Genomic DNA, 117,485 nt, shown 5'->3' with positions numbered 1-117,485 from the left:
ATAGGGCCTATTGGATCTATCCAGATCATCATATACACATGGGCCTGTAAGGAGTGGATATGGTGCCCTGAGAGTTCCTAAGATGGCATATACACATGGGCATGTAAGGGGTGGATATGGTGCAGTGAGAGATTCCAAGTTGGTCTTCCATCTGCTGTAGTAGATTAAGAAATCTGCCATGTTAACATGACGTACAATTTCCAACGTAGATCAAATCTCGGCTGTCAATGTGGAGGGTTTAGCTGTACATGTGCGGATGTGCCCACAACCCCAAAAATACCAACGATCTAATGTGGCCCATTGCACTTTTCTAATTATACCATTTGAGGCCATCGATTGATAGATTGATCTTTAATCTACCTAGCCATGATGGGCCCCATTGGATGGACAGTCAGGATCATCACATAATCCCATTAATTTTGGGAAGTGATATTTTCGTCCCTTTTTCTTCACTGCCCAAGCCCACTCTAGTGTATTCATGACTACTCTTTAAGTTTTTACATTACTAGGGGTGGCTTTGGAACAAAATGGGTGAATATATCATTTTCCTTTAAATTAACATCTGCCCAAAGAATAGCAAAGGATAAATCCATTGCTAAGGAGGTGCACCCACTACAGCTTAGTGTGTCCTACATTTGATTGATCTGAACCATCTACTAATACGCCGTGCTTTGAATCTCATTCTTCAATATACTCCCATAACACAATCCTAATATCCAACAATGTGCATTTTTTCTCTTTGAAAATCACGTGTCAAAGCTACTATTCGATGGCAAATAATACATATTATTAGAGGGTAGGTTTCTATTTCATGGCATCTCTTTATAGATCGGAGGGCTAGGATCATCCTGCAGAGATAATTTTCAGTGTACGCCCTATTAACATTGGGGCCCAACAAATGAATGGTTTGGATCTCCAAACCAAGTGAGCTCAATGTATATCTTTTTAAAATAAAAGCACTTGCCTAAAAAATGTTTAAGATAATTTTGCTTCCAATAATCAGTTTTGGACTCACTGTTCGGTTAAGATTATGACAACTGACTGTAAGTGCCAAACCTATTACCGGACTCAAATTTTACGTTTAAATTTCAGTCCAATAATATGTGTGGCACTCACAATCGGTTTTCATAATCTTAAACGAACAGTGCAACATGGACAATCTTTCTCACTCTTCTTCTTCTACCTCTTTCCTGCCCTTTGTTTCTATGTTCTTCATCTGACTACTCCATAACAAGAGGGTATTTTAGAACATCAGTTGAAAATTTATTAGGGGTGTGGAAACCAGCTTTGGAGACCTTATTAATTAGGAAAGTGATATTTATGTCCCTTTTCATCACAGGGACACCTGGTGCCAGTATACTAATGACTAAAGTGGGCCTAATGTACTTGATGTCAGAAGAATCTAGCGGCCTTGATTGCCACACTGGCGCTGGGTGTCCCTGGTGATGAAAAGGGGCGTAAATATCACTTCCCTATTAATTAATGTATGAAAATTCTCTTAGATCTAATGTGATCTTATCAAAAGAGTAAAAGGCCAATGATTATCATATAGAATAGACACATGTGACTATGCTAATAGATAGATTAGAAATAACCAACAATTATTTAGAATGACTCGTGTGGGTGACTGGGTGGGCGCTATCCAATTGTCTTGCTTAATAATGGGAAATGATATATTCACCCCCTTTTCTTCCCAGGCCACCCCTTGTAGTGTAAAAGGAGTAACCATAAATACACTAGAAGGCTGAAAAGTGGGCGAATAAATTACGACCTTTTAATAAAAGCTCCCATCTACCAAGCCGGGCCCACCGCGTACCATCTGTTACCCTAATTATTTTGAAATGTCTATTTCATCTATGTTTGGTCATGAGTCATCGTCCTCATGAGTGTTTCAGGAGCATCTCTAGACCTTGCGTCTACAACTAGCATTTCTTCTCTAAAAATCACCCAACCAAGATAGTGAAATTACTAAGACCACGCTACGGGTCATAGAATAACAAAATAATAAGAAAAACTATACCAAAAGATAGTCAGCTGAAAATAATCAATTTATCGTCATCAAAATATACACTACGCAAGGAAACTTATTTGGATTTTAATGAATAGGTTGGGTGACCCTCAGATTATTTAAAACATTATAAATCTAAAGTTCTCTTTTAATAGTTAAATTTTTTTATTTTTTTTGAATGGCGTCTAACAGTTAAATTTTTAGATTAATATTGCGTGATCTAAACCATAGGCATATGATTTGCGAAATTAAACACAAAAAGAGATCGGACATAAATACCTCTGTGCGCTTTTTGATCATGTGTCAAATATGATCTCTTGATCTTGGATCCTGGGATTATTCTTCTTCGCTACCAAATGTAGAACAACCTAGGGCGCATTCTTCTACACTCCCCTTACATGTATTCCAATGGGAGAAATAACAACCTTGTGTATGAGAGCAGGGACCAATCCATATTAATAATAAATAGAAGTAAACCATAGAGTCCACCCATTACGGACTCTTGTTTCTCAAATAAGCCTACAAACCTTATCGGGCTTATAACGGGCCTACACATATTATCAACCCTAATCCATAGTCTTTCCAGCGTGAACACACGTGGCTAAGGTGTTCCAGGCTCAAAACATTATTGATCACTAACCATCTTTAAGTGATCATTTAAAAGGTATTTATAAAAACCAAAACATGTTCTATGCAAATCCACATAAATCTTACATAAATACCTTTTAAATGTAAATTTCCTTATATCTATTAAATATCTTACACATTAAACACATTATACATTTCAGTTCCCGCTCACTAATTACATAACTATATTTATATGGGATTTGCTAGCAGGGACAATCACATAAGGCGTTTCATAGGCCGGTTGCTGCATGAGAGAGCAACCGCCTCCGATTACTAAAATTAATAAGACAATCTGTTGAAAAGTGAGCTCATGTGGCTGCTCTCTTATGCAACAGCCCTCTTGTGAAATGCCTTATGTGATGGTCCCTAGCAAATCCCTATTTATACATGTATGCTTATAACATTTAATACGGACTACCAATCAAATCAAACAAATGGAGAGGTTGGGCTATGTCCAGCTCACAAAGCCCTAGGTTATTTAAAACCTTATGAAGGAAATCTTCATCTGTGTATAAATACTTTATGTAGTGCAGAAGAGATTACATATTTAAAAGCTTACCTTTTTAATGAAAATTATTTAAAACTTAAAAAAATGTGAAGCTTCTTTTATCACAAATATCCTGAAGTAGAAAATTATTTTTAACTTCAATGGCATTTGGGTCAATTTAACAAAGCCATTAGATTAGAACATCCCCGAGATTAACGGTGTCAATTTTGGCTCGGGCTCGGGCTCGGAAGCTCGCTCGAGCTCGGCTCCAATCCTTAACAAGCCGAGCCGAGCCGGCTCGCCAGGCTCGGCTCGACTCGACTCATTAAGAATTTAATATATTTAAATATATATATTATATATTAATATATACACTAAAAGGGTTGTCTAAGGAGTGAAAGGGGGAGGCAAAATATGTTACTTCATTTTAGGAACCCCATTTGTTACTTGCACCACCCCCATAGTGTAAAAAAAGTAGTCAAATTACACTATATAGGCTGTCCAGGGAAGATGAGGTGTGTGAACTTAATATAACCCAAGCTCGGTAAGGCTCGCGAGCCTGGCCGAGCCGGGCCTAGCTATTAAGCCTAACGAGCCGAGCCAAGCCGAGCTCGGCTCGTTTACACCCCTACCCGAGATATATATAAATCCTCAATAATTAAATGGCAAGTTAGCGGTCCCCTCCATCACTTCCAACAACTCATCATGCCCTTTTCTAATATTATCATGAACATTTTTCTGTGTGTGTAAATCCTCTTCCTCACATGCTCTTCTCTTTTCTCCATGGAGGACCGCCCCCTCCTCCAAACCCCCACTTCCGCCATAGGTGTCCGTCTCGTCTCCGTCATCTTAATTGCCACCATCTCTCTCTGGGCTAACTACGAAGCCTCTAAAGGTTTCGAAATTACAATCATCAATGATGCCGGCAATACACTAGCCGGACCGCGGTTTCACCTCATATTCGATTCCAATGACAAAGCCACTCGAATTATCCTTAAATGTAGCGAGTTCGTAGAACGGATCCTATACCCAGACGTTCACCACCCTAAGAAGCCAATTGATCATGTCACCCTTCGCCTCGCCAACCGAAATTTCACCGGTGGTACTACCGTGGAGGTTGATGTAGGTGCATCTCCCAAGATCACGAAGATCAAAGGTCAAGATTATTCAATCCCAGATCAGACTATCCAGGACCATCAGATCACCAATCCAACGATCCAGAACACTTCTCACACCCAACGTGACTTTGTTATACGAATCAGCCCCTCGGTCATGGACGAGGCCGATGTCAACATGGCAATGGCATCAGCCGTGCAACGCGGCATGGCTCGTGTGTGGCTCTGGGACGGGCAAAATGGTGCACCCTTATCTCTTCTAGATGGCATAGTTGAGTATGTTACCATGGTGGCAGGTTTTGGCCCTTCCCTCGGCTCCGGCAGAGTCACACCGCTGGAATCCGACGGTGGGTGTTGGGAGGACAAGAACCCTACGGTGGTTGCACACTTCTTGTGGTACTGTGAGAGGAGCAAGCACGGGTTCTTGGCACGCTTGAACCAGGCCATGAGGGAGCAGTGGCACGTGGGAATGGTGGATGAGGCATTGGGATTCCCAGCTCAACGCGTTTGTGCATCCTATCATTCTTTGACAGCTCAGCTTGTGGATACATCAGATTCCACGTCAGAATCAGGGTCGTACCAAGTCATATAATATAATAATAATAATATGTTGAGTTGGATAGAAGGGCCCACTAAACGTCTTGTAAAAATGAGTGGGCCCTCCGCGATTATAAAATGGAGTTTATCATAATTAAAGGTGGACCCCACAACCGGAAAGCTTCCAATCGGTACCCCCAATGTTTATGTACGTATTCAATTTGCTTTCAGCTCCTTCGATTTGATTAATATTCTTTCGTGTCGTTATTGATTGTAATTATATTCTTTTCATAGATGGTTGTTGCATTGATTACGATTTACGCGCACTTTGCATTGTTTTATTTTCGTAGGGACCACCTCAGATAAATTAAATGAATAAGCCAAAATCTTAGCCTATGATGCAACAGCCGGTCCGAGAAATGCCTTGTGCGATAGTCCCTAGCAAATCCCATTTTAGTATTTTACTATATTTTTACCATTTCAAATCCACCACCCATGTAATTAAACGGTAGAGAGGGTCTTCGACTACCATTTTCCGTTGATGGGGTCATCGAATGAAATTGTCTTTTCTAGTCAAATTTGTCTTCTCCACCCAAAAAAATCCACATCCACAAGGAACAGCAAAAGTGTAGGTTGGGCTCACATGTTTGATGATCTAATCAATTCATCTAATACAATGCGGTCAGGCCAAACTCATTGACTTGGTGCATTTTCAGAATACCCACCTATACCGAGAGAGTTTTTATATGGTGAAAAAGACGAGTTTAAGAGTAATATCCTGATATATAAACGGTGAACGGTTTGCATATATTTTCTCTAAAAGTACATACAATGAAATTCTCATTCTCTCTCCATTCCCTTCTCCTCATCTGGGTTATCTTTATCTTGCTACTATCCCAAGGCATGGCTGTGAAAGGTAGATTAACAAATCAATTCTGTCTCTCTTTCCTTCTTTTCCAATTGCTCATTTAATGAAGTTAATTTGTGATTTTTTGCAGGACGTTTGACGGTGGAGCAAAGGTATTACAGCCCACCACCACCAATTGCCAGTCAATCAACGCCAGTAATCGTGTAGTTGCTCTCTATTTATCGATATATCTAATATATGTGTCCTTTCTGTCCCAATCCCAGATGACCTTTTTACATATAAACCATGGTTTATGTCTGTAATGGGGTGCAATTACCAACTTTATTTTGCACAATTCCAAGTAGTTTACAAGGTTTCTTCAATCAAGCAATTTAAATTTTTTGTTATGGATTTCTTTAGTATTTTGATTGGGTTTCAGAGGCTAGGTGGTATGCCCTCCTCTTGTACTTCTCTTTTATTTCTATCAATAAAAGTTCAGGTGCCGCCTCGAGTTTAAAAAAAAAAAATAGTATACACGATTATCATTGTTAAGAGAGATTTCCCTGAATGACTATTTATAATTGAGGGTGGATAAACTTTGCAACGTTCACAGGCTACTTCACATGGCATAGTAGTGCAAGTGCAATGATCCATCCGTTCATTTGGTATTCCCATGATTGGTGGATCATGGTCAGATCTTAGCAATCAGTCGATCTTAACCATCTTATCAGAGGCCTAAATATCATGAGGCCAACCCCATCCTTGTGACAGGAAGTCTCAGCCTTTAACCCCACTTCGATCAAGTTTCGGTTTGCCTTAACCAATTTATGTACCAAAAGAAGAAAAAAAATAACTAAGAGCAGTAAAAATAACAACTTAAGAGCCCTAAAAATTTAGTGCAATATATGAAAAAGATTTAAGAGTGATAAGTTTTTATTATACCAGCAAAATTTATTCAGGGTTTCTAAGAGTAGTAAAATTCAAATAGAAACCTTTAAGAGCAGTGAATTCAATCTCTAGCGGCAAAACTTGTTTTGGTTTTTTAAAAGTAGTAAAAGTTATATATATTCAAGAACGACATTAAATTTAGAATGGTAAATTTTTTAAAATTTGTTTCCTTCACTTCTTCCTAATCTTCTTTGTTTTCATTTCTTCTTCTTCTTCTTCATCTTCTTGATATTACATTTTTATGTTTTTCCATTTATTTCTACTTTTCTTCTTGCTCTATCATAGATAATATTTTGCCGAGATTTTTCCTATTTTTCTTTCCTTTTGATAATATAATATAATTGTGAAACCTTGTATTTTTCTACTTGTACTTTAGAAATGACAGGAAGAAGAAGAACCGGAGGAATAAAAAGAAGAGGAAGAATAAAGAGAAGAAGACGAATAAAATGTATATAAAGAAAAGGGAACTGAGAGAAAAAGAAAGGAAGAGGAAATATAAAAAGAGAACATAAAATGAGAGAATATTATGGAATCTAATACTTTTAGCAACCACCTGCGTGATTTGATAAGAGAGATGATAGAATATTCCGCAATGTGGCAAAGACCGCACTATACTTGTATATAAAGATTATTTCCTTGTGCATTTTTAGGCAAAATCTCTCCCGTACTTTAGGTATACATTTAGTCCCGATTTATGATGGCAATGACGCTATATTTGCTCTACTGGGTTGCATAGGGATCCTCTCCTGCCCTAGGTGAGTTCCCCCTCTCTGGGCTTTTTCAAGCTTAACTTTGATAGATTGAGTTTGGGCAATCCAGCGCCATTGAGCCGGAGGCCCTTTTAGAGATGAGAGAGGGGCCATTAATTCGGCTTTCTCAGGTCTGATTGGTAGAGGCAATTCTAATGAAGCAATGCTTAAAGCGGTCCTTCAAAGTACAAGACTTGCATATGAGAGTACCTTCTCAACATTGGTGGTGGAGGAGGATTCCGTCAATGTTATCCGATGGTTGGTCGGAAGTCATTCCCACCCTTAGTGGATTTCACATATGGTGCATGAGATTCATATAGTGGGTCTTGTTTTGTTTTGTATCGTAATGTTAGAAGGGCCGCAAACAGTGAGGCTGATGCTCTTGCGTAGGGGTGACTAGGTCCAAAAATAATTTCTTAATGTTAGGGTTGCTTCTTTGTAGGTTGACTTCCTTCCCCTTGCAGCTGAGTGGTTTTATTCTGATGCATCCGTTCCTTCCTTTATGCTAATTCCTCTCTTGATCCGACCATCTTGGTCATGATGCATGCTTCTTTTTTTGTTAATAGAATTTCTTGACCATTTAGAGAGAGAGAGAGAGATTAAAAAGAAAAATTCAAAAGTTTCTTGAAGTATTTAGAAGTGTCTTTGAGTCTTTTTTCGAATACAATAAACCTCGGTCTCCATTTGACCAAAAAGTAAACTTGGTTGGTATTTTCAACGACACTTTGAATTTAAGTGGTAAAAATTTTGAAAAAAATAAATAAATAACCTACAAAATATAAATTCTCTCTCTGCCAAATTATTCTTCGTCTTCTTTCTCCAATTCTAATCAACTTATCTCAAATTACGTCTCACATGGTGTTAGGTAGGGGCAGAGCCAGGAACTTACACTGGTGGTGGGGGGGATAATTTACACTGTGCCTGATCATTGGGGTCGTGTTTACACTTGGAATCTCAGTACTAATAAAAGGGATTTTGAAAGTCATTTGGGGATGCACGCTACCCTTCGCGCCTGTGTTAGTCGAATGACCTTCAATGTCGTGGTCCTCACCTGAACTCTGTCTTAATGTTTAAACAGTTTCTGTCTGTCTTAGTGGTACTTGAATAATCTTCACGCGAACACAAAGGGACTTATCAGATCCCATTGGATACCAATGAAATTGGTCCTTATTTGCAAGAAAAATACTAAAAAGAAGTCACTATTACTCTCTCTCTCTCTCTCTCCTAACCAGGGCAAAGACCATGTGTTACATGTCTAATTCACCGTAACACAAATAAACAATAACAAGAGAGAGAAGAAGAAGAAAAAGGTTGATTCGAGGCAACCGGACCTCCTAATGGCTCAATTCGAGAGGAGCTATGACTCTCCTAAACAAAGTCTCATTTGTTGGAAATTTAGCTTCTTCTTCATTTCATTGAAATACAAAACTTAAATACAAGCATAAAAGTAGTTTTAGATCACTACCATATTAACCCACTTACGTAACACATAGACAGCAACTAATATCCAAAACCTAACACACATAACATATAACCATATAACTAACCCCACTAACATGCACATATCATTCATTCCCTCTTACAACAACCTTGTCCTCAAAGTCAAATTGTTGAATAAAATACTTTAATCCGCTAGAGTCCAAAATCGTAACGGCCGTGATCATTCAAACTCCGCCTACAAATTCCATTGTGATCAAAGTTGGGTGGGAATAAGATTTTTCATGATGCCACTTCAAAATAGTGAAATGATCATGATAATCCTTAGTGGTGTCTTCAACAAAACTATCTTTATCGCCATCAATTCTCGTATTTTTCTTCACATAAACATCAACACTTTCAAGATTTAACTTTTCTCTGTCTTTATGCATTTATTTGATCTCTTTGCTGATTTTTTCGAAGCCTTCCACAAATCTCATGTGTTCTTCCATCATTTTCAAATAAAGCACTTTGATTTGCTGGAAATCATCGTGTAGGGATTCCAAAAGCCCTGAAGGCACAGCCATGGCGTAGGATTTACCATTTTGATCAAGGGCGATGCCACATGAGAGGAAAGGGGGGCAATTGCCCCCCTTAATTTTTTGGAAAAAAAAAATATACCTTAATGTTTTAATATTTTTTTATCTTTACCCCTTTTTTAAAAAAATATGCCCCCCTTTCCAATCATCCCTAAGATAGAAAATAAGTTTAAAATTTTAATTTTACCATTTTTATCTCCCTTTTTTGTGCAAAATTTACTATAATTTTTGCCCCCTTGTGCAAAATTTCAGATAGAAATTTTTTCTATCTTAATTTTAAGATTGATAAAAAAATTACTATAATTTTTGCCCCCCTTGTGCAAAATTTCTGGCATCGCCCCTGATTTTGATACCAATTTGCTACGAGTCTAATTGACCGTAACACAAATAAACAAAAACAAAATACATAAGAAGAAGAAAGAGGTTGATTCGAGCCAACCGGACCTCCTAACAGCTAAATTCAAGAAGAGCCATGCTCTCCTAAACAATGTTTCCTTTGCTGTAAATTTCTATTCTTCTTCCTTTAAGTGAAATACCAAACTTAAATACAAGTATAAAAGTAGTTTTAGATCACTACCCCACTAACCCACTTACATAACACATAGACAACATACTAACATCCACAACCTAATACATAGAACATATAACCACATAACTAACCCTCGCTGACATGCACATATCACCGTGTGGGTCGCCTTATGATGTTCTACAAGATCAACGATCCTCATTTCACATGCATGATCCAAAATGTCTTTTACCATTGATTGTAAAAGTGGCATTTTACACAGTCGTTTTCTATTTGCAAAGATCACTGTAAGTTAATTTTATCTGTAAGTGGAATACCACTGCCACTCTGCACTCCTTAAGACTTACATAAAACTATTTATAGCTATATGCAAATGGAAGATGATAAAAAGGAAGTCACGCCTACTCTCCTTCCTAAATGACATTGTCCCACCTCTCTCTCAATACGTTTATACATAACAGAGCTTATGCCTGCACAATTCTAGCGGGATCCAAAATGGCTTTAAATATAACCTTTTGTGATTTTTTGAAAATGTTATTATTTTTATTTATGATTTGTTTGCAATATTATCTTTTTTTAGTATCTAATATTGAAATGGAGATTTGTAATTTGTTTAATAATATGAAAATATTCACATTAATTTTGAAAAATACTTTTTATTTGGACATAATTTTTTTTAGGGTATGCCAAACACTCACATTCTTTTCAAAAAATAATTTTTATTAACTATTAGGATAACTAAGATATGCCATCAATTCTAATCCTCCAAAATAATTTTTCTTACCTATTAGGATAACTATAGACATGGTTTTAAATTTCGACCGAAATCCGAAATTTAATTTCGGATTTCGGTCATTATGAAATTTCAGAATTTCGGTCTGGAATTTCGGTTAATTGTAATTTAAAAAAAAATAAAAATGTTAGAAATTTCGGTTTCTAACATATTTTGGAGTTAATTGTAATTCATAACTCTCCCTTAATTATAAAGCAAGGGAAATGGTATATTCACCCCCTTTCCTTCTAGGGTCCACCCCTCCATTGTATTTATGGCTACTTTTTTAGTCGTTTTGCACTACTGTGGGTGGCCCGAGGAAGGAAAGGGGAGAATATAGTATTTGCTTAAAGCAAATGGGTATTTCAGTCATTAACTTCAAAAACGCCATGGGTAGTTTTGTCATTCTACCATTTCGATAGGTCTCACCCTACGGACAATTCATACCCCCATTCCGATCAAATCAGTATCTCAGTGTGCCCCGCATAGAAAGAAGCTTGACTGCAAGACCCAACCATCGAGCAGGGACGAAAGTCAGCCTTACTGACCCGACGGTGCCGAGTGGAAGGGCCGTCGCTCAACGGATAAAAGTTACTTTAGGAATAACAGGCTGATCTTCCCCAAGAGTTCACATAGACGGGAAGGTTTGGCACCTCGATGTCGGCTCTTCACCATCTGGGGCTGTAGTATGTTCCAAGGGTTGGGTTGTTCGCCACCTAGTGCACAAGGCTCCCTCCATCTCGTGCACTAGGCCTCCCTTTTTTTATGATATTGATTTTATATGGTGTAAACGCGTATAGTCCAGTGTTTTTCAAAGAATAATGTAAGGCCCACACTATAAGATTATCCAAACCGTCCATTTGATGGTCCATGATGTAAATAGGTTTTTCCTAGGGCTGGCAATTTCACCCGAAAAAGCGGGGATCCGCCCCGCCCCGCCCCGTTTGGGGAGGGGATTCCCCGATTTCAAAGGGGAAGGGGAAGGGGAAGGGGATTATAAAAATTCCCCGCTAATCAATGCCATTTTTTTGTAAATTTTTAAGTGTTTTTTTTAAGGAAAACTACTAGAAACTATGTGGATCGGCTACAAGATTCCCCCAAACATAAACTTAGCTTGTCTTTTCCTTTTAATTAGCTTCTGAGAGCATTTTGGGAACTATAATAACCTTTTCACAGATGTTGAAATAATAAAGACAAGCTGAGAGCCTGAGACGCTGAGTGTATGCAATTATCAAAAAATCGTAGTGCCAACAAAATTGTAGGGTTGGATTGCAGGTTTTAATTTTCAACAAGAAAAATTTAGCTACTAGAAATTTGTTTCATGTCAGCACTAGACTGAATTGCAGTTAAAGAAATAAGTCATTTGTTGATTTTGTTCTCTTCTCCATTCTCATTTCTCATGCTCATCTGGGGGTTAACATGCTATACAGAATGAACTAATGAACATTATTTTGCGTGTGTGAGCGCCCACTTATGGACTTTTAAAGTTCATTGTGACTATTGAAATAGTTACTTTTTGCACATTGGCTGCCTGTTAATGAAGGTAATCCTGGTGCTCATTTCCTATTTATCATTCCATAATTTATGCAGAAAATTGCTGAAAGATGAGGTCCTGTTGTTATTTATGTTTGTTGTCTCATCCATGCATTTCTGATTTTGTCCATCTGTTTGTTGATCACATGAATAGAATCATAGCATTCATCACAATATTGTCTGTAATGGACGTAGAAGAAAGAAGCTCTGTTTGCTGGTTTGATTGGGTTCCAAAGAGGGGGCGGGGCGGGGATTTTGTCCCCGAAGGATGCGGGGAGGGGAAGGGGAAGGGGAAGGGGAAGGGGAAGGGGAAGGGGAAGGGGAAGGGGATTAGATATTCCCCGCGGGGAGGGGAGGGGGATTCCCCACCATCCCCGCAGAGGGGAAGGGGAAGGGGAGGGGGAAAATTCCCCGCAGAGGGGAAGGGGAAGGGGAAGGGGACCCCAACATCCGGCCCCGACCCGCCCCGTTGCCACCCCTAGTTTTTCCCCAAAAAACATTTCAATAGGATGATCATAGCCCAATGTTCTATATAGCCCTTTAGGTCTCCATAATATACCGTTCCTCTATAGATATGAGGGCTGGGAACTAGGGATCATCCTATGGAAATTATTTTTGGGCACGACCTATTTAAGCTGAAGCCCGTCAAATGGACGGTTTAGATCATCCTAGAGTGTTGGCTCGTGCAGTACTTTTCGAAAAATATTGGACTACACGGGCGTACACAATATAAAATCTAAAAAAACTCGAAGAAAGATAGTGCCTAAAATCAGTAGTCCGGTGGACTATGAAACCGGGTCAGGTTTTATACAACACTCATTCGACCTCTTCACTACCGACTCTCATTGGCTGTAGAGTATAGACAGAGCCAAAGAAAAACACCCCCAAACCCTAGAAAAACCTGAAAAACCAAACAGGGAGAGGAAAAAACCCCCAAAACCCCTGCACTCTTCGTTTTTAGGGAAGGAGAGGAGAAAATCTCCAATCCTCTCTACCTTTTTTCTAGGGTTACTTTTTTTTTCCCTCTTGTTTTATAGAATCCTGTAGAAGAAGAAGAAGATGTGGAACAACGGAGGAGCAGGTGTGGGATCTTCGACGCAGATGGCACCGCCGGGCACCGGAGGGTCGTCGATCCCTCCGCCGCCGGCGATGCAGCCGTCTTACAGCATCCCGCTCTCTCCGGCGGAGGCGGAGGCTCGTCTCGAAGAGAAAGCCCGCAAATGGATGCAGCTCAATTCCAAGCGCTATGGTGACAAGCGAAAGTTCGGATTCGTCGAGACTCAGAAAGAGGACATGCCCCCCGAGCACGTGCGCAAGATCATCAGGTTCCCTAATTTTACTATGCCTTTCAATTCCCTCTTTTGTTTTTACATGTTTTTTATGTATATGTTCTTCTGTAACGAAGACTTAGGGTTTGGTTAGCTGTTGACGATTCCCATATATTTGTTTATTGAAGTCTAAATCAAAATTGGTATATGTTAAACATCTAGGAACTGGGTTACACGATTGATTTTCAATTTTTGTTTATGGGTTGGGATTTATCTAATTTTTGTAGTACAGTAGTGGGTGTTGGCGGAGTTCCTAACTTTGTTTCAGTGAATTTGTGTGGGGCTAGAATCATCATCATCGAACATGGTGTGATAAGTAGAGGGAATTATAAGTGCGTAGAATTTGATGACAGCTCTTTAACTAGTTTCAGTTTACTATTGGAAATGCAAGAGGGCTATCTATACAACTCAACTCAACTAAACTAAGCCTTTGTCCCAAACTAGTTGGGTTCGGCTAATGAATCCTTTAGAAAATTTTCACGAAGAAGGTGAATGGATCTACCTCGCTCAAATTGGCTAAGTCTAATCCCGACACTAGTTGGGTTCGTCTACATGGATCATTTTCTTCCATTCTTTCCTATTCATGGTGCAAGAGGGTTATCTATGAATTCTTAAAATCTTGACATCTTCTCACTGTTTTAAAACGCGGCCAAAACAAAATCCTAGTCGACTCGGCATGACGTGGTCATAACTTGGGAGAGTCGGAAGGGATTTTGATTAACTCGGATAAGAATGTGGCCAAGGTAAAAGGGAGTCGACAGGGGAGTTTTGAAACTATGCATCTTCTAGGTCTTTTCAACAGGGGAGTTTTGAAACTATGCATCTTCTAGGTCTTTTCAATACGGGGAATTTTTTACTTTTTTTGTCGTTAATGAAAAATTGCTCCTTTCAGTTATGGCGTATCACCATGATTTTTACCGGCTAACTTGATTGTGTCATGTCAAATCAATGACTTGATTCCTTTTGGATGGTCTTGCTCTCTACATTTTGTCATTTTCTTGAAAATCACTTTTAGGTTCTGATGTACACTGTTTTCTTGTTTTGATTTTGACAGAGACCATGGAGATATGTCCTCAAAGAAATACCGTCACGACAAGCGTGTGTATCTTGGAGCCCTTAAATTTATTCCCCATGCGGTATACAAACTTCTTGAGAATATGCCAATGCCTTGGGAACAGGTAAGGGTTTAGGTTCTTGCAGTAAGAATTCACATTCTATGCGAAGCTTTATTTTTTACTGATATTTTTTTATTCATTATGCTATATCTACAATGGGCTGATTTGATATCTCTTATGTTACATTGTGAAAATTGTCTTGGTCATAGGTACGTGACGTTAAGATTCTATATCACATAACCGGAGCAATCACATTTGTCAATGAAATACCATGGGTAGTCGAACCCATATACTTAGCACAGGTATGTTGTTTTTCACCAGGCATGCCATTTGTTTCTCTATGAAATATCGTGTGCAAATTTATTAGTTGGTTGTGAATGATTTGCAAGATGGATCTTTACAGTGGGGTACGATGTGGATCATGATGCGAAGGGAAAAAAGGGATCGAAGGCACTTCAAAAGAATGCGTTTTCCACCTTTTGATGATGAAGAGCCTCCATTGGACTATGCGGACAATTTATTAGACGTAGATCCATTGGAGCCCATACAGCTAGAAATGGATGAAGAAGAAGATTCTGCTGTGTATCATTGGTTCTATGATCACAAACCACTTGTAAAAACAAAGCTCATTAATGGTCCTAGTTATAGGAGATGGCATTTGTCGCTTCCAATCATGGCAACACTTCACCGGCTTGCAGGACAGTTGCTTTCGGATTTAATTGACCGCAACTACTTCTACTTATTTGATATGGAGTCATTCTTCACTGCGAAAGCCCTGAACATGTGTGTACCTGGTAAGTCTTTCCTCATTATAGACTTACGTGCTTAAGCCATTAAAATGTCTCATTTGGTTGCTTCTAGAACATTATTGGCTCCTAATATTTTTGGAAAACCACATATATTTGGGATTAAAGGGATGTAGGCACTAAAGGCATTGTCACTTCCAGCCGTCTAGGCTAATGTATTATCTTTGAATGCATTGGGCTGGAAACGTCATTTTATTGAGTGTAGATTCATGTTGATGTTCTACTCAGGTGCATGTGTCACAATTTTTTTTTTTGTGTATTTTAATGCACTGAATTTTTCGTAGTTAATCACTTAATTGTACCCACTGTGCATCATTCCTTTTCTCACTCGTGTTAACCCATTGTAGGAGGCCCCAAGTTTGAGCCGTTGTATCGTGATATGGAGAAAGGTGACGAAGATTGGAATGAATTCAATGACATCAACAAACTTATTATCCGCTCGAAACCTAGGACGGAGTACCGAATTGCTTTTCCTCATCTTTACAACAATAGGCCCAGGAAAGTCAAACTTTGTGTCTATCACACTCCGATGATAATGTACATAAAAACCGAGGATCCTGATTTGCCTGCATTTTATTATGACCCTCTAATTGCCCCCATAACCTCTGCAAATAAGGTTGATCGACGAGAGAAGAAAGTTTACGAGGATGAAGATGATGATGATTTCACACTACCTGTGGGGGTAGATCCTCTTCTGCAGAGCACTCAACTTTATACTGATACTACAGCGGCAGGTATTTCACTTCTGTTTGCACCACGCCCATTCAACATGAGATCTGGTCGGATGCGAAGGGCCGAAGATATACCTCTTGTATCAGATTGGTACAAGGAGCACTGGTACGTTCCATTTGCCTCCATCTTTTTGTTGCCTAGATACATCTCATTTAATTCTATGTTTTTTTTTGTATTGTTTAATGTCGTGTATCTTGGACTCCTCTTGCAGCCTTCCATCATATCCTGTTAAAGTCCGTGTCAGCTACCAGAAATTATTAAAGTGTTTTGTGCTTAATGAGCTTCATCACAGACCTCCTAAGGCGCAGAAAAAGAAACACTTGTTCCGCTCTCTCCAAGCGACTAAGTTCTTTCAAACTACGGAACTGGATTGGGCAGAAGCGGGTCTTCAAGTTTGTAAGCAAGGGTACAACATGCTGAACTTGTTGATACATAGAAAAAATCTGAATTATCTTCACCTTGATTACAATTTTAATTTGAAGCCCGTGAAGACGCTCACTACGAAGGAGCGCAAGAAATCACGTTTCGGAAATGCTTTTCATCTGTGTCGTGAAATTTTGCGGCTCACTAAGCTTGTTGTGGATGCCAACATCCAGTTCCGCTTGGGAAACGTGGATGCATTCCAATTAGCAGATGGCTTACAGTATACATTTTCTCATGTTGGTCAATTGACTGGTATGTATCGTTACAAGTACCGACTTATGCGGCAAATTAGAATGTGTAAAGATTTGAAGCACTTAATTTATTACCGTTTCAATACTGGGCCTGTTGGGAAGGGACCTGGCTGTGGTTTCTGGGCACCGATGTGGAGGGTGTGGCTGTTTTTCCTCCGTGGAATTGTGCCTTTGCTGGAAAGGTGGTTGGGCAATTTACTTGCACGGCAGTTTGAAGGGCGCCATTCAAAAGGCGTTGCCAAGACTGTAACTAAGCAACGAGTTGAAAGCCATTTTGACTTGGAGCTTCGAGCCGCTGTCATGCATGATGTTCTTGATGCAATGCCAGGTGACGTTATATGAATATGACCTATCACTTTTTTCTATGTTCAGTGCAAATAAGTGATCTCTTCTTCTTCTTCTTCTTGTGGCCTATGGGTTTCCGTGGTTCACTTTATTTGCTATCCGTCCCTTCTTTATTTTGCATATCCTTGCTATACCGAAATTGTACGATTTTAACTATTTATCATTGGTTTTCAGAGGGCATCAAGCAGAACAAGGCTAGGACTATCTTGCAGCATCTTAGTGAAGCATGGCGCTGTTGGAAAGCAAACATTCCTTGGAAGGTACATTTTTGAGATATATGCTTTAGATGCTTAGGAATTCACTGTTACATTGCTATATCTTATTTTCCTTCACTGCGTTCTCATATTTAGGAATTCGCAGGTGCCTGGGCTGCCGGTCCCCATTGAGAACATGATTCTCCGTTATGTTAAGTCAAAAGCGGATTGGTGGACGAATGTTGCTCATTATAACCGTGAGCGTATTAGAAGGGGTGCAACGGTTGACAAGACAGTTTGTCGGAAGAATCTTGGAAGACTGACTCGTCTATGGTTAAAGGCCGAACAGGTGTGAATTTTTGTTACTTTCTTAGGTCAACTGCAACTATTGTTGATAGTTATTCCTTGGCATCACAAATATTATTGCCAAAAATAAGTCATGGCACCTTTGAGGGTATTTCTATTTTTCACTTCATTTTTTGCTATTTGGTGTTTATTTCCATCATCTATCTTTTCAGGAACGTCAACACAATTATTTGAAGGATGGTCCATATGTCACACCAGAAGAAGCTGTGGCTATTTATACCACTACTGTTCATTGGCTGGAATCAAGAAAATTCTCTCCCATTCCATTTCCACCGCTATCCTACAAACATGATACTAAACTTCTTATCCTCGCACTTGAGAGGTTGAAGGAGTCGTATAGCGTGGCGGTGAGACTAAACCAATTACAAAGGGAAGAGCTGGGTCTAATTGAACAAGCATATGACAATCCACATGAGGCATTGTCAAGGATTAAACGTCACCTGCTTACACAGCGTGCTTTTAAAGAAGTAAGTTTACTTGATGTTAAATGATTATGAGAGTTGCTTTCATTGTGGTTAATTTACAGATTTGAACTGACAATTAATGTTTAAAAAAAATAAAAAATCTAAGAGCTAATTCTTTGGCAGGTTGGCATTGAGTTCATGGATCTGTATAGTTATCTCATTCCTGTGTATGAGATTGAACCACTCGAGAAAATCACTGATGCGTATCTTGATCAATATTTATGGTATGAAGGCGACAAGCGCCATCTGTTTCCCAACTGGATTAAACCTGCGGATTCAGAACCACCCCCACTCCTAGTTTACAAGTGGTGTCAAGGTATAAACAATTTACAAGGTATCTGGGACACTAGTGATGGACAATGTGTTGTCATGCTTCAGACAAAGTTCGAGAAGTTCTTTGAAAAGATTGACCTGACAATGCTGAATAGGTACACACAATTTGAAGTTTGAACTTTAATGCTGAAGAAATTCATGAGATCTGCTTATAGTTGTTGAGTCTAGATATCTAAACTGTCCCTTTTTGCAGGCTTCTACGGTTGGTTCTCGACCACAACATTGCTGATTACGTCACTGCTAAAAATAATGTTGTGTTGTCATACAAAGATATGAGTCACACGAACTCATATGGTCTAATCCGTGGTCTCCAGTTTGCCTCCTTTGTTGTGCAATACTATGGATTGGTGTTGGATCTCTTGCTTCTCGGTTTGACTCGGGGGAGTGAAATTGCTGGCCCGCCTCAAATGCCTAATGAATTCATTACATATTGGGATGCCAAAGTAGAAACAAAGCATCCAATTCGGTTGTATTCTCGTTATATAGACAGAGTACACATATTGTTCCGCTTTACTCATGAAGAGGCACGGGACCTCATTCAGCGGTATCTTACAGAACATCCTGATCCGAACAATGAAAATATGGTTGGGTACAATAATAAGAAGTGTTGGCCAAGAGATGCGAGAATGAGGCTCATGAAACATGATGGTAAGCTTTACTTTCTATCCTTTTTTTTTTTCAGTGATTATAATTGAATGTCTTTCTTGACTTCTTATTGCTTTGCAGTCAACCTTGGCCGAAGTGTTTTCTGGGATATGAAGAACCGACTTCCTCGGAGCATCACAACATTGGAGTGGGAAAACAGCTTTGTTTCTGTTTACAGCAAGGACAACCCCAACTTGCTTTTCAGCATGTATGTATATTTCTCTAGATTGCTTTTCTTTCAATGGTTCATGGTATGGCAGATGAGCTTTTCCCAATTAGTGTAGTCTCTGTTGTATTAGTTTTAACTTTCAGTTCCGTTGGGCTGTTTTGGCTTTGGTTTGTGTTAACCGTGCTAGATTTTTGATTATACACAACTGAGTATGAACTCATAAGTACAAATTCAATATCTTTTTTTTTGAATGGTGATGAAAGCTTTATTAAAGCAAAACAAGAGGGAGATCAAGATGGTCCATTCGGAATATACAAAAGGGAATATAAAAGAAGGGAAATGATTTTAGCACTCCACTAGTTTGATATGTGGCGAAAGCTTAGTGTCTTTTAGTGTTTAATTGGCATTGTCAGAGCTTTTTGGGAACTGTAAATAACCGTTTGACACCCCTTTAAACACTAAAAGACAGGAAGCTTTCCCCACATATCAAACTTGTGGAGTGCTAAAATCATTTCCCTAAAAGAAACAACAAATTCAATATATTAGTTAAATATCTTAAAAACCAGAATAGATTTGGTTGCTGTTAAAGAATTCTGTATCGTCAAAGGTTATATCAGTAAATTGATATCTCATTAATATAAAAGTGATATATTAGTTCCAATTCCAAAGAATGTCAATCCTCAAATTCTTTCCTTACTCGAGGCCAATGAGACATAAAGAGCTTGGTATACATTACTAATTTTTCTGATGATGATTCTTCTTCTTTTTTTCCAAATGAGCTGATGATGTTTCTGTCATTGGATATTCTTTTATTCCTGTGTGACTAAAAACGCCAGTTTACTGAACTCTTCACACTACTGTTGTTTCTTTTCTTGTGCAATATTTTAGCTGCCATATTTCCTGAACCGGTTGACTCATTGCAATTTTGTTCTCCATAACCCCCCCCAAAAAAGATACAAAGTCCTGATTTTAATTTGAGTTTGTTTTACGGAACTTTCATGGCATGGTCTGGTTCAGTCTACTCTTATTGGCGGGACTAGGAACACTCCCTCGTTATTTGCTGGTCCAATTATGAAAGTGTTCAGATGCTTGAGAGTTCAATTCTGCATCTATTTTTTGTGCCTCTTCTACCATATGATAATATATTTGCTCTTGGCATCTAGGTGTGGATTTGAAGTGCGGATTTTGCCAAAGATAAGAATGACTCAAGAGGCATTCAGCAATACAAAGGATGGAGTTTGGAACTTGCAGAATGAACAGACCAAAGAGCGAACAGCAATAGCATTCTTACGCGTTGACGATGAACACATGAAGGTGTTTGAGAATCGTGTGAGACAAATTCTTATGTCCTCAGGGTCTACAACATTTACTAAGATAGTCAACAAGTGGAATACAGCTCTTATAGGTATTTTTTCGAATCTTTTTTCTTTGCTGGATAGGTTCTATATTTATGTGGACTTCTATGTACTATCTCATTGTATACCAAGAGTTACCACAATATGCTCAACATTTGCCTTTGACAGGTCTAATGACTTATTTTCGGGAAGCAACTGTACACACACAGGAGCTGCTAGATTTGCTTGTCAAATGTGAGAATAAAATTCAAACCCGTATCAAGATTGGGTTAAATTCAAAGATGCCAAGCAGGTAATTCTCTTCTTAGCTGAATGATTATATTTCAACTGACCATTCATAAACTCTTTTCTTATTATGTTTCTGAATTATTTTCTGCTCACCAGATTCCCTCCTGTCATTTTTTACACGCCAAAGGAAATTGGAGGACTTGGCATGTTATCTATGGGTCACATATTGATTCCACAGAGTGACCTCCGGTACAGCCAACAGACAGATGTTGGAGTAACACATTTTCGGAGTGGTATGAGTCATGAGGAGGATCAGCTCATTCCAAATCTTTATCGCTACATACAGGTTAAATTACAAATGCACTTTAACTTAATATCATTAATGCACTTTAACTTAGACGTGCTTGTTATTTATCCACTTTTTGTATAGCTTCCAAGCTATAACCATCCTTTCCTATTTTTCTACAGCCCTGGGAGAGTGAATTTATAGATTCACAACGTGTCTGGGCTGAATATGCATTGAAGAGGCAAGAAGCACAAGCACAAAACAGGCGCTTAACCCTTGAGGATCTTGAGGCAAGTTTCTTGATTATTGTACAAGAAACATTAGCTGTTTAACATCTATTTATATTTTAGATCTGGACATGGTATCTGCTATTTCTGTTATCATTTTTATTCCTCATTTAGTTCCACATTAGATTGCTCGAGTGGTTAGGATCATAGCAGATTTAGGATAATAGGAACCCCAACTTGTTCATTTACTGGTAATGATTGAGATGAGATTTTGGATGTGGCTGTGTTTATACATTCTCATGGGGCTTTGTTAAACTCTAATGGTTTACCTGGTTCTGTTGCAGGACTCCTGGGATAGGGGGATACCTCGAATCAATACTCTTTTCCAGAAAGACCGGCATACTCTAGCGTATGACAAAGGGTGGCGAGTGCGCACTGATTTTAAGCAATATCAAGTTCTGAAGCAAAACCCATTTTGGTGGACTCACCAGCGGCATGATGGCAAGCTGTGGAACTTGAACAATTACCGGACTGATGTCATCCAAGCGCTTGGTGGAGTTGAGGGAATTCTTGAACATACATTATTTAAAGGAACATAGTAAGATACTTATCTTCGCCATTTTTTTTGCTTTTCATATTATAATCTGTGATTGGAGAACCATCACTCGTATTAATATTAAGAATAGACAGGTCTTTAAATTGCTAAATAGTGGTCTCAAACCTTTCACTTGAAGGTTAAAATGTCATCTCCAAGATTAAATGATCCATTCGTTGTGTAAAATTTTACACTCAGAACCAGAAACTTGAATAATTTCAAATTCCTCTGCACTTGCATGCTGTCTTCTGATCCTGTTACTGACTCATGGCCTTCTGCTATTTCAGTTTTCCTACTTGGGAAGGTCTTTTCTGGGAGAAGGCATCTGGTTTTGAGGAGTCCATGAAGTATAAGAAATTGACTAATGCACAAAGATCTGGGCTCAATCAAATCCCTAACCGTAGATTTACGCTTTGGTGGTCTCCTACCATAAATCGTGCCAATGTTTATGTAGGTTTCCAAGTGCAATTAGACTTGACGGGGATATTCATGCACGGGAAAATTCCAACCTTGAAGATATCTTTGATCCAGATTTTCCGTGCTCATCTTTGGCAAAAGGTCCACGAGAGTGTTGTCATGGATCTCTGCCAGGTTTTGGACCAGGAGTTGGATGCTTTGGAAATTGAGACAGTGCAGAAAGAAACAATACATCCAAGGAAGAGTTACAAAATGAACAGCTCTTGTGCTGATATTCTTCTCTTTGCTGCTCATAGATGGCCAATGTCCAAACCCAGTCTGGTGGCCGAGTCAAAGGATGTATTTGATCAGAAAGCTAGCAATAAATATTGGATAGATGTGCAGCTTCGTTGGGGGGACTATGATTCTCATGATATAGAACGTTATACCAGGGCCAAATTTATGGATTACACAACAGATAACATGTCTATCTACCCCTCGCCAACTGGTATGCGTAATTTCGATTCACTCCTATGAATATATGGCTATCTCGCTTTTATTTTCTTTTCTTTTTTGTTTTCAAGTGTCAATGACATCTTGTTTCATATTCAGGGGTGATGATTGGGATCGATCTGGCCTATAACTTGCATTCTGCCTTTGGTAATTGGTTTCCAGGATCGAAACCCCTTCTTGCTCAAGCAATGAATAAGATCATGAAGGTAAGCTATGTAATCCATGATTTTTTATTTTTTATTTTTTGCACTTCATGTAGCCCAGTTTTTGACACTAAATTATATCTAATCGAAGCAGCTAATGATTTCATGTGTATGGGCAGTCGAATCCAGCTTTGTATGTTCTGAGGGAGCGGATAAGAAAAGGTTTGCAGCTGTATTCGTCTGAGCCTACAGAGCCATATTTGTCATCTCAGAACTATGGAGAGATCTTCAGTAATCAAATAATATGGTTTGTTGATGACACAAATGTGTACCGTGTTACAATTCACAAAACATTTGAAGGAAATCTCACTACAAAACCCATTAATGGTGCCATCTTTATATTCAACCCAAGAACAGGACAGCTATTTTTAAAGGTTCGTTTTACGACATTCAATTATTATTTTCCCATACCTATTGGGATCTTTAAAAAAAAAATTATTATTTTCCCTACCTATTGGGGCTTCACTGTTATGCCCGTATTTGACATAATTCCTGAGTTCTTGCAGGTCATCCACACTAGCGTCTGGGCTGGGCAAAAGCGTCTTGGCCAGCTCGCTAAGTGGAAAACGGCAGAAGAAGTAGCTGCTCTGGTCCGGTCATTGCCTGTTGAAGAGCAGCCAAAACAAATCATTGTGACTCGCAAAGGAATGCTTGATCCTTTAGAGGTCCATCTACTTGATTTCCCCAACATTGTAATCAAGGGAAGTGAGCTCCAGTTGCCATTCCAGGCTTGCTTGAAAATTGAGAAGTTTGGCGATTTGATTTTGAAGGCTACCGAGCCGCAAATGGTTCTTTTCAATATTTATGATGATTGGCTGAAGAGTATCTCATCCTATACTGCATTTTCTCGTCTCATATTGATCTTACGAGCACTCCATGTGAACAATGAGAAGGCAAAAATGTTACTGAAACCTGACAAGACAATAGTCACTGAACCACATCATATCTGGCCATCTCTCACTGATGATCAATGGATGAAGGTGATTTTACATGTCAACTCGTCTTCCTTTTTTCTTCCAGAATGTTACTACTAAGAGATTTATTAATATCTCGTTCATTACAGGTTGAAGTTGCATTGAGGGATCTTATACTCTCAGATTATGCCAAGAAGAACAATGTAAACACATCGGCGTTGACTCAGTCGGAAATTCGTGATATAATACTTGGGGCTGAGATAACTCCACCATCACAACAGAGGCAGCAGATTGCAGAGATTGAGAAACAGGTATGTGTTTGGCTGAGACAATATTTTTTGGTTTTCTTGTGGCTAATCATCATTCTTATGTCTTTTTTAGGCAAAAGAAGCGAGCCAGCTTACTGCAGTTACAACAAGGACAACAAATGTGCATGGTGATGAACTCATTGTCACCACGACAAGCCCTTACGAGCAGGCCGCTTTTGGCTCTAAAACTGATTGGCGTGTGAGAGCAATCTCAGCTACAAATTTGTATCTCCGAGTTAATCATATTTATGTGAACTCGGAGGACATCAAGGTACTGTGACTTGACCTCTTTTATTTCTTTTGATCTTTGAATGTCCTCAGATGGTTAATCTTGTAGCAATTCCTGATAACAGGAGACGGGTTACACGTACATCATGCCCAAGAACATTTTGAAGAAGTTTATTTGCGTAGCAGATCTTCGAACTCAGATTTCAGGGTACCTGTATGGCATAAGCCCTCCCGACAACCCTCAGGTTAAGGAAATCCGATGTATAGCCATGCCACCCCAATGGGGGACTCATCAGCAAGTCCATCTCCCTTCGGGCCTACCCGAGCACGATTTTTTGAATGACCTAGAGCCATTGGGATGGATGCATACACAACCAAACGAGCTTCCTCAGTTATCACCTCAGGTTTGTTTCATACAGAGCTTCTGTGGGTATTTCTGATAGGTCAAAGGAATTGTCAATTCTTTCTTATCTGAGTTCTGTTCTGTTTTCAGTTTAATTCTTACGCATGATGGATAGTTGATAATTTAGCTAGGGAGATGGAGCCCTAAATCTTTTTGGCTGCAATATTTGAGCCATCCATTAAGCACCACCCCTGTCATTTTCTCTTGTTTTGCAGGATCTCACAAGCCATGCCCGGATTCTCGAGAACAACAAGCAGTGGGATGGTGAGAAATGCATCATTCTAACGTGTAGTTTCACTCCAGGCTCATGCTCTTTGACTGCCTATAAGCTTACACCAACGGGTTATGAATGGGGGCGTGTCAATAAGGACACAGGAAGCAATCCACATGGTTACCTACCAACCCATTACGAGAAGGTTCAGATGCTTCTCAGTGACCGCTTCCTGGGGTTTTACATGGTAACACTACTATTTTTTCTTGAAACCCAGAAGTTAGAAAGAATTTATCTCCTTTCCTGGTACTCGTTTCTTCTTTATTCGCACTCTAGCCCATTGCAAAAGCCCTTGCTAAGTGGGCTTGTGCATTCTTATTCCTAAAGAAGTAACTTTGGGTCCTTTTCAGTGATTGCTACGATTAATTTCTAATTTGACCTTCTGTGGGGTTTTCAGATTCCAGACAACGGTCCATGGAATTACAATTTCATGGGAGTGAAGCATACAGTGAGCATGAAATACGGTGTAAAGCTTGGGACGCCTCGAGACTACTATCACGAGGACCACAGACCAACACATTTTCTCGAATTCAGTAACTTGGAGGAAGGTGAGACTGCGGAGGGAGATCGGGAGGACACGTTCACTTAAGCGAACCAATGGTTTGAACACGCCCACGAGCTGTTGGGTTGTGCTATTCATGGTTACATATGCTTGCACGTTTTCCCTGGAACTTGGACTCATGCGAAAGTTGCTGACAAAGATGCTGTTGTCTCTTGTATACTTGATCTGATTTTCTGCTTACATCGTGATATCGATCCTCCTGCGGGAGTGCGTCGAATGTGTATTAATATGCTGGAATTTCATCAATGTAATAACAGTACTGTTTTGAATTTTTTTGTGAATTCCAGGAAATACTAGAGGCCGGAAGAAAGTCTAGAGCCAGCACTTGTTACTGGCTTGTCCCTATATATTTTCACATTTTCTTGTGTGTTTTTGCCATGTTTTAACAGAGATGGCCTCTAGTGTTGGATTTGTAACGATAAATAGCAGGGGAAGTTCCACTTTTGTTTCCACAAGATGTGTTTGTTTTCATTCGTTTTCATATAGATGGAATTACCCCGTGAGATTATCTTAGCTGGTTAAATAGATGGGGTGCCAATGGACAGCAACGGTCCTATGGATCCAAAGGATTTAATGAACAGGATTTGGGCACAACAGTTGGATCTGACCATGTCTATTGGATCCTTACCATTAGGTCCAAAATTTATTTTGGATCGCGACGTTACTACAAAACCCTAAGTCTGCGTCTTAGATCCAAATGAGATACCGATGTACACAAATCTACTTCATATTTCGTTTATTATTATCTATTGCTGAAGGGTATGTTTTTTGGATGAGTTATGAAGGGTATTTTTGAACTGTGTTGCACCACCGCCCTCGTTTGGTTGCCGGAATTATTTTTTTGGTTCTTGGGAAAAAATTCCTGGGAGATTGGTGGAAAAAAAGAACTCCCTGTAAGTATCCCAGTAAAATAAAAATTCCATGTTTGGTTGACCAGACTATGGTGGGAAGTTTGGTTGCTTGAACTGTTGGGAAGAAAAAAAAATAAAATCTTTGCAAGCTTATTTTTGGTTCCGGGATTATTTTGGTTCTTGGGTTTATTTTAGGCCTCACTACTAAAATACCCTAATGATGATCCCCCACCTTTAGGATAATACACTCCCCTGACCCGGCTTTGCCCGAACAAAGTCCCGTCTTTATGCTCAACGGTCAGAGCTGATAAAACCTCGAAATTTGTGTGTGCCCTAGAAACGAGTGATGGTTTCAGCAAAGGAATCAGAGTTTCAAACCCATGAAGGTACCTCCCTCTCTCCCTTTTCCTCCTACACATGAATAAAGACATGAGTGTTTCAACAGCAAATAAACACTATGCGTTTGTACATACCGCCCAAATTCCAACTATGTGGTTTGATTTTTCCTATTTCTCAAGTAATGGGTTTTGTTAAATATAGCAGATTTGACAAATTAACTTACAAATATGATCCTTTTATGCTTCCTGTCCAGATGTTTTTGATAGGGTGAAACTACTTCATGCATTAGTTCAAGAGAACCCAGGTGACTTTGCTGCTTGGACATCACTTTTAACTGAACTTGAGAGAACATCACCTGTAAGTCATGCTTATTTTCTGCCATTGCTTTTGAGCTTTCCAATTTTGTGTTGTCTTATCCATACTTACAAAACTCTCCTGCATCATTGTGGACTGCATTTTACCATGACTCCACTTTTTACCCTAGGTTTCAATCAAAATTCCTTTGACTCTCCTAAGTTATGGCCGCGTCAACTGAGTACCCGACTCGACTCGACTAGGATTTGCTTCTGCATTTTGACCCGCATCAGCGTTTTGAAACATTGGTTTTATGGTATATGTGCATGTATTTCATTGGAGATATACTAGCGGGCAAAAATACAGGTAAATTAAGTAAATCACTTAAAAGTAAGGGTTTTAGCCAATAGGGAGTAAGGAAAGTGGGCAGGTTATAAAAGATGCTGTTATAAGGGATTGGTGGTCTGTGGAGAACAAGTGCGGTGGGCCCATAGGCTGATGTGGATATCCCTCCATCTAGGCTAAATAAAATGTTAGTAAATCAATTAACAATACTAGCTAAAAGAGAAATAGCACATGTCCAATAATCCCATAAAAAATTAAATCTAACAGCTGAGATCATGGCTGGATCACATCATAAGTTCAACCCTCCCTCTCTCTTGCCACTTCTTTTTGAAGTCTATTATGTATTCCTAAAAAAGAAATAACGCATGCCCAATAATCTCATAAAAAAAAAACTAAATCTAAAAGCTAAGATGATGGCAAGACCACATCACAAGTTTAATCCTTCCTCGCTCTTGCTGTTTCCCTTTAAAGTCCATTAAGTGTTGGAGGTGTCACGTAGGTCCTATTTGACCTTGACTTGCCCCCACACCGCTTAGCATCTTCTCATTGTTGTGGACAGTCCCTTATCACTATTATTATTGTTATTATAATTATTATTCGCTAGGCTGATCCATTCAACATGATTGTTATGAGTATGTGATGCAATGATTGTCCATGGGACTGCTTGGACAACTCAAAGAGTGCTTGCTTCACACGTTTTACATTGTAGTAATTGACTGGGTTAGGGTTGAGGGAATGCTAGCTCGGTTGGCTAGGCTTGACCTCAACCTGACCCAACCTGGTCCAAATTGCACCCTAATGCACCCTAAATCCTAACCTGACCCAACCCGAGCCTCGGGTAGAGATGGTCAGCCCTAACCCGATCCGCCTCTAAATCTCTCAATCCTTACTAGACATGTCTAACCCGTTTTTTTTTTTTTTTTTTCCCCAAATCAGACTGGGTTGGGTTGGATTGGTTTGGGTTAGCCTAGAGTGAAAACAGAAAACACACACAAATACATTCACAAAAAAAAACATAACTCGAAATTTTTGAAAATCATGATAAAATTAGAGGACGGAGGTCAGGTTGCCCAAGGTCTCATCTCTAACCCAACCCGAAATTAAATTGGGTTGGCTTTTCCCAACCCTAACCCAACACAACCCGAAGAAATGCCAGCCCAACCCAAGTCGAAATCGGGTTGAACCCGTTGGGTTTGGGTTGAGCCCAACCCAAGTTGCACTCGTAGTTCTTATGTATGTCTTTCCATTTCTGCTCTGGCTGGTTTCATGGTGCTAATGAAAAGTTAATATGGAGATTACCGACATTATCATTTCAAGTGGTTCCGACATTATCATTTCAATTTTCAAGTTGTTTCCAATGACACTTGTTATATCTCCTATCAATGCCTTGATGTTTCTGTTAGAACGAAGCCTCCCAGTTATCCTGTGTATATCTTATCTTCTCAGACTACCCATGGGAGAAAAAAAATGAGGCTTATTGTTAGGCACATGATTCTGTTATCCTTGCATGAGTAGTTATTATCCTCTTGTATCTTAATGAAATTGCTATTTTACACACCGTTCATTGATCTATTTACTATTTTACAATGCTTAATCTAAATTGCTATTAGTTTATTTGTGGTTTCATACCACTGCCAGATTTAAAACTGCATGATGGACAGAACTGAGGCTTTTTTGTTTGCTTACTGCAGAATGACATTGAGGGGATCTGCCAAGTGTATGACTCTTTCTTATCTGAGTTCCCGTTGTGCTATGGTTACTGGAAGAAGTATGCAGATCATAAAGCGCGCTTGTGCGATTTTGATAAGGTTGTTGAAGTTTATGAACGGGCAATCCAATCAGCAACATATTCTGTCAGTCTCTGGGTCTGTTACTGTAGTTTTGGTATGCTATCATTTGAAGATCCACTTGATGTCCGAAGGTAACAAAGGGTTTTTGATATAACTGCAATGTGCAAAGTAATTTAGTTATCACTAGAAGTTTTTGTTGGTTGAGGACCACTCACATACATAGAAGCATTTGGACACAAATATGGAGACACTCGCATTTGCACAAGTATATATGTGTGTGCATGCGTGCGTGAGTGCTCACAATTTTATTGATTTGGTTGTAAGGTGTATGACAACACCGGGGAGAAGGCGCCCCCCCAAATGTAACACTGAATTTACACCCAAGTGCTACTCGTCAAGCACACCTACATACTCTCCCAATTCTGCCCTCTCTGCATTGATCCCGAATAAAGCAATCTACAGACACTAATTCTCCAGAAATATCGCAATTCCCTCAGAGCAGTGAACTGTCTGCTCACAGTGGAATTTACATGTGTGTAATCACACACACGCATACAAATATTGACGTATGGGTGATTAAATATGGTCCCAACTCATATAGGGATGTGTATATTTAAAGTGTCCTTGCCAACATCTTCATTTTCATCTATGCATTAATCAATATATGCATATGCTGATAAAGATATTCTCATATACATTGCGTGCACGCCATGCAGAAAAAAACATATATCTACACACCGCTTAGCAATTATGCAGGCATGCCATAAACATGGCTTTCAACCAGTTCTGCCACACTCTTTGATACAGAAAAAAATTAAGATGAATTTCTGTAGGACTTACGTAAGGATCCTCTCTCAATGTGACAGAGATCTTAAATCTCATTGATATATACAGAATAAGCTACATTTAGCTTTATTTATTTTTCAAAAAATAAAAATAAAGAATTAGCTGCATGTTAAGTTATAGAAATATCCTTTAGCTATTAACAGTGGAAGATTGGAACAAAATGCAACATTACAACTATATGGTACTCACGGAAATAAGAAGAAATAAAAAAACGAATCATAGCACCTTATTTCTTAACACCCCCTCAAATTGGTGGTGGGGCTTGACAAGGAGAAGATAAAGAGGAACGCACTACCATACACACAGATGAAGAGATCTTGACTCCAGGGAAGAGGAGCAAGTTGACTCATCCAGTTAAGGGAGAGACGGAGGGAGGGAGAGTACTTCCTTAATGTATTTTACATGTTGCTATGAGTTGAGATGTTTTTGAAAAAAAATCATAATTGAGATGTAATCATGGAAATAAGAAGTAAAACAAGAAAGCATCTTATCTCTTAAGATTTCATTTGATTCCAAATGACTTACTCCTTACAAATTAATCTATTTGCTTGTTCAGTCATGTGCTTATCTAAATTCCAGCTTGCTATGCACTTTAGATGCGTGACTGCATCATTAATTTATTATTAGGTAATCACAAATAATGCAGAGATAGTCCTTGTGGGCAGTACAAATTTTCTGCATAATTAGACACTTGATTTTGAGGTATAAAATATTAACCAGTTGATTGAAATTGAAATGGATGTCGTTGAATGTATATAATTTCTGTATGCACTTTGAAATGTTTAAACCTGCATTTGTGTGTTCACTATTGTTCTATTCCATTTGGTTTCAATGAGATGTTGAGATATTCCCGACTAGTAGGATTCTGGTTGTTTTTCCCTTTAGTTCTTCTCGAATCTGTGATGGATTTCTCTGATTTTATTATTTAAAATAATAACAATTGAAATATTAGACTATTGTATGATAATAATGATATCTTCTCTTGAAATTTATCGGACAGATTATTTGAGAGAGGCTTGTCTTTTGTTGGAAAGGACTACTTGTGCCATCTTTTATGGGATAAATATATTCAATTTGAATATTCTCAGAAGCAATGGAGTCGCCTAGCTCATATTTACACCAGAACTCTGAGATTTCCTACAAAGAAATTGCATGTCTATTATGAGAGGTATATCTGAGATCTTACCCTGGGATCCATTTCGTCGAATTTAAAATGGAAAATATTAACTATTTCTATGTTGCTTCTCAAAAAAAAAGAAGAAGTTCCATGTTGAGAATGACTAGTGGTCTTTTCTCAATCTTGATTCTTCACCATCCACCTGTACATATAAATTTGCACTGCTCTGCAGCTTCTCTTGAACCCTCTACCAGTCTTGAACCCTACACCTCATGACAAGAGAGCATCTATTGCAACCACTGGAGCATGTAGGAGATTGGTTGCTCTGCAGCTTTTCTATTGTTTTGTTTATGTTAGTTGCACAATTTAGAATGTGGTTTCAGATAACATACTTACCAAAGATTTTTCTTCATGCAAAATTTTCAGTTTTAAGAAGTTGGTTACCATTTGGGAGGAAGAGATAAACTATCAGGATAATGGTATCACAGAAGTGCAATCTGAAGCTGTACCTAACTGTGAAATCACAGAGGGAAAGACTTACGGAGACCAGGAAATCTCAAGTGTTATTGAGGACCTTCTGGAACCGCCAGTTGGTCTGCCTAAGACAAACACACTAAGAAAATATTTATGTGTCGGAGAACACTTATATCAGAAAGCGAGTCATATGGATGCAGAGATCCATTGCTTTGAGAGTCGTATACGGAGGCCATATTTTCATATAAAGCCACTTGATGACAGTCAGGTTGAAAATTGGCATCAATATCTTGATTTTGTTGAGATGCATGGAGATTTTGACTGGGTACAGATTGGTCCCTTTGTTCTGTTGTTTATATTAAAACCTGCTCTTTGCTGCATTAATATCTGAAAATCTGTCCTCTGCTATTGACAGTCTGTAAAACTGTATGAGAGATGTTTAATTACCTGTGCTAATTACCCCGAGTTCTGGATCCGTTATGTTGAACTTGTGGAAGCTAAGGGAGGAAGAGAGATAGCAAACCTTGCACTTGTTAGAGCGACTCAGCTTTTTCTAAAGGTATTGATTATCCTAGCCTGGATAATGTACCTCAATTAGTTTCCAAGTTACAGATTCATCTCTATTAAATGACTTCTAAGCACTAAGTTTAATTCACATTGAAAGCTTCTAGATCTTATTTTCTCAACTGATACTAGATGGTTGTTGTGAATATAGCTAAAAAGAATATTTATATGAGCGACCTGTTGTCTTCAATTCTATCCTGTAATGTGAATTTAGAATGAGTGGCTGCACCTGCTCAGAATGCTTAAATAATTAATCTGGAAGATATATCAAGTTCTACCCTTTGTCTTTGATTGATTTCACCTGTTAAAATATTTAATAAAATAATGGCATTGTTAAAAGTTGCAGTTACTACATCGATGCATAAACCATTAACAAAATGAACAATTTTCTATTATAGAACTCCTGTAGCTTCATTCTCAAATGTAGAGCTGAATTAATACTGAAATGAACTTGGACTCTTAAACCTAAGTAAGATTGTGGATTTGGATAATGCTAGGTTGCATTAGTACTGTGATGGAAAAGGGGAATCAAGATTGGAAGATCCCTGACTCAGGATGTAACCTGAGTTTCCTATTTTAGCACTTCTCTCATGTAGCAACCTGGAACACTCAGGTATATAGAGAAGTTCTATGAGATGGTTGCATAAAAGGAAAGGAAAGCTTTCTTTTAGTCTTATTATAAATTTTCTTCAGTGTGAGATTTCATCTTTTTATGCTGTTTAAGCTTCTCAAATGGCGTGCAGTTTTTGACTTCTAATTAATTGCATAGGTTTCCGTTTATTTAATTATTTATTGTTTGAATGGCGACATAGGTTCCCATTTATACTCCTAATTTTTTTTTGGAAATGGGTTTATACTCTTAATATTAAAAGCATGTTAACTTATTGTTCAATTTATAGCTGTACATAATTTTTTTTTCAATTGCTGACGATTTTATAGTAAATTGTCTACTGGTTTATTTAATGTCATATGCTTTCATCTTCTCATTGTTTCCTTCACATTTAAATATTTCTATCTGAAATACATTAAAGTTATTTCAGGCACCAACATGGTTACAAATGGGCCAGGCGGGTAGCTAGATTTGGTCGGTCCTATCAACTCCATTTAGTAATGGGCTGGGTATCCAAGTACATTTGTTTGTGGGCCAGGTCTGGACTGGACAGGCAGGCCCCGAGTTGGACCAACCTTGATTTTCTGAAGCATTTAGTAAACTACCAATCAGGGGTTGATGCCAGTCCAGTCTGAACCTGCTCATTTGTTCCCCTATGGAGCCTGCTCATTTGCTCCCCTATGGAGACATTGAATTGTTTATGCAGTTATTAATAACCGAGGCCACATGGCTGCAATAGAGAGTTTGTATTTTGGTTAATAACCAAGATCATCATGGAACTTACCAAAGAGATGTTTACCTATTTTAACTCTTTTTTCCATTTTAACTATATTTTTTAAGAATCAGACCAATATTTACTAGAATCATTTGAGCAATGCCATTTTTCCATGATTATCCTACACCGTAAGCCCACTTGGTAGATGATCGAGATATAGCATCCATGTCATTCACCGAGAACTTATATTAAGCAAATAAAATCTGCTTCACAAAAATTTGTAATTAAAATCCTAATTGAATTGGTTAAACTATTTTTTGAAGAGTAAAATCTATTAAAACCAAGCCATTCAAAAAAATATACATTAAAACCAAACAAAAGAACAAGGCCCGAGACTGAGATGGTCTAGGAAGAAAAGGAGGCAAAAAAAAAAAAAAAAAAAAGAAAGCAGAGAAGAAAGAAAAAATACAAGCCCTCATCAAGGTGGAAGGAAATTGAATGCCACAAATTCGTCTCTCCCGAATCCACTGCAGATGAAGGCATCTACTTCGCTTTTGGCAGAACAGAGAGCATGTTGGTAGGTATGACTCTTGATGGTAACCCGAATCTTCTCAATCTCATCCACAAATTGCCATGACAAACCTTTCACCTCATTGAGCCATCTAATAACATTTAAGAGAATTTCCCTCCACGATCATGGAATCAAGATTTTGTTAAAATATTCAAAGCGGAAAATTGGGCGAAAAAATATAGAGTGAAATTAGACTGTTTTGGTGACTTAGAGGTTATTTTAGTTTTTATAACAAAAGTAAGGGGATTTTGGGTTAAAAACTATGGTGAAAGGGTTTTTTAAGTAATTTTTCCATAAATAAAACACAGTATCTTATGGCAGCATGCCAGCATTATTCCAGGAACATGATTAAATGAAATTCTAGGTGTTTCTGATTTCGATATAAGTTTTTTTTGTGCATGTGTTCTGTAGTGATTATAACCTTCATCAAATGTTCTTTTGGAGACAGAGAGTGCCTGGGATTCATCTTTTCTGTGCAAGATTCAAGGAGCAAAGAAGAGATGCCGCTGGCGCTCGTGCTGCATTTCTTCAGTGCTGTTCAGATTCAGCTCCTGACTTCATTGAGAATGTTAAAAGAAAAGCTAACATGGAAAAGCGCCTGGTACTCAATTTACTCTGTACATTTCTTCATATTTGGTAGGGGAGTACTTATATTAGTTCTTTTCTCTTCTATGATTGCAGGGAAATGTTGAAGCAGCTTCAATTATATATCAAGAAGCACTTGAGATGGCCAAACAGAAGCAGAACACAGAGACTCTTTCCAGTCTTTACACTCATTTTTTCCGATTTACATACACAGTAATAGTTCTCCAACTTTCCTTCTGTAATTTAACCTTGACATCTTAACCTATATTTATTGTGTAGCTTTGACCAATAACTACTACATATCAGTATGTGTTACATTTCAGTATCGTTTCAGTATGGTACACCCATACATTTTTGTTATTTTACAGGATTTACACCAAAAAATTCAACCAAAACCGAAATGTTTCCGTTTCTGTGGCGACTGAAACCGAAATTTAAAACTTATTGCTCATATGCTCAAGCTGACTTTAATTAGGTCTTCCCTTTGCAACTCGGGATCGATGGGAATTGGCGGAGTGATTAGGGACAAGCCTGACGGCGTTAAGCTGTCTTACTCCGGCCCCATTGATGGTGCTGGTTTCCACTGAAAGAGCGTCTCTTGCACCTCTAGGTTTTTCTGCAACTCTCATCTGTTCATGAAAAGAGATCTCCCAATTTAGAAATTCATAGTATCACTTCTCCATCAATACACAAAGAAGAAAACCCTAGAGGTGCTAGATACGCTCTTTCAGCCCATTTCATGGAGAAAATGGATACAAGGAGAAAAATGAGAGAAGAAAAGAAGCCAAAGGATGAAGGCCCTCCTCACTGATCCCAAAGTAGAAATGTCCAATTGCTAACTATCCTCAAACCTGGTCTTTCCTCTTTCATATTTGCTAGCAAGGTTTAAAATTTTGGTTTCAGTTTCTGACACAGTCGAAACCGAAATTTCGGCTGAAATTCGGTAAAAAAAAAACAAATTTCAAACTTGTGCCGAAATTTGGGACTTTGGCCGAAATTTCGGTTTCAGGTAGTTCCGGTTTCGGTCTTGAGTGAAATCCTTAAAACCACGTTTGCTGGTAATATAGGTTTGTATCTTCGTTTAGCCTTCTAGCACTCTCTTCCCCCACTGATAGTGAACAAGCGAGGACAATATGGGTGTCTATGGTGACTGTCCTTGAACTCATAGAATCCATCTCATATTTAGGGGCTACCGACATTTCGATAGATCTCCATGTTGCTTTCTTGATTTTCATATTTTTAAGATGTCATTATGTCAAACTTTGTATTTGAAATTCTACCGGAACCATGATATTTTCTTGTTTGAAATCGCAGTGAAATGAAATCTTTGTACAGACTGTTCTTTGAACAGGTGCAGCTTCGACCCGACCCCCCCACCCTTTTCTGTTTCATAAGTGAGGCCCCATGACTGCTATCTCAGAATCAGAGCCTTCTTCTGTCGTTTTGTTGTATTTTTGCTAATCATTTTAGCTTGAGCTAATCTGCCTCTTTAAATTTCTGTTTGAAAATCATCTTCCAAGGGCTTTATCAAACTCAATCTGGTTTCTTGCATGCGTGAATGGTTCCCAATGCAAAGTTGCAACTGGCGACTCCATTAATCTATTTCCAGTTAACTACTTAACTAGCATTGACTACAGGAAGTATTCTTTTAGTGGCTTAAATGACTTGTCCTTAGCTTATGCATACTCCTTAGGTTGTCTTGCTCCTGTACAAACTTTCTGTTGGAAATAAATACCTATGAGAACGATGATGACCCTAGATGTTCCCTTCTTTGTGAACAAACTGTATTCTATTTGCTGCATTCCAAAGTGCCCCCTCTAGAACACTGTAAAAATTATCAAATAAAACTCTGGAGGTCTACAATAGATAATAAATCGCCATGCTATAAATTGTGGTCTGCACATCAATCATAAAATGTAGTTTGGAGCGGAAACTTAGAACTTCTTTGTGAATGTTTTCTCTCTTTTTAGTTGTGAGATGGATGGCCCTGGTCATATGTGCCCATTAGTTCTTTTCTGAATAAGTTTTTTACAGGTGACAGGTAACACGGATGCTGCTAGAGACATCTTGATCCAGGGTATTCAACATTTGCCTCACTGCAAATTACTTCTAGAGGTATTGTGTGCCTGTCTTATTCCACTCAACCCTTTTATGAAGAAGTTTGAATAGCTTCATCTGTGGCTGGATCTCCATGTCTCTGATGGTTGAATTCTACCTTACTAACAGATTTATTTGTATTTTACGTAACCAATTCATGCCTTCTATCTGCAGAGAGTATAATGGAGGCAAAATGATGCTATTCAATACTTGCCTTGGCATTTTCAGTGCAGAGACAGTCATATTTCATGAAAAATAGATGCATGGTTTATTCCAGTCATTTTCTTATGTGCTATTTTTTTCCTTTTCAGATTCTATTCCTCTGAAAGTATGACAAGGTTTTTGTGGCTGACAGCTTTCAGAGAGTAGATTTTATTATATTTATTAATATTTTTTTACAATTGGTAAATGGGTTTCATATATGTACAATATATTTACTTGTGCAAACCCACCTTGACCATGCTAATAATGTTTTCATGAAATTGTGTTATGTTTAGTCCACCGTTGCTTGAGAAATTGGTTGTTAGACAGACTCACATCTATTTAAACGATTCCAAATCAATTTGTAACTTTCAGTAGTCAACATGTATTTCTGTTGTACCTGGAGCTCCTCCTTTGTGGAGTTTATCAGTTCTCTCTGGATATGTCCCTTAAATCATTGATGCTATTAGATTTCTATTTGCAGATTGGCATTTCTTTGTTGTATGGAGAATCCTGATTCATTTTTCTAATGTGTTGTTTTTACCCTGGTTTCATTATCATATGTTTCTTGGCTGAGTTGATTTTCCCTAGATGGGTCTTGCCACATGCAAAAGTTGGAGATCAAACTGTTGTATAAAAATTAAGAATTTTAGGTATTTTCTTATACATCCTTCACCATTCTATTTTATTTCATTTAAGACTGAAAAATGCTCCAGTATCTTTGAATTGATCACTCCACATGCAACCTTGCAGTTTTCTTGTTCATTTTTAATGACATTATTGGATGTCATTAATTTATCATTGGGCATGCATTCTTGTGATACTCCTCTCGCACTCCGTTCCCGACTTCATGTTATCTTGTACCAAGAAGAATAGAAAAAGAGTAAGGTAGAAAACGAGCAACTAGAACTGAGGAAGATATGGCTTGGTTGTCATCTTTTGCAATGAAAATGTTATTGGAGATATTCTAATATTCTTGCTGCCATTATTTTTTTTCAATGCTCTGATTGATATTCCAGAAGCACAAACCCACCTTTGCATGCAACTAGTAAGTGATGAAATGCTTCAGGGAGTTGAAAATACGCAGATCCTTTCCGGTCACTTGCACCCAATTGCTTGGAGTTTGCGGGAACTCCACTGGACCACATATTTGTGCTTACTCTAGAGCATCCTCACACTCTTTTCACTAACACTCCTCTTTCCATCCACCTCATGCACTAGCATATCAAAGCTGCCATTCAAAAAAAAAAAAACCTAGAATGTCGAAGCCGGCATATATGCTCTGCTGATGATATCTATATTTAGATTTTACTTCCAAATAAATTTGTGGAGATGCAATTATTATACGACATGTACACCAAAATATATGAATTTCTAGGAAGTTTGGCTTGAACGAACATAAATGAAGCATAATGCTGGCATGAGGCTTATAAGTGGTCACATTTCCTTTTCACATAATTTTTTATCATTTAAAGCATCATATTGGATGTCAAGGCTAACTACAAAATTCATAAGGCACCAATACAAGTTTTTGAATATTAATTACTTTTACAGGAATTGATTCACTTTGAGACAATGCATGGAGGGGCAAGAAAGATAGATGTACTAGATTCTACTGTAGCTTTAGCTATAACTCCAAGGTCAGATGGATCTCAAGGTTTAAGTTCTGAAGACCGTGAGCTGATATCAAGCTTATTTTTAGAGGTCAGTTGCCTTTTCTACTTTTCTAAGGGCATTGGTTATTTCTGTTACTGCTGGGAAAAAATTGATAGAAAAAAAAAGCTGAGAAGCAGAATGGATTTCTATTTATACGGATGTATGCCACTCATCTCGGTCTGGACAATTTATTTTCATCTTCCAGTCCCATTTGCTAAAATCTTATTGGGAAAAATACAGATACACTCCCTCAACTTTCTGACACATGTAACTTGGACCTTGTAGTTTCAAAGTCATCAATGACACCCCCTGACTTTTCAATGGGTTTTTTTTTTTAACATGATGGAGTGGACGGAAACGATGAAATCTCTATAATGCCCCCACCCCCATCCTCGACGATTCATGGCTACCGTAAACCCAGACCACCCCTGTGGTCACTGGTAGAATACAATTCCCATTTCTCTTTCTGGCGTATGTGGGTGCACACCTCCACCAGCTGTCAAAACCAAGAGGCCACGGGAAAGGGTTTTCACCAGAAACGCTGGAAAACAAAAGGGAAAAAAACCCTACGTCATTTTCTTCTTCGATCTTCTCCTAGGGAATCCAATGTTTTAAGGACTTCTTCTATATCCAGAAACCAAACGCCCAGGTATGTTCTTCCCCAACGGATTTTTTCCATCCAATTAGGTTTTCTCTAGGGGGTTTGCGCTCATTCAATCTTTCTCTAGGGTTCTGTAGCAGGGGTTTTTCCTGTTTTTCTTCATTTTTTTCCAATCTGTGTTAGTTGTCAAACTCTTACGAGTCATACGAGCCAACTCTCGAATCGATTCATTGGGCTTTCGAGTCGAGTCGCATGGGTGACTCGCTTCTGTTGAAGACTCTTACGAGTCGTCTGATGACACTCTTACGAGTCGCTGCGAGTCGAGTCGGAAAAATAAGACTCTTACGAGTCAAGTTGAGTCGCTGGGCCTAGGTTTTCTTGTTTTGATGGTTGAAAACTTGGAAGTTGGAACTTAGAACTTAATTATTATTGTTTTTAATGGTAGGCAATTGCATTAAATCCGAAAAAATACTGAGGGGGTTAATAAAGAGAAAAAGAAGAAAGCAAGATAAGAACAAGCCCAAATGGAAGGGTCATGGAGGAATGAAGTCAAATAGCTTAACTCCCTCTCTAGAGACACCATCTCTAGCTAAACGGTCTTCCACACCATTAGCTGACCACCTAAGATGATGGAAAGAAATCGATGCATCTCTTGCCCTGTCTTGGATCTCATCGAAGAAAGAGGCAAATCTCCAAGGAAAGAAATGAGAGCCACTGTGCCACCTTATCACATTGAGCGAGTCTCTTCTACCATGACCTTATTGAAATCTTCATTCTCAAGATACCTTATTGCTTGGTAGATAGCACGCACTTCGGCTTCATTAGCGTCTGCGATTCCATTGGGATCCGCAAAAGCCCATTTCACAGCTCCTAATTCATCCCTCAAGAGTCCCTCAATTCCGATAGGACCAGGGTTCTCCATGCTAGACCTGTCAAAGTTTAGCTTAAAAAATCCATGTCCGGGAGGCTCCCAGTATTGAACAATCTTGGGTTCTTGGCCTGAACCACCACAAATCTCCTTCCAACCATGTCATCAATCATGGGCGGATACAAATCTAAAGCAAGGAAGGGTTCTCACTCATGAATAAGTTCCAACCAAAACTTCATTATTTTTGTTCATGCAAGTTCCAAGCATATAAAGAAAGGGCTGCCCAATGCACGAGGCTCCCGCCATTGTGGGGTCTAGGGAGGGCTAGATGTACACAGTCTTACCCCTGCTTTGCAAAGAGGCTTATATGTTTAGCTTAGTGCTTTATCTATGTGCTATTGGGTTCTATTTTTTACATGCTTCTTCTTTTGATATGTCATTATATTTTTTCAACTAAATTTCTGTTCTTGCCGAAAACTCTTACGAGTCATGAGTCATAAAATTAAGAAATCAAGTCACGGGTTAACATCTATGTCTGTTACTTCCTTGGATTCTCATTTCATTTTTCGTACATCTATTTATTTGTGTTCTCATATTATTTTTGTATTCTTTTACAAAGATGGGTTTAGGAGTACGGATATGGGTTTAAGGGTTTTAGAAATGAGCGAGGATGGAAGAAAGATTTGGGCTTCGGGGTACAGAGATGGGTTTAGGGGTATAGATATGGGTTTAAGGGTTTAGGGTTTTAGAGAGGGTTTAGAAGATTGTGGTGATGAGTTGTGTAGGTGGCCGACGAGGGAGGTGGTAGTTGAGGAAGACAAGGAGGTGGTGTTTGATGCTGGCGGTGGCCAGAGATGTAGACGATGGCTGTGGCCAGAGATGGCAGCGGCGGCAGATCCGGTGGCGGTGAAGAAGGAAATGGCGTAACCCTAATTTCTCTTCAAATGTCTTCAAACCAGTGATAAGGGTATTTCTGTCCTCAAAATATTAACCCAGGCTAGTTTGAGTCACTCCGTTAGGTTAAAGTGATGGACCGTCAACGGAGGGGATCTACCTTATACATATTGAAAAGTCAGGGGGTGTAGTTGATGACTTTGAAACTATAGGGTCCAAGTTGAATGTGTCAGAAAGTTGAGGCGGTGTATCTGTATTTTTCCCAATCGCTGTTGTTGAACATCAGTTTTCCATCCTTGCTGATGGATGACACCATCTTCATGGTAGCATCTGCTGGGGTTTCACATGGTATGGGCATTCTAAGAATTTAGGTATTCATTTGTGCATGTGCTTATCCATGGATTTGCCAAGGATCCTCATAAAACTTTTAGCATGAGATTTTCTTAATGAGGCAAAAAAGAATAATAGTAAAAAAAGATACAAAGGGGACCAAGATTGTGTCACACACGGAACATTTCAAGCTGGTTTTCTTTGCACGGACATGTCACGTGTTTTGTTTGCTACTAACAGCTTAACACTTTAAGACCATTAACTCTATTCACATAAACTGGACCTATTTTTGAAATGGCATGCATCCATATATTCAAATTAGGAAAAATGTTATACATCCCTTTGCGTCTACTGCTTATAAATCAACTGCCAGCAGTTTGTGGACCTCTGTGGGACTATACATGAAGTCAGGAAAGCTTGGGATCGTCACAGAAAGCTATTTCCACATCTGATGAGGCCCATTCCATCAGATGAAGATACTGCATTGAGAAAAAATTTCATGGACACGACCACGGTGGCAATACATGATGTGATTGTTACTCCACCCGACGATGCTTCCAGAAATGATGGGCCTAATGGTTCAAATCAGCTTCCGATTGTCAACCACACGCCGTTGCAGGAAATTGCTGCTCTCCAGACTGAAAAGGCGCTCACTTGCCATCCCGAATCAGAAGAAATAAATAATGGCACAAAGGAGGGATTGCAACAGATACATTCTGCTGTAGTTGTTCAAGAAGAGTCTGGGTTAGATGCCCCTGATTGGCATGTAGGGGTCCATGGTTCAGTGGATCAAGGTAGAAACAGTCCCCAAGCCCGACAGGTCTCGCCAGAACACCCTGATTTAGCAGACAAAGTTCAAATACATCTTGATTGTGAACCCCAAGTTGACCTGAAACCACCACCGTTGGAGAGACTCTCAATACGTCCTCGAGATGACGAAAGCCAAGAAACCACCACCCCCAGCATATCTCATGACTGCAAGCCTCCTGAGGTGATCTCTACGCCAGACAGAAACAGGACACTGGACAGGGACAATTCTAATGGGATCTCTTCCATGTCAAATCCAGCGAATGTGCAATCTGACACGGCTGCCCAAATACATGCTCAACAGGATTATGGTCCTTTACATACTCCTAGTGATCCAAATATTCCACCGAGACAGGCACAGACACGGGTACAGACACAAAGACAGGCACAGGAATATTCACAGCGGGTTGCGGCTGTGAATAATCCAGTACCTCGTAATGCTGCTGATGGAGGAAACTGGCATGCTGTGAATTATACTGGGAATGCTCCTGGGAATCCAGGGTATAATGGCTATACCCAAGCTCAACAGCCTCAACAATGGCAGGTTTCTCCGCAGACGCAGTACCCACCAGCGGAAGTTCATTCCCAAATGTTTATGGGTCAAGGTTATCCTAGTCAACCTCAGCATTGGCAAAACCCACAGGTTCAGCAAGCTAATCAAGTACAAACCCAATATCAGGGCGCTTCTGCTCAGGGCTACTCAACCGGCCCTCATGTTTGGCCCGTGCAAAATATGCAGCAGCAAACTGTTGTATCTGCACCTCAGTCTCAGCCTAGTGACCAACCTGTTTCTCATCCCCAAGCTCAAGCTTATCAGTATCCTGTGCAGAGTAACGAAGGATTTACACCTCAGATGTGGCATTATTATCAGCAGCAGTATCAATTGCAGCAACAACAACAGCAGCAGCAATACCTGCAACAACAACAACAACAACAACAACAGCAACAGCAGCAACAACTGCAACAACAACAACAACAACAACACCCGCAGCTTCAGCAACAGCTACAACAACACCTGCAGGTACAACAACAGTACCCAACACAGCAGCAACAGCAGCAGCAGCAGATTACTTCATTACAAATTCAAGCATGGAACAACTTTTACGCTCAGGTACATTTTTGTGTCGATCATGGTTTCAAAAAACTGGTGACTTAGTTCATGGTTTACCAATGTCCCTCACCTCAGAGGTTTCTGAGGCGACTCCTGCCAGTACCTGGCTGAAGTAGGTGGTCTTCAGATGGGCTTGCTCAAGTCCAACTGAATCGACCGGAGTCCAAAAAATGTTACTTTTTAGCTTTTTTAGCTTTTTTTTTCTTAAGAAATGGTTCAGCTGGCTTTCCTCTGGTCTTGGTATGTCAGAGAAGTCTAACCTTGCTCCCTGGAACCCTGGCATGTTTGCCGCCAAGTTGGAGTTATGGACTATGCTCTCTAAGTGCTACCGTTTATTCGTGATAGGAGTTAAATGAATTGTTAATGAAATATTTGAATTGCTCTACTTTTGACAATGGAAATTCTGGAAACAGCAAGGTCTTCCTCCACAATACTATGCAAGCACTCAATATGGGCGGGAATATGCTCAGCAGGCTGTTGGATCTCAGGTAAAGATAAATAATTACGTCTTTTGATAATCACGTCAAGAATTGGTAGAGCTTAAAGTCATCTGGGTGAAAATAACCCTTTGAACAACCACCTATCCTATGTAATATCTATGCTTTATAAGATAACGTATTTATGTCAACTTACCACCCAAGCCATGGACCTTCGACAGTTTTACCTAGACAGCAACCAAACAAAACTTTCATCATGTGTTTTTACAATTTGTGGATGCATAGCTACAAAAATTGGCAATAAATTGAAAAGTTAGCGAAAATTGTGATTTTTCATCTGCTTTATGAGACTTTAAATATGTTAAAATAACTGAAAATTTCTCACATTTAAAAAAAAAACCACTTGTCCAAATTAAAAGAAAATTTGTTATCACTTCCAGAAAAACATTTTAGGTAAAAAAAAAGAAATGGTTTAAAACATACATGTTTAAGATATTTATTATCCATAAGTAAATTTATATTTATAAGGTATTTTACAGTTGAGCTACTAATTTTTCACATTATAGATAGTCTATATGGGGTTGTATCCTACCATAATTGAGCATTTCAAGCTTGTTACCACCATCTATAGAAGGAATTCAATAAACCTTAATTATATTATTGTTTTTATTATTTTATGTATTCTAATGTTTAAGCTATCTGATTCCTTTTGCAGGGTCAAGTGACTACAGTACAGGATGGTGAACTACCAGGTTCTGTTTATCCCCAACCTCCACAGCAAGCTCCTTCAACTCAATGAATTTGGATTTGCATAAGCATTCATAGCTGACTTGCATTGCGCGAAACGCTAGCATTACCCGACGTAGGCGCTCCTGTTACCGCTGAGACTCTGTTATCCAAGTCCTTGTGTGACAAAATTATTCATGGCATGCATATAAGATAAGTTTTAATCCTCTATATTTTGTATGATAATAGTCATGCCTCATCTTCCTTACCGCTCATTTGGGCTGCGTCCTTTAACCATTCTAATGATTCTCATTCTAGAAGTGGGAATAAATTCTTATTCTTTGGAGTTCTACCCCCCCCCCCCCCCCCTCTCCCCCAACAACAAAAAACCTTAATACTGGAGTACTATTTTGTGAGATATACATGCCAAATATAATTTAATATGTATGGATGGCCACAGTAGGGTATGAACTATGGAATTACTATATAAATGAGATTCACTTCCATAAACAAGATTTTACATTGTTGGCCTTCATAGCCCTTCCATTTTTTTTCAGGTGAGATCCAGTTAAGCCCCTGCTATCTTTCTTGTCTTCTCATTCAATTTAGAATAGCATGTACATTAACAGAACACAACTTCTAACCTAGTCCCTGCACTAATTGCAATGATGCTACATCTGCTGAATCATAGAAAGGCCAAGGTGCCATATTGAGGCCTTTTTATTTTTTTGGCCTGAGTGCCCCAAAATCTGCCCCATAAAACAAGATCAATCATCGCATCGCAACTACACAATCCCAAAAATTGATTGATTACATTGATCCCAGCAGTGACTAAGTGTAGTCATGCAACTTCAAAATTGTTTCCATTTTTGTTTCTTTATTCTCTTTATGATCTAAAGAACATGACAGAAATAACATAATCATGTAACTGGTTCTGAGTCGATGAACGACCCATAACACCACCTTTTGTGCCACACGGGATATCTCTCACCTCATCCTTTTGAATGGTTACTTGAATGGGCTGATACTATGTTATGAAACACCAAAGAACATCTTCTCCTAAACTGAACACCAGAACGGTCAGACATTGTGACACATTGTACTTGTTTTTTTGTTTTGAAAATTGACTTTTATTAATTAGCCGAAACACCCTTACAAGGGAATAAGACGTTCCCATGAATCACCCCACATCCTTATTCCTTACATTAAAATTAACTCGTTTACAGCAATATTCCAATCATTCACACCCGGTGCCGGCATTCGACGCACGGACCGAAATTCTCGTCGTTTCCAGCATAACTCCCTCTTTTGCCAATTTATCCGCATCTTTGTTAGCGGTTCGTCTTCGATGTTCAATTTGAGGATGAACCTCTCTGGCCAAATCTCTGATTTCCGCTATAATATCCGCATCTTTGCAGCCTCCATGGTCCTTTCGATTTTCCAGAGGCCCATGCAACTACGTTTGTAGAATCCCTTTGAATGATTAGGGTAATTGAGGAGTTGAACTTATACGATTTGAGTCCAAATAGGAGCTCGTGCGGAGTCCAAATAGGAGCTCGCGCTTCCGCCTCGTTAGCGTCACACGAACCCGCTGGGCCCAAATAAAACATTATCGTGATTCCTCGTATCTCGAAATAGTTAATACGGATAAAAAAGGTGCCGGTTGAAGAATATTTAAGGGGCATTTGGATATGTTGATTTCAGAAATTCCAGGTTTCAAGTTTGAAAGCAGTGTTTACAATTCTAGATTTTACAATGGAAGTAGGTTGCAGATAAAGGGCTTAAGTAAGAAATCCAGGTTTTAGAAATCTCTCTCCCGTCCTCAGATTCCTAAAACCTGGAAACAGGGTGATCTCCTACTCTCCCGCTCGACGGAAAGAAGGGTGAGAAATCAGAAAACGACAGATGGTCTCTTTCTTCTCTCGTCTTCCATCCATGATTTTGAGGAAATCCAAGATTCTAAAATCCACGTATTGAAACAGCCCCTTAGTGTTTTGATCACCACGTCCTGAAGCCAATGGAGGAGTCTAAAATAGAGACCCTAGGGTGAGTTGGATTTGCCAGAATTAGGAATCGGAATAGTCATTACATTTCTTTCTTATTCCGATTACCCTATTAAAGGAAATCTCCATTCTAATACATGGAGACGACAATGATTCCCGATTATGGAGATGGTCCAGACTTGTGGTTGTTCACTTGATCAAATGCACGTAGGACTCGGATTAACTGTGATCTTGGGGATGGGATCATCTTATTTTTAAAAGGATGGGTTTCTTCTTGCATTTTCTATTCATTGTTTTAAGTTAATGAGTAATGCAACTGTTTTCCATTCCAACCATCTCCACCATACACGTGTACACTGTTAGCCCAAGAGTTCCCCATGGGTTCATTCAATCACCTTGTTTTGATGATTAACAAACGCAATTGATTAGTCGTTTATGGACTAATTGTTTGTCTTGAGTGTTGTGCTATGGACAGAAAATTCTCAGGTTAATCCATGATAGCACCAACATACCATTGATGGCCTATGCTTGAAGATGGACTAAATGCAATGCAAAGGAGCTAAAGCATACTTGGATCAATCATACCTTGGAGGATCAACCAAGGAGAAGCTCAACATCAGCAATCTCAAAGCATTGAACAAACAAAGGAATATCAATGAAGGCCAAAGCTTGTGGATCAACAACTTGCAAAAGAGCTTAAACCAAATGGTGTCATCATCCTTGGAAGGTGTCAAGATAAGAAGCTCAACCTTGAAGATCCCAAAGCAAACCATGCACTCAAAGAGAAGATTAAGCAATGGCTACCTCAAGAGTTCATTCAAGAGAGTGGTAAAAAGGGTAGATTGTATCACCTATCTCTCTTGTGTTTTCTCTTATCAAGGCACATCATAAAATCCCTTAAAAATATATTTTGCAAAGAGACTAACACACCCTTTAAGGACTTAAATGGATAAGTGAATGGCCATGGTAGTGTACCAACATGTTGGGACCCATATGGTATTCAACACAACATTGAACAAAACAGAGTTCCGAAGAAACAACCTGGACCATCAACTAAATCCTATCAAAACTTTTTAAAATATTTTTAAATATTTTTAAACAGATAGCTCTCATTTTTTTCATATCCATAGAGTACAAGAACGTCAAAATCCGATGAGAAATGAAGGAGATATGAATTTTACAAGTTGGAAGCAGATTACTGAAAAACCAGTCTCGGAATTCTGAGAATTTTCTCGGAGCTTCGAAAAAACAACCTGGAACACAAATAATGTAGCCGTTGTGGCTACAACGGCTAGTTATTCTTTGACCCGAAAATAATCGAAATACCCCCAAAACGGTCATATTATGTTGAGACTATATATATATACCCATTGTATGGGTTCAAACCAAAATGATGAACATGTTCCAACTCCAATAAACCCTTAAAAATCATTTGGCCATTATTTTTGGGTAAAATCTCTCTCCATCTCATTTGTGCTTTGATCTTGAGGAATTCTTTTGAGATTGGATTAGGCATTACGTGTAATCATCTTTGAGAGTGTATCGTGAGCTTTATATTGTATTAGCCTACAAAGAGGAAGAGAGCTTGTTACTTCTTCCCTTCATTGTATTTGGCAACAAATGACGCCGTATTTAAGACCCTTGGAGCTTGGACGCTCGGATTGTACTTGACGGAAAGAACACCGTACTTAAGTTCCTTGGAAGAAGACTAGTGGAATCCTCAAGGAGACAAACTTGAGAAGAGTGGAGTAGGTCTTGGGTTTAAGACCGAACCCCTATAAAAATCCTTGTGTCAAGCCTCTTGTCTCTTCCTCTCTACTCTTATGGTAAGTGCTTAACTCTTGTGGTTGAACTTTATTCTTAATTTTGTTTTACTTGTATGAACCATCCACAAATTGTTTGTCAAAGGAACTAAAGATAGTAGATCAACTAGGGTTCCACAAAGTATTTGATAAAGGGCCTCAACGAAACCACTCATCTTAATCATTTATCTTGTTGTGGGATTTGCATTATATTTGTAATCTTTAATCATTCACCAAGTAAAGCTAAATATCTTAATTTTTCTAATCAAACTAAAACTAGTGCAAACAAAGTTTTTAAATTCATAAAGTTTTCAAAGAAATCCAACTCACCCTCCTCTTGGGTTGCCTAAGTGGGATTTCATACACGGATCAGGGGCATCGATTGGGCAATAATTGAGATTAGATCATCGCCTGAGAATCATGGCCACCAACTATCTTACCTAGATAATCAAGTCGACTAAAGCCAACGATCAAAAATTAACGGGTGAAAATCACCTTAATTTGGTGGCTAAGATTTTGGATCTGTCGTTATTTTTCTATGGCTCACCCACGCGGTGAGCCACCCTAATCAAAACATGGAATTACTCTGGTTGGTTGCACTAGAGTCATGGAACAAAAGTCAACAGGTAGGATATAATTACCTCGTAGAATAGGGTAGTTGTGTTTGGTTGGGCGGCATGTACTCAGATGTGTCATTACCAGCATAAGTCAGAGGTTTAAAATTTCAGTTTCGGGGGTAATTTCAGTCTTCACCAAAACTGAAATTTTAGCCGAAATTCGGTAGAAGCGCTCCAAATGTTGTTTTTTTGGGCCGAAATTTCGGCCAAAATTATCTGAAAATTTTTAAAGGAATAAAAAATTAATATTTTATTATTTTATCAAGAGTTTAGCCAAAATTTCGACCGAAATTTGGTAAATTTTGGTTTCAGAAATCGGAACGTTTCGGTTTCGGTCTTCACCTCACTGAAATCCGAAATTTCGGAACCGAAATTTAAAGCCTTGATTAGCCAGAGGGAAGCGAAAGAGAGCACCATTGGACATGTGTACTTTTCGTCATTGAATATTGACCGTGGAAAATTACATATATGCCATGGTTCGCATTCAATGACAAAACAATACTGTGTGTTGGCTGTCAGGATTATTCAATAGATGGTCTAAGTAGTCAGAGGTGGGACCCACTATGTCGCCTCACTGTAATGTTAATATAGTGTGGTCGGCCCCACTTTATATACCGAGGCTTCTACTTCGAAATAAATCTAATCAAATTGATTTTCCACAACTATTAAGAATTAAAGTAAGGGATTTGCTAGGCAATAATCGCACTGGCTCTTGCATGTGAGAACAGCCACCTCATATGAATTAAACGAACAAGACAAAATCTGCCAAAAAGTCAACTAGTGTGGCCGTTCTCACTGTCTCACATGCAAAAGCCAGCCGCGAAATGCATTTCCACGAAATTGTCTAGCAAGTTCCGGTATGCAAATATAACTGGATACAAGTTGGATTAAGAACTTACCTCGACCTGGGATGTCTAATGATTGATTTGATACTGCATCCTCTGTACCTTTCTAGAGAGAGAAAAGTACGGAATACAGCTGATGTTTGGGGAAATTACGGATTACAGGCACCATTAAAAAAAGAATGAAACACGGATTAATTTTCAAAATCGAGTGGTCAAAAGACCCTCATACCCTCTGGCATCGACATAGTCCTCCTTTTTAATTACTGCCTATTAAATTAGCACGCTTTACGAGGATTTTTTTGGTTCGTTTGAACGGGTATTTGAACCGAAAGAACCTTGGGTTCGTTTTTATCTTGGCCGTCGGAAATAACTAGAGATGGATGGATGCTTGACATGTGTTGGAAAACTTGAACTTTTTGGAACGCTAACATTATTGAATACTTTAGTGAGCAGCGTTATCTTTTCACACTTATCTTTTGACTTAGAACGGTAACGTTATTGAATACATCTCTTTGGCTTAGAATTTTTTTCCTTCTCTCTTGGTCTCAATTATTTACGCCGGCGTACCCCATTATTTACACCGGCATACACATTATTTCTCTTTTGGCTTAGAATCTTTTCCCTTCTATTTTGGTCCTCATTATTTATGCCGTCTTACCCCATTATTTAAGCTTTCCCCCGGCGTACACATGAATTCCGCCTGCGTACCCCATTATTTACGCTGACGTACCCATTATTTCTCTTTTGGCTTAGAATCTTTTCCCTTCTCTTTTGTTCCCATTATTTATGCCGTCTTACCCCATTATTTATGCTTTCTGCCAGCGTACTCATTATTTCTCTTTTGGCTTAGAATCTTTTCCCCTCTCTGTTGGTCTCCTTTATCTATGCCAACGTACCCTTGATTTCCACCTGTGTACACCCTATTTCCGTCGGCGTACCCCATTATTTACGTCGGCGTACCCATTATTTCTCTTTTGGCTTAGAATCTTTTCCCTTCTCTTTCGGTCCTCATTATTTACGCCGGCTTACCCCATTATTTACGCTTTCCGCCGGCGTACACCCTATTTTCATCATCATACCCTTTAATATTCTGGCGGCGTACTCCTGAATCCGGCGGCGTTCTCAGCCAAAAGAGATGTGAGAAATAATAAAATATTCAATAATGTCGTTGTTCTAAGCCAAAAGAGGCGTATTCAATAACGTTACCTTTATAAACCAAAGAAGAAGTGAGAACCAAAAGAGAAGTAAAAAGATAGAAACGAACCCAAAGCCAAAGAGACGTATTCAATAACGTTACCGTTCTAAGCCAAAAGAGAAGTGAGAAAAGATAATGATGTATTTTGGGTTGTCAGCGTTCCAAAATGTTTTTCAACACGTGTCAAGCATCCATCCGTCTCTAGTTATTTCCGACAGCCAAGATAGAAACGAACCCAAGGTTTTTCGGTTCAATTACGCATTCAAACGAACCAAAAGAAGCCTTGTGAAGCACGCCAATTTAATAGGCAGTAATGAAAAAGGAAGTTGAATGATGTTTCTGTCGATGTCAGAAGGGTATCAAGGTCTTTTTCCAACCCGATTTTGAAGATAAGCCCGTTTTTTGTTCTTGTTTTAATAGGTGCCCACAATCTGTAATTACTCCATACATCAGCCTGCATTCCTTACTTTTCTCCTTTCTGGATGATGATTAATTAGATGACAATAGATACCAATCCCCAATTTAGAGAAATAGGTATTGATGGGGTATAAAAACAGCAACCTATTAGCTGTCGACACGTGGCCCGAGGATGGCCCACCGCAGATCCCACGTCAGCAGGGGTAGTTTGGTAATTACCGCAGAGTAGGTGAACTCGAACCTATAGCTGGCCGACACCTGTCCTGGGATAATAACTCCCCAACTACCCCAGGTTTTCCTCTATAAAAGGGCTTCCAAAGCTCATAAAAAAGGGTAATAACTTCTCACCCACCACTCTTAAACTAGCTCTACACTCCTGCTCATACTGACTTGAGTGTCGAAGGGCCTGTCCGGAGAAACACTCCGGGTTGGTCTTCTGACCTCGTTCGCTCTTGTGCAGGATTCAGCTCCTTCACTTTTGTTCCTCAAGATTCAACTCATCCACTTCGGCTCCTCCAACTCGGCTCTTACGTCACTGTCGTATCTGTTACCGGTTTTAGGCCTAATTGGTATGTTAGGGGCTGTTTTCATTGCAAGTCCCCTGCTAGGTGGTACTCTCGCTCTCCATATCGTTTTCCTTTAGGATTCTCTCCCCCATCCTGAGATTGATACTTCTAAAACCTGGAAACATAGGACGATCTCCTACTCTCTATCTCGATGGAAAGATCCTACTCTCTCGTCTCCCATCTAAGATTTTGAGGAAATCCAAGATTCTAAAATCCACAACTGTTGCCATTCGGGAAAAAAAAAATTGTAACATAACTGTTAACACTTACTTGACATGATCTAATCATATCACAAATCAATTTAATTAACAACTTATCCTTATGCGTTTAATCAAGGCTACAGTAAAGCATTCATTTTTCATTAGAGCACTTAAGATGGAATGATTACACTTATAACCCTTAGTAATCACTTAAGAATAGGCAAATTCAGTAATTTTTCCGTTAATATTTCTCTTCAATCCTGACCGTAGATCTGAATGATCTATAATTGCCCACCTAAGTTTTGGACGGACTCCATTACTCAAATTTCAGATAAGTTTACACGGCACCAATACAAATGAGAATCGTGGGTCCATCGCGACTAACAAAGTCCAAGCTACAAAAGTCGTGCCATCCACCGTCCTGATAGTTTGACCGCTAGCATGTTCGTTTTTGAATTTGAGAATTGTTTTTGAGTCCAAAACTGATTATTGAATTCCAAATTACGTTTAGGCCCTGTTTGTTTCTGCTTATGATAAAGGATTGTGAATGCGAAGCCGATTACTCGACTTAAATTAAACATAATTTTTGAGTCCAATAATCGGCTTTGCACTCATAATCTTAAACAAACTGGGCCTTTGGGTTCCAAAACTGATTATCAGCCGTTGTCAAAATTATAAGTTTTCAACTCAAAATGCAAATCGAAGTAAGTCGATTCCAATAATCAATTATCAAACTAAAAAAACAAACATATCATCGAACGTGGACAAATTGTGTAGCGTGGCTCATCTATCGTAGGGCCCACCATATTGAAACGTCCCACATCATCTCACTGTACAACTACAAACCTTATCACGTTGGGGTTAGTCGTGTGGCCCCCCGCTTCCTTGTTAGATAACTGCAATCCCTTCTTTATTTCATCTCCCTTGATCCAAAACACAATTCATGGCACAATAGTGCAATGTGAAACTATAGCTCTTTGTGGCACATGGGTGCCGGGATCATTCATTTGGAATGTTCATTTCACATTGGCATCCACCAGCGGTGCCAATGGGCTGGACACTACAAGAAAATTGGGTTTTACCATGTTTTCAAAATTATTATTTTTTAACTTCATAATAAAAGATCAAAGGAATGGGGAATTCACTTGGTGAGTTGGATCCAATTGGGACTGAACTGAAGGTCGCCCATGTAAAAACCAGCTGCAAGGGTGCCCTGATGTATCCACATCGCCGCCCAATCTCATTCATAATGGCACTGAGAAATTTAAAGTCAAAGGAAAGCTGAATTCAGTTGGGTGAGATGGATCCAATTGGGAGCCCTTGGGGCTGGGTTTTGGACAATTCGAACACACAACCTCATTTATAATGGCACAGAAAAATGTTAATTGTATTTAACATGCGGTCAACAATAGAAAGTGAATTTCTTCCAGTCTCGTTCGAGGTCGTTGAACAACTTGTAATCCTATTAAAAACCATAGTCTAATCGGACGGTGATACTGGAGTTGCGAATTCAAAGATAGCTTTACCTTCTTCGAAAGAAGAAACAATAAGTTTTCTTAAAAGCACAAGCCACATCTCTCTCGTTTATTTTCCTCAGGCTAGTCCCTTTCATGTGTTTCCAACTCTCTATTCCATTGATAGATTGGATTAATTTATCTTCAATCCGAATTCTATCCGACGGCATATTGAACCCATTCAAATGTAGGTGGAGAAGGTGAGTTTTGAACTTTTGAATCCGAAAAGCCATATAAAATCTAACCTGTTGGGTTTCTTGGAGGGAGTTTGGTGAACTTCTGAAGGAAATTTCACTCATGAGGTGTCATGATAATCATACAGACCCCATGTGGAATAGGAGATATGTATAACTAGTTAAAGTAAAATATAGTCTCAAATATTTCATTGCTTAGAAATGTCAAAACTCCATGGCGGTCACCAACATTTCAACCTACCTTGCCAGGAAGGAAGAAAAGAGCAAATGTATGTTGGGGTGCAATTAATGCAGCCGGTGTGAGAACCAAATGACCTGGTCAACCTTTCCCCACATCTTTTATTACAATAGAGTCTTTCCTTATTTCTTCTCCTTCCTATATATCTGTGCAACAAGCAACACTATCATCTCCAAAAGAAACCCAAAAAGGAGGAAAGATGGTTCTGCTTAAGGTTGCAGACTGGGTCTTGTGCCAACTCTTGGGAAATTCATTATATAGGGCTGCTAGGAAGATAGGGAAATATGGGTCCTTCTTTAGGAACCCTTCTCTTAGATCACACCAATCTTCCATTTACCCTAGTGTAAGCAAGTGCCCCACAGAACGTAGGGAAACCAAGACTTTGGTTTGTGACTTTCATGGCACTTTGTTAAGATCCACATCTTTTTTTCCTTACTTCATGTTGCTTGCCTTTGAAGGGGGTTGCATTTTTAGAGCCTTCCTGTTGCTTTTAGCATGTCCCTTTTTGTGGGTTTTGGATGATGAGCTTGGGTTGAGGGTCATGATCTTTATTTCCTTTTGTGGCCTTAGGTTGAAGGATGTGGAGAGTGTTGGAAGGGCAGTTTTACCCAAGTTTTTTCTTGAGAATCTCAACCTTCAGGCCTATGAATTGTTGGCTTCAACAGGGAGTAGGGTTGTTTTCACAAGTGTTCCTAGAGTGATGGTTGAAGGGTTTCTAAAGGAGTATTTGAAGGTGGATAATGTTGTTGGGACTGAATTGCAGATGGTTCATGGCTACTTCACAGGTTTTCTCACTTCTGGTCTGCTTGTGAAGCACAAGGCTGTAAAGGAACTCTTTGGAGAGAGCAAACCTGACATTGGCCTTGGAGGCAGCAGTCTTCATGACCAACTCTTCATCTCCCTATGCAAGGTATGCTTACCTAATTCAACCATAAACTAAACAAGGGAAAAAGGCAGAGGAATTTTCTTCATGGTTTTAATGATTTGATTTCATGCATGAGAAGCCCATTTCTACATTCATGCAAAACCTCAGGGTTTTCATATTATTATATCATTTTTATTTTATGTCAATGAGTATAGTTTATGCATGCATGACACATTCCCATTTCTTACACATTCTTAACAGATACCGTGACATGTTTATGACAGGAAGCTTACGTGGTGAACAAGGAAGACAGAAAGAGCAGTGCAAACTCTGTGATGCCAAGAGAGAAATACCCAAAACCTTTGGTATTTCATGATGGGAGACTAGCTTTCTTGCCCACACCCTTGGCCACCTTATGCATGTTTTTATGGCTTCCTCTAGGGATTTTTCTAGCCATCTTTAGATTGCTTGTGGGGATCCTTCTCCCTTACAAGATTGCCCTTGATGTAGGAGCTTGGAGTGGTGTAAGCGTGCGATGCAAGGGGTTGTTTAACTCATCAGAACCAGGTAACAAAAAGGGGGTTCTCTATGTCTGTTCTCATAGAACTCTCTTGGATCCTGTATTTTTAAGTACAACAATTGGAAAACCAGTGACTGCAGTCACTTACAGCCTAAGCAAAGTATCAGAGCTTATTGCACCCATAAGAACTGTTAGACTGACCAGAGACAGAGAGCAAGATGGAAAAGCCATGCAAAAGTTGCTGAGTGAAGGGGACTTGGTAGTTTGCCCTGAAGGAACCACATGTAGGGAGCCATATCTTTTGAGGTTTAGTTCTTTATTTGCTGAGTTAGCTGATGAGATTATTCCTGTGGCAATGAATACTCATGTGAACATGTTCTATGGGACTACAGCTAGTGGGTTCAAGTGCTTAGACCCTATTTTCTTCTTGATGAACCCAACTCCTAGGTATGCTTTGCACTTCCTTGGGAAGGTGCCCAGAGAGCTAACATGCGCCGGGGGGAGGTCCAGCTGTGAGGTTGCAAACCATATACAGAGACAGATGGCTGATGCTTTGGGATTTGAATGTACAACACTTACTAGGAGAGACAAGTATATGATGCTTGCAGGAAATGAAGGGGTGGTGCAGAGTAAGAGAGAGAAGTTCAATAATAATAAGGATAATGATAGTAGAAAATTATAATAAAATAAGAATTGGTGCCTGATAGAGAATGAGAGAGCAGACCCACTTCTTTTTTACTGTAATAATTTTTATTTCTATGTTCATTTTTTGTTGCTGTAAAAGATGAAGATGTATAAGCTAATCTATAAATATATACCTCTCTGCTTATTTTTAAATTTATTTTTTATGTTGCTTTTGGGCATGTATTGGCTTTTGTAGAAGAGGAGAAAGGGCTTTTAGTTCCAAAACATGGGAGTTTAAATAAGAAATGCTTGGTGTTGGTCTAAAATGGGGAGTGCCTTTTTATTTTTTTACTCTTACTGCATTATTTTGCTTTCATTTTCATTGTGATGTGTGGGTTTCTATGGAATGCCAAGAATCTTAGCTTGGCATTAAATGATACATTAATTCTTACATTCAATCCCCTTGTGGGTCGCTGTTGAAAACATAATTAACTCTCTCTCTCCTCTCTCTTATTTGATATCATATATAGTACGGCCCCCAGCTGTACATATAGTACACGGGACTTGCTAGCAAATTTCGCCAGAAACCATTTCGCAGCTGGCTTTTGCATGTGAGAACAGCTGGCTTTTGCATGTGAGAACAGCTGTTCTCACATGCAAAAGCCAGCCGCAAAATCCCATAGCATAGGTTTAACTAGTGCCAAACTTTTTAGATATACTGTAGCGAACACTTTGGTTAAGATGCACTGGTGCTAGAAACAGCCATATTGCCTAAAATCATTGCCATTTCTATAGCAACTCATGTTACTATTTTAACTCTTCTCTGAAAACTTTCCATAAGTATAAGATACATTTCAACTGGACTTGTATCTCATGAGAGTGTAAGAAATGACCCTACTGTCTGTACCAATCGCGTGTATTAGTGCCAGCACTTCTCGCATGCAATCACTCTGAAATTTCTTCAAATTTGGCATGCCATACGACCATGGTTTTAAATTTTGACCGAAACCGAAATCCAGTATAACCGAAATGTTACAGGATTTGGCCTAAATTTAGATTTTGGTGAGGGCCGAAATGCATACCAAAATCGAAATTTAAAACCATGGATACGACAGGACATGATGGTGAACACATTAACAAGGATTCATTCCCAATGCTTGCTCCTTGAAAGGGTAACACGAAATAATTAAAAAACAAAAGAAAAATAACATGGCTGATATTAATAATAACACATGGGGAAAATGTGTACAGAATGGGCTTACACGCATTGCTTTTATACGGGTCTTTTGACGGCTAGAAAGATTTGGCCCCTTTGGAATATGATAAAAACAATAGGGGAATGTAAATGATATCGGTACACCTAGATTTAGTTAATGGCACTCCTCCTTTATTTTAAACTTGTGAGATGAACTGATGCACAAAATCCTATCAACAACTAATTAAACATTGCCATTTGCAAGGGCGCTCTACAGTTTAGCATTCTCAACAAATAAGACTTTCTCTTCTCCTTTTAATGATCATTGCATCTTCTATGCATTAATAAAATTAGGAGAACTCACAAGAAAACTATCTTTTTGAGGTAGGATTGAAATGAAGTCAAATAAATTTTTATTTTTTATTTTTATTTTTTATTTTAAGGATTGAAAAGTGAGCGTACTCGGTCGAGTAGATAAGCTATCTATTCGGTCGGTTAAAAACAGTGAGGGCCCATATTTTTTGTGTGATCCAAACCTTTCATTTGAAAGGTCCTTATCTAGATAGGGTGTCCACAAAAACCAGCCCCATCGGATCATCCTAAGTCATCCAACAATAGAGGGAAAATGGGTAAATGTGTGAATAAACTGTGTCTGTCCATTTTTCTCCATTTCCCTCCACATTTGGATGGATTAGGAGGATCCTATGGGGCTGATTTTTTGTGGACACCCTATCTAGGTAAAGACCTTCAAATAAATGGTTTTGATCACACAAAAAAGATGTGGGCCCGCACTTTTTTAGCTGACCTTATCTACTCGACCGAGTATGCTCACTTTTCTGATAACTAAAAGGATGTGAAAACATCATTCCCTTTACCATGTTTGGATTGCAAGAAAAAAAAATTTATGGAAAAAAATTTCTTAGTAAAAAAATTTCTTAGTAAAAAAATTTCTTTCCAAAATTTAGAGAAAATCTAGAAATGGAAAAATAGGATATTATCATGGAAAAATTATTAAAAAAATGCAAAGTTTTGTCTAAATTGTGAATAAAGGGTAGTGATTTGAAATTTATAAAAAATGTGTTGTCAGGTGAGAGAAGATGACTTTTATGACCAATATACCCCTCCTACCTCTTTTTTCTTTTTACCTTTTTGCATCTATCCCTATGCACTTGTTACCTTCTCACCTACCACCTTCTTCTTCCTCAAGACTTTTCTAACGTGGAAAACTCCATGGAAGGGTTTTGAAAGTTGCCATTTACAACAGGTTTGGTATTCATGAGGGTTTATTCATGATAAACTTATCAAAGCAGTGTTACAAAATGCAAAGAAAATGAATTTTAAGCCTAAAATTGAATTTTGTTGTTTTTCCCATTTTCAAGATAAATCCATTTTCTTTGCATTTTTTGGATTCCAAAACATCAAAACCAAGTTTCAATTTATGGTTGTCTGCATGACACTAAGATCACAATGTATATCTCTATTATCCTTAGAATTAGTACTCAATTTGAAAATAAAAATCTTTGGAACTATCCATATTCTACTGGCTTCCGTCGGAAGTCCGAACAAAACTTCGGACTTCCGAATGGAAGCCAGTATATAACCAAAATACTGATTCCATTCCGAACAAACCTTCGGACTTCCGACGGAAGACAGTCGGACTTTGTAGTTTGGTAATTGTCATATGTTAGTGCATCTTTTGGTATTTTTTCGTAATTTTACTACTTTGCTTCCATTTTTTCGTAATTTTTCATTTAAAACTTAGACTTCCGCCACAAATCCGTAATGATTACTATTTTTTGCAATTATGTTTTTGCTAGCCACCTTTGCACCCCCAATCTTTGCATCAAAGGATGGGCCACAAGCCGAGAAGTTGCCTCGGCGAAGGTGGCTAGCAAATTCCTATACAAAAAAGGGAAATGTTATCCACACTATTGTATTTTGATGGGGGCACTCCTCACTTAATTAAAAGTACGGTATGGCCCCCCCCATAGGATGATCCAAAGCGTCCATTAGATGGGCACAGCCTAAATAGGTTGTGTCTGAAAAATCATTTCCATAGGTTGATCCAAACCCTCCGATCTATAGAGGGTTAGGACCAACCCTCTAACATTCTGATTAGAGGGTTAGGATCAACCTACGGAAATGCTTCTTGGGGCACAACCTATTTAGGCTGTGGCCAATCTAATGGAAGGTTTATATCATCCTATGGTGCGGGCCATACCGTACTTTTAATAAAGTGGGGAGTGTCCTCATCAAAATACGGTAATGCGGATAACATTTCCCAAAAACATCTTAAAAAATATGGTAAAAATCCAGGTGACCCGCGGGTCGACCCGGCGTGGGAACCACATTTTCTACCCCGGAACCACTGGGGAACCACATTTTATACCCTAGAACCACTAGGGAACCACATTTTATACCCCGGAACCACTAGGGAACCACATTTTATACCCCGGAATTACTAGGGAACCACATTTTATACCCTGGAACCACTAGGAAACCAGATTTTCTACCCTGCAACCACTATGGAACCACATTTTATACATCGGAACCACTAGGGAACCACATTTTATATCCCGGAACCACTAGGGAACCGCACTTTATACGTCGGAACTACTATGGAACCACATTTTCTACTCCGAAACTACTAGGGAATAACATTTTATACCTCGGAACCATTAGGGAACCATATTTTATACCCCGGAACCACTATGGAACCACATTTTATACACAGCAACCACTAGTGAACCACATTTTATACCCCGGAACCACTACGGAACCACATTTTATACCCCGGAACCACTACGGAACCACATTTTATACCCCGGAACCACTACGGAACCACATTTTATACCTCGGAACCACTAGGGAACCACATTTTCTACCCCGGAACCACTAGGTCTAACATGTAACCAAACATGATTGTATACATAGAGAGAGATAGAGAGAGGTCAAGATAAACATTGCAACCAAACAAAGAGTCTCATAAATAGGGTGAAAAAACCAAAGCACAAAAAATATGAAAACATGAAGAGAAGATGTTAAACCTAACCGAAGCTATGTTTATCACCCAAATAAGCAATGTAGATTTTTTTTTCTAAACTACAATGGCAATGGAGCTATATCACGTTGGCAATGGGCTTTTTTCCAAAAGTACAATAGCAATGGAGCTTGGAAACGTTGGCAATTGAGTTTTTTTCCAAAACTACAATGGCAATGGCAAGCTTCAAAAACCTTCCATGAAGCCTTGAGGAAGAAGAAGGTGGTAGGTAAATGGCAACCTTCAAAGCCCTCTCATGAAGTTTTTCACGTTAGAAAAGCCTTGAAGAAGAAAAAGGTGGTACGTGAGAAGGTAATAAGTGTATAGGGATAGGTGAAAAAGTGGAGAGAAAAAAGAGGTAGGAGGGGTATATTTGTCCTAAAAGCCATCTTCTCTCACCTGACAACACATTTTTTATAATTTTCAAATCACTACCCTTTATTCACAATTTAGACAAAACTTTGTATTTTTTTAATAATTTTTCCTATTATCATATATTGAGGGTACCCTCTCAGTAAAAATTGAATACGATTGGTTGAATTTATCTTATCTTAAAAAAAAGCAGAACCTTTTATAAATATTTTTCCTTTTCAAACTTTTTTTTTTCAGAAAATTCTAAGTCTCTCTCTCTCTCTCTCTCTCTCTGAAAAGGGTATGAGTTTTCTAAAAATTCACCCCTCGCCTTTCCATATCCACCCCCTTCTTTCTCCCATTCTCTCTCCGCCTTCTTTCACCATTACCATCTTTCCCAACGCATCGAAATCTCATCCCCATCGCCATGCTCTCTCTGCAACCTTTTCTTCCTCAATTCCTCTTCACAGACACGGTCTCCGAAACCCTAGAATTTCCGACACCGAAACTCCAGTTTCAGACGGATACCCCGAAAGCCAAATTTCAATGGGATTCGAAGACCTAGCGACCAACGGAGCTGTTTATCAGAACACACTGAGGCTTGTGGAGTGCTCAATGTTCGCCGCCATTACCGGATTAGCTTATTTCTTGAGCAATTCTCTCGCTATCGAGGTTAGGGTTTTCTCCATTTTTTCAGTCCTCTGTTTTTTCAGTTGTAAAAAACTAAAAATGCGATTTTTGAATCCCAATTGAGTTGGAATTTAGTCAGTGCATGAAAATTAGGGTTCTGTTAACAGATTTTGCATTTTTGCAGAACTATTTTGGTTGTTTCTTCTCATTGCCGATAGTAATCTCTTCAATGAGATGGGGTCTTGCAGCTGGTAGAAAAACTATGGTTTGTCTTAGATCAGATCAGATAGCATATCTTTCAATAAATCTAGGGAAATGATATCAGCACAACCATGTTTTTATAATCGCACAAACGCAGCTTGTATTTTCTTTATTAATTGGCTTGTGAGAACTTTTTGGGAACTATAATAACCTTTGACAGCTCTTTAAATAATAAAAGACAAGATGAGTTAGTGCAAATATCAAAACATGGTTGCTGATATCATTCCCCCAAATTTATCTGTTATTGGAAGTTTTTTATTTTATTTATTATAATTTTTATTTTTTATTTTTTTTGACCAGGTGGCTACTGCTATGTTATTGCTTACCTTGTCTGGTCCAGTAAAGGCATCTACATATCTGGTGAGCATGTTTAGAATTCTTCATTTCAAAGCCTCTTTCTTGATTCTTTTTGTGGTTCTTGTCGATGAGTAGTCAATAGCTTGAGGATCTTCTTGTTCAGAATGAGTTGGATTACTTGTATATGTAAAGCAGGGGCGTCGTGCTTAAGTTGTATTCGGTCAAAGTTTATCAAATGTTTTGGTTACTGTTTTCTGTGTTGTGATATATTCTGGAATTTTGAAGGTTGGCCAATTGTAGTACATTTTTTTTATACTAAGGTTGGTCTTAATAGGACACATCTGTAGCTTCTAGCAGTTAATGATACAGGCTTGCTGTCTTAAAATTTATATTTGTTAAGAATATGATTAATTTCAGTTGTTTGTGGAAGCTAATCCATCTCCTATAGTAATGCATTCTGTTTGTGAGTCTGAAATTCCTTTTGCATGTCCTTGGTATATATATATATATATATATATATATATATAGAGAGAGAGAGAGAGAGAGAGAGAGAGAGAGAGCATTTCCTATATTCTCTCATATATATATATGAGAAAACGGTTCCTACACATGTGTAGAGAGTTTTCTACACACTAGCTTAAAATACAGTGGGGGCCCACATTGTTTGGGTGATCCAAGCCATCCATTTTAAAGGCCCTCACACAGATAGGGTGTCTACAAAAAATCAGATCCATAGGATCATCCCAACCCTACGATTTGTGGAGGTAAAATAGATGTCTTTAAACCTTCACAAATTAGTCCATTTTTTGCCTCCACAGTTCGAATGGCTAGGATGATCCTATGGATCTTATTTTTTATGGACACCCTATCTATGTGAGGGCCTTAAAAATGAATGGTTTGGATCACCCAAATAATGTGGCCCCCACTGTATTTTAAGCTAGTGTGTAGATAACTTATCTACACATGTGTAGGAACCGTTCTCTCTCTCTCTCTCTCTCTCTCTCTCTCTCTATATATATATATATATATATATATATATATTTATTTATTTATTTATTTTATTATTATTATTATTATTTGAATGGTATGTCCTTGGTATATTCTGGTTGCTTATGATTTATATTTTACTCTTAGATTGTGTGCATGTTCTGTATAGTCTGAGAAATTGGTTGAACGTATTTGTTGGGTCCAGCTTGTATATGAATGTGCTCCTTTCTATCATCTGTAAGAGAGGCATGCTTGAGCTGGTTCTTCATAATGTAATGAAGCAAAAGGAATGCTTTGTTAGAAAAATATATATATTGTATGTGATGATCATGCTGCCCATGAAATACTTGAGGCCTCCCCAAATTTGGATCTTTGGACAAGCAGGATTGGTGCCCCAGTTTGGGATTTTTGGAAGTGTTGTTACCTATCACTCCTTAAGAGAATCACTTGTTAATAGTAGCCATATTCAACTTCCCAGTCCACACACACACACAAGTTTTTTACTATTTTGTTTTCAACTGTAGATAAGCTGGGAAGAGTTGAGTGTGATTTTCTCTGGATGGTACTGATCTAGCGAGAAAAGTTTATCTTGCTAGGTAGGTCATTGCCTACAAACCCAAGGGAGAGGGAGATCTAGCAGTTCTGAGAGCTATTTTTTCTCAATTTCATTAGGCTTTTTGATGTGTGATCGCATTTTAGCTCCAAAGGGGACCTTTCCTGTTATGGTTTTATACAAATACCTTCTTGTGAAAGTCATATGCGCTATATCAATAATCCTCAGCAATTCTCTTGTTTTGGGTTGACCCATGAGAGTCACAATTTTCCACATTTTCTTCCTTACATCTATAGTATCTCTAGTGCTACTACAAGCCCTTTAGCAGTGATCCTTGCTCTCCTCTAAAGAGTCATTTCCTCTCTTGGAATGTACTGGAGGGGATTTCTCTCCTGTTTGCAGTCTGACACTTTTTGCTTGATTTTTCCACATTTTGTCGGCAACAACTCGATAGCAAGGTCTTTTGTAATGGTGTGGGGCGCAACTCGAGTCGGCTTCAACCCTAACCCGTCGGGTTCATCCCGAAAAAAAGTCGGGTCTGGTTGAGTTTTACCAACCTGGGTTGAGTTCGGGTTGAGGGCTTGGGCAACCCAATCCGAGTGAAACCCGACATTTTTAATCTTTTCTTTTTCCTACTAAGCTTAAAAACTCGGATTGGGTAAGGTCGAACTCGGGTCAGGTCGGGTCGAACTCCGGTCGGTTCGGGTTGAGTAAATGGTTCCTAAGGTCGGGTTCAGGTTGGCCTCAACCCAGCCTGAGTTGCACCCCTAGTGTCATGTATCCCCTTTCAGCAGTTTGGCCTTATGAAACCAGGATCCTTACCCGACTCAATAGATTATGGTGTGTGACATGCGACTCAGATACATCTGATTTGCATCCTTATTTTTTGGGTTTTTTCTTCGCTATTGGCTAGATATGTAGTCTTTCATATATAGATAAAAAAAAGGATGATTTTTTTAGGGAGATGATATTTTCACCCCCTCTGCAGTACGCATGCTCCCCCCTTATAACGTGAACAGTGTGCAACTTTAACGCTTTTTGACGTCGAATCACGTTAAAAGGGGGGGCACATGCGTACTGGAGAGAGAGAGAGAGGGGGGGGGGGGTGAAAATATCATCGCCCTTTTTTTTTTACCATAAATGTTTCTTTATTCTTTTATATTCCTCATTTGGGGAAGCGTGGCACTTACCACTCCCAAAACGCCCGGGGAAGTGCGCTTCCCACTTTCCTGGGCGTTTCTGGCAACTTTGGTCCGTACCCTAAGTTTTGGTTTTAGACTTGGAAGATCTCCTTTTCAGACCTTTGGCCTTTGCTGTAGTTCTGGTATTGAAACCATTTTTTTTCTTTTGAAATTCTGTGACTGAAACCTTATAGGCATTTGCATGGTTGGTAATCTTTGATTTCTTACCGGACATACCAAGGCTGCAATTACTGGGGTCTCGCACCCTTCTTTACAGTTTGTGTGGTCTCCTGCCTCCTTGACAAACGTTCCTCAAGACAACTGTATATGCATCAAACCAGACTAGATTCTGCATGTTTAGAGTGGCTGATATTTCTGTCTTTAATGTTTGAGAGATTCTAATGAGGCAGCAAATTCTTTAGGGTGAACTCAAAAGAGATGCTTTTGTTGCGGCGATCTCCGCCCCTTTTGTAGTATTGTTTTCCCTTTTATGCATCAAACTTGGCAAGCTGGTATTTCAGTGTTTCATGTGTTGAGAGATGCTAATGGGACATCATTTTTTGTTTTGGCGATAGATGTCTAAGAGATGTTTCATGCCGCAACAGGAGGTGGAGGGCAACCTCTGTCCCATCCGTAATTCTGTTTCCCATTTTAATAGAGCCATCTGTTATTATTTCAAAAGGACCAAATTAGACACAAGTAGTGCCACTGGGCCTGAATTGATGAAACACATTCAGACCATTAATTTCCATCCCTTGCAGCTTGGACAGACATGAATGCCCGTTTCAGACATATAGAAGCCTAAAAACCCTGAAAAACCTGCCCATCCATGTTAATAATATACTAATATTAAAAGCACACTCTTATAGAGACAGAAGTATGTAGAAAATAAAGAAAAACTGCATCACATAATAAGAAGTAGAGAGCTGCTATAAAGACACGCCCGTGTCAAAGAGCTTCCTCACAGACCTCCCCAATAAGCCACGCGCATGATGCATTAATGACTGCTTTCTTGACAAGAACACCCTCATCCCTTCTCGTAAAATGACAAACATACCCCAATCTCAGTATCCATGGCAATATTAGGAGGTCTGTTTTGGACACCCCTGACACAAGCATGCCTTCATATTGTTTCCCTAATAATATTTGTGCATATACATGCATATGTATGTATGTCGTTGTATCTCTAGATGAACAGCCAAGGTTGGGTTTTCAATCACCACAATTGATTCCTGTGCTTTGACTTTTGATTTTGAGGAGCACGACATTCTTTATATTCCTGAATTATTCATCACAGCCAACTCTTAGATATCCCTTTCTCACGTTGCCATAACACTTGTATATGCGTTGATAGATTGACTGCAGGGATCTTCTTAGTTAGCTTGTACATTTTTATTTTGCAATAAAATCTTGTCATCTTTCATAAAAAAATGACTGCTAATGTTGCTACATGAATTGGTCCTATTTTCACGGACACCTGCACTGCCTCCACTTGTGCACGTAGTTCTTTGCCTCTCTATTCCATTTTATCCTTCTGGCTTGTTTCTCTTCAGCTGGATGAAATGTTCTAGTAGAACTCTTGCTCAGTGACTTCGCTCTTGTGAATGTCTTTCTATCTGCAGCTTATGCATGGATTAGTGGGTCTGGCCATGGGTTCTTTGTGGAGGTACAGAATGCTAACATCATACAACTTTCCTTCTCTTTCAGCTCCAATGCCTTTAGTTCTTCTTGGACGTTTGTTGTGGCTATTCAGGAATGCATTTTTTAATTAGCAGATTCTTTTCTTTCTTTTTTTGCATTTTCATGTTGGATATTCTTGTTTCACACTCATTCAGTAATTGGACTGTACTTGTGTTCTTTTTTCTTCTCAGGTTAGGGGCAAATTGGGGTCTTTCAGTTGTCTTGTGCACATTTGTACTCTTCATTCGCCCTATATCTCAAATTCCTTACACCTAGTCTTGTATGAATTTCTGATAATGGTGTTTAACATGCAGGTTCGTGCCATGGGCGCGATGGGGTTTGTTCTAATATCCTCATTCTTAATAAGAGAAAATATCCTTGCTGTGGTAACCATTGAATTGTCTCTATGCATTTTATTTCCAATGTCTCTTACCAATTTCCTAACTGCAGTTCATTTGCAGATCACCATAAATATCCATGCTTCTCTTTCCTACATACTCGCAGCTATAGGCATTAACACAATTCCATCGATGGAGGCAGTTTATGCTATTTTCGGAAGTGTGGTATTGTCCAATAAACCTTTTGATTCCCTTCTAGTGTTTTGTTGGGTAGTTTTATGTAGTTTCTCATGCACTGAAATTGAGTCATGTTGAACCTTCTTGAAACAGCTTATGCTCAACTGTGGGTTCTTTGTGTTCTTGCTACACATTTTATATGCTGTATTCCTTTCCAAACTTGGGATGAAGGCCTCTTTGACACTACCAAGGTGGTTGGAGAAGGCAATATGATGGTGGCTTGATGCAAATTGTGATCACCTTTTGGACATCATGAATACTTGTCTTGATGCATTCCAAGATAGATGAACATGGGCGGTCAGAAACTAAACAACATGAGGATTTTGATCCAAAGCGCAAGACCTATAAAACAGATGGTCCGGATCGATCAAAAGACTTATTGTGAGGTCACGCCCTACCAAGCATCCCTAAGTAGACCATTGATACAAAATTGATCTTTTAAAGATCTGCTAAGAAGACACATTGTTTCATGCTAAGGCACCCTCCATGTTGTTCGCTGTATGTATAATACTACATTTTATAACTGTTTTACTCGTGAGAATTATACCTTTGGATAACATGACAGATTTACGACGCCCTATTTCCTTTCATGATTCATGTATGACTAAGTTTTTTGTGTTGCTCTGACAGCCGAATGGTTTTAGTGTTTGTATTACAAAAATGGGTGCCCTTAGTTCATCACAATGCTACTTTCTTTTTAGTGGTTTGATGAGTAAATACCAAATAACTGAGTACTTACAAAACTACTTTGAGGAGTCCATGTTTAAGAATGGCTGTATTAAGAATAGTCATGAGAAAAGCAATTTAGGCTACTTGTTTTTGTTGAACTGGAGTGGCATAGGTTTGGAGATGCTCAGGATTTGTGTCTTAGATTGGGGCAAAGATTAATTAATTAGATGGGTTGGGAGTACCATCATTCATAAAATACGAAAGGGCAAAGAGTTGCATAACATCACATGTTATTTGCGATCGATTGAAAGCCCTCACTTGGATCCTGTTTTGCACGGGCTTATGGGCTTTTTGAGGACTTGGCCCCGTCCATTGGCCCGAAGAAAACATACCAACTCTTCTTATCAGCCACAAGGACCACTTGCAGATGGATAGAAGAGGTCTACGATTCGAGATCCCCAAGGGGACTTGTCTTACGTTAAAAGAGAAGAAATGTGTTGAAGCATTCTTGTGTCTGTTAGGAAAAATGGAACATGTAAAATTTGAACTCTATTTAAGCCATGTCTGGCAGCCAGGAATTTTTTTTCCCATGATAAATTAGTGTCTGCAAGTGGTGAGAGAGGTGTAAGGTGGGTGGGAGTAGGAAAGAGGTGTAAGGTGGGTGGGAGTTGAAGGTTAGAAGTGGCTAAAAAATCAGGAAAAAGTAGATTGTATTTTGAATAGAGTTTTTTATTTCCTGGTTTTTTCAGGCTTTTCTTGCTCTCTCCTCACTCGGTCCCTCTCTTATCTATCCCTCTCCCACCGTCCCTCACCATTGGGGAAGCCAATATCCCAGGAAAAAAAATCATGATAGCCAAACGTGCCTTCGATGTAGTCTAAGGTGGAAGAATCCTTGGATCACATTTTCATTCACTTCAAAGTTTCTTGGACACTTAGGCATCAACAATTAATCCATTCTCCAAATGGTTGAAAGGACTGTTTGGAAAGGAAAGGAAAGATATTTATCAAATATCATCTTAGATGATTATGTTATGGAGCATTGGAAACTCTCCATCATACATTGAGCTCTTGCAAGGAAAGAGTTTTAAGGCTCTTCAATTGCGAACATGCCATAATTGAAAATACATCTTTATAAATCTGCCTCATTTAGAATCAGGAGTGGCTAGATGGGTGCGGCCTTCTCTTGATGCCCTTAAAAGTGAATTTTAGTGGGAGCTCTAGATACAACTGGGCAGGCCAGAATAGTCAAAGTTTTCAAGAACATATTGAGGGAGAATTTCAAAGTAGTTTCTAGCCCTATCGACATCAAGAACCCAAATGAAGAGAAAATCTAAAAATCTTTGAAGAGCATTTAGGCCCCTATGGGTGGAAGGCAATGGGGATCTCTTTTATCATTAAAAACAAAGTCAACCATGGAACTGGAAAAGCAAACTCCACAACTCCATATAACACAAAAGAAACAAACCCAGCCATGCATTTTTTTTTTTTCAGATATGTACACTTATTACCCTCTCAAGGTAAGTGCACAATGCCTTCCATTTGGATTAACAGTATCACACTTAGCTAAGAAAGAGAATCCTCCTCAATGGGACTGAAGAAGCTCCATAACTGTTTTCCTGTCAGGCATGCTTGGAATGGCACCCTTCACTTGAATACAAAGAGAAGCTGCGGCAGCTGCAACACCACAACTCCCAGTGAAATTATCCAAGAATTTAGAAAGCATATGAGATAGTTTTTTTATTTTTTATTTTATTTTTTGAAATGGTAAGCATATGAGGAATTTACAGTGAAAGAAAACAAACAAACATACATACCAGCAAATTTCAAACTTTCTTCTTTGGACTTGCCCTCCACAAGAGCCACAGCAAAAGCAGCAGTAAAAGTATCGCCGGCTCCAGTGGTATCGAGAACTTGTGGCGCTGAAATGACCGGTTGTTGAATTGGCTCCTCCCCTTCTACAAATAGAGCTGCCCCTTTTGCCCCAAGCTTTACTAGAACTTTTTTGACACCCTAAATGTTCAGAAAGCATATGTCAACAGCATATCATGTTGGCACTGTTAACATAATTTTGGGCCAGAAAAGGGGTAATATGTACTTGATAATGATATACACGCACCAGCAAATGCATATTGCAGAAACACAATAGTTTAAAATCCTGAAGACTAGAATCGATAGCTAGGCCAAGCGAACTTGACTACAGAAGACTTTACCGTACAAGTTGTGTTTGCGTTGACTCAGCCAAAAAACTCAGTTGCAAACTCAACTCACTCAAAACATAGAAAACTTTTGAAAGAGCTGACTGAAATATTCTTCAAAGTTCAAACAAATAAAGAATTCAAAAAACTCAATTCGGTCTACTCGTGACTCGAGCCTGAGTGAGTCTCAAGCTTCGAAACCTTATTATAAACATACAATTGCTACCATCAAACTAGTTTTTTCTGCGGTGACCCAAGTAAGAGGGAAAGATAATGACGGTGTATATCCACATAAAAATGAAAATAACCTGATTTACAAACTTCTACCAACAAATTTACCCTGATTTATCAGAAGAGGCCATATTAAGAAGGTTTTGCCATGTCGAATACCGATGCCTTCTAAAAATTTATGAAAACAACACACAACATGCCCAAATAGTTCCAAAGGGGAATATTTTGATGAGCTATGCTGACTTTTTAAGTGACTCTATAAATTATTTGCAGATAAGCTTATATGTAAATGGTTTTGAAGCTATATATGATTATTTGGAAATAATGTTTATTTACAGTTTCAGAAATGATATAGTTAATGCCCTTCCAAAGAGGCCTTAATGTCCCATTTGCAGATACGATTAAATTAAAATAATCTTATTTGCAAATAAGGACCAATTTTACCAAATCAAAAGGATAAAAGAAAATTAACATAAAGCTAGCAAAGCACAGTATTGTGTCATACACACTCTATCTTTTATCATTAAGTACAAATGAACATTTTAAAAATCCTTTCCAGTGCTAAACAAAATCCCAAGTATCCTTGTTCACAGTCGAAGAAATAAATGCCCTCAATCTTCTGAAGCAATATATTCAGTATATTTCTAAATTTAATTGAGAAATATGCCAGTTTTAAAAAAATTTGAAATTCAATAAGGCCGTGTTTTTGCAGATAAATTAGCCAAAGATGGAGTAGAGTGGTTTTAGAACAATTTGACTATCTCCCCCCTTAAGATTCCAGTTTCTTGATATATGTACAATTTATATTTATGTTTATTTTTGTTGCTTTCTTGTAATCCCTTTGGGACTTCCTCGGTCTCGTTTATTAATATATTATCTATTTGCCCTTTCAAAAAATATAAGGCCGTGTTTGGATACCCACAAGATTTAGATTTGAATTTTGTTAACTTACCAACTTCTCCAAAAGCTTAAGCTGTTGGAGAAGGGAGTTATTTATTTTTTATACTTTAAGACTCCCCCGCACATGTGGCCCACTTGACAAACACGTGGCACATGTGGTCCCACTTTGGGCGGACCATCACATGTGGAATTTGCTATCCGGGAGATTTGAACTTGAGACCGTTGGCTCTGATACCATGTTAACTTACCAACTTCTCCAAAAGCTTAAGTTGTTGGAGAAAGGCGTTATTTATCTTTTATACTTTAAGAAATTTCTCACATTTGTCCCTCCCTCCCTCGTACAACATGAGCATGAGTATGGTTGATATATTTTGTATCCAAAACTCAAATCCAAATCCATATACAAAAACATGCGGTATCCAAACGTGGCCTAACAGATTTTATCATATCTCTGCTCGATTGAAGTACACAGCCAACATAAATTAGACAATCAATCATGATTGTAAGGAGCATCTACTTATTTCTCTGAAAGTCAAAACAATTAATGGTAGGACCTGAACTCACCATTTCATGGCATTTTTGCGCAGCTTGACTAATCTGCCCAAAAGTTTCTGTTGGCATTCCAGTCAAACGTTCAAGTTCGGATTCATTTGGGCTCAGTATATCCACAAAAATTAAGAGTTCCTCAGGGATCTTTCCCTCCATCCCACCAGCATCGAGAATCACAGGAACACCAGCACTTCTTGCTGCCTGAACATATACTAGCTTAGCTCACATCAGAATTATGCATGTAAGTAATACAAGCCATAGCATTACATAACTAAAAACATAGTGTGGTAAACGGTAAACCAGAATTTCAATATCATTTATAAGCAAGCAGTAGAAAAAAGGGATACTACAATGACAGCATTAAAATCTTCTCAGAAATAAGTAAACATTGAAATGATGAAAAAATGGTGAAGTCTTTGAGGGTCCCCAGAAGCTAAAAGGTTTGAAATTTTGGCCGAAATTTGCCGAAATCCGGAATTTCGAGAATTTGGGCTGAAATTTCGAGAAAATTTATTTTATTTTTTTTAAAAAAGAAAGAAATGTTACAAAATTTCGGAATTTCGGTGGGGTCCGAAATGGGTACCGAAACCGAAATTTAAAACCTTGGCTAAAAGTAGGGAGCATTCGTCTGGCTTAATGGCATCATCAATTGCAAAAAAATGGCAGAAAAATATTTGACAAGATGATAAATAGCAGAAAATGTCATTGCTCATGGCATGCTATCCAGCACAAAATCGTCAGTCATTTGAATAATCATTTGGAATACCATGGTGTTAGAGAAATGTCTGATGCTAGGAAAAAGCATCTTCCAAACACACTTTCTGATGCTAGGAGTAGACATCTTCCAAGCACACTTTCCAATCGCCCAATGTCGGATGCCACGCTTCCTGGATGCTTTAACAAGGAACCAAATGACTGGAGCCGTGTTGTTGTTGTTGTTTTTTCCGTTTTTTTAACAATTGGGTTAAATAACCATAATACCCAATTTTATTTTATTTTTGGAATGGCAATACGCAAGTTTTTATGGGCAAATGTTGCCAAAAGGGATTATTTGAGCATTAAAATGAAAATGGTGTTGGAGTCAGTGATCCAAATTTCAGCAACATAGAGAACAGTTATAACAACCAAAATGAGAGAAGAAAGCAAAAAAGATCCGTTTCATTCTAAAACATGCACATGGTGACAGTTGCCTAGCAAAATTTCTTAAATCAAACCTGTGGAGCTTAAACAGACCAAATAAATCATTCAATTACAAAAAAAAAAAAAAAAAAATCATTTAAGGGATATCAACAGGTCATTTATCTTCAAGACAAGATTAGAATGCGAATTATGCACATCCATGTAAATAAGTGGGTATTGTTAGGCTGTGGAAATTAAACAAATGAATCAACCACAGCAGGAGGCGCTTACTAAAATGAAACACCACTGCAGCCTTACTACAATAAATGGCCATTGGGCTATATATCTTTCAAGAATCTCACATCTTAAATTGATAGATCAAAATATTCTTATCAAGGTTTCATGTTCTATTTCACTCCCTGATGTGGTTCTTTTCACGTTACAATCACGGTACTGCTTCGCTATCTGTGACCCATTACCACCCTCTCCGAAATTCATTGCTACCAAGCATGTAGCTCGTCATGCATAGCTTGTTCCTAGTAAGAAAAATTCATATACTAACGAAAAACATAAATACTATTACTTGAATAAATGAGAGATGAGAAGAAGGAGAAGGAGAAGGAGAAGTTTGTGTGTTGAAGTGAAACCCCCCATGTCTACACTATCTTTATAATATATAATATAAACTTGAGGCATTTAAAAGAATGCTACTAGCAAGTGACATAAAAGATGGGGCTTATCATGTATATGTGTTATACAAAAGAATACTACGCTTTCAACACTACCCCTCAAGTTGGAGTAGAGGTGTCATGAATTCAGCCTACTAAAGTATAGCCTTAAAAACATTGGCTAACTGGTTCTGATATTGAACACATGGGGTAGAGAGTGTTGATCGTTTCATCAAGAACATGATGGCGATCAATTGTTAGATATATTTGTCCTCTCATGAAACACAGGATTATTCGTGATATGGATAGCCACCTGGTTATCACAATATAGCTTCTACGAAGACTTGACCTTGTTCTCACACAAGCTACTACAAGTGTAAATCATTCTTAAATCAATGTGACCATATTTCACTCTTTTTTGAAGGCTTTTTCTTGATTGAGTGAGACAGAGTCACAGGTACTATATATATATATATATATATATATAGAGGAAACTGTTGGTGAGCTAGCTTGCCCAATCACATGGGTCCCACATTTTGGGGAGTGATCCAAACCATTCATTTGCAAGGCCTTATCATAGATAGGGTGTGAGTTTGTCCATTTTTGTCCTCCACAAATGGAGGGGTTAGGATGATCCTATGGAGCTGATTTTTGGTACACCCCCCATCTATGTAAGGGACTTTCAAATGAATGGTTTGGATCATCCTAACAAAGTGGGCCCCCATGTGATTGGGCAAGCTAGCTCACCATAAGTTTGGTGAGCTTAAGCTCACCAACAGTTTCCTCATATATATATATATATATATATATATATATATATATATATATATAGAGAAAAGGGTTCCTAAGGGTGCCCTCATATAGCTTATATGAGGTGGCTCTTTAAAAACATAGGGGCCCCACATTGTTAGGATGATCCGAAGCATTCATTTGAAAGGCCACATCATAGATATGGTGTGTACAAAAAATCAGCTCCATTGGATCATCCTAACCCCTCCAAAAGTGGGGGCAAAAATGGATAGACACATTTTGTCCACAAATCTGCCCATTTTTGCCCCCACTTTTGGAGGGGTTAGGATGATCCAATGGAGCTGATTTTTTGTACACACCCTATCTATGATGTGGCCTTTCAAATGAATGCTTCAGATCATCCTAACAATGTGGGGCCCCTATGTTTTTAAAGAGCCACCGCAGCTAAGCTTAGCTGAGGGCACCCGCAGGAACTGCAAGCTCATATATATATATAAAATTTCATAAAGATACAATTACTAATATATAGTTTTGAAGAGTTAAGCCACCATTATTTGACTCTGTCTCATACATAGGGCCGGGCGATCAGAGCTTTCAACTGTGAACCAGTCCCTTCTCTTCCCCCCACACACATAAATGTCCGTCCCATCAAAAGTTTGTCTATCAATACCATGTATTGGGCATTCTGTCTGAAGGTGAACAAACACAATCTGCATCTGTACAACCTTCAACCTCCGTATGTCCATTACACTTGCACAAAGTCCCTTGACCTGGCCTTCCGTTGAGGTATCTCAAAAATATGAATGAAAGTCCCAATATGGAACTTTGGGGGACTGCATAAATTGGCTAGCAACACTACAAATGAGATATATGGTCATGTGATAGTCAAGTAGAATCGCTTACCAACTAATCTACGGATGTAATACCGTTGGGCCCGGGTTTCGGGCTCTCTGAAAATCCAGTTCGTTACAACGGTATCTTCCTGGTATCTTCCTGGATCTTCAAATGGTTCTCCAACATCCATGTGCAATTTACTATTAGCTTCCATAGGCGTAGCAACTGGTTTTAATCCAAGCAACCTTATTTCCTTAAGTGAAACGACCACACATTTTCTCTAAGATAAATTAATACCTTGCTTTGCTCTTGCAACTTCAAATCCCAAGAAGTAACACAACATACCCAAATCTTTTACATGGACGGGGCTACCAAGGTAGAGACTTTCAGGTTCTTGATTCCCACAACATCATCTCCAGTGAAAACAATATTAAAAATGAATACCACTAACATAATAATCCCTAACTTACTCTTTCACAAAAGACAAAATGGTCAGCTTCATGTCCGCACTGAATTTGTGAAACCAGCCACGTGGAGATTGCTGCAAACCATAGAATGATCTCTTCAATCTGCATAACTTATCTGACTGACTGTAGACACCCCATTTCGACCAGGCCCTAAAGTTCCTAAAATAGAGTCGAGGTCTCGGAGTTGAAGAAATTCCTGAAGAATGGACCCAAAATGAGAAGAAGGCTCGAGTTTTGAGCGTCTTATCGCGTGCATTCGTGGGTACAAATTCCCCAGAAGATTGTTAGTGTTCTCAGGGATACCCAGGTAAAATTTCACGGCAATCGGGCGAAAAATGTAGAATAAGACAAGCCAAGTTTGTGCCATTATCAAAACTGGCTGTGCTCATATTATTTTCCTCGTTTGATACAAAAAGGGGGTGCATTATAGAGGCTAGAGGGTGCCCATGTCGACCCGCGGGTCAATCAGTGTAAAGAAAACGAAACAGGTTAGTGCAACTATCAAAGCAGGATAGTGTTGATGTTATCTCTCTTTATTGCAGAAGAGGGGGGTGAAACAATCAAGTGAGGGTGCTCATTGATGGAAAGAAAAGCAAGTAGGGCATAACGGCAATAGGGTAAAATCGCCTTATCCTTGGGATATCTAATAAGGTTGGCATTACCCACCCCACCTTCGGCCGGCCAACCCCATCTTCTCCGGCCGGCCTTCGCACGACTACCATTAGCCATCTCCACCACCACTATCACCAGCTCCATTTCCACCACCGATTTTAATCACCATCAAATCCATTTTCTTCTCCATCCACCCTTCTTGTCTATACATCTCAAACCCATTAACCCAAACCCTCCATTTTTGAAGAAGAAAATCACAGAGAAAAAGAGAAGAGGGAGCCGCCGGCCATCTCACCATTTCCGACCACCACCTCAAACCACCGACCATCTTCTTCCATTACTACCACCATTGCCCCCTTTATCAGCCACCACTTCTCTATTTTAGAACCCAAAACTACACCACCATCAAACCCTCTTTATTTCATCTTCTCCAGCGGATTTTGCCGGAATCCGGCAAGCATATCCCACTCCGGCCTCTACGCCACCAACCCTACTCGATTCCAAACTCCACCTTCATACCCCAACCTCCACCTTCATTTTCCATCAAACCCTTCTCCCATTGATTCCGGCAACCTTGCCGGAATCCGACCGAGAACCCTCTGGAATCCGACCCTATTTCATCACACCTCTTCATCTTCTCCAAACCCCCTCTACCACCATCTTCTTCCACCCTCTTGATCCCAAGTTGCAGCCACCCTTACTATCTCCAAACCCTTTACCTTCACCTGTAGCAGCAGCTCAAACCCATTTTAACACTCACATCTGTGGAACCCTCCATTAAATCCGACCAAACCTTATGCCTATACCTCTATTTGGCCTATCCTACCATCATCTATGATAATTGTGAGTTGATCCTCCATCCAAGCCCTTTGAAGAAGAAGATAATTTCTCTTTTTTCTTTGTGTTACAATTTGAATCTCATATTTTAATTGCGTGGTAAGATGATTGCTCTTTGAAAAGCGATGTATGGTTTGGTTTTTGTTTGAAATTTACTGCAATTTTCTCTTGGTGATCACTCGATAGTGTGTGGTTACAATCTTGCTTGGATTCATGGTAGTAATTACAGGGCCTGTAAATACTTAAACCTTTGATTAACATTTGACCATATGTGGTTGTGCTCTGTTTTGAATCGGTACTTGATCTTTCATAATTTGTGGCAATTTACATAGGGTCTATGAGTATTTTATTTTATATGCATTCTTTGATGAGGTTATCATTTCCACTAGAACTCGAGTAATTCCCTCATATTCTAGTTTCATTCCTCCCTTCAATATTCCCCTGATGATCATTGGATGGTAAATGGTTGCGCTTTTGTTTGGGTTACCTCCTTCGTATAATTGATAACTATGCTCCTGTTTAACCATGGGTAAGGCTTGTAGCAAATTGTCATTCTTCCTTACTGATCACTTGAGCATAGTCGTTATTGGAGGGAGTTTATGTGCTGTGGATCATAATCGAATTGGCATTTAAGCTTTCATAACCATCAAGGTATACTCTAAGTTTTAATTATGCACGCCATTGTAGTCATCGAGCATAAGTTGTGTTGGGGTGACTTGAAACCCTTGACTTAATTGGGTAGAGGGAATGATTTGTAGAAGGATATCCATGTGTCCATGCTCATTTGGTGTGTTAATTTGCTCATTGGATGTGTAACATGTTCTTCTTGTCTCACCTAAAGAATGCTCCTTAGTTTCAGCCCATTGGAATATCATTTCCATTCTCAAATGGCCCATGGGAATTTAATTTTCATTCCCAAACACCTCTCGGAATATGATTTCCATTCTCAAATAGCCCATGGGAATTTAATTTTCGTTCCCAAACACCTCTCGGAATATGATTTCCATTCTCAAATAGCCCATGGGAATTTAGTTTTCGTTCCCAAACACCTCTCGGAATATGATTTCCATTCTTAAATAGCCCATGGGAATTTAATTTTCGTTCCCAAACACCTCTCGGAATATGATTTCCATTCTCAAATAGCCCATGGGAATTTAGTTTTCGTTCCCAAACACCTCTCGGAATATCATTTCCATTCTCAAATGGCCCATGGGAATTTAGTTTTCATTCCCAAACACCTCTCGGAATATGATTTCCATTCTCAAATAGCCCATGGGAATTTAGTTTTCGTTCCCAAACACCTCTCGGAATATGATTTCTATTCTCAAATAGCTTCATTGAAATATTAGAGTCTTGTGAATTTAGCTCGTTGTGCTCAATTTGATTGTAAATTGGATATCCCTTGTGTGAGCTTTGTAGAAAAAAATGTCAGAACTTATTTCTTGTGTCAATTGAATCATTCATGCTTTGTAGTTTTACCTTGATTTATAAAATCACAATGTTCTGTAGAGATGCCATGATTCATAATAGCCATGATTCAAAATTTGAATATAACCTGTTAGATTTGGAGCCTCTTTGTAAGTTATATACAATTTGTTGATTTTGGAATCGTAGCTGATTGAATATAATTTGTTGAATCCAAAATTCTTCACAATTGCATATAATCTGTTGACTTTATATCACATAGCTGTAGGAATTTTAGAATGAGAGGTAATAGATGAGTCGGATCCTTACACTTTCATGTACTAAATGAGATGAATGAGCTTAATACTATGTTTATCACATATTTAGGGTCAGTAGTTATGTCCAGGATGACTCTGTGTGTTGTCATTGCTGAATTTTAAGCTATGAAATCATGAATAAATGTGTATGTGCCGCTGCATTTCTATATTTGAGAAGATTGCACTAGTCCAGTCTCTTGAGTCTTATAACCATTGTCAGTACTAATCCTTTGATGATAAGTTATGATCGTCTTGTATCTTTGTCTTGGTTATCATCGAGTCTTGGTCCTTTGCTTGTTTGCCTCGCCTTCTTATGGTTTAGGGAGTCAGTCCTAACCCTTTTAGGGAGTCGGCCCTAACCTTTTTACGAAGTCGGCCCTAACCCTTAGGAATCTGTCCTGCCTTTTGGAAGTCGCCCTACCTCTAGAGTTAGGAATATGTCCTATCTTTAAAGGTCTCGCCCTGGGAGTCTATCCCACCCCTAAAGTTAGGAATCTGTCATGTCTTTAGGGGTTGTCCAACCTTCAGGAATATGTCCTTTCGTCATAGAGCCTTAGGAATTTGTCCACTAGTTTAGGAATCAGTCTTTTCAAGTCAATAACCCCTTCCCTTCCTGCCTTAGAGTTTTCGCAGGTTAAGGGATTTCTTCCTCTTTAGAGTCTGTCATAGAGAGTTTAGGAGTCTGTCCTTTTAAAGTTTAGGAGTCCATCCTACCCCTATAGAGTTTAGGAGTTTGTCCTACTTCTATAGAGTTTAAGATTATGTCCTACTTCTATAGAGTTTAGGATTCTGTCCTACCTTTCTCAGAGTTAGGAGTCTGTCCTACCTTTGCAGAGTTATTGGATTCTGTCCTACCGTCATAGAATCATAGGATTCTGTCCTGCCCTCATAAAGTCATAGGATTCTGTCCTACCTTCATAGTGTCATAGGAGTCTGTCCTACCTTTATAGAGTTTAGGAGTCTGTCCTACCCTCATAGAGTTTACGAGTCTGTCCTACTCTTTATAGAATTAGGAGTCTGTCCAACCTCTATTGAGTATAGGAGTCCGTCCAACCTTCATAGAGTTTAGGATTCCGTCATTCCATCTTCAGAGTCAGTCTTTGCATGTTCCTAGGCTTCGCAGTTTAGAAAAGTTCCGAACTTCGGATGGCTTGATCCCTAGCTGAGGGTACGTAGGCAGCTCAAGCTTGCAGCTGGCATCCTGAGTTCAGTCACAATTTCAAAAGCTTCCATAAGCTTCTGTAACTTCAAAATCTTCCAAAAATACAAAAATTCTTCGAAATAACCTTGCAAATCATATTTTCAAAAGATCTTCCCATAGAGTTAGGAGTCTGTCCTGGATTTGATGCTCTGTAGGTCTTGTCGTGTGAGTGTCCCTAGAGTTAGGAGGCCTCGAGTCGTGGTCGGTTAGACACTTAGTCGAGCCGATGGCTAGACTAGGATGCACTTAGATAACCCATTGTTTTCCTTAGGACACACAGCCTAGTCACACATAGGGTGTAGGGACCACCTGCATTAGTTAGGGCATATAGGGGGTCCTAAAAATTACCATTCACTTGAACTTAAGAAATCACGCAAGAAGCTTTAAAAACTAGTCGAGTCTAGTTGATCGAGTCTAGGATAGCGGTTCTAGATAGTCAGGCATTATAGTTTAGAATAGGCCGCTGAACTACGTTGACTCTGATTCTTCCCGAGGCCGGGATACGTAGAGCAGCCGGGATGGACGACCATTCTGGTCCGAGTCAAGTATCGCATTAGAGTCTAGGGTTTGTCGAGTCGAGTCGTGTGTGGAGTCGTGTTGTGTTGTGTGTTTTGCTGTGTTTTCTTACTTTCATGTACAGACCCTATACCTTTAGCTTTAGCATTCATGTGTTTGCCCATCAGAACTTAGACACCAATTAGGCATGACACTTATAACCTAGCTATTCTTAGGTGGCATGTCTTTCATTTCTTTTGTGTGCTTATTATTCCTCTCCGAGACATGCATGATTAGCTAGACGTTATCTCGGGGATATTCGTTCCCATTTCACATGATTTTCTCCCAAAACTCTTCAAGGTTAATAATAAATGGCATAAGAGACCAGGAGCTTGCACTTGGGCGAATTGGGGGCGCCTAACCCCTTCCCCATTCGTCATCAGGCACAGACCTTTTGTATCTCTAGTTATCTGCTGCGACAGAGCACAGCATGGGATCCAGGGCCTACTTCCTTGGATGGCAACTCTTTCTTTGTTTAAGGTACGCCTCGAATCCGGCCTAGTCCCCGAATCGAGAGGTATTTCACTTTACATCGCCGCTCATGCTGTGAGGGGCACTCTTTCGAGAGTTCCTTGTTGGAGCTCTCCTTCACGTGGATGATCAAGAGAGACTTTCTGGGGGGCCGTCCCCCCCTCTCTCGGATCGGGGTCCACACTGACCCCAAGCAAAAACCTAGGTGATTGCTCTATAAACACTTATCTTTGTAAATCTCCATGGAGAAAGGCATTTTTAATGTCTAACTAAAAGTGAGGCCGATGAAATTAACAACAAGGGAAATAATGATACAGATAGAACTAAGCCTGGGCACATGGGAAAATGTCTCATATAATCAATACCATAAGTCTGAGAATAACCTTCAGCTATTAGGCAAGCCTTCAATCAATCAATGAATCCATCTATAAGGTGCTTAACTGTGTATACCAACCTACAACCAACAGTTGCTTTTGCTATAGGTGAGTCCGATGATTATCACATATCATTCACATATTGAGCAGTCATCTCTTCTTCCATTACGTTACATCAACGAAGATGGCAAGGGGCTTAAATATGAGAAGGAACGAAAATAGAAGAGATAGATCGGGCAAACTTACGAATAGAGATGACTAATGGAAACTGACAGAAATAGGATGGGTTGTACAAGAACGCATACCATTTTGAAGTGCTAAGGTAGATTTAAGGACGATGAGTAAACAATTGATGGTGGAACACCAGAGTTCGAAGCCAATTGGTGTTGAGATAGTGAATATGGTGTTAGTGGGACAGCCATAGGTCATCTGCTGGACACTTCAAGTAAAGGTACCTGTTGAGACTCCTGCACTACAACATTGGTAGCACCATCCTCATGAGGAGATCTTGAGATAACTGGAAGGAGAATCGAAGTAGCCTCAAAAACTAAATTCACCCGAGTAAGAGTCAAAAAATAAGGTGTGTGTGCAAAGAATGCGACATCTAGATACACATTGTTTCTTAAAAATTGGGTTGTAACATCAACCCTTTTGACTGCGAGTACAACCCAAGAAAATAAATGGGATGGTACGAGGATCAAGACCAACAATTGCTTGGGTTTACCTTCCTTCATATAGGTTTGTTTCAACCTTTGATTTGTGGCACAGGCAGAGAGTCATTTGTTGGGGCTCTGATCAAAGATGTATCCGTCCCCCGATTGGTGCCCCACCCCCCCCCCCCCCCACCCCCCACCGGGCCAGGGCGGTTCAAACTTAATTTTGATGGTTCAAGTTTAGGGAACCCTACGCCGCCGGGCATTGGATGTCTCCTTAGAGATGATAGTGGGTTCCCATTGTGGTCTTTCTCGGGACCAATTGGCTTGGCAGATTCGAATGAAGCAGAGCTTAGAGCGGTGCTCCAAGGTGTCAAGATGTTGTCTTCATCTTAACACCTTGCTTAGGAAGTACAAACATTATCTGCTTTTATGATGGGATTGGATGTTATCTTCATCATCAGAAGGGAGAGAAGTGTGTGGATTTGGAGATCCGTCAGGGTTTTCTTCGGTTTGATGTTTCTTTAGGTAGCTTGTTGCACCTTCCTCCTCATCCCCATCCAAGAGGATGTGGAAGTCTCCTACCCCTCATCATGTTTTCGCTTCCTGTTGGACATGGGTGTCAAGTGTTTGTGTCCAAGGTGTCTGAAACAGACATATAATAACCATCAAAAGAGATTGCAATATTTACTCAGGGAAACAAACCTATCGATGTGATGTTTAACTTGGACAATACACAATGTGGTGGAATCCCTTGAGGATATGATTCTGAGGTTGCACCTTGATTTGAAGACAAGTGAAGAGTGTTGCAGTTCCATAAGACAGAGCCATTTGAAGTAAGTCACTTCTGAGTATTGGGATGAACCAGCTACAGGGAATTCCTATTTAAACTCTTCTCAGTGACAATCCTGGTTAATAAAAAAACCATTCTACTTCTCTCCAATGAATCTCAACAACCCAGAAGGAAGAAAAAGCTGAAAAGGCAATATAATGGTCTCCCTCACCTTTGCAAACTCAATAACTTGAAATTTGAGCCCCCCATGCAAAGCCTTGTGTTTGGTTCTTTTTGGTGAGTGGGATTTGTTTGGAATTAGAAGTCAAACGGGAGATTGGTTGGATGTCAGTCAAAGAGGAGATAGGTAGCGTCTGTCAAAAGTGTAGTTTGGTTGTAAAGGCAAAAGGTGGAAGTTTGAAAATTCCATGCCAAAATAAATCCCACAAGAAAAACTCCGATTTAGTGGTATGCAAATGAGCTCTCATTTGTATTCCAAGTCACCAGGAGTTTTGGGCCAAAAAAATCAACCAAACGCCGTTTGGCTTTTCAAATCCCATGCAAATGCTACAAAAGTCCCATTTTTAAGGCAACCAAACACAGAATAAACCCTGATGGTGAAAGAAAACATTCCCTGTCTCTTCTTCAATTCATCATTTATTCAACAACACAGAAAAAAAAGGAAATAAATATTTCTATTATAAAATTCATCACCATTGCAGCCTCAATAATGGATCTAAATTACTTCAAATACCCACATCAAAATTTAAAGAAAAAAAGAAAGATAACCAACTTGCATTTTCAAAAAAAAAAAAGATTAGAAACTTACCATTGCAACTTGAATGTTGACACTGTCAGGGATCTCCCTCTGCAGCAACAAAATCCCAGCCTTCCTAACAACATCCAAGTCCTCATCAGAGAGCTTTTGAGGCCAACAACTCATATTGGCCCCACCCACAATGATAATAGAGTTCTGCCCATCATTTTGAAGCATAACAACAGCATGGCCAGTGGGTACTTGAGAAACAGTCTTGAGATAATCCAAGTGGACCCCACCACCCTCTAAGGCCTCAGTAATCAATCTCCCATGGGCATCCTCCCCAACTTGCCCAACGAAATATGTGGGGTATGAGAGCTTCCCACCACAAGCAGCTTGGTTAGCCCCTTTCCCACCAGCAAGGGTCTGACCTGTCTTTGCAGAGATGGTCTCTCCTTCTTTTGGAAGCCTATCTATTTCAACATAGATGTCTGCATTTGCAGAGCCCACAACCACTAAGGGATTTGGATTTGGGTTGTGATTGGTAGTCAGAGGGGTTTTGGATGGATTCAAAGCAAATGAAAGCTGGGTTCTTTTTTTGGTGGGTTGTTCTGTTGGAACAGTGTTGTTGTTGGGTTTCAGACAGTGTGATCGAGAGAGGAAGTCTATTCCTTTCATCGTTTTTTTTTGTTTGTTTGTTTGTGGTAATGGAGGAAGAAGATAAGGTTATAGTGAATTAGTGATTAGGCTGTGTTTCTATTTATTTATTTTCCAATTCATCCTGGCAAGATAAATACAGCAGCAGTTGCGAAAAGGGGAAGAACACGATGCAAATGGGATAGACTCGAGTTTAATGAAATCCCGAATTTCGAAAAGGGGCACAACACGATGCAAATGGGATAGACTCGAGTTTAATGAAATCCCGAATTTTCCTAGTACATAGCTGATGTTTTCTGTTCTGTTTTTTGGCCCTTTTCTCAAAGAGATCGATTCACCATGCTGTAGCCGTCCGATCAGTTTGACGGACGAGATTAAAAAGTGGTAATTTTCATTTCTACTCATCTTCGATTGAGTGATTGCTCAAAAATTACATGAGATATACCTTCATATATCCTAAGTTCTTTCAATACATGGCAAACCACTTTTCACTTTTGTCCTTAGAGCCACCACTTTGTGGGCCCTACTTAGATCTTCAATGGCCCAAAAACCTTCTGACTTTTAGGGCCTGTTTGATTGCAGGATAGATAAATCTTGAATAAGAGCTTGCCGAACTGCCTGATGTCAGGTGTGTCCTAGGTTAAGCTTTGCTTCCAAAAAATTATCCTACAATCAAACAGGCCCTTAATAGTTCAATGTGCTATAGTTTTGACCATCCTAAGTAGAGGATTAAGGTCATAAGACCAGCTTAAACTTTTGAGGCCTGATATATTCGCCCCCAGTTTTTCCCCGTGCCACCCGCTTTTGTTATATGCAAATAAATTACCAGTATTCTCCCCCTTTTGTGATGATTGTTTTCCTTAGGCCCTGTTAATCAGTTTTGGACTCAAAATCGATTCTCATAAACCAAAACGACCAAAACGACCAGAGCCTTGTTGAAAACAATGCTCCTCACAAAAGATGTTTCAATTTCTTTATGCTAAGTCATGCATGAAATATATTTTGCATTAAAAGAGTGGAGTCAATCCGCTTACAAAATGAGAAATGAGAACTGAGTTCCCACAACGGGGAAACAAAAGATTAACACAAAACATAATTCCCAGTTGTACAATAAAATCAAAAGAAAATGATACCATAAGTTGCAATTCTATGAATGGCATCAACATTGTCATGACCATTCATTCATAGAGATGTCATGGCCAAAACATCACTTTAAAAGCTACAAATTCTAGCCATCCAATCAAAAGACTTTTGCAATTAATCCTAATCTACAGTCAATACAAGTTTTCATGGAACAGATTATTACTGGCAGAGAGAATACTTTCACCTTCCCATCTAAGTAATTCTTACAAGAAGAATGCTAACTACAGATGCACCAGAATTTCAAACCTCCAAGACATGGGAGATGAGGCAGATCACCTATTTTTTTACCCAGAATGCAGAACTGCCTTGAGATGGGGTATTGTGCAACTCTACCTAGCATTCCTCCAATTATAAAGAGCATTATCACGAGGTAAAGGCTAAGGAAGTTTGTGTAGAAAAAGAAGTAGCGCCAGAAATGAAATTTATGTGAGATAAAAAGGAGAGAACTGGATGAAAATCTACACCAGGTATGACTAAACAATTAAAGGTTTGCATTATAAATGCGCTTACATAGATTTACTTCTAAAGGATTTTAGTTATAAATAAATTTCCACAAAGTTCGAATGACTGCTGAACTTCTTCAATTGCCCCCATCAGCTCCTATTCCCACTGCAACACAACACCTCACACAAAATTCAAATTTGAAGGGCATCTGCAATGGATCCAGCAAGACTCAACACTTCAAAAGGAGCCTTGCCCGAGATAGCCTTCACAGTAAGAGGGCATGAATCTGTTATCCAAAAGTATGCAAAAGGCTTCTCTGAGCCCTCTGAAATAACCATAAAATGGATATTAGAACCCCATAAAGTACTATTGACTATAGAGCATTGACGAGCGGTAAGAGTATTTACCAGAATTGGTGTGTGTAAATAGCTCCCATGACTGCTTAGGGAACACGCCATGAGTGACGTAAGCACTGACCTCTGACGCACCATGAGCAGCCAAAACTTTCTGAGAAGACGATAATAACAAGAATTCTATCATTTATGTAGCATCAATGCCACACTGATAATTTAAAGTTAACTGAAACTTCCACCTACTTTTTTTCATTTTAATTACGAGTCAATGTTAGTTGAAACTTAATGGTCTGATTTCCACCAACTTTTTTTGTTTTACTTCCTCGGTCATTTTATTAAGGGGAGTCATCTTATGTGCAACTCCCACAGAAAGATAAGGTATTGGTGAAATTCATCACCAATAGATTCGTGATCATGACTGGACTGTGATGGGATTTGGGGTCCAGCATATACATTCATCTAGAGGAAAAACTTTGAATGTGGGCCCAGGTCTCATTGCTGCCCAACTATAAATTATATAGTGATGAGATTATCCCACCTTTCATTAATTTAAAATACTCTTTTTATCTCCACCAACACAGCAAAAGGCCATAAAATTCTAAAACTTTAATCTATTCAAGCCATCTTCTCACTCCATTATCCCATCTTTAAAATCAAAGATGTATAGCTTACTGGTCAATTTTTACAGGTCAGTCACAGAACTATGCATCAGGTCTACAATCATTAGTTCAGTTTAAGAAGAAAAATGGTCGTCACGTATCATAGTGTAGGAAAAATAGGACAAAATATGCATAGACAATCTTGAACAAAACCAAATGCAAGAAACTGGAAAGACTCGGTAAGCAACACTAGTCTAAGCCTTTTTTAGAAATAAGGAAAATCTGCCTTAGGGCTGTAAGAAGGTTCTAGCACATAATGTATAAGGCGGCCTCAGAAAATGAGAAACATTTGACAGACTGGGTCAGTATAAATAAAGAGACAAATATGTCCCCAATGATTTAATTTTTGTAATTATTAAAAAATATTGTAGGTGATAGAAATAAGAAGCTTCCATTTTTTTTTTTTAAAAGAAAGAAATAAGCAGCTTAATGCTTCAGGCATTTATAATCTTTCCTAGTTAATTGCAGTGAAAGGCCACATCCTTCTCATGCAATTGAAAATACCTTGATAGTGGGCAGACTTTTCAAAGTAATAGTCGGAATTACAAGGCAACAGGTTAAACCAAGACTCAAGAGAAATACAATAGAGAAAAAAGAGTTTGTACACACCTGGCACTCAATAAGTGTACCCCCAGACTGCACCAAATCATCAACAATAACAACATGGCGACCAACAGGATTCCCCTCTTTAAGCCGAACAAACCTCTTATCTCCTTCACGAACTTTTGTGCAAACAATCTGACATCCAAACCTGAAGAGTCAGCCTATAAGAATGTTGGCCAATGACAATAAACTGAATATACTGAAACATGAAAATCCAACCATGGGAAAATGCTGCAACAGCTTGTAAAATCGCTTCCATGCCCCATCATCAGGAAATGCAATACTTATCTGGAAAGGGAGTTAAAATAACGATCACATAGAATAATTATTCTAAGAGACCAATAGTTAAAGAGTTGCCAGCTGAAGTATATGAATATTCTAAAAAATAGCCAACTTAGTGATGAGAAAAGAACTGAATCGTTATTGAATCACACTCGCATGTCTCAAAAATCAATGCAACATCAACAGAACTGATAATAACGCAGTAAAAAATTGAGCAGTTACCACACTCACATTGTCAGCATCAGGAAGCTGGTGAAGGCGTTGCATCAACAGAGGGACACCAGTTTCAAAGCAAGGCAAAACATGATCCCCAAAATAAAATCTTTCCTGTGCAAATCAAGCAGGATAATTTAGAGAACAAGATAATCTATGGTCAAGGGAATAAATACTCAATATATATAAGAAGCCTCCCACTAACAGAGTTGATACTCGAGATTCATTTGGATGAAAATTTAGGACATAAACTACAATACAGAGTGATTCCACATAATTTTAGACTACAGATTTCTAGGTACAGATGTAGATCAAAATCAATGTACTCCACAACAATCTGTTTTCGAAGAATGCATTTGGGACCAAATAGTACTTACATATGCATGTTAGGCAACAAGGTTATGTTCGACTCAATGAAATATGACAACATATCATGCTTCAATGACAAATTTAAATATACATACACACACACACGCACGTGGTTAAGAATATGAGAGAAATGGATCCCATCATGGAGCAAGGCAATAGAAGTACAGAACACAAAATGATAGCTTCTTTGGCTTAGCTCTCTGATCTCTGAGTTGGGATTTTCTAGTGGTGATCATATGCCTCTTCACTGAGATAATAAAGAACCCAAATTGGTTTCGACTCGGCCCTTCATGAGCGACCCAAAACACACTGAAGTTGATGTGCACTTTGTTATGGAGAAAAGCTAGAGATGGCTCTCTGATGATTCCCCTTATTCCCCCGTCGCATCATCTTGCCAGTATTTTTACTAAGGTCATAGGGCATGCTCTTCTTTAGGATACTTCTGTCAATTTGGGCATGTCTGATTCATAGTTGCAAGGGTGGGAAACGATTAAGAGAAGCAATGCAGGAAGTGAAAGCAGCAAGCGAGGGTCTTAAAAAGAGAATGCGAGAAGCGAAAAACTCTAAAGAAAGTAAAGAGAAAACATGTGGGAAGCATCATTAAAAGTCAACATGAAGCATGTAACAAGCCTCAATGGAAGTAAACAAGAAGTGTATAGAAAGAGTGGAGTTATGGTAGGTAGGGGTGAAGGGTTGATGTACGTAAGGGTTATATGCAGTAAAGAAGGACTTCACAGATGATTAGAATTAAAAAGGTTTAAGGATTTATACTTAAATTTGTTTTATTCGTGTAGATTTAATGTTAAAGTTTTTCAAAAAGATCTACAGCTCAACTTAACAAAGCCTTTGTCCCAAACTAGTTCAAAAAGATCTGCATAAGATTTAATTTAAACTTATGATGAGTTTTTAAGCTTTATATACACTATTTTTTAAATACGTCCTTCAGCATTATCAAAAGGAGAAAACTATCTTTTTGAAAAAAAAAGTCACCTAAATATGAAGAGTACTATTAATTAAAAGGAAATACGGAAGAAGGGTTGGGAAGCGTGCCTCACCTAAATTTATGAAGCAATAAGTTAGCTTCCGAAGCAAGCTTATGTGGAAGCGGGCTTCCCATTCAACTAGGAAGCTTTCGGTAACTATGGAATGATCTATATGCTCCAGCTTGCGAGGGAGTGTGTAAGTGTGTGTATTGCGGTGTATCGTGTATGTTGTTAATATTCTATTCTTCAGTGATGCCCTCATTAGGGGTATTTTAGTCATTTTAATATAAGTTGTATATGTTATTATACGGCAAAGGAAGTGCTTTCAATCCTGAATTTCACAGTGCTTTCACTCCTGAATTTCACCCATATTTATCTTCTCCTTCGTCTCTTCTTCTTTTCTCATCTCAATTAACTCTAGCTCATGGAAACCATCATCAGTAGCCAAAACAAACTACAGATCTAGGCCTGCTGCTGAAAACAGCTTCACCAACAGATCCCCTTCCTTTAATAAAGTTAACAAGATTTCATTAATAATAGGCTCAAGAGCAAGGGGACGGACAAAAGTGGACAAACTTGTGCACTGTTGAATCTGAAATACTGCAACATTTAAAAAGTAAGATCGTTAATTAAGGATGGATTTATAAACAAATATATGCACAACTAAAGCAACCACAACCAGGGGATTATTCTCAGAGATATACTATAGAACACTGGGATTAAAAAATGCATGTATCCAATCATGTATACTTTTGTAGACTTTGTAAACTTACACCAGATGAAAGGGAGAAAGATTTGAGGAAATAAAGAACAAGAAATATCAAAAGAAGCGTGTCTACTCTCGAAAGACATAAATAAGGTTTAATATAACTCCCAGTTTCAGTGGGAAGCAAAACCAACCTGCAAAGCATGTATATCATAGATGACTAAACTAGTTGGACCACCCCTAGATATGGGTATATTTGACAATATCCGAGCCATGGTAAATGCAGTTGCTACATCCCCTTCCTCTTCCATGCGTTCAAAAGAACCAGTCGGAAAATATGGTAAAACCAAACTAAAGGAAGCAACAAAGAGTCTTGGCAAAGCAAATATAACAGAGAGCTGCTCAAAAATGACACCAGGGGAGCAGAAAGAAGCTAGAAAGGCAACGTGCTGGCCTCTTATATCTTTCGCATTATTAATGAAAAGGTTGGGGAATCCATCATCAAAGCTCCTGAAATACGCATAAGATGCATCACTTCTCCCTCTCTAATGAAAATAAGCAGAAAATAGAACAGATCCTTTCAGCAAGGCAAGATCTCATCATACTGTATTAAAATTGAACTAATTTGAAGTGTAATAAAAGCCACAAGAAGATGCTAGCTAAGTAAATAATGTGAGCCCTGTAATGAAACCAACACAGGCAATAGAATTCAATACTAAGTGCAAAGAACAGGTAGTAGACACTAAACACGTCTGATGTACATACGAGAGAGAGACGGGGAGGAGAAACTTGTGACCAGTAAAAACACATGATATGTTTCCTTTTTATAAAGCATGAAGTAATTTCTGATTACATGCATCTAAGACCAAATACTAATAGCGCCATCTCATCAGTAAAATATCTTTTTTTAAGGATTGAAGAGGCAATGTTTTCTCCTAAAAATGGTAAAAATGTTTCTACATAATGCAGATTTTATTGATGTTTCAGTAGTTCCACGGATACAGTAGCTGCTTTAACCGATTTAGGAAAGGAATGGTCCGTCCTTTACTGAACTTTAATTTTACAATTTTGTACAACTAAATGCAACCTTTTCCAAAAAGAATCTACAGTAGTTCAAATATTACTGGGCAAGTTCAGCATTTATTTCTAGGTCTAGCTAGCATGGAAAAGAAGTTAAGCATAGGTTCTCAAGAAGAAAGCATTGCAACCAATTTCTGGAGTAGAAGCCTGATTATCTCTCTGTGAAAGAAAACATGTAATTTCCAGACAGACATGTTGTTCTGCTACTTTTGAATCATTTAGACATTTTCATTGTGTATTTCTGAGAGGAATTCTTTTATAAATGACAGAAGACTTTCTTTATCAAAACCAATGTACAAAGACAGTAAAATATGATATGCATGAAATCCTTGAGAGACATGTTACGAAGCAACTTGACTTCCTAATTTTCTGAGAAAATCAATTTACACAATCCTTTGTCAAGATGTCAGCAAACTAACAAGCTTTTCTCTGAGCATAGTGCAAAGAAATCTCATGGGAAGGACAACGACATGCACCCCATCCAAAATAAAACCTAACCTCTACAGAAAAACCTAATCTCTACAGAAAAGAACTGTTGCTAGAGACCCATCTAGTGGCATTAAGGGAGTTTCTTTCCACAATTACAGAATTACTGCAAAGATCTAGGAAAATTTGAAGACACTTCAAAAGAACCTTAACCTAAAGTCCTACAAAAGATTCTGTTAACATCAACTATCATCCCTCATTCAGCCCCCAACTATAGATGAGCCAAGGTTGCCAAATGGATGATCACTGGCATTGAATTTATGATCATTTGCAAGAGGCTTAATTCATATATCTACAGAGTGAAAAGCTCTCTACTTGATATTGATAACAACAAGCATCCACCCTAGAAATAACTAGAACATCCCACACATTGCCACACAGGGCGCAGCTGTCTTCTTAGGTAGATTAGAGGAAGAAGGGTTATTTCTACCTGAGTGTGCTCAAGTGGGAGTGTAAGGGTTATTCCTCGGTCAAATAAATCCTTATATATGACACTCTATTCTGGGATGAAGGACTGGGGACCTACGATTATTTATTTATTATAAGTTATCATCCCAGTCCCTCATCTTCCGTGGAGCGGAGCTCACCAAATCTTTCCAACCCTTCATTTAAAGAAATCTAACACCCCGTGATTGGACGCAAGCCTCGCTAACCCAAACAATGGTTGCCTAGGGAATTCTCCTAGTACTTTTTTTTTAATGGCAAAGAATATATATGATTTTGTTTGGTAGGTAAGCTGGGATCGAACCGCAGACCTCAGGTTCAAAGAACAGTCTTTATCAATTGAGCTAGAGGCCCAACCCCATATATGACTTCTCCTAGTGCTTAAACAAAAACATCACACCAAAAAAGTTAACCCTATTCCCCTTTCTTACTCTGAACCAAATGCACTTACTAGACTCTGGGATCACCCTTCCCACGGCCCATTCAAGGCCTATACAGCCTTCCAGCTTCCTAAACCCTCAATTGGCAGACCCTGTAGTCACATTTGGCTCAATAGGATGATAATCCTTTGCTAATGGGAGAAGTTAGAAGGATTTTCAATAAACTAATTGAGATAAACAAGTAGGAAGTCCATGAAAATGAAATCTTTATGGGAAAAAGGAAAGGGAACAAAAGAAAGTAACTAAAAGAGAGAAATAAAACAATGTGAGATGATCATGAAAAATCTATGAAGAAAAAAGATCAAGAATAAATGCAGAAAACTAAAGGATGAAAATGAAAATCCGACAAAAAAAGAAAAAAAACAACCAAGAACAATAACAAAAGGAACCCAGAGGTGAAAAAAAAAAAAAAAGAACCCATCCCTGCTTTATGGAAAAAAAAACAACTATAACAAAGTGCACGTGAAACGAACATGAAATCTCCATGAAAAAACCAATTTTAAGACGAAATATAGAAAATTAAAGAGCAAAAACGACAACCCACCAACAATTTAGAAAAAATCAAGAGAACAGGAAAAAATAACTCTGAGAAAGTACCAACTAATCCAAACCAGATGACCATGACAGAATCATGAAAAAAACCAACTTTTGTGATAAATGAGAGAAAATCAAAGGGAAATAGGAAAAAAATGCATCATGAACATTATTAAATCATTTCGATTGAGGAGAAAAAAAGGGAAAAAATACATTATCAACGTTGGGAAACAAAACCCACATCTATCTAGAAACTATGAAGGGAGAAGAGCCAATTAAACTACCGTTAGAAACAAGAAAAATAAAGGAGAAGAGAAAAAAAAAACTAAAAGAAGAGACCTCCAATTAATGGACTGAAGGTGAATACAGTCGGATTCGGCTGCAACTTTCCGAGCAAGATCTTCAGACTCCACACAGTAGAAGAGGAGTATCCGCTTCTTCACACTCTCCATTGTTTCTAAACTTTCTATAAGCATGTCTCCAAGAAGACGCTCAACACCACTCTTTTTGTATAAACACGATGAAGAGGAATAATTCTTGTGCACTCCATCTTTGGGAAATGATATCCGCACAATTTTGGGTATTTTCATTAACCATCTTTTCTTTTGGTAATTAAAGAGCTGACATGAGTTATTACATTTCCCGATAAGCTCTCACTAGCCAATTAAGGAAGAAAAGACAGCTGGGTTTGTGCAGATATCAAAAAATGGTTGTGCTGATAACATTTCCCTGAGGAATGATAGATGCAAGGGCCCTTGAATAGATCCATGTCATTAAGTGCAACCGAATTCAGTTTATCAGCCGACTTTAAAATGATGTGTATCTATTCAAGGGATAAAGAGGGCCCTTGCATTAATCATTCCTCCATTTTCCTGCATCAAATAATCTAATAATATATAAGCACAACAGAATCCTACACTCTGTGAATGCATTATATTTTTGGTAGTCGATATCGACTATTCATGATGGTTCAGCAGATCATTTTGGTAGTCGATATCAACTATCCATGATGGTTCAACTATGCTTTAGTTCGACTCGACATTAAAATCATTAAAAATAAGAAATTCTTTTTGAAATATGGCTATTTTCAATAAGGCCATATTTGAATTGCTAGCAAATATGGGGTGTGGTCAGACTCTGGTCCTCGACAGACAACTATAGGCATAGTGCTTTACGGAAATAGTAAGGCAGGAGCACAAATTTGAAGAGGGGCTCAAGTTTAGAGTTTATAAGGGGATAGAATTCAATTAACGCATGATATTTGGTGCCAAGTGGCTCCCTTAAAAGTGGCCTCCCAGCTTTATATGTAGTGACATCTTAAAAGGATGCCTTTGTGAAGAATTGCTCTGTATGGGTAGGGGATAGAATATCATAAAAGTTAACCTTTAGCTAGAATTTCCTTGAGAGAGAGGGAGAGAGAGGGTGATAGAGAGAGAGATGGACATGGTTCATGCATGTTATATCAGGAGATTGTGGAAAAATGAAAGGGTTTGGACATGGTGCTCTATCGGATCTTTCAACGTCAAAATATTTTATCTCCAGTTGGTCCTTGCACTGCATCTTCGCCTCTCGTAAGGGCATGGAACGTTTCAGTCCCCTCCAAGGGTTCACGCCTTCGGTTGGTTAACATTCCTCAGCAAGATTCTCATAGCGGACCCCTTGCGGAGTCGCCATAGATCATTGTACATTATGTTTAGAGGCAAGGAAGTTAGTGGGTCATATGCTTCTTCATCGCCGTTTGGCATGGGTGGTGAGGGGGCAGAATATTCAGTAGACTTGATATAGAATGAGTATTTCCAATAAATGAGATGGACATGTTGGAAATCCCAAAAAAGAAAGGTAAAAGTTTGTATTCTAAAGACCTGTTGGGAAAAAAATCAATTATAACTTATAAGGTGCTTATAGTAAGTAAGTAGAAGCGCGTTTTGGGGTGGGGCCCACGCCAAGTCAAGAGCGCAGACAATTCGGCTTCTGCCGCCTCAGTAACCTTCTTCGCTCTCTCTCTTCGCGCGAACACCGCACGCGCCTCAGTAACCTTCTTCGCTCTCTCTCTTTGCGCGAACACCGCACGCGCTAACGTGTTTGATGACGCGGAAAGAAAGAAGGACACGTGTTTAAATTTTACCAGTCGAAAATCATTAAACCCAGATGAATCTTGGCCGTCCATAAGAATCTTGGGACATAGACGTAGTCTTCGTGAGACGGTTCTAAGTGGAAGTTGGAGGGTTGCCTTGATTACACCCTTTTTTCTTTTTTCTGATTTTTCTCCCTCTCTCGTTTGAGAGAGTGAGAGAGAGAGAGAGAGAGAGAGAGAGAGAGCTGATTCAGGTATGCCAAGATTCTTCCTAAATTATTATTCTCTGTTTTTTTTAGCTGTTTATTCTGCTGGAATAATACTCTTCTTTGGTGGTTATATGTTCTTTTATGGTTGACTTTGTTATTCTTCTTCTATTTTCCATGTTCATGGCTTCTAAATGGTTTAATGGTTATCTTTTAGTGGTTTCTTTATGTGGGTTTCTTTCAAATTGTAGTTTGCTGAATTGGGTATCGGTCTGTTTTTTAATTGGGTTTTGCTTTGGTGATTTCACTGATTTGGGTTTGTGAATTTCTTTCTCTGAAAGAAATATAGATGGGTTTCTGAGTATGTAATTGATTTTTTTTTGGGTTGTTTGTTTTACATTTAATTCATTCTAAAGCTATGGTTTGTTTGATCTTGGATTTTTTTTTTTTCGGTTCTTTAGTGAGTTTCTCCTCTCAATTAGGTTAGTTGGTTTGGGGTTTTGGAATTGGTTGTCTAATATGATTAGAATTATGGATGGTTTCTGAGTGTCTAAATGAATTTTGTTTGGTTGTTCGTTTTGTGTTTACTTTATTCCCAAGCTATGGTTCTTTTGATCTGAGCTTTCTGGTTCTTGATTGAGTTTCATCTCTCAATTAGGTTAGATGGTTTTGGGTTTTGGAAAAAAGGTTGTCTAATATGATTAGGGGGTTGTGGGGTAATTGGGCCGCGAGATTTGTGTTGCTGGGGTTTCTGTCACTATGATCTTGGAGTATCTGTTTTGTAGCTGTTTTATTATTATGTTTCATTTTTTTTACGGCATTTGGACTCCTTAGAGTTTACAATCGAGGCTGATGTGGATTTTTTTTTTTTGGTGAGCGTAATTAGGTAAAGTTGGAAACAGAAGTTTAGATAATCTATTGCAAGAATGTATGGTTACTCTAATCAAGGGAAAGAAATGGTCCTTGAAATTGAGGGATTTGGGATGCACTTTTATAAAAATTACAAGCCCATGTTCTCTTATATTTAAGATGTTATCTATGGTTCCATGAGATTTTCTTTTGAAGAAAGTTGCTGCCACAAGCATTGGTTTGCTCTTTTACTGTTCCACTTTCTATGCCTAATATCAAAGGCAAAATCTTATTTTGTAATTCTCCACTTTGTATGTTTGTTTTAGGCGTTTTAGGTGATATTAATAAATCATCATAAGAATCTTTTTAGTGTATTGGATATCGTTGTAACCGATGTCTTGCTACAGTTTTGCATGAAACTTTTTTGTCATTTTGTACTTTTTTCAAGAAATGGTTTATCTTGATGTTTTTATAGGTACACCTCACCCCATCAAAAAGGAGTTTCAAGCAACAGAAACCTTATGTAAAGAAAAGTTATCCACGTTTTATTGCTTTGATGATGATGATGATGATGATAGCTTGTTTTTACTATTCTACCCATTCATATGAACAATATATATGCTTTTTCTTCAAATAAAGATGGGAGCAAATAAAACCAAGAATATATTAGGATAACCTTCAAGCCGCATTGTATATTTTAGGAGCGGAAACCACTCGTTGTTAATCATTGTGCCTTGTGTGTGGAGGACAGTGAATCGATGGATCACATTTTCATCCACTATTGTATTGCTAGAGAGGTTTGCTCTTTTTTACCGAGAAGATTTGGGATAGCTTGGATATTTCCTTGCCATGTTCTGGAACTATTTGAGAAATGGTCCATCAGAGTATGATCCTTTGGGGCCTCCGTTTACAGTGGCTATTTGGATTCTTTGGAAGGAGAAAAATAGCAGAGTTTTTAAGGGTATTTAAGAGAAGGTGCAGTCTATCTAACAACAGATTTCCTTACTATTGTCCTGTAGGCAGTGATACTTCCTGAGTTTTGTGGATACTCTGAATCTTCACTTCAGAGATGTTGGAATAAGATTCAGAGTAACAGATCCTCAGTGGATACCCCTAGTTGGATCCCCTCCCCTGGTTCCCTTAAATTGAACTATGATGGGTCCAGTTTAGGAAACCCTGCTCCGACAGTTATGGGGTATTTATTGCGCAATGCAAAAAGGGAGGTCAATGTGGATTTTTTCTGGTCCCATTAGGGTACAAGATTCCAATACAATGCAAGTGCAAGCTCTCCCCATGGATTTTCGTCTAATTGAGCACAATCTTTTGGATGAGTTCATAGTCAAAGGTGACTCTCTCAATATTATTAGATGGGTTTAAGAGAGAGATGTTATCTTTGGGCTTCAAAATCGCATCTAATAGCTCTAAATCACTACAACTGCCTACAGATATTTTGATGGTACTAGGGGTGTCTTGTTTTGATGGTGTCAGTTAGATTTTTTTTTTCTTATTACCATCTTTGGGCTTCAAAATCACATCTAATATCTCTAAATCACTACAACTACCAATAGATTTTTTGATGGCACTAGGGGTGTCTTGATTTGATGGTGTCAGTTGTATGATTGTTGATGTTTGCCCGTACGGCTGATGATGTCGCATAAAACCTCCTTAGTCCATGCTTATTTGATTCAAGCTCTTAAAATGATCTCCTTGAAAAGCAACGTGATTGATTCCTTATCAATTCAAGCTCTTGTCATGATACCATGGGAAACCAACGTGATTGATTCCTTATCAACAACACACCCCTCCTCCCCCCCAAAAAAACCTCTCTCTTTTCTTGTCTCCCGCTTTTGTCGTCATTGATTAATATATATAACTGCCCACCATTAGCCAGCCAGCATTAAGGGGCAAATAAAGGAAAATTGTAAAATAAAATGTAAATAAAAAATGAAAATTCTACCCTTGAAAGGAAAACTCTTAAAAAGTGGCTTGAATGCGGTAACAAGAGAGGAAAAGACAAGCACGGAGAAACATAAACTTTGATAGATTGGTAGTCTACATAGTCTACCTCTTGTTGTGCTTCTTATGAATTCTGTTTTTCTAACCTTACTAAAGCTCCCATTTTTATAAAAGAAATAATGAATATAGATAGTCTACATAGTCTACTTTATCTGAATTCTAAGATACAAACTTCCGCCACCTAATTTGTATATAGCTATTTGTTATGTTTGGCCTCAGACACTCACGTCTTAGCATATCTTTATGTTTATTAATTAGATCAAATTTTGCATGCTGCAGGCTGAATGGAAATATGCACATAAGACTTCTTTTGTAGTTGACGTTCTTAATTATGATTGTGATACAAGTATAGGCCCTATGCCGGCGCTACAAATGAAGTCCAAATCCAGTGTGGGTTGTTTAAGAGAAAGGAACAGCCTCCATGCATGTCACCAGTCAAATAAAATATCCAAAAGCTCACGATTTCAGGTCAAAATATCTCCACAAACAGCAGAGCTTGGCACTTCTATTCAAAACCAAAGGGATGGTAAGCAACTATACTATTCTAGCTATCCAAACTAACAGAGCTTAAGAAGTTATTTATATGGTTTCTCTTGTTTTCATAGTAATGTGCTTCATTTTGATTTAATTTGTCATGGTTTAACTTTTCCAATCAAAGTATATTATGCCAAGACATTCTCCTTTGAAACTGCGGCTAGAACTTAAAATTCCAATTATGAATATGTTGTGTGAAATTTCTCTTTGTGCAATAGTAGTTAATTCCTGTGCTTACTGCAGTGTCTTCCAAGATTGAAGCATCTGATCAGAACATTCAAATTGCTGAAGATGTTGACCACCAAGAGATGTTAGCTGGAGCAACACTTCAGTTTCAAAAGTCGCCATTATCTTCATTTGATTCCTCATCTGTTGGAAGATTGGTAATGCATTAATTTTGTTTATTATTTCATATATTTTTGTTTGTATCTCTTCCATATATACTCGATCCTTGCAATATATGTTTTAATGTTGCTTTTCCATTCCTGAGTTTTCTGGTGCTCATGGTTTTTATTAGTGTGCATAGTAATGGTCTTGGTCCAAGACCATTGGTTGAAGCTGTCATCATCTGAACTTTTTTTTTCGTTTAGCAATAACAAACGGAATATGTGTTAACAATAGAAAAGGATATGGGGATGAGATGGCCCCAAAGAAAAAGGGATAAGAAAACCTGAAAATTACAGAAGGGGCGACAATTTGGAGTTCAGAATGGTTGAATCCTTCTCTATCTGAAACATCTGCCTCATTGTTGGTGCTCCTCGCTATTTGCTTATTAGAAAAAAGGAGCTAAAATTTCTACTAAGATTGAGGGATGCTCGTAATAAATTTTTCTATTCATGGTGTCCCATGCTCAATCCATTAACCCATGCAATTACATTTATTAAGTGTTCTATCCAAAGCGATCCTGCCAACTCTAGCGCAGTCTTGTATGAAGTGCCTTCTCCTTTGTTTAGTCCTTATCCCAATAGGTATAGGTCTAAAATAAACCTTAACAGCCTTTCTTTGTTCATCTTGTTGGCCCCAGATTCTTAGAAGATCTTTCAAAGTTTAGCTTGTTGGTATTCAAGAGAGGTGGAGTCTACCTTTCCATTACTCTGTGTACCATGTGCAACTCATGGGATCATCTTCATATTTGGAAGTACCTCATCCCCCGATATAAGCCAAAACTTGTTTCCCATGAATGGCCACAAATTGATAGAAGGTTCACTGTTTAAAATAAGTTTGCCAAGTGGATGACTTTTAGCATCAAACCTCTTATTGCATACATTCCATGTGGAAAATCATGTTTTTATCAATTTATATATTTGTAAAAGGTATGCTTGAATTATCACACTCCCCGAGGTCTAGTGTTTACTTATTTGTGAATCATGACCGCTTTCTGAGTGTCACCCACTCGAGTCTGTGTAGCTAAAGGATATGCTTAGAGGTTCAAGCATTACTACGTTAAGATTCCTGAGTTCCTTCTAGATGGCTTAAGACTGGGTAAGTATATGAATATAAAACTACTTCAGATTGTATCTGATACCGAAGTGTTAGTAGACATGGTCCTAAATAAAACAAGGCCTCATAATCATATCATCCAAATACTAATGGTCGGACATTTCCTGCCTTATGCTAGAGCTCACTCCCACTATTTTTCATGTATATCACGAGGGCAATCAAGTTGCAGATGCTTTGGCTAATGAAGCCTGTCAGAGCCAGGCCAATCAACAATTTTTCCCCGGAACGATCTCCCTAAAGAGCCTAAAGGAGCAATGAAATGCAATAGCCTAGGGATCCCCAGTCTCTATCTTAAGAGTTGATCAGTCTCCATCTTAATGGTTGATCTTTGTTTCTTGTTTCTTTGTAGGCTTTAGACTGTACCAGTCCTGTTTGTTTGTCTTGTTAGCCTGTTTGGGGCTTTGTCATTTTACTCTAATCAAATCATCGGGTCCAACCTGGGGCCTCAGACAAAATTCCGGGGTATAAAAAAAAGGTCTTTGATGTACTTTTTTGCACATACTATATTGTCTCACTTCCTTGTAATTGCCAACTTGTACTTGTTTATACGTTAATATGACACATATTCTGCTATTTTATGATGTTCCCTTCAACTGCATCGAGTAGTCTGTCCTTAGGCTCTAGAAATTCATGACGATGATTCATTGGCTTGCAGGAGTCTGTACCAGCTGCGTGTCCATCTATCTTGGAGACGATATTCTCACCTGTTTTTGAGCCCAATGAAGTTCATTGCAAGCCGATAAATAACAATATTTCAGGTTTGCTTCAAACCATGTTATCGGTTATGTTGTATGCAATATCATATTTTTCGGTTATTTACTCTTCCTGTTTTAATTAACTGCCATCATTATGCATATTGCAAAGAAAAATGGTTTACATGTGAAAAATCCATATTTTTTATTCTCCCAATGTGGCCATCACTTGGGTCCAAGGTTTTAAATTTCGATCGAAATCCGAAATTTTGGGTTTCGCTCGAGACCGAAATCGAAATTGCGTGAAATCGAAACGTTACAAAATTTCGATCGAAATTGCGTGAAATCGAAACGTTACAAAATTTCGGGCCGAAATTTAAGGGATAACTCCAAAAAGTCTGTTTTTTACTTTATTATTTAATATTATCCTGAAATTTCAGCCGAAATTACTGAAATTTCGGTAATTTCGACGAAATTTTGTACGGGATAAAATATTGCCCGAATTGATTTCGATAGATTTCGAACGAAATTTCGAAATTTTGGCTTCGGTGAGGACCGAAACGCATTCCGAAACGGAAATTTAAAACCTTGCTTGGGTCACAAGTATCTAATGCATCTACAATAGTGTCCTTTCACAAAAACAAAGGAAAATGAAACAATGCATTTAGGACAAATTTTCGACTTTACATTATTCTGTTCTGCATCTACAACAATTTTTGAGAGTTTTATCATATTTTTTTGTCTAATAATCATTTTCATATAGAGCTTTTCATTATCATTTTTTAATGATATCGTTCTTTGATGCATCTCTGTGTTCTTCAGATCCGAATGACGAGCCCTTTGATTTGGCAGTTGATGACAGTGATGCAGGCAGCAGTAGTTCAAGCGATTATCAAACATGCAATGTATCAGATTTCAACATTTCTGACATGAACATTGCTAGTTTATCCTTTGATGGAAACACAGGACTTGATGATGTAATGGAAGCCAATCACTGCCTTAATTATGAATCGTTGGATCCTGATTTGATGTTTGATATGGCAGAGAGATACATGATACTGCCTTTCCTCGAGGAAACTGTTGAAACAAGTAATTTCAATGAAGGAGAATCATTTGAAGAAGTTGCGATGAACTCCAATGACACGTGCTTATATTTAGCGATTCAGCAGATGAAACCATCGGACCAGAAAACTGACATCAACTACCACTCTGGAGACCCGGATGAATTGGATGGCTTTGATCCACACTTATTCATTAGAAACTTACCTGACCTATCTGAGGTGGTCCCATCTCTTTGGCCCGTACTCTTACCAAAGGAAACCCGGATAAGGAAGCCTGTCACCCTAGTACTCGATTTGGATGGTAAGGAAGCTTAACTCCAAGTTTGTACGTATTGCCTCCCATATGATTTTCTTCTATCAAGCTTGTCTTATTTTCTTGTTCCTTTCATGCATTAAAATGTGTGCCATCGTATCAAAATTTTCATTTATTTCTGGGCTACTAAGTTGAGACTCTAGAGGCATAAAAAAAGGCGATTCGTGGCGCTCCCTCCCTAGGTCGATGGAAACCCTAGGGAGGGAGGCGCTCTCTCTCTCTCTCTGAATTTTGAGCCTCGCCCTCTCATTCTTGTCTCTCCCCATTGCAGGCCCCTTCTCGTCTCCCTCTCTTCCTATGTGTTTTTTAAGTCTCGCCCTCTCTTTCTCGTCTCTTCCCATTGCTGGGAAAAGTTGAGCCGTGGAGGCTTGATCTGGAACTGGAACTGTGGAGGCCAGATTTGGAGTATGGATCTTTCGTGGTGGCTAGATCTGGGGCCGTGGAGGCTGGATCTGAAGCCGTGGAGGCCGAATCTAGAGCTGTGGAGGCCGTGATGCTGGATCTGGAGCCGAGGAAGATCGCGGAGGTTGTCAGAGGCCGTGAAAGGCCGTGGGTTGCTGGATCCGGAGTTGTGGAAGGCCGACTATAGGCAGAGCGATCTTATTTTTCATGCCTAGGATTACCGGAGGCTGTGGATTGCTGGATTAGCAATGGGGTTGATGGGTTTGGCTGTAGGAGGCTGTGGTCTCCGGAATCAAGATCATGGGTGGTGGCCTGAGGACGGGCGTGGTGGCCAGTGGCAATGGTGGTTGCCGGATCTTGATGACGGTGGTGGTGGCTGAGACTCCCCCGGCGGAGATGTTTTCTGTGGAGGAAATGGAGGTGGGACTGGAGGTGGTGACCATGGTGATTGGTGGTGGTTCGAGGTGGAGGCCTTTGGAGATTCGATGTTGTTCGTGGTTGGCTATCGTGCACGGTGAGGGCGTATGATAGCTCTGGGCTTTTGAGCGGGATTTTTGAAAATCGAATTCGGGATGTGGTGAAGTTGGTTTGACGTGGCAGGTCATGATCTTGACTTGGGGGGCCCCACAATATAGCATTTTTGTTGGATTCGATACAATTAAGGCTATTGGGTATTGTAAGGGGTAATGGGTTTTCTTTTGGGCCAAGGAGAATGCTCCTGGGCAATTCATACTATGTAAATCTTGTGGGACTACTGCTGGTCCCCATTGTAAAATTTGCTGGTATGAATATATTTGTCAATTTTAAAAAAAAATTAAAAAAATGTGAGCCATCGTTGTTTCCTTTTTTGATATCGGTCTTTACGTCTTGTACTTCATCTGATTTGTGAAACTTGTTTTCTCTCCAAGATTATGCAGTTTATATTTTTGTTTCTTTTTTCTCTGTTGATTTCTTATTTTACAACTGCTTCAGATTAGAATTTATGGCTAATGTTTCATGTGGAGAACAAAAGCCAAGTTAACAAAGCGTGGGAAACAGCAGATGCTTAAATGTAGAGTTTTTTTTAGACTAGGATACCCAGGTAATTAGTTATGAATTCTTTCCTGGTTCACCTGGAACAGTGGAAAGTTCCATTCCAGAATGGAAAACGGAACAGAATGCGAGACAAAACTCTCTGCCTAATGATTCATTTTATTCTGTTTTTGGGATTTCCATTTTTACCAGTGATGGTTTATAGTCATTTGAGGGGTATTTAATATCCTTTAACCTTCTCAAATGAATAGGAGGGTTAAAAAAAACACACAAAAACTCTCATTTTCACACCTTCGTAGAACTCATTTCTTTGAATTTTTAACTATTAAAAAATCTTCCGATTGTAGCTTCTTTTTCGAATTGGGCGAAACATTGTAACATTCCATTCTAGTGAGTGAAACGAAATGCCCAACAGAACGAAATTAATAACTAAGCCCCAATACTTGTATATGCAAATACAAGTAGTCACAGTCATGTGGAAATGCAGTGTTGATTTGTGATTCTAAGTGGATAATCCGAGGTTGCCGATTTATGTTCTATTTTTTGTCAGTTTTTTCTGATGCTGTATCATTTCACACATTTGTGTGAAGCATGACATGTTAAATATTTGTCATCTATTATCTCTAGATGAATACATCTTCAACCCAAAAAATGACCTTCACAATAACTTACTAATAAATTTGTGAAAGGGCTAATAGGGGGATCATTGGCAATGATAAAAGCACTGAATTAAAATTTAAATTCTGTTAAAGAAATTACTGTAGTAGAATTACTATTGGGCTTTCCATGTTGATAAAATATGTCCTGTTTTCTCTAGATTCAAAATCCAAAAATACCTTCTATAATGGCACATTGATTATTTAGCTAGGCAAGCTTGCAGAATATGTAACTATGTTACAGTTATTTGCATGTGACTTATATAATTTTTATTAATTACTATGAGCAGTGCTTGAAATGTAAGTTCAACTAAAATGCATTAAGGGATCCCCCGAATATTGGGTATCCGTCGTTAAACCGGGTCGAATACTTTATGAAATGGGCGGGAACTACGTGGCACGGGGACTAGTTGAAATAATGAACCTCCCATATTGTATTGGGAGGCTCATTACTTCAATTGAGATAATAAAAAATCATTTCATCCTTTTTGTAAGTTCTTGGAATTCCAAATATTTTCATTCTCAGAAACTGTGAAAAAAAACTGCATGTCTTTATACAATCAATCAGTATTCTGTCAGTATTTCATTGATGAAAAATATTTTGTTGACTAACTTCTTATATCTGCGTCAAATTGTATGGAGATTCTTTTGCTATTTCAATTTATTGAAACAGGTGAATTTTACTGAACTTTAGTCATTCGGGTTCTCTTTTTCACGTAGAAACACTTGTCCACTCTACCCTGGACCATTGTGATGGCGCAGACTTCACATTTCCAGTATTTTTTAACTTGAAAGAGCACACAGTGTATGTACGTCAGAGGCCATATCTCCAGATTTTCCTTGAAAGAGTAGCAGAGATGTTTGAAATCATTGTCTTCACAGCCAGTCAAAGCATCTACGCTGAACAGCTACTGGATATACTGGATCCAGAACAAAAGCTTATTTCTCGACGTGTTTATCGTGAGTCATGCATATTTTCGGACGGTAGTTATATGAAGGATCTGACAGTTTTGGGACTTGACCTGGCAAAAGTTGTCATAATTGATAATTCTCCACAGGTAATTTCCTCCAAGTGTTCTTATTTGGTTTACTGGTTTGCTGTATATTAGTGCATCTTTTAAAATACTTATACCAAGTAAATATTATTTTTACATTAGTCAGCAATATTCACTGTACATGAAAATTTGATATACTAGATCAGAAATAAATTTTGAGAACAACTATGTTATATGTTAATCAATTCAAATCACTTTGTTGTCAAGGTGCTTTAATTGTGTTTTTTTTTTCTTTTGATGTGTTCAAAGTATTCTTGCATGGTAAATCTAAATAAGACACCTGGGGGTTGAGCTCTTTAGGCTCGTGATTACAGAGCAGTTTCTCTTAACCACTGGGTTTCGACTTCGAGTCCCAGTTTGCCATGCCAAGAAAATTAAACTCTAAAGCCAACACATGTTTTTCCGTGTTTACTGTACTAATAAACATTCTATTTGGCAAGATTAGGTCATAACTATTGAAGCTTACGTTTTCTCTCACGGTTTCAGGTTTTTCGGTTACAAGTGAATAACGGGATTCCTATTCAGACTTGGTTTGATGACCCGTCGGACTGTGAACTGATTTCATTACTTCCCTTCTTAGAGACCCTTGTTGATGCTGATGATGTCCGTCCTATCATCGCAAAGAGATTCAGTAATAATGAGTAACGGAATTTATTCTCCTAGTTTATTTAGTGGCCCCACTCTCTCTCTCCTTTCTCAAGCTACTGTCAGATTGCTATCCATACACTCAACTCTCAGCCCTCCTCAGTGAACTGGTGCATTAATTATACAATAAGTTCGCCAACTATAGTTATTCTTGTTTCTAGTGTGAGTTGGCTAGAACAATTTGCCAACCATTTATCTTCTATTTGCGGAAGTTTTCTTTATGTGTGTGGTGTGCTAAATTTAGTTGTTGAATCATATTTCTTCTTTTCTTTAATCCTTTCTGCATTGAAAGATGTAGTTATCACCATACCGATGTGTATATGTATGACTTATATGGTGAAAGTTGTGATGGGTTCTCTGGATTTCTTGTACATGTATTCTGTTGTTACTTTTGCATTGTATGAAAACTCAATTAGCAAGATGTATCTTTCAGTTCTCTGGCTTTAAAAGGATACTTCATCCACCTTGCACTCAGTGTTGAAAGATATGATTTCATTATTGTTTGTGATAAGAAGTAGTTTAGGTAGTTGTTCTCTTGAATTCAAAGTGACCATAGGAATTAGAATTGTCTGAAACTTGATGTACCTTTGAACCGTTGAACTTTCAAAAAGGAAGACCTGCATTTCCTTATTTCTATAGGAGCACATTGTATTCATCTTTACTGAAAAACTGCAGTATCTGTATCTAGAAACTAGGGGGGGCGCTCTCTCCAAGTAGCCATTGAAGTTATGCATGAGGGATGAATGCATGATGGATTGAATAGTACGAATCCAGTAGCAAATGAATGATGGGATGGATTTTCATTCAGCACGAAGGAAGATCTTTGGGAGGAGGAAGGATAGATTGAGAAGGCTCGGGACCGTTTTCAACTACGAATCCCATGGCTAGACCCCATGTGGTGTGCGCCTCTAGATGACAGTGCACGAACCAAACCCCAGGGTTATCCGCCTTGAACCTAATTGCTGCCCACCCCCCACTCGGAACTGCCACAGTATTCCTCTCTGGAGGGTCAACTAGATTGAAACTCGCCGTGTCTCGATCAGCATTGAAGTTTCCAAACCCACTACCAACAATAAAGAAGTTATGGCCATGAAAGTGGATCGGATGGTTCTCCACATTAATAAAGCTTGTATCTTGTAGCACAAACTCCAAGCGAGTGCCGTATGGGACTACCAGGAGCTTGGTGCCAAAGTTTGAGTTCAGGTTAGTATCCGGGGAAGTCACACTGGTGTAGTTGAAGGGATAGGGTGGCTTTTCCGGGAATTTCGATGAGAAATGGGTTAGGTTTTGGTAGTGAGACTCCAAGATTGAAAGTCTTGGACGAACGAAAGATTGGTTGTTCATGGAGGCAGAGAACCTCTTGCCTAGGAAGCCTTTGCATATGCGGTTTGGAGGGCAGTCCTGGAGGTTGAGGCTTATGGTGATGAATACCTGCTTGTCCACCTTTCTGGGGACGTTGCACGGGAAACCAGTAGAGGCCAAGCTTCGAAGTCTGTTGCCGAATTGAGCGGCGAAAGGGGTGTCTCTCATGGGAGGAAGGTAACATAGAGAAATGTTTGTTGGGGGAACATTTGGTGTTTTCTTGGTCTTGTAGTGTATGAAGCCAACTGTGGCGGTTTCATCGAAGGGAACGATGGCAGTAACATACGGCCTCGCTGCCATTGCAAAGCGTCCAGAATTGGATACATGGTCAGCTGTGAGTAGGACTGTCGTCGTTTGTCCAGGAGTGATCATGATAGCTGGAGTAGCGAAGGGTTTTACATATGTAGCGTCAATCTCTACGACAGTTAACGTGTGGTTGGCGACGGCAAAGAAGAGCTCATCGTTGAGGGCTGCATTGATGAGTCGGAGCATGTAAGTCTTTCCGTGTTCTACAGTCTGCTCAAACGTATCTGCACGTTCAACACGTGTGTTAGATAATTGCTTAATCATGCAGTCTAGATCATGTTGGAGGCCTGTACAAAAATTGTACTGGGCTGATGGAACCCAAATGCTCAATTAGAGATCATCCTACAGTAAAAATGATCACAAAGAACAGGAGGAAGATGGAGAGTACCTTGAACAGAACATGGATATAAGGGCCCTGGTAATCCATTGATGGTGAAAGCATCTGAAATATTTGGACCTCCCCCATACATCACTGTATTTGCTTCAATTGCTAACACATCTGTATTCCACCATTCACCTGTGATAATAATAATAAGGAAAAATTATTTAAAAAATGCAAAGTTTATGCGAAATTGTGAATAATATATAGATATTTAAATTTTTTTTAAAAAGGGCTGTCAGGTGAGAGAGTATGAGTTTTAGGACAAATATACCCCCACTTTCATTTTCCCACCATTTTTTATGCTCTAATCCCTATGTTTTTTTCAGCTACCCACTTCACGTTTTTCTTTCTTCTTCCCCACCCATTCAACGTGAAAAACACCCAGTGCAGCCATTGCCATCCTTTGGAAGCTCCAATCCCATTGTATTTTGTTAAAAAAAACACCATTACTTGTGACAAATTTGAACTTGGGTGATAAACATAGCTCCAAGTAGGTCCTTGCTCCTCTACTTGAATAGGGTTTAACATTTTATGAAGGTTTTTATATTTTGTTGGGTTTTAACATTTTATGAAGGTTTTCATGTTTTGTTGCGTTTTAACATTTTATGAAGGTTTTCATTGTTTTGTGTTGAAAAAAACAGAGAAATTACCCAAGTTGTTCTATGTTGGTTGTATAATTGTTTTCATTGTTTTCTTGAGTTTTAAAAGAAAGTTAGAACCACCATTTTCTCTGTTGGAAAAAGAACATTACTTGTTTCTACCCAATTTGGTTTGTACTGGTTCCGGGGTAGAAAATGTCGCTCCGTACTGGTTCCGGGGTATAAAATGTGGTTCCCCAGTGGTTCCGAGGTATAAAATTTGGTTCCGTACTAGGTTCAAGGGTATAAAATGTGGTTCCCTAGTGGTTCGGGGTATGAAATGTGGTTCCCTAGTGATTCCGGCGTATAAAATGTGGTTCCCAAGTGGTTCCGGGGTTGAAAATGTGGTTCCCTAGTGGTTCCAGGGTATAAAATGTGGTTCCCTAGTGGTTACGAGGTATAAAATGTGGTTCCGTAATGGTTGCGGAGTATAAAATGTGGTTCCCTAGTGGTTCTGGGGTATAAAATGTGGTTCCCTAGTGGTTACGAGGTATAAAATGTGGTTCCGTAGTGGTTGCGGGGTATAAAATGTGGTTCCCTAGTGGTTCCGAGGTATAAAATGTGGTTCCGTAGTGGTTCAGGGGTAGACATTTCAAAACAATGAAAGAGGGGCTGTCAGTAGGGGTGTTCATTATTCGGTTAAAACCGAATAACCGAACCAAACCGAATTGGTTCGGTTCGGTTCGGTTTTTTTTCGTTTCGGTTCGGTTTCGGTTATCTCAAAAAAAAAATTCGGTTAACCGAAATAATGATAAAAATCATTATTTTTTCAAAAAAAAGTGTGATACGGGCACTCCAAAGGATGATCAAAACCGTCCATTTGATTGATCACAACTTAATTAGGTTGTGCTCTAAAAATCATTTCGATTGGATGATCCTAGCCCTCCGATCGAAACCAAGATTTTGCTTTTTTCCCTTTTTTTCCCACTATTCGGCTATTCGGTTTATTCGGTTATAACCGAATTTTTAATCGGTTCGGTTTTGAAAATTTTCGGTTCGGTTTCGGTTACCGAAATTTGATAACCGAAATTATTTCGGTTATCAAATTTCGGTTATTTCGGTTCGGTTTTAACCGAATAACCACCCCTAGCTGTCAGGTCTTGTCAGGGACGGGAAATGACAAGAATACCCTTCTCTTTTAAAAACCATCTTTTTACCCATCTCTCTCTTGTCGGGTCTTGTCAGGGATGGAAAATGACAAGAATACCCTTGTCTTTTAAAAACCTTCTTTTTACCCATCTCTCTCTCTCTCTCTCTCTCTCTCTCTCTCTCTCTCTCTCTCTCTCTGCAGGAATTTTATATGTTGCAAACAGTGGGGCTCACTTCAAAGGATGATCCAAACCGTTCATTTGTTGGACCATGACGTATATAGGATGTACCCGCATATCTCCATATGAAGATCTTAACCCTCCATTTTGTACAAGGACTGTACACATCCAACTTAACCCCTAATGTTTAAAAAGTTACAAGTAAACCCCCTGTGGTTCAATTTGTATAAGGTAGGCCCCCTCTTTTGAAACACTGTCAATGCTAATGAAGACCCCATACAACCCTCCAAACCCCATACCCGAATCCAAACACTACCAAAAACATAGTGGGCCCACATTGTTTGGATCATCCAAAGTGTTTATTTGATGGGCCCTCACATATATAGAATGCCCATTCTATTGGACTCCATTCGGAAGTCCGAAAATTTGGTCGAAAGTCCGAAAAAAGTTTTGAACTTCCGAATGGAGTCCAGTAGAATGGGCATTGTACTGGACTCCATTCGGAAGTCCGAAATTTTGTTCGGACTTCCGAGTAGGGCTAACAGCCGATGGTACGTCCTCAGATTGAAGGGTTAGGATGATTCGATGGAGCTGATTTTTTCGGCACACCCTATATATGTGAGGGCCCATCAAATGAACGCCTTGGATGATTCAAACAATGTGGGCCCACTGTGTACCTCGGAACCACTAGGGAACCACATTTTATACATCGGAACCACTAAGGAACCACATTTTATACCCCAGAACTACTACAGAACCATATTTTATACCTTGGAACCTCTAGGGTTACATTTTATACCCCGGAACCACTACGGAACCACATTTTATACCTCGGAACCACTACGGAACCACATTTAATACCTCGGAACCACTCTTGGAACCACTTAACACCTCGGAACAACTATAATATGGTTCCCAAGTGGTTCCGAAGCCTATGGTTCCAAAAGGTTTAAAACACTCATGATCAGTTTCAAAATACTATTAGAATGTTCCAATCACAAGTAGCACTCTTGAAACCATCATTTAGACTCTTGGAACCACTTAACACCTCAGATCAACTATAATATGGTTCCCAACTGGTTCCGGAACCTATGTAATGGTTCCAAAAGGTTTAAAACACCCATGATCAGTTTCAAAACCAATTTCATACTATTAGAATGTCCCCATCACAAGTAGCACTCTTGGAACCATAATTTAGACTCTTGGAACCACTTAACACCTTGGAACAACTATAATATGGTTCCGAAGACTATGTAATGGTTCCAAAAGGTTTAAAACACTCATGATCAGTTTCAAAATACTATTAGAATGTCCCAATCACAAGTAGCACTCTTGGAAGCATCATTTAGACTCTTGGAACCACTTAACACCTTCGAACAACTATAATATGGTTCCCAAGTGGTTCCGGAGCCTATGTAATGGTTCCAAAATGTTTAAAATACTCTTGATCAGTTTCAAAATACTATTAGAATGTCCCAATCACAAGTAGCACTCTTGGAACCATCATTTAGACTCTTGGAACCACTTAACACCTCGGAACAACTGTAATATGGTTCCCAAGTGGTTCCGGAGCCTATGTAATAATTCTAAAAGGTTTAAAACATTCATGATCAGTTTTAAAATACTATTAGAATGTCACAATCACAAGTAGCACTCTTGGTACCATAATTTAGACTCTTGGAACCACTTAACACCTCGGAACAACTATAATATGGTTCCCAAGTGGTTCCGGGGCCTATGTAATGGTTTCAAAAGGTTTAAAACACTCATGATCAGTTTCAAAATACTATTAGAATGTCCCAATCACAAGTAGTACTCTTGGAACCATCATTTAGACTCTTGGAACCACTTAACACCTCAGAACAACTATAATATGGTTCCCAAGTGGTTCCGGAGCCTATGTAATGGTTCCAAAAGGTTTAAAACACTCATGATCAGTTTCAAAATCAATTTCATACTATTAGAATGTCCCCATCACAAGTACCACTCTTGGAACCATAATTAGACTCTTGGAACCACTTAACACCTCGGAACAACTATAATATGGTTCTCAAGTGGTTCCGGAGACTATGTAATTTTTCCAAAATGTTTAAAACACTCATGATCAGTTTCAAAACCAATTTCATACTATTATAATGTCCCAATCACAAGTAGCACTCTTGGAACCATAATTTAGACTCTTCGAACCACTTAACACCTCGGAACAACTATAATATGGTTCCCTAGTGGTTCCGGGGCCTATGTAATGGTTCCAAAGGTTTAAAACACTCATTATCAGTTTCAAAACCAATTTCATACTATTAGAATGTCCCCATCACAAGTATCACTCTTAGAACCATAATTTAGACATACTTGAAGCTATATTTATCACCCAAGTAGTTTAGTAAGTAATGGTATTTTTTTTGGGAAATGTTGTCTACATTACTGTATTTTGATGAGGGCACTCCTCACTTAATTAAAAGTACGGTATGGCCCCCACATAGGATGATCCAAACCGTCCATTAGATGGGCCACAGCCTAAATGGGTTGTGTCCCAAAAATCATTTCCATGGGTTGATCCTAACCCTCCGATCTATAGAGGGTTAGGATCAACCCTCTAACATTCTGATCGGAGGGTTAGGATCAACCTATGGAAATGCTTTTTGGGGGACAACCTATTTAGGCTGTGGCCCATCTAATGGACGGTTTGGATCATCCTATGGTGCCGGCCATACAGTACTTTTAATAAAGTGAGGAGTGTCCTCATCAAAATACGGTAGTGCGGATAACATTTCCCATTTTTTTTCCAAAGAACAATGGCTGTTTTTTACGTTGGCAATGGCTGTTTTTCATTAACCCAGGTATTGACAATGACTGTTTCTCACGTTGGAACTTGCTTGGAGAAGAAGAAAGAAAAGAAAAGGTGGTAGGTGAAATTGCTTAGGGATTAGATCCTACATAGTTGGTGGGAAAAGGCAAAGGGGGGGGGGGGGGGGGGGGTATTTTCGTCCTAAATGGTCTATTTTCGTACATGACAGCCATTTTTTTATAGATTTGAAATGTTCACCCTTTGTTCACAATTTAGCATAAACTTTGCATTTTTTTTAATAATTTCCCTAATAATAATTAAGGCAAAATAAAATTGGTATTCTTTTTCTTTAGTTTATTATTTTTGGATAGAAATAAGGTACGATCAAAGCAATTAGAAGCCCATCTTTTCCTTCTCTCTCTCTATTTTTGTTGTATGGTAAGGAAATAAAGGAGGGAAAAACCCGTTTTTTGGTACAAGGAAAAATAAAACAAAGAGAAGCTGATATGGTGCAAAGTGCATAAATTTATGGGAGTCACTGCCAATTCCCAGTGACAAAATGAGAGAAACTAAAATGGTAGTGTTACCTAATATTATGGGGATCTCTGCTGCGATTGGAGTAGAGAAGGGGTAGGGTGCTCTTGGGTAGATGATGAAAGCTCCATGAACAGAAGCCCTTTGCCAAGAGAGATGGGCATGCCACCAAAGAGTGCCCCTCTGGTTAGTGACTCTGAATCTGTAAGTGTAGGAATGCTTGCTTTGTATTGGACACTGGGTTATGTAGGCAGGCCCATCTGCCCAACCTGTTCTCAATTGCTTTATCCCATGCCTGAGAAGGAAGAGATACACAGAAGCAACAGATTAGGCACAAAATTGGTGCATCCTTTTGTAGTACAATTTGATTCTCGGGAAGATGAACAATACGGTGCCACTCTTGGATGCACGGATGATCCAATCTATAGATCTGATCCTTGATCCAGACCTTCCATATGATGGGTCCCATCATTGATCTGATCCTTGATCCTGATCTTCCATATGATGGTTCCCATCATTGATGAGACACTTATTTAAAAATCGCACTGATTGGATGATCCTGACCGTATAAATGAGCACTGCAAATGAATGGTTAAAACAAAGGAGACTCCTATTTGTTTAGACTTTAGGCTCCTTTATTACCTACCCTTACTAAGATTCTAAAGTTGTTAAGGTATAAATGATTAAATAACGCCATCTCCAACGGCTGAAGCTTTTGGAGTAACTGGTTGTTTCACATGGTACCAGAGCTCTTGCCCCACGGCAGGTCGTGGGTTAAAAACCCAACAACTCCTTGATGTTAAAAATAACCTAAAAGAGGGGCCACATGTGCCACATGTATGGCCAACCGAAAAAAGAGTGGTCACGCATGACGGGGGGTGTTGACATATAAATGATTAAAGGACACTGCTGTTGGAGAAAAGGGGTGTGTCTACCAAAAAGGGGGGATGAATATCAGCTCCGTGTTTATATTGTAGATGTAAACAGTATACAATCCTCTTAAAATAAAAAAGAGTATATGAATGGTAAATATTGAGATGTAAAATATTAACTGTATATATGTATACTATATAGAGTGAAATTATATGGTGTTCAATGTATCAAAGGCAGCGCCCTATCAAGCATAAGAAGAGTGGACAGGGGTGGAGCTACATGTACCATAAGGGGGCAGCTGCCCCTCTTGAGTTGGATCAAATTCCTCAATAGGCCCAACCCCCTTCGAAATTTGAAGCCTGCCCCTCCTTACGTATAAATCCTGGCTCCGCCACTGAGCGTCCACCATATAAAAGTCCTATATATAATGGGAAAAGTTGGCATAACTTTTGCGCGCGTGCCTCTAGATTGATTACAACATTACCAAACTACTTATATATATGAATATATTCTTTGTGCTTATAGAGATTAATTGTTATTAAACTTTTTGCACTTCTATTATATAAATAATATAAATAAAGAAAGTTAGGTATTAGTGAAATCTTTCACTGAACAAATAAACCAAAAATAAAAATAAAATAAAAACATGCATTGTGTAAATAATATAAATGAAGTAAGTTTGGTATTAAAGAAATCTTTCATTAATGAACTAAACCAAAAAAATAATAAAATAAAATAAAAACATATATTTTATAAATAATATAAACAAGGTAAGTTAGGTATACGATAAATCTTTCATTTATGAACTAAACCCTTAAAAAAAACCTCTCATAATATAAGCAAGGTAAGTTAGGTATACGAGAAATCTTTCATTTATGAACTAAACCCTTAAAAAAAAACCTCTCTCTCTCTCTCTCTCTCTCTCTCTCTCTCTCTCTCTCTCTCATCTAAAGTTGCTGCTCGATCAACAACACCAATGCCGATTAAGACAATATGGCTGTTGATCATAGAACCTTGTTAAATAACAGGGCCTTAGGGACTTGTCCATTGATTCTTTAGGGTACTGATATGGGCACTACCATGTTTTAATTGACTTGTAATATCTTTTTAGGAAACATAATAACCTTTGACAGCTCTTTAAATAATAAAAGACAAGATGAACTAGTGCAATTATCAAAACATGGCAGTGCCAATATAATTAGGGAAATGATATCAGCGTCACCATGTTTTAATAATTGCACAAACTCAGCCTGTCTTTTTTTTTTTTTAATTGGCTCGTGAAGAGCTTTCTGGGAACTGCAATAACAGCTCTTTGGGTTAGTGCAATTATCAAAACATGGTTCTGTTGATATGATCATTTCCCCGTAATTAACCTCAAGAGAAAATGACAACCAAGTGTCATTTTCAGCATCCCGTTTCCTTAGCCATTTTTTTTTATAATGTTGTGGTATTTGCGTAGCACGAAACCTAGACCATGACATGCTCCAATTTTTAAGAGAAAGCTATGTGTAAATCTCCCGAGCACTAATTATACAATGGGGCAAACTCACCTTGTTTTACACTTTTTAATTGGCTGCTGAGAGCTTTTTTGGGAAGGGTAATAGCCTTTGACAGCTGGTTAAACAATGTAAAACAAGGTGAGTTCGCCCCACTATCAAAATAGGTTTGTAGGGTTATTAGGAGCCTTTAAAGTGTCGAATACCATAAAAATGTCATAAAAGCACATATTTTATTAGTAGCAGTCTTCCATTTTAAGGGATTTGCTAGGTACTTTCTCATAAAAGCATTTGGTGGGGGGCTGTTGCATGAGACAACAACTTCTTAAAAAGTGAGTTGCCGTTCGATCAAATATCAAGGGTGGTACTTACATCGCACCACATTTACGTATTTGTACGCCCTTTCATCATATAATTTCTCGCAAATGTAGAAGGCTTACCAATGGATGGTAGTGTTATCAGGGGCGATGCGGTTAGTGACCTTGATTTCAACATCGTCGCCCTCATAAACAGCGATAGTTGGACCCGGGTACTTGCCATTCACTGTGAGTAGAAGCTTTGTGTGGCAGAGACGGGTCACCTCCTTCCATTCCACCTGAATCCATAAACCAAAAATCTTATACATTAATCTCCCTCCCTTTATTACTAGAACATAAAATGTTAAAAACTACTAAAAACGTGAAAAACTCAAACTTACCTTAAAATGAAAGCGTCTTGTGGTAGGAGAATGTGTTGATTGCAAAGCCCTTGCTTGGGCACAGACTCCCACCAATGCACACAACAGAACCATTATCATGAATCCAAAACTCCTCATCTTCACAAACTCTGAAGTTGTCTCAAACAGAGAGATATGATTGCCACTAACTTACTAGATTTCATGTAACCAACTACTGCCTTTATATAAACACACTGAGACACGTAAATTCATAAACTAGTAACAGCGTGGGTTATGATATTTTTTTAAGTGGAGCCATATTTGGGTAGGTTTGGTGAGGTTGGACATCAAAAGGGTCAAGGGTGCTCAGCATGTATCCTTGTGGCTTTGGCTTGCTTCATGCTCTTTCCATACAACAAATTTATATTTTCCACCTTCCCAACCAACCACTCTTTTGTTTGTCTCACTTGTAGATATATATTATTCTTAATACAAGCCCAAAATCTTTCCTTTTCTCAGTTTTTCCTTTTACTTTCCCCTTAAATATGGGAGAAGGATCACTGGCATTCAGATTTCTGAGGTCAAATGAGACAGCTGGGGATCATTACAATTATCAGCTTTCGGGATGCTCTACTTTAAAATAAGGAACTATTTTTCTTAGGCTCTCTTTCTTTCGACCTAAAATGGGCTTAAAACAAATTTTACTTTCATTTTTTTGGTGGAAAAACGGAGCCTTAGTAAAAAAAATTAGGAATTAAGAAATTAGGTTCTTATAGGATGGATAGGTGTAGAGATACACTTCAGCTCCATTATTCAATGATCTATACCATTTTATTTGTTTGGCCTTGCTATGGATGTGTCATGCATCAAAATTTACTCTTACTAGCGGACAACCCGTGCGATGCACATGGCAAAAAATAATATAATTCGCCAAAATTTTGCTAATATACGTAGGATATTGAGAGATATAGACAATTTTGCTAAAATCGTGGTATATGATGAGATTTTTTCTACAATCCAGATATATCACCTTATAGATAGAGTTTTATGTTTTTTGAGGAGGGGTGACACGTGGCGCACCCACGTTGTCCAGGATTCTGTTTTACATATAGATTATATGATATGATATGATTAGATAATTCTAGGGATGCAACTCGGGTCAATTTTTGGAATTCGGGTTGAGCTTTTACCTTAAAATCTGATCGGGTTCGGGTTGATTCCTATTCAATTTTTGACAAAAACTCAACCCGATCCGACCCAAGTTGCAACCCTAGATAATTCTAACCCACCAATTGGTAGCCGCTGAAAAAATAAACGGTCATGAGAGTGAATTTTGAGACATGTCCATTCACAACAAGACGGATATAAATGGTCCGGATCATTGAAAAAGTGGGCCACACTAGTATTTCTATCC

At 38.8% G+C, this 117,485-nt stretch overlaps 9 protein-coding genes across 10 annotated transcripts; 6 read left to right on the top strand and 3 right to left on the bottom strand.

The window, feature by feature from the left end:
- The first annotated feature begins 3,807 nt into the window (after positions 1 to 3,807).
- On the top strand, positions 3,808 to 6,032 carry LOC143860661 (Plant basic secretory protein (BSP) family protein). Its single transcript, XM_077371429.1, has 2 exons — positions 3,808 to 4,982; positions 5,773 to 6,032. The coding sequence occupies exon 1, from the start codon at positions 3,906 to 3,908 to the stop codon at positions 4,827 to 4,829; it is 924 nt and encodes a 307-aa protein (XP_077227544.1). The 5' UTR covers positions 3,808 to 3,905; the 3' UTR covers positions 4,830 to 4,982; positions 5,773 to 6,032.
- A 6,972-nt stretch (positions 6,033 to 13,004) lies between these two features.
- On the top strand, positions 13,005 to 25,864 carry LOC143860866 (pre-mRNA-processing-splicing factor 8A). Its single transcript, XM_077371710.1, has 26 exons — positions 13,005 to 13,489; positions 14,547 to 14,670; positions 14,817 to 14,909; positions 15,011 to 15,401; positions 15,761 to 16,250; positions 16,357 to 17,147; positions 17,339 to 17,424; positions 17,525 to 17,707; positions 17,877 to 18,191; positions 18,312 to 18,616; positions 18,715 to 19,169; positions 19,248 to 19,374; positions 20,499 to 20,740; positions 20,859 to 20,982; positions 21,075 to 21,264; positions 21,387 to 21,494; positions 21,776 to 22,029; positions 22,314 to 22,930; positions 23,035 to 23,141; positions 23,258 to 23,512; positions 23,645 to 24,118; positions 24,202 to 24,363; positions 24,434 to 24,631; positions 24,714 to 24,992; positions 25,207 to 25,449; positions 25,660 to 25,864. The coding sequence occupies exons 1-26, from the start codon at positions 13,224 to 13,226 to the stop codon at positions 25,849 to 25,851; spliced, it is 7,071 nt and encodes a 2,356-aa protein (XP_077227825.1). The 5' UTR covers positions 13,005 to 13,223; the 3' UTR covers positions 25,852 to 25,864.
- Positions 25,865 to 26,719: 855 nt separating this feature from the next.
- LOC143860231 (uncharacterized) lies at positions 26,720 to 45,166 on the top strand. Of its 2 annotated transcripts, XM_077370793.1 has the most exons (13): positions 26,720 to 27,061; positions 27,268 to 27,371; positions 29,345 to 29,574; positions 31,290 to 31,457; positions 31,833 to 32,205; positions 32,296 to 32,439; positions 34,789 to 34,941; positions 35,022 to 35,138; positions 36,960 to 37,040; positions 38,778 to 38,927; positions 41,949 to 43,490; positions 43,904 to 43,978; positions 44,643 to 45,166. In XM_077370793.1, the coding sequence occupies exons 1-13, from the start codon at positions 27,022 to 27,024 to the stop codon at positions 44,724 to 44,726; spliced, it is 3,261 nt and encodes a 1,086-aa protein (XP_077226908.1). In that variant the 5' UTR covers positions 26,720 to 27,021; the 3' UTR covers positions 44,727 to 45,166. The 2 variants fall into 2 exon arrangements, with proteins under 2 accessions (XP_077226908.1, XP_077226909.1); XM_077370794.1 differs by lacking the exons at positions 26,720 to 27,061; positions 27,268 to 27,371 and adding an exon at positions 29,050 to 29,164.
- Positions 45,167 to 54,292: 9,126 nt separating this feature from the next.
- GPAT1 (glycerol-3-phosphate acyltransferase 1) lies at positions 54,293 to 56,470 on the top strand. Its single transcript, XM_077373479.1, has 2 exons — positions 54,293 to 55,154; positions 55,394 to 56,470. The coding sequence occupies exons 1-2, from the start codon at positions 54,444 to 54,446 to the stop codon at positions 56,309 to 56,311; spliced, it is 1,629 nt and encodes a 542-aa protein (XP_077229594.1). The 5' UTR covers positions 54,293 to 54,443; the 3' UTR covers positions 56,312 to 56,470.
- Positions 56,471 to 61,102: 4,632 nt separating this feature from the next.
- LOC143860680 (uncharacterized) lies at positions 61,103 to 67,632 on the top strand. Its single transcript, XM_077371456.1, has 8 exons — positions 61,103 to 61,511; positions 61,654 to 61,734; positions 62,031 to 62,090; positions 66,371 to 66,414; positions 66,620 to 66,662; positions 66,743 to 66,814; positions 66,890 to 66,991; positions 67,097 to 67,632. Exons 1-8 carry the CDS (start codon positions 61,143 to 61,145, stop codon positions 67,214 to 67,216), a joined length of 891 nt encoding a protein of 296 aa, XP_077227571.1. The 5' UTR covers positions 61,103 to 61,142; the 3' UTR covers positions 67,217 to 67,632.
- Positions 67,633 to 69,038: 1,406 nt separating this feature from the next.
- Positions 69,039 to 84,284, bottom strand: LOC143860613 (pfkB-like carbohydrate kinase family protein). The gene is made up of 4 exons (XM_077371347.1): positions 83,411 to 84,284; positions 71,563 to 71,748; positions 69,487 to 69,682; positions 69,039 to 69,346 (listed from the first exon to the last, which is right to left on the bottom strand). Exons 1-4 carry the CDS (start codon positions 84,014 to 84,016, stop codon positions 69,255 to 69,257), a joined length of 1,080 nt encoding a protein of 359 aa, XP_077227462.1. The 5' UTR covers positions 84,017 to 84,284; the 3' UTR covers positions 69,039 to 69,254.
- A 1,301-nt stretch (positions 84,285 to 85,585) lies between these two features.
- LOC143861171 (ribose-phosphate pyrophosphokinase 4-like) lies at positions 85,586 to 93,339 on the bottom strand. Its single transcript, XM_077372099.1, has 7 exons — positions 93,074 to 93,339; positions 89,945 to 90,260; positions 87,711 to 87,806; positions 87,417 to 87,485; positions 87,204 to 87,332; positions 85,990 to 86,089; positions 85,586 to 85,907 (listed from the first exon to the last, which is right to left on the bottom strand). Exons 1-7 carry the CDS (start codon positions 93,322 to 93,324, stop codon positions 85,774 to 85,776), a joined length of 1,095 nt encoding a protein of 364 aa, XP_077228214.1. The 5' UTR covers positions 93,325 to 93,339; the 3' UTR covers positions 85,586 to 85,773.
- Positions 93,340 to 94,911: 1,572 nt separating this feature from the next.
- On the top strand, positions 94,912 to 106,131 carry LOC143860392 (uncharacterized). The gene is made up of 7 exons (XM_077370981.1): positions 94,912 to 95,062; positions 98,159 to 98,405; positions 98,657 to 98,796; positions 100,569 to 100,671; positions 101,428 to 101,967; positions 104,790 to 105,127; positions 105,611 to 106,131. Exons 2-7 carry the CDS (start codon positions 98,237 to 98,239, stop codon positions 105,767 to 105,769), a joined length of 1,449 nt encoding a protein of 482 aa, XP_077227096.1. The 5' UTR covers positions 94,912 to 95,062; positions 98,159 to 98,236; the 3' UTR covers positions 105,770 to 106,131.
- An 85-nt stretch (positions 106,132 to 106,216) lies between these two features.
- On the bottom strand, positions 106,217 to 116,303 carry LAC1 (laccase 1). Its single transcript, XM_077370980.1, has 5 exons — positions 116,114 to 116,303; positions 115,857 to 116,011; positions 113,101 to 113,342; positions 107,826 to 107,954; positions 106,217 to 107,661 (listed from the first exon to the last, which is right to left on the bottom strand). Exons 1-5 carry the CDS (start codon positions 116,228 to 116,230, stop codon positions 106,574 to 106,576), a joined length of 1,731 nt encoding a protein of 576 aa, XP_077227095.1. The 5' UTR covers positions 116,231 to 116,303; the 3' UTR covers positions 106,217 to 106,573.
- Positions 116,304 to 117,485: the final 1,182 nt, after the last annotated feature.

The sequence above is a fragment of the Tasmannia lanceolata genome, unplaced genomic scaffold (genome assembly GCF_043159265.1).
Source record: "Tasmannia lanceolata isolate RefF3 unplaced genomic scaffold, GAP_Taslan_0.1 ptg000037l, whole genome shotgun sequence".
Lineage (NCBI taxonomy): Eukaryota > Viridiplantae > Streptophyta > Magnoliopsida > Canellales > Winteraceae > Tasmannia > Tasmannia lanceolata.
Note: the sequence above shows the minus strand (reverse complement) of the source record. Positions and strands in the feature narration are given on the sequence as shown.

Bases quoted from the DNA above. Each gene is read 5' to 3' on its own strand.
- LOC143860661 (XM_077371429.1), top strand. From the start codon at position 3,906: ATGGAGGACCGCCCCCTCCTCCAAACCCCCACTTCCGCCATAGGTGTC.
- LOC143860866 (XM_077371710.1), top strand. From the start codon at position 13,224: ATGTGGAACAACGGAGGAGCAGGTGTGGGATCTTCGACGCAGATGGCA. The intron at 15,402-15,760 runs GTAAGTCTTTCC...AACCCATTGTAG, and splicing joins CCTGAACATGTGTGTACCTG to GAGGCCCCAAGTTTGAGCCG. The intron at 24,119-24,201 runs GTGATTTTACAT...CGTTCATTACAG, and splicing joins CTGATGATCAATGGATGAAG to GTTGAAGTTGCATTGAGGGA.
- LOC143860231 (XM_077370793.1), top strand. From the start codon at position 27,022: ATGGTTTCAGCAAAGGAATCAGAGTTTCAAACCCATGAAG. The intron at 29,575-31,289 runs GTAACAAAGGGT...TTTATCGGACAG, and splicing joins GATCCACTTGATGTCCGAAG to ATTATTTGAGAGAGGCTTGT. The intron at 43,491-43,903 runs GTACATTTTTGT...TTCTGGAAACAG, and splicing joins GGAACAACTTTTACGCTCAG to CAAGGTCTTCCTCCACAATA.
- LOC143861171 (XM_077372099.1), bottom strand. From the start codon at position 93,324: ATGAAAATACCCAAAATTGTGCGGATATCATTTCCCAAAGATGGAGTG. The intron at 87,807-89,944 runs GTTGGTTTTGCT...TGATTTGCACAG, and splicing joins ATGATATACATGCTTTGCAG to GAAAGATTTTATTTTGGGGA. The intron at 86,090-87,203 runs GTGTGTACAAAC...TCGTCTTCTCAG, and splicing joins GTACACTTATTGAGTGCCAG to AAAGTTTTGGCTGCTCATGG.
- LAC1 (XM_077370980.1), bottom strand. From the start codon at position 116,230: ATGAGGAGTTTTGGATTCATGATAATGGTTCTGTTGTGTGCATTGGTG. The intron at 116,012-116,113 runs GTAAGTTTGAGT...TTATGGATTCAG, and splicing joins CAAGACGCTTTCATTTTAAG to GTGGAATGGAAGGAGGTGAC. The intron at 107,662-107,825 runs GTACTCTCCATC...TTGAACGTGCAG, and splicing joins ATATCCATGTTCTGTTCAAG to ATACGTTTGAGCAGACTGTA.
- LOC143860680 (XM_077371456.1), top strand. From the start codon at position 61,143: ATGAGTTTTCTAAAAATTCACCCCTCGCCTTTCCATATCCACCCCCTT. The intron at 61,735-62,030 runs GTTTGTCTTAGA...TTTTTTGACCAG, and splicing joins CAGCTGGTAGAAAAACTATG to GTGGCTACTGCTATGTTATT. The intron at 62,091-66,370 runs GTGAGCATGTTT...TTCTATCTGCAG, and splicing joins TAAAGGCATCTACATATCTG to CTTATGCATGGATTAGTGGG.
- LOC143860392 (XM_077370981.1), top strand. From the start codon at position 98,237: ATGCCGGCGCTACAAATGAAGTCCAAATCCAGTGTGGGTTGTTTAAGA. The intron at 98,797-100,568 runs GTAATGCATTAA...ATTGGCTTGCAG, and splicing joins CCTCATCTGTTGGAAGATTG to GAGTCTGTACCAGCTGCGTG. The intron at 101,968-104,789 runs GTAAGGAAGCTT...TTTTTCACGTAG, and splicing joins CCTAGTACTCGATTTGGATG to AAACACTTGTCCACTCTACC.
- LOC143860613 (XM_077371347.1), bottom strand. From the start codon at position 84,016: ATGAAAGGAATAGACTTCCTCTCTCGATCACACTGTCTGAAACCCAAC. The intron at 69,683-71,562 runs GTGAGTTCAGGT...CTGAACATTTAG, and splicing joins CGCAAAAATGCCATGAAATG to GGTGTCAAAAAAGTTCTAGT. The intron at 69,347-69,486 runs GTATGTATGTTT...GTGGTGTTGCAG, and splicing joins AGAAAGTTTGAAATTTGCTG to CTGCCGCAGCTTCTCTTTGT.
- GPAT1 (XM_077373479.1), top strand. From the start codon at position 54,444: ATGGTTCTGCTTAAGGTTGCAGACTGGGTCTTGTGCCAACTCTTGGGA. The intron at 55,155-55,393 runs GTATGCTTACCT...TGTTTATGACAG, and splicing joins TCTTCATCTCCCTATGCAAG to GAAGCTTACGTGGTGAACAA.